Source organism: Salmo salar, chromosome ssa04 (assembly GCF_905237065.1).
Source record: "Salmo salar chromosome ssa04, Ssal_v3.1, whole genome shotgun sequence".
NCBI lineage: Eukaryota > Metazoa > Chordata > Actinopteri > Salmoniformes > Salmonidae > Salmo > Salmo salar.
This window is the reverse complement of record NC_059445.1, coordinates 46,408,705-46,551,560: the sequence shown is the minus strand read 5'-3', so window position 1 is coordinate 46,551,560 and position 142,856 is coordinate 46,408,705. Positions and strand designations below refer to the sequence as shown.

General features: G+C 47.0%; 3 protein-coding genes across 4 annotated transcripts; 2 read left to right on the top strand and 1 right to left on the bottom strand.

Moving 5' to 3' along the window:
* Positions 1-28,438: 28,438 nt before the first annotated feature.
* Positions 28,439-34,166, top strand: LOC106603274 (LIM/homeobox protein Lhx1). 2 transcript variants are annotated; one of them, XM_014196708.2, is made up of 5 exons: positions 28,439-29,193; positions 30,391-30,614; positions 31,146-31,387; positions 32,044-32,209; positions 32,674-34,166. In XM_014196708.2, exons 1-5 carry the CDS (start codon positions 29,024-29,026, stop codon positions 33,045-33,047), a joined length of 1,176 nt encoding a protein of 391 aa, XP_014052183.1. In that variant the 5' UTR covers positions 28,439-29,023; the 3' UTR covers positions 33,048-34,166. The 2 variants fall into 2 exon arrangements, with proteins under 2 accessions (XP_014052183.1, XP_014052182.1); XM_014196707.2 differs by having other exon boundaries at positions 31,113-31,387.
* A 3,536-nt stretch (positions 34,167-37,702) lies between these two features.
* LOC106603273 (protein AATF) lies at positions 37,703-53,774 on the top strand. The gene is made up of 12 exons (XM_014196706.2): positions 37,703-37,837; positions 38,515-38,688; positions 40,459-40,872; positions 41,353-41,490; positions 42,848-42,962; positions 43,145-43,343; positions 43,734-43,898; positions 45,009-45,092; positions 49,468-49,535; positions 49,665-49,745; positions 51,063-51,134; positions 53,452-53,774. The coding sequence occupies exons 1-12, from the start codon at positions 37,753-37,755 to the stop codon at positions 53,513-53,515; spliced, it is 1,659 nt and encodes a 552-aa protein (XP_014052181.2). The 5' UTR covers positions 37,703-37,752; the 3' UTR covers positions 53,516-53,774.
* A 796-nt stretch (positions 53,775-54,570) lies between these two features.
* LOC106603271 (acetyl-CoA carboxylase) lies at positions 54,571-129,033 on the bottom strand. Its single transcript, XM_014196704.2, is given in 51 exon segments — positions 54,571-56,197; positions 56,549-56,576; positions 56,579-56,684; positions 57,551-57,721; positions 59,254-59,408; positions 60,706-60,818; positions 60,994-61,171; positions 61,262-61,397; positions 61,504-61,600; positions 63,524-63,620; positions 64,537-64,657; positions 64,794-64,937; positions 98,429-98,539; positions 98,713-98,833; positions 99,058-99,155; positions 100,014-100,283; positions 100,485-100,631; positions 101,979-102,134; positions 103,172-103,198; positions 103,200-103,397; positions 103,558-103,713; positions 103,818-104,033; positions 104,747-104,788; positions 106,244-106,300; positions 106,388-106,495; positions 106,624-106,726; positions 106,889-107,032; positions 111,134-111,252; positions 111,401-111,490; positions 112,494-112,607; positions 112,709-112,822; positions 112,896-113,020; positions 113,306-113,394; positions 115,166-115,266; positions 115,406-115,594; positions 115,708-115,854; positions 116,004-116,138; positions 116,237-116,387; positions 116,515-116,742; positions 116,837-117,091; positions 117,200-117,525; positions 122,489-122,659; positions 122,814-123,023; positions 123,141-123,358; positions 123,460-123,558; positions 123,694-123,775; positions 123,887-123,996; positions 124,439-124,577; positions 124,681-124,834; positions 127,597-127,870; positions 128,834-129,033. Coding segments are annotated over 50 exon segments (7,035 nt in total). The 5' UTR covers positions 127,836-127,870; positions 128,834-129,033; the 3' UTR covers positions 54,571-56,067.
* Between the last annotated feature and the right edge of the window lie 13,823 nt (positions 129,034-142,856).

Sequence of the window (142,856 nt, the reverse complement as noted above, 5' to 3'; positions counted from 1 at the left end):
TCAGGGTAATTGAACTAGCGCCATGACTCTGAAGCACTATGAAGATTTAGCAATTTACACTTATGTGCTTGTAAACATGAAGTGCTAAGAAAAGACAGCCCTACCATTTAAGACCATGCACCATTCTTCAGCTCATTAAATTAACAGTGGTTCATTTTAGCAGTTAAAGCTTTATGGAAGTGGATAATATTGGCATAAGTAAGGGATGGACCGGCTTTTGACATTGTATAATGTGATCCACCAAGAGAAGGCAGAGAGACTGAGAGGTCAAATGTATTTACTCCTCAAAGTCTCATCCACTCAACTAGAGGCAGCAAGTGAGCATCCATGCGGTCCTGATTTGCCTCCTGTCTCTGTGTGTGAAAGAGCACCGCAATTCATGTACTCACCCAGGGTGAGAGAAATCAATAGCAGCCATAATACAGAAGGAGGTGTGCAGCACAAGCACCTCATCTAAGGGCCCTCTCGCAAAGTCTCCTCTAACCCTGAAATGACCATATTCCATTATGTCCCTTCATCTCCATTGAGGGGATAAGACCCAAGCAGAATTGATTGTGTCTCCACAGATTGGAGATAGCCATTGATTTTCTCCCTTTCTCAAAAAAAGGACACTTTGTTCAGCTGACAAAGATGTCTTTCTTTTCTACCCAGAAAGAGAAACAGGCATGAACATCCTGAGTAGAGAAGACATTGACTCTGGGGATATTTTGTTTGATCAGTCTGCACCTCGCAGCCAGGACAGGATTAGAGGGGGAACACTACATCCGCATTCAGAGTAAAGGCCATCTTGTCGTCATGTTGTCAGGTCATCCAAGTTTAGTCATTTCTGAGCATAGAGTGGACAGAGCCTATACAGAATCACCAGTCACGTACCCCACCTGTACTCCCACACCCTCCCAGCGGAACCCCTCTCCCCCCCGACCTGTGTTGCTGTGGGGCAGCCTGATCTCAGAGCCATACAAAGCATACTATACATATTTTTGTGAACCTCCAAAACGTATGTACTAATGGTGTAGCTACTTTAGACAGAAACGAAAGTAGGGAGGCTGGTTGGGGAGGATGGGTGCGCGTATATCGCGACCATTTAACAATCCAAAGATTTCCTGTTCGAGTTGCTTCGAGTTCAACTGTAGCATTTTAGCTAACCCTTTCCCTAACCCTTTTCCTAACCCTAACCTAATTCTACTAACATTTTACGTAAATTCTCCTAACCTCCTCATTAGTTCTCCTAACCACCAACGTAAATTCTCCCAGTAAATTTTACTGCTATTCCATTCATAATGTAACCTAATGTAACATAATATATCATACGCGATGGTGCAACCAAATTTACGTACCAAATCCTACTAAATGCCCTGAGACCAGGTTGTGTGGGGATGGTCCCCAGGCTGCAGGCAGCTGAGTGGGGATGTCAGGCCAGACAGGCAGGGTCAGTGTTATCAGGCTCTATCTCCAGGGAGCAGCAGCAGTGCTGTATGGAGCAGGCCACAGAGAGACACAGGAGTGGTTATCACAGGGCCACTGATACTATCTGGGGTTGGCGAATCACTACCTCCTGCTTTCTCAGGAGCCCCCCGTGGGAACCAAGGGCCTGCAGCTGATCAATGCTCTGCAACTAGCTTTATTGACATGACAAAATGTTACATCTGCATTGACAGAGCTGTGTGGACAAACAGCGTGCAGAAAGACAGAAGAGCAGAGGGAGAAAAAAAGACTGTCAAAATGCTAAAAGGAAGTCTTGCTTGCCATAGTGATACCTTATCAGTTTGACCCAATGGTTAGACATCAGTGATCTCAATCCAACTCCCATCTTACCTTCATCATGGCCCTATAAACCAGCCAGATACTGTTAAGGACCTTGGAACCACATATATTTCAGTTATCAAATATGTGTCACCATGTCTCACTATCCAAAGGACTCTGATGACCTGGACTCATTTAATTAAGAGGACCATCTATATTTGATTAAGATTTTAATAATTGCCAGCCAGCACTACATAACGTTTGATAAGTACCATCCCATAAAAGATAATTATACTTTTTTCCTCCCTATATTTGATCTGCGATGGACTCCTACTACTCAAGCAATTTGTACAATATTTAATGTGAAGTTATTTAGTAATTTGGAGATTAACCTGCCACTCAAGCAGATGAATGGTCACTTAATTACGACACTAATAACTTGTAATATGTCAGTTCATGAATATATGAAGGAGTAAGGATGTCTATCCTGATACTTCTTCAAGAGTTGAATGGGAGTGGAAACTGGAGATTATTCTATGCAGAGATTCGCGGTGTGCTTTAGATCTTTACACAACAGATATTTCAATGTAAAATAATCAGATTAAAAGGTTGGATTATTATGTTTCCTGTAGAAATACAGGAAGGACATATTTGTATCTTGAAAGCAGAGAGAATTGCACTGTGTTCTCTTGTCTCAGCTTTTGTGCTTGGCTCCATATCTCAGTGTTGTTGAAGGGGGGTGATCCATGCTGCACAGTACAGACATGTGCCCTGCCCAGGCAGCCAGCCCCAGGCAACCCCAGGCAGGGTAGAGCTGCGAGGGGCTCAGGCCTGCCCTCTACTCCCACCCTGATGGGTGATGCATTGCTCGGGAGGACTGCAGGCGTCTGCATGGGGACGAGGGCAGGCAATAGGACTGCAGGAGGCTTGAGTAGGGAGCAGAGAGGGCCCCAGAGCTGGATATGAGATGTGTTTTGTCATAAGCATCTGTCTTAGTCATAAGGCGTAGAACAACGCCAGAGCATCAGGGCAAGGTGAGGTAACGTTGACAGGGTCTCAGTGCTGTGATCAGCTGCTCTCCTGCTTAGTTCCATTAGCACTTACCACACTCCGCCGCTCTCTTCCCCATTCTCTCTATCTGTCTGTTTTTCTCTCTCTCTCAATTCAATTCAAAGGGACTTCATTGGCATGGCAAGTGTGTTTACACGAAATAAACAATAACAAAAATAAGAAGACACAAAACAAATCAACAACAGACTATTAGAATTGAACAGTAAACATTGCACTCAAAAAGGTTTTAAAAAGATAAAGACATTTGAAGTGTTATATCAGATATGTACAGTATTTTATCAATGTGCAAATAGTTGTAGTTCGAATAGTAGGCGAAGATAAACAAACAGATGAATGTTGGTGGTATTTACAGTGTTGTTTGTGCTCAACTGGTTGCCCTTTTCTCATGGCAACGGGCCACAAATCTTGCTGCTGTGATTGCACACTGCGGTATTTCACCTAACAGATTGGGGAGCTTATCAATGTTAGATTTGTTTTCAAATTCTTTGTGGGTCTGTGTGATCTGAGGGAAAAATGTATCGCTAATGTGGTCATACATTTGGCAGGAGGTTAGAAAGTGCAGCTCAGTTTCCACTTCATTTCAGACATAGCCTGTCTTCTCTCGAGAGCCAGGTATGACTATGGCGGCCTCTCTCAATAGCAAGGCTATGCTCACTGAGTCTGTACATAGTCAAGGATTTTCTTCATTTTGGGTCAGTCACAGTAGTCAGGTATTCTGCCACTGTGTATTCTCTGTGTATGGCCAGATAGCATTCCAATTGGATCTGTTTTTGTGTTGATTCTTTCCAGTGTGTCAAATACTCTTTTTGTTTTCTCATAATTTGGTTGGGTCTAATTGTGTTGCTGTCCTGGGGCTCTGTGGGGTCTGTGTTTGTGAACAGAACCCCAGGACCAGCTGGCTGGTTCATCTCTCTGTAGGTGAGGGCTTTGTGGTGGAGAGTGTGGGCATCGCTTCCTTTTAGGTGGTTATAGAATTGAACAGCTCTTTTCTGGATTTTGATAACTGGAGGGTATAGTCCATATTCTGCTTCTGATTTTGCATTGTACACTAAGTTTATTTTTGCAGAATTCTGCATGCAGAGTCTCAATTGAGTGTTTGTGCCATTTTGGGAATTTTGGGTTGGTGAGTGGACCCCAGACCTCACAACCATAGAGGGCAATGGGATCTATAACTGACTGAAGTATTTTTAGCCAGATCCTAATTGGGATGTCAAGTTTTATGTTCTTTTTGATGTTGTAGAAGGCCCTTACTGCCTTCCTTCTCTCTCTCTCTCTCTCTCTCTCTCTCTCTCTCTCTCTCTCTCTCTCTCTCTCTCTCTCTCTCTCTCTCTCTATTTATCTCTCTATTTATCTCTCTCTCTCTCTCAGCACCTGCATTCACCACCCTCTCTGCCTGTCACACACTGGTTCTCAGGGAGGGCGAAGAACCAACGATCAATGAATAATGCTCATCTGTCATGTTTGCTATGAGTTTTTTCCTTGATATCCAGGAGTTATCCACAAAGACTCAACGAAAGATCTGTTTTCATTTAATGATACGGTATGCTGAAAGCAGAAGTATTAGGTCTTTATTTTTATTTTTGTGAAGACTGAATTTATCCTTCATATCATCTTAGATGATAGTCTGCTAAATGGAGCAGGATACCTTGCATATCTACATGGTCGCGATGAAAGTGGACGTTGTCTATCGGGTTACTGTCCCTGTCCCGATAGTGTGACCAATTAACCCATTTCAGTAAAGGAGCATTTTGTAGGCCTCACACATGGCTATAGATAGCTGCGGGGCGTGCTGGAGAAAACAGATTAGCACATTAGCTTAGTGGGGGCTGAAGGAGGACCTCTGGCCTTGATGCCCCCAGGCTGTGCTGCCTCCAGGCTGAGGCTCTGCTGCCTGTCTGCCTGGGTATCAGAGAATCCGCCACTCACTGACATCAGTCTGCTCCATTATCCTCCGCTCTCTTCGCCTGTGGTAGAAGGGCTTTAGAGGCTTTAAAGAATCAACCGCTCCTCCTCCCTCTCTCTTTCCCTTTCTGTCTCCCTCTTCCTGTGCCGCTACATCCCCACCTCTCTATTCATAACTGCGTGTTTTGTACCACAGATTGTTGGCTGCTAACATACACAGGTTTTATTGTAATTTGTATTTCATTTTTTTACGAACGAACCATAGTCAAGTGTTTAATATTTCCCGATATATTCAAAGTGAAATATCTACTTCCTCTCCGACTACACACAGAAAAGCTTTGGAACAGGTGAATGACTTCATTGACCTACACCTACATTCCCTAAACCCCATAGTATCTGCTGCCTAGTTCCCTCTCAGTCTGGAGTGAGGGTTAACTTGAAGAGCTTCTCTCATTCTCTCCCTCTTCTCAAGCCCCCCTGGCCCTACATGCAGGCGCGAATGAGAACCTGCAAAATCTATACCGCGTCTTCAGAAGAAACAACCCTCTCCCTCCATGGTGATATTGACCCTGTCAGTGAAGTTCTGGTTCAGTGGTCAGGTGCCTCACTACTCGGCAGAGGTGTGGGACTGTGGGAGGAGAGATACGGCCCTGTCTGGAACCCAGGTGTGCTGAAGCAAGCTGTTAAATTTGGTCATTACTCCTGTAATAGTGCTTTTATGGTCAGCGCTGAGAGGTCGCTGTAGTCCCAGTGGCTCCAGGGAGAGAGGGACCCAGGCATCACTTGTCAGACTGACGTGAGGAGGATATAAAAAAAATGTCCAGCATAGTGTATAAGGCTGGTGATGGATTGCCTGACAGACGTCCACACATCCAGCTGAAGGATTGAAGGATTTGAGAGATCACTGAGTATAATGAGTAAAAATCATCAACAGAAAAGAGGAAAAAAGGTGGTAGAAATGGGCTACTCCACTCTTAGCACTTTTTTTCTATCTAGAACCTAAAAGGCCAAACAGTTATAATATTTGATCATAATCATTTCAAATCTTGCTTACATTTGTATATGATCAAATGTGTCTCTCTATTATAAATGGGAATACTTTGGAACAGATTTCTAATTAAAATAACTTTGTTTTTACGGTCTTATGTCCAAAAATGAAAAAAATATTATTAAAAAAATGCAATCCACTTCAAATCCGTGTAGATGAAGGGGAGGAGATTTTAAAGCCTTGAAACAATTGAGACATGGATTGTGTATGTGTGCCATTCAGAGGGTGAATGGGCAAGACAAAAAAATGAAGTGCCTTTGAACGGGGTATGGTATAAGATGCCAGGCACACCGGTTTGTGTCAAGAACTGCAACGCTGCTTGCCCATTAGACTGTGGGTGGAACCCCGAGGAGAGACTCACCGACGCCCCCAACAGGGAGCAGAAGGCCTTCCAATACCGTGCGACGAACTGGGGCCCACGATCTGAGACAATGTCCTGGGGAAGTCTGTGTAGTCGAAAGACATGGGTAATCATGTCTCCAAGGCAGCTTACATGGGTAAGCTGCCTTGGAGAACTGATCGACGACCACCAGGATAGAGGTAATGGAGATGGACGTAACCCTTGGGATGGAGGTAACCCTGTGATAAAGTCTACAGACAGGTGGGACCAGGGCCGGCTGGGGATGGGCAGAGGTTGGTGCGACCCAGCCGCTGTCGTGAAGACTTGCTTGGGCACAGGTGTAACAGGCCGCAACAAAGGATCTCACATCCTCAATCATGTTGGGCCACCAGAATTTCCATCTCAGGAACTCCAGTGACCGATCAACCCCTGGATGCCCAGTTAATTTAGAGGAGTGTCCCTATTGTAGCACTCAAGAACAGGCTGATTGCGGAACATAAAGTCTGTTAGTGGGACCCCCGCTGGGGTCAGGTTCTCGGGTCTGGGCTTGTCGTACCGTGATTTCAATACTCCATATCATATGGGCCACAATGCGGGAGCTGGGGATGATGGGCTCAGAGTCCCTATCCTCATTAGAGACATTGTGTTGCCGGGACAGGGTGACTGCTTTCTGATTCTTGGATCCCGGACAATAGGCTAGTGTGAAATCGAACCTGTTAAAAAACAGAGCCCACCTAAACTGCCGAGCGTTCAACCTCCTTGCTTCTTGAGTGGAGACCAAGTTATTATGAACCGTTCAGATCACAAAAGGGTGAGGTGATCTCCACCCCTCAAGGGCCCAGTTAACTGCTAAGAGCTCCCGATTGCCTACATCGTAGTTGCATTCAGCTGGCGAGAACTGCTTGTAGAGAAAGGTGCATGGGTGCAGTTTCTTGTCCTCCGAGTTCCGCTGCCCTGCTACGGTGTCCAAGGCTTCCACGTCTACCACAAAGGGACGAGTAGGATCAGGATGAACGAGGATGGGTCCAGAGGTGAAACCTCCCTTGAGCTCCATGAATGCCCTGTCAGCCTCGGGAGTCCAGCAAAAATGGGTCTAGGACTTGCGGGTTAGAACCGTGAGAGACGCTGCCACCGCACCAAAGTTGCGTATAAAACGGCTGTAAAAATTGGCAAACCCAAGGAACCGCTGGACCTGCTTGAGTGAGGTGTGACGGGGCCAGTTGGATGCCGCCTCAACCTTTACAGGATCCATTTGGATGCCTAGAGATAATGTGACCCAGAAAGGAAACTTGGGATATGAGGAACTCACACTTCTCTATCTTGACATATAGTTGACTCTGCAGGAGACATCTCAGGACTTGGCAGACGTGCAGTATGTGTTCCGGAAGGGTTTCAGAGAAGATCAGAATGTTGTCGAGATTAACAATGATGAACCAATTCAACATATCCTTAAGAGTGTCATTGACCAATGCTTGAAAGACTGCCGGTGAGTTCGACAATCTGAATGGCATGACTAAATGACTAAATGACCACTAGGGGGTGTTAAAGGCAGTTTTCCACTCATCTCCCTCCCTGATTCTCACCAGATTCTTAACGTTGCAGGAGTCCAGTTTGGTGAAAAATTGGCGGACATTAGGGGTAGGGGGAAAGGGGGTTCAGCCCTCTGTAATCGATGCAAGGACGCAGGCTTCCATCCTTCTTACCCATGAAGAAGAAGCCTGCACCAGCTGGGGATGACGAGGGGCGAATGAAACCTGCCTCCAGCAACTCCCGGATGTAATTGTCCATGACTGCTGCTTCAGGGGTCGAGAGGGAGTACAGACAGCCCCGTGGAGGTGTGGAGCCGGGATAGGAGTTCTATGGCACAGTCGTATGGATGATGGGAGGGAAGGGTGGTGGCCGTCATACCGCTTGGGGGCTGGGATCTTGGGTTCCTGGTGCAGGTTCCCTGGAGGAGCTACAGCTACACCTGTAGCACCGGAGCAATGAGACTTGGGCATTGGCTCCTTGAGGTTGGACTGTGGTTGGAGGGAGTCGGTAAGTGCCTGGAGGGTCTCTGATATTTGGGAAGAGTTGTTCTTTGCTGCTGCCCCAGCAGTGCTCCTTGGTGGGTTACAACATTCTTGATATGGGTGATCTCTGCTGGGTCCGTGTTTGGGCAGAAGATTGCTGTGATGTGGTTAGGTTGGACCCAGGTGCAGAGAAGAGACCTGACGAGGAATCAGTGGTTAAGGATAAACATAAATACTTTACTGATAAACAGTAGCAGCAGTAGCATAATAAACACTAAGTCTCAAAAACTCACTCAGGAAACAAACACACACAGTAAACAATTCAAGTTTCTGCAAAGGAAACCAGAAAACACACCTCTTTTAACAGGGAAATCATAATGAGTATTAGGACACACCTGAGCGTCATTAATGTCTCTAGGACAGTCTCTGCCGCCCTCTAGTGACAGGTGGAACCATGACATCCACTAATGATGACCAAATTTTGGTAGCAGGCATTAAAGAAAATTAACATCCCACTGGGCACACACTGGTTGAATCAACGTTGTTTCCACGTAATTTAAATGAAATTATGTTGAACCAACGTGGAATAGATGTTGAGTTGACATCTCATAAACAGGTCTCGTAAACAATCTCTCAAGCACAAGCCTATGTGCTATTGAGCAGCCAACTAATCTTTATATTTAGTCTAGCCAACTTGGATCTATTTGCTTGCTAACAAGGTAGAACAGTTAAACTGTTCTGAAAACACCCTCCTGTCCATTCCCAACTGTTTGAACAACATAGCTTGTTCACTTTGTTTAGATGTTGAAATCAAGTGACCAACCTGGATAAGAAGATGTTTATTTCTCCAAATGAGAACAAGTTGCCAATTCCTTATATAAATGCATATTCTTATGCTCATTGCACATTTATAAAACACAGACTAGACAACTAGCACATAACAGTACGTGGCTGAAATGCTGCTAGCGGTACGTGGTACCGGAATGACGCACGAGACAGAAACTGAGCATAGATTTTCCACAATCATGTTTGTTGATACTCCCATTTTAGTGGGGTCTGCTCTGTTCTACATTTTGGGAGTTGAGACATAAAAAGGGTATCATTAGAAGGAGAATCGACCGATTCAGTTGGACCAAACCTTAGCAAGTTGAAACAGCATAGAAGTAGCGAAGAAGATGACACCAAAAATACATAAACGCTCATAAAAACGGAAGAAGAAAAAAAAACGTAATTCTTGCGATACAGGCATTTAGAACGTCACACTAAAACATACATTTAAAATCGAATTAATTCAAAACTTTTCAGAGCCCTACTTTGAAGAACCCTTTTCGGTTCCAGGTAGAACTCTTTTGGTTCCAGGTAGAACCCTATTGAGTTCCATGTAGAACCCTTTCCCCAGAGGCTTCTACATGGAACCCAAAAGAGTTCTACCTGGAACAAAAAAGGGTCAGCTGAAGAACCCGTTTGGAACCTTTTTTTCTGAGTGTAGGAAGGAGGATGGATAGTGGAAAGGGATAAGACACATATAAAGTGTTCTCAGACTTGTGTGTGCTTGTATTTGTTGTTGGAGCATCTGACTATGTGTGTGTTGTTTGTTCAAGAATGTCTGCATGCATCTATTTGTGTTTATGTGCCTAAGTGTGTTTGCATACATATGTGTGAATGCATGTGTTGATTTCTATGTGTTGACAGGGCTGGAGGGAGGATCGGGGGGAGGAGAGAGCAGTCCTAACGGCTTTTTGAATGAGATAAATGGCTTACAGATGGCCCACTCAATATATTCAAATGAGACATGCAAAACAGGGGCGGGGCGAGCCAAGGCTTGGACAGTCTCAGCTGTAGCCATGTCTCTCTGTGATCACAGACTCCTCACTCCTCACTCCCTACCAGACTCGTGGCACTACACACCAATATGGCCCACCACTGAGACAGATGATTACAGTAAACGAGTAGGTTTAAAGAATAGCAGTCATACAATCTCTCCTCAAGAGATCTAGGTTTGACGTGTTTTTCTTTATTAAAGGTCCTATGCAGACATTTTTTTCCCAACATCAAATAATTTATTGGTAACAATTAAGTACCTTACTGTGATTGTTTTAATTTAAAATTGTAAAAAATAAAAAATAAAAAAATAGCTTCTTAGCAAAGAAACATTTCTCAAGCAAGAATTTTGCTAGGACTGTCTGGGAGGGGTCTGAGTGGGGAAGGAAAACTGAAAACTAGCTGTTATTGGCAGAGAGGTTTGAAACTCTCTTTCTTATTGGTCTATTAACTAATTTATCGTCTGGTGATGTTCCCACCAAAACGTATTTTCAAACAGCTCTTACAATAAAAGGGCAATATCATAATTTTCACAATTCTACAGGATTATTCAAACCTCATAGTGTGGAAATATATACAGTTGAAGTTGGAAGTTTACATACACCTTAGACAAATACATTTAAACTCAGTTTTTCACAATTCCTGACATTTCAAAATTAAAAATTCCCTGTCTTAGGTCAGTTAGGATCACCACTTTACCTTAAGAATATATCATGTCAAAATAATAATAGAGAGAATGATGTATTTCAGCTTTTATTTCTTTCATCACATTCCCAGTGGGTCAGAAGTTTACATACACTCAATTAGTATTTGGTAGCATTGCCTTTAAATTGTTTAACTTGGGTCAAACGTTTCGGGTAGCCTTCCACAAGATTCCCACAATAAGTTGGGTGAATTTTGGCTCATTCCGCCTGACAGAGCTGGTGTAACTGTGTCAGGTTTGTAAGCCTCCTTGCTCGCACAAACTTTTCAGTTCCGCCCACAAATTGTCTATGGGATTGAGGTCAGGGCTTTGTGATGGCCACTCCAACACCTTGACTTTGTTGTCCTTTAGCCATTTCGCCACAACTTTGGAAGTATGCTGGGGGTCATTGTCCATTCGGAAGACCCATTTGCAACCAAGCTTTAACTTCCTGACTGATGTCTTGAGATGTTGCTTCATTATATCGACATACTTTTCCTTCCTCATGATGCATTCTATTTTGTGAAGTGCACCAGTCCCTCCTGCAGCTAAGCATTCCCACAACATGATGCTGCCACCCCCGTGCTTCACGGTTGGGATGATATTCTTCGGCTTGCAAGCCTCTCCCTTTTTCCTCCAAACATAACAATGGTCATTATGGCCAAACAGTTCAATTTTTGTTTCATCAGACCAGGGGACATTTCTCCAAAAAGTACAATCTTTGTCCCCATGTGCAGTTGCAAACCGTAGTCTGGCTTTTTTTATGGCGGTTTTGGAGCAGTGGTTTCTTCCTTGCTGAGCGGCCTTTCAGGTTATGTCGATATAGGACTCGTTTCACTGTGGATATAGATACATTTGTACCTGTTTCCTCCAGCATCTTCACAAGATCCTTTGCTGTTGTTCTGGGATTGATTTGCACTTTTTGCACCAAAGTACGTTCATCTCTAGGAGACAGAACGCATCTCTTTCCTGAGCGGTATGACGGCTGCGTGATCCCATGGTGTTTATACTTGCGTACTATTGTTTGTACAGATGAATGTGGTACCTTCAGGCATTTGGAAATTGCTCCCAAGGATGAACCAGACTTGTGGAGGTCTTGGCTAATTTCTTTTGATTTTCCCATGATGTCAAGCAAAGAGGCACTGAGTTTGAAGGTAGACCTTGAAATACATCCACAAGTACACCTCCAATTGACTCAAATGATGTCAATTAGCCTATCAAAAGCTTCTAAAGCCATGACATCATTTTCAGGAATTGTCAAGCTGTTTAAAGGCTCAACTAAGTGTATGTAAACTTCTGACCCACTGGAATTGTGATACAGTGAATGATAAGTGAAATAATCCGTCTGTAAACAATTGTTGGAAAAATGACTTGTGTCATGTACAAAGTAGATGTCCTAACTGACTTGCCAAAACTATAGTTTGTTAATTAACAAGAAATTTGTGGAGTGGTTGAAAAACCAGTTTTAATGACTCCAACCTAAGTGTATGTAAACTTCCGACTTCAACTGTATACATATAAAAAAACAGGAAACTCACGTTTTTGACTGCACTGAGACTTTAAAAATAACTACGCATTGTTATTGGAGACTATGTATATTGGAGTTTGGAGTGTGTGTTAGTGTAAAAGCAGGACTTGGTGATCCTGTGACCAACGGTGAATCTAGGAGTCAGGGTGTGAGGTCAACGTTCAGGGAGAGTGCAGCTTGTAAGAGGGCGGTCAGTTGTTTAGGGAAGAAAGGAGTGAAGGGGGATTGGAGGTGGGAACTCCAGCTGTTTTCACAGGGAAAGGGTAATGTCCATTGTTAATCCTGGCTGGGACACTCCTCTCCCCCACCCTGACTGTCCTGGCCTTCCCTCCACCTGGCTCTCTAGCTACTCTGACTATGCGCATTGACCCCTTTTTGTGCTAACTATTTTGACTCATCATGTAGGCTGCTACTACTGTTTATCTGTCATGTTGCCTAGTCACTTTACCCCTACCTATATGTACATATCTACCTCAATTACCTCGTACCCCTGCACATCGACTCTGTACTGGTACCCTGTGTATATAGCCAAGTTATCGTTACTTAGTGTGTATTTATTGCTTGTGTTATTATTTTTCAAATGATCTATTATTTATCTATTTTCTTTCTCTCTGCATTGTTGGGAAGGGCCCATAACTAAGCATTTCACTGTTGTTTACGAAGCATGTGACAAATACAATTTGCTTTTGATTTGATTTGATTACAGGAACTACAGGAAACAATGGCTGCTTGGTAAACAACTCACACACATCTGGTACAAACAAGGGATAGATGGTGTTTCTCCACAATTTACTCCAAGCTTAACTCAATCGTACTTTACTCTATTTGGTTTCACCTGTTAAGTAAATTAAGGAACAGTCTTCCTATAATGAAGCCGTTCGAAGCCGTTTCTCACTGATCATTGGTAGTTAACTAAGGGTTATTGCTCTGACATCTACAATCCAGAGGGTAGAACCATATCTAACCATCAGAATATACTTTATAATCGTATATTATATTTTCCCTCCCTCTCTATCTAATACTTTACTTTGGTGATGATTTAGAAGTGTTCCACTTGGTAACATACATATATACTCTGGGCTGCATAGTTTGTGGAAATCAATACTCCATTTTTTAGATCTCTCTCTACAGACAGCTAGAGTCCTGAAGCCAAGATTTGTCAACACAGTATGTGGCTGATATTCAATCAATGATAGCTTGTATTTACCCGTGGCTCACCTTTCACATTGGGCGAGGAAAAAAGCCCCAATGCGATTATGCACATGAAGAATTAATCCGGAGATGAGCACAGGGTAATGTATGGTAATTATCCGACAGGATATTCTTACACAACGATTAGCATATCTTGAAGCCCAGACAGGGACGGGAGGGCAGTGAGGGAGGAATAAAAGGACAGTGGCTGCTGATAAGAGCCCGGCTTGTTTTTTATGTAGATGAAAAATGTGGATAGGATGGCTAAGGGCGCTGTTTTGACACACACACACAGGCATGAGCATGTGCACGCTTACAGATACACACGCACACATGCACGCGCATACACACAGAAGACACCCCATCAGGGATCATGGAGAAAGATGGGGAAAGAGAGACACGTGAAAACATGAACACAGCAGAAAGCACAAACGTTCATTGTGGATAAGAATTCTGTAGATAGACAGATGTTTCTAGTCATGCAGCTGCATGTGCAGTGTATATCCATGGACCATGGCTAAATATGATGTATTTCCATTTCTATTCTATTATAATGTACTTGCAAAGAGCTGTGATAAATCGTGACCAATGCAGTGTTACTGCCTTTTAGTATATTCTCTCACTCCCCCCGTCTCTACTCGTCTCTCTCTCGCTCTCTCTCTCTCTCGCTCTCGTTCTCTCTCTCTTTCTCTCTCTCTCCCTCTCTCTCTCTCGCTCTCTCTTTATTTCTCTCCCCCTCTCTCTCTCGGTCTCTCTTTCTTTCTCTCTCCCCCCTCTCTCTCTCTCTCTCTTTCTTTCTCTCTCTCTCTCTTTCTCTCTTTCTTTCTCTCTCTCTCTCCCTCTCTCTCTCTCTCTATGTTTCTGTGTGTGTGTCTCTCTCACCCTGTCTCTCTCTCTCTTTCTTTCTCTCTCTCTCTCTCTGTCTCTCTTTCTCTCTCTCTCTCCCTCTTTCTCTCTCTCTCTCTGTGTTTCTGTGTGTGTGTCTCTCACACCCTGTTTCTCTGTCCCTCTCTCTCTCCTACATCTACACATACTTCATGGTTTATTTTGTCTGTATCTGCCTCCTCCCTGTCAATATCCACTATCACTTAATGCACGCTTGGCTGGTGTTTACAGCATTGTAGATACAATCACTATATTGACTGAGTACTACCGTATGCTGGAGGTGTAGAAGCAACACTGAAGGGTGGAGGTGGGGTGGAGGTGGGGTGGAGGTGGGGTGGAGGTGGGGTGGCCCTTCATACGAAACTGAATTTTATACTATTACTTTATAGCTGGGGTCATCAACTAGATTCAGCCGCGGGCCGTTTTTATCTTGAGCGGATGGTCGGTGGGCCGGAACATAATTACATATAATTTGTCGACTGCAAATTGACCGCAGGAAGATATAATATTTGATCATAATCATTTAAAACCTTGCTTACATTTGTATACGATCACGTGTCTCTCTATTATGCGTGGGCATACTTAGGTAAATATTTCCTAAATTTAAATCACTTGTAGCTGATTTCCTGGTGTTTTTACAGTAAATTTCTGTAAATTTTTTGCTCAGAAACTTGGGAGGCCAAATAAAACCACCCGTGGTCCAAATTCGGCCCGCATGCCGCCAGTTGGTGAACACTGCTTTACAGCAATGGATTTAAAGTTAATACATTTCCTAATACCTAAGATACAACAATGTATTTATGTAACCTTATCCACTGCCCTATCTCACTAGATCTATTCCCACCTAAAATGTTGAACTGTTGTGTTGAGAGGAAACAAAGGTATTGCTAGATACAGTTGGATAAGGATACTTTTATTATATCTTCATTGATTTAATATGATTCATGTTGTTCATTCTCATGCATTTTTTATTGAACTGGATGTCTCACAGTAAATCAGCATTTTCTTTTCTCCTCAGTGATATTCTCCTTCTCATAAAAGGAAAGTCTCCCTCCTTCGAATTCTCCATGGTCGGCTGGCAGCACATAAATCCATGGAGTGCATATGAATGTGTCTGCTGTCACACCTAACCTGAACACTGCCTCCAAACGCAGCCCTAGAGAACGAGACACAGGTTCACCAGAGCATCATTTTCCTCCTCCACGTGTGCAGCGCTGTAACGGCGGAAAGGAAAATGGCTTTCTAACTACCTCTTGCTTTTTTGTTCTCCGTGCCCTACGCCCACATGCATAAACAAAGTCCCCACGAGCCACTGTATCAATTCTAACTTTGGTATTGAGGTGTAATCGGGCATGTAGGACACCAGCTTGCTGAAGCGCGGGGGCCTTTGTGAGGCGCCCATCTGTTTGGTGCACGGGATCGGGCTGGGTCCCACTGAGAGGACTGGATGAAAGGGCGAGTGTAAGAGGGGCCAGCTGAAAACACAAGGGTGGGCGGCTGCCTCAGGACGCCAGTCTGTGGAGCTCCTTCCTCCCCGTGTGTCACGGTGCTCTCTTATTCTAATGGAGCATCCTGGACTACCCCTCACGCATACAACTCAGAGATCAGACACTGCTGCTAGACACACAGGGAATCACACACAAGCCGTGTGTGTGTGTGTGTGTGTGTGTGTGTGTGTGTGTGTGTGTGTGTGTGTGTGTGTGTGTGTGTGTGTGTGTGTGTGTGTGTGTGTGTGTGTGTGTGTGTGTGTGTGTGTGTGTGTGTGTGTGTGTGTGCGCGTGCGTGCCTGTGTGCCTGTGTGTGTGCGCGTGTGTGTGCGTGTGTGTGCGTGTGAATATGTGTATGCTTGTAGAACAAGCCTAGACGTGTGCATGCATGTGTGCGCACCAAGATTGTGTCTGTATTTTTCCCACATCTTTTCCTTCTCCAGGCACAGCAGTTTGGCTAATATTTTCTTATTGACTTGACAATGTACATATTAGCCAGACTCAGTGACCCCTGAGAAGCACATTTCTGTGTGAGTACAGATCGATTGATACAGTGTTCTCCCTCCCTGTTGTCTGTAGTGAGAGGATGGAGTAGCGTGGGTGCAGAAGATAAGCAGAAGCAGGCCAGTCATATTACCCAGCTAGGAGCCGTGGTCACAGGCCTGATTACAGCTCCAACATGGATCACCCATGGTTACTGGCCCTCCTTATAAGCAGGACTCTGCTCTCTGTGACTTCACAACATACCCTCACACCAACAACCTCGAGGAACCTGATAACATGGTAGAAACCAATAAGGTCACACATTACGTTATAGTAAAGGAAGCTGCTAAGTGTTTGTGATCTTAATTTAATATGTCATACTCATCACCCATCAGATCATTGAATGTCAATTATAATTTTATGTCATCTGTTAAAATAGCTATGGGGTTTGCTTGACGCTATGGTGATGGAGAGAAATCATAGTTGGTAGTGAGGCCATAGCCAGAACTTACAGCGGAATATTTCTTTCCATATCAGAACCCTAACTAAATCATGAATAAAAATCCAACAATATAAAAGAAAGAAAACAATGATTGTATATGGAATTGGTGCAATTAGCAATGAAAGCCTAAATATTAGCAACATTTTAAATGACCTAATGAAGGTGATACTTTGAGTGATATTTTCCATGATATCAGTGTAACTGATCTGAAAGGAGCATTAAGCACGGACAGGTTGGGGATATGGGGCAGGTGATTGGCTTGTGTGAGAGTTGGCATGTGTTCTGGACAGGGACACACCACAGGTCTCTCTTACCCTCAAGTCTTGCCGGCCAGGCACCATATGCCCTCCAGCTTCATCAAGCCCCAATACACCCCTCCTCTCCCCCATTAACCCCTCCAAAACCCCCACCCCAACCCACCTCCCATGCACCCCCGGTATCTGGCCATGGCTGCTTAAATGAGCACAAAGCATGGGGCAGGGCAGCTCAGCTGGCCTCCACGCCCCACTTGACACAGGTTTGACCTCTGCTGTGTGTGTCCTCCCTGTAGGCTGCACCTCCACCCCGACACAGGCTGTCTCTCTATCTCCTCTCCCCACACACGCTGCTCCCAGCCAGGGTTGCCATCCAGGGCCCGGGTGCATCCTCAGGTCATACGGGTCAATTATATTCAAATTGAAGAGAAATGATCTACAAATAAGAGAGTAATGCGAGGGAAGTTCCTCTTTTATGGTTTACAGACGCTGAGCCTTAGTGTTGTCTGGGTTATTGTATATGGAACTGAAAGTAAATTCATATGCCTGACTGATATTGGCATATTTGCTGTGTTTACGGATGAGATAGGATTATAACTCAAAACATGGTAGAATTCCAATTAGAAAAATGTATTGCTGTTTTATTGAGTGTCATCCTACTATGATGTTGTACAGATTTTGAATACTTCATCAACCTCTCTCTCTCTCTCTCTCTCTCGCTTGCGCTCTCTCTCTTTCTCTTTCTCTCTTTCTCTCTCTCTCTCTCTCTCTCTCACACACACACACACACACACACACACACACACACACACACACACACACACACACACACACACACACACACACACACACACACACACACACACACACACACACACACACACACATACATACATACATACATACATACATACATACATACATACATACATACATACATACATACATACATACATACATACATACATACATACATACATACATACATACATACATACATACATACAGCACACACACACACACAGAGCGAAGCAGCATGGCCTCACAGACGTGGCCAGTGTGAGTGAAAGGCGTATAACAGCTCCTATCCCTGAGGGGTTGATGACACTAAAGAGACCAAACAGAAGCTGCAGCGTGAGCGTGACAGAGTGGGGAGGAGAGGAGAGGAGGGGGAAAGGGGGCGCATCAGCCCCTCTGACATTCTGCTCTTTACAACTTTACAAAATAGCCTTTTAATTTTCCTGACCGTCTGGGGTGTCTGAGTTGTGCCTGCATCAATCACCATCATCACTGGGCTCCAGGCACACTGTCCCCAGGGCCCTCTCACTGCAAGGCCCCCAGGCTTCCTCTCCTCCTGGGGGAGCCTCTCTCCTCCTCTCCCCTGTCCTCTACCTAACCCTCTCTCCTCCTCTCTCTCTCTCATCATCACTCACACAACCCCTGTCACACTGGCTGGGTCCTCCCTCATGTTATCATTCTCATCTAGCCTCTCTTTTCCCTAACATTAATATATTTATCAAATTGCTTTAAGTTTTACCATTTTAAAAAATGCATGCATTTACCATCTAATAAGATAAAACATGTCTTAGTTGAAATGTCAAATTACTTCGCCTGTCTTAAACAAATTATTGATATAAATGTATATTAATGTATATATTAATGTAGCATAATATTGTACAGTATTATATGAACTGACAATGCCTCATAGCCCATCCCCTCAGGTCTTGTTGGCCTGGCATCTTATGCCCTCCAGCTTCATCAAGCCAACAGTTGCTCAAGTAATCTTGAGGGTCAGCTGAGAAATCCCTTGTGATTTTTTATGTCTATTCCGTGACAAAACTGTACCATGATCTGTGTGATTGATTCACCAACATACTGAGCAGAGCTGTTTGATTAGAGACACTGAAGCCTGCTTCATTAACCTAATGTACTGTACTCTCCCTGGGTGGCTTTGGTATGTAAATGTTTATTTGTCTGCACCATTCCCTCTCCCTTTGTGGTAGTTTTGGTAGAGCCCTGAATGATGATGGTAGAATTGAGGACTATCAATGGTATGGACTAACAGGGTGTGTCTTGATGAATACACATCATTGAGCGAGACAAATCCATGATATGAATTGGCAGACGAGGGGAGAGGCGGTCGATACGGATTACAGCTAAGCCTCTTCTCTTTGTGGCTGTTGGCCGTGGCGTTGATGGGCTCTCCCAGAAGCCGTGGGGCTGGAGGTGGTTCATAGCTGGCAGGCTGGAGAAGACTTACACCTGAGAGCTCTACCTCTCCAATCCCTACCCTCCGCAGTCACACTGTACTGGCACACACAGACCAACCACTGCCAGCAGGGCAAGCACTTGGCAAGTACACAATCACTAGTCAACTGGATGAGAGGAACACATTTGGTAAATGATAGGAAAACACAGCAAAATCCCATGCATATATATTCACCTCTAGCTGTCCAGTTACATGTACAGTACCAGTCAAAAGTTGGACACACCTACTCATTCCAGGGTTTTTCTTTATTTAAATTTTTTTTTTTCTACATTGTAGAATAATAGTGAAGACATCAAAACTATGAAATAACATACGTATATGGAATCATGTAAGCATCAGCTGTCAGAGCAGCTTACCGATCATTGCACCTGTACACAGCCCATCTGTAAATAGCCCACCCAACTACCTCATCCCCATATTGTTATTTTTTTTTTCTTCACTTTTGCACCACCATATCTCTACTTGCACATCATCATCTGCACATCTAGCACTCCAGTGTTAATGCTAAATTGTAATTATTTCGCCACTATGGCCTATTTATTGCCTTACCTCCCTAATCTTACTACATTTGCACACACTGTATATAGATTTTCTATTGTGTTATTGACTGTACGTTTGTTTATCCCATGTGTTGTTTTTGTCGCACTGCTTTGCTTTATCTTGGCCAGATCCCAGTTGTAAATGAAAACTTGTTCTCAACTGGCCTACCTGGTTAAATAAAGGTGAAATAAAAAATGAAAGAAATAAAGAAATAAAATAGAATGTAGTAACCAAAAAAGTGTTAAACAAACGTTAAACAAGCCACCCTTTGCCTTGATGACAGCTTTGCACACTCTTGGCATTCTCTCAACCAGCTTCATGAGGTAGTCACCTGGAGTGCATTTCAATTAACAGGTGTGCTTTGTTAAAAGTTAATTTGTGGAATTTCTTGTGTTTGTGCCAATCAGTTGTGTTGTGATAAGATAGCGGTGGTATACAGAAGATTGCCCTATTTGGTAAAAGACCAAGTCAATATTATGTCAAGAACAGTTCAAATAAGCAAATAGAAATGACATTCCATCATTACCTTAAGACATGAAAGTCAGTCAATACGGAAAGTTTCAAGGACTTTGAAAGTTTCTTCAAGTACAGTGGCAAAATCCATCAAGCACTATGATGAAACTGGCTCTCATGAGGACCACCACAGGAAAGTAAGACCCAGAGTTACCTCTGCTGCAGAGGATAAGTTCATTAGAGTTACCAGCCTCAGAAATTGCAGCCCAAATAAATGCTTCACAGAGTTCAAATAACAGACACATCTCGACATCAACTGTTCAGAGGAGATTGCGTGAATTAGGCCTTCGTGGTCAAATTTCTGCAAAGAAACCACTACTAAAAAACATTGGGGAGGCAAGTAGCCTAGTGGTTAGAGCGGACTAGGAACCAAGAGGTTGCAAAATTGAATCCCCGAGCTGACAAGGTAAAAAAGCTGTCGTTCTTCCCCTGAACAAGGCAGTTAACCCACTGTTCCTAGGCCGTCATTGAGAATAAGAATTTGTTCTTAGCTGACTTGCCTAGTTAAATAAATAAATAAAAAAGAAGAAGAGACTTGCTTGGGCCAAGAAACACGAGCGATAGACATTAGACCGGTGGAAATCTGTCTGATAACTTTAGATTTTTGGTTCCTACTGCCGTGTCTTTGTGAGATGCAGAGTAGGTGAATGGACGATTTCTGCATGTTTCGTTCCTACCGTGAAGCATGTAGGAGGAGGTGTGATGGTGTGGGGCTGCTTTGCTGGTGACACTGTCTGTAATTTATTTAGAATTCAAGGCACACTTAACCAGCATAGCTACCACAGCATTCTGCAGTGATACGCCATCCCATCTGGTCTGCGCTTAGTGGGACTATCATTTGTTTTTCAACAGGACAATGACCCAACACACCTCCAGGCTGTGTAAGGGCTATTTGACCAATAAGGAGAGTGATGGAGTGCTGCATCAGATGACCTGGCCTCCACAATCACCCGACTTCAACACAGTTGAGATTGTTTGGGATGAGTTGGACCACAGAGTGAAGGAAAGCAGCCAACAAGTGCTCGGCATATGTGGAAACTCCTTCAAGACTGTTGGAAAAGCATTCCAGGTGAAGCTGGTTGAGAGAATGCCAAGAGTGTGCAAAGCTGTCATCAAGGCAAAGGGTGGCCTCTTTGAAGAATCTCAAATATAAAATATATTTTGATTTGTTTAACACTTTTTTGGTTACCACATGATTCCATATTTGTTATTTCATAGTTTTGATGTCTTCACTATAATTGTATAATGTAGGAAATAGTAAAAATAAGAAAAACCCTTGAATGAGTAGGTGTGTCCAAACTTTTGACTGGTATTGTAGGTGTTGTGCATATACAGTATTTTGGAGTGTTCAAGGACTGTTGTGGTGTGCTTTGGTTTTTTTCTGAGCACTCTATGTGCTGTGTGCTGCACTGAGGGGGCTAGTGCTGCCCCACTTCTTGCTGCCCTGAAAAATTGCTGAAGTGTGTCATTTCTCAATGGCCTTCGGGGCTGCTTGCTGAGAGGACAGGAGGTGCAGGTGTTGTGTGTGTCAGGATGCTTAAACCTTGCTTAACACTCTCAAGGTAGCCTTCTGGTGCCTCTTGTGTTATTTACCCTGCTTCCTCTCCAACTAAACATCGTGCAAAGGTGTCAAAAGGTGAAACTATCACTGCAAAATATACATTACAGTACCAAGAATGTTGAGATAATTCAATGAAAAAAAATATCTGTTTAACTTATGCGGTTCAATGATTTCAATGATTTCATTAATAGTATTCGTACCTTTTGTATTGTGAACCACTTTGAGTCTAAATTAGTCAGAACCGATCACTCTCACAACATACACTACATGACCAAAAGTATGTGGACACCTGCTCATCAAACATCTCAATTCAAAATCATGGGCATTAATATGGAGTTGCCCCCCCCCCCTTTGCTGCTATAACAGCCTCCACTCTTCCGGGAAGGCTTTCCACTAGATGTTAGAACATTCAGCCACAGGAGCATTAGTGAGGTCAGACACTGATGTTGGGTGATTAGGCCTGATTCGCAGTCTGTTTCCAATTCATCCCAAAGGTGTTCGATGGGGTTGAGGTCAGGACTCTGTGCAGGCCAGTAAAGTTCTTCCACACCGATCTCGACAAACCATTTCTGTATGGAGCTCGCTTTGTCCACGGGGGCATTGCCATGCTGAAACAGAAAAGGGCCTTCACCAAACTGTTGCCACAAAGTTGGAAGCACAGAATGGTCTAGAATGCCATGGTATGCTGTAGCGTTAAGATTTCCCTTTACAGGAACTAAGAGGCCTAGCCCGAACCATGAAAAACAGCCCCAGACCACTATTCCTCCTCCACCAAACTTTACAGCTGGCACTATGCTTTCGGGCAGGTAGTGTGCTCCTGGCATCCGCCAAACCCAGATTTGTCCGTCGGACTGCCAGAGAGCGCATTGCCACTGCTCCAGAATCCAATGGCGGCGAGCTTTACACCACTCCAGCCGACACTTGGCATTGTGCATGGTGATCTTAGGCTTGTGTACGGCTGCTTGACCATGGAAACCCATTTCATGAAGCTCCTGACGAACAGTTCTTGTTCTGACATTGCTTCCAGAGGCAGTTTAGAACTTGGTAGTGAATTTTTATGCCTTACGTGCTTCAGCACTCAGCTGTCCCGCTCTGTGAGCTTGTGTGGCCTATCACTTCGTGGCTGAGCTGTTGTTGCTCCTAGATGTTTCCACTTCAGAATAACAGCACTTACAGTTGACCAGGGCAGCTCTAGCAGGGCAGAAATTAGACGAACTGACTTGTTGGAAAGGTGGCATCCGATGATGATGCCACGTCGAAAGTCACTGAGCTCTTCAGTCAGGCCATTCTACTACCAATACTACCAATGTTTGTCTATGGAAATTGCATGGCTGTGTGCTCGATTTTAAACACCAGTCAGCAACGGGTGTGGCTGAAATAGACGAACCCATTCATTTGAAGGGCTGTCCACATACTTTTGTATATATATTGTAGGATACTGTATGTACTGTATATATAGTGTACATACTGTATGTACTGTATATATATAGTGTAAGTACTGTATGTAATGTATATATAGTGTTTGTACTGTATGTACTGTATATATAGTGTAGGATACTGTATGTACTGTATATAGTGTATGTACTGTATGTACTGTTTATATACTGTATGTACTGTATATATAGTGTAGGATACTGTATGTACTGTATATATAGTGTATGTACTGTATGTACTGTATATATAGTGTATGTACTCTATGTACTGTATATATAATGTAGGATAATGAATGTACTGTATATATAGTGTAGGATACTGTATGTACTGTATATATAGTGTATGTACTGTATGTACTGTATATATAGTGTAGGATACACTAATGAGCTGTCCAGAAAGAGATGGTGCGGATTTCAAATCCTGTCTCAGTAGAGCCTGACAGCTATCTCATGTTCAGAGAACTAACTACCTCTATGAATACACGTTATACACGCAATACGATTGGCTTGTCTTTGTTTTATTAAGTGTTCCAAACCTTTATTTGTCACCTCTTTGGGACTAGCAGGGCAGCTGAGCCACAAGCCCATATCTGAGAGCCAGTTGCCATGGGATTCCTGCTACCACGACAATCACCATTAACAAAGGGCCACAACAAAGACCAAACCATCTGCTCTTTCACCCAGCCCTGTTTCTGCAACAAGTGTGAACATACAATCTCACTCTCTCTCTCCACATCACTCCCCGTCGTTTGAGGTGAGGCCCTTCATTTTGCAGTGTTACAGTGAAGCCATTATAAATTTCAGAACAGAGTGGTGGTTGATTAGTGCATCCAGCTCTGGTGAAGTGTGATTGACAATATAGGAGAGTCTCTGATTAATCAGCTGAGAGAGAGCAACATGAGTTATTACATTGTTTGTTAGATCAACAACAGCTGGTGAAGTGCTGTACATGCAGGTGAAGATCAACTTACTTCAGAGGGTTTGTGAGCCCTAGACGTGTTAATATGTTGCTGTTATTTTATGCTGTTTATTTCCAGCTTTTTTCTATTTACTATTTTTATCTATCACTTCCCCATATCGTAACCAGTATTGCTTAATCAGTGTTAATTGGCTTTAATTAGCATCTAGTAATTAATTTTGTTTTCTACAAATTATTTGTATGAATGATCCCACCGGGTTGTCTGTTCATCTCGTTAGAGCCAATTAGCTGCAATTAACACGCACTAATGAGATGCTTTCTGACTCCAAAACAAACAGTATGCACCCTGCCTGATTCCAGAGCTGTTCAGACCTCTTGTGTGTTGGAGTGGTGCTGGGGGCCAGTATACTGGGCCAGGCTCCCAATCAACACCCCACTCTCTCCCACAGAGGGACGAACACAAACCCAGCTGGAGACTCCCAGCCCCACAGCACAGCAGCACCCAATACCACCAAGCAAATCATTTTCAATCCGCAAACTTTCCATTGACTTGTTGCAACAGATTTCTGTCATCGAGAGGTCTCTCATATTGGTGCACGTTGCATTTGAAATGTTAGAGAGTCATTCGGGATTGCTGATAGGTTCACACAGAGTATCCTGCCTTGTGGATTCTTTGTATGGAGTTAGACAACGCTACAGCAACCTCAGCAGAATGGATAATGGAATATTGGATTATTCATGGGAAGGCCATTTGAAAATTGCATATTTATTGTAATTAGGTAGGTAGTATTGAAAATATTTAAGTACACAGAACCACATTGTCTCTAGCAAATACGTCCTTTACAAGACCAGATCACACTGTATCAAACACTCCCTCCCACCAGCATTGGTCATTACAGTAACATTCTCAGGGATAGACAGTAGTGTGACAAAGAACAGAGGTGAAAGGTGAGAACAGAGGTGAGGAGGAATTCTCAGTAACTCTGCTGGATATAGTAGAGAAATCCCCTAGTGAAATAGAATGATCAGAGTGGTATAAGTCAGGCTAGAAGGCTTCGCTCAGTGTGGGGAAGAGTCTGAGTATTACTAGTAACAGTAACCCACTGTGATGCAGAGAGATTCTACAGGGTCAAAGGAGGGTAACGTTAGGATTCTAGGGGGGGTGAAGAGGGTGTTGTAAGAGAGGGGTTGGGGGTTGTGTAGGATTATTGGGCGTCTTTCAGTTCGGTGGAGAGGGGTGAATTCTGGAATTTACCATCTTGGTAGCGTAAATGTAAATCTTAGTATAAAGTTCAAATTCAGCCTGTTATTTTTGACAGTAGGTGTTCATCAACAGATCATTTCTGGGAATAAGAATCTTCATATGTTTATGAATAATATCACACTTGATATAAGAACTGCATGCATTGCATATTGTGTTTTGGTACTTGAAGCAGGTCTGACAGCCAGGTCTTTCCCATCAGCCGCCGCTCATTTCTCTCAAGTGCACAGGCCTATTCTCTGCTTGCATCTCACATGCATCTATTCAAATATATCGTAACCAGGGGAACAGCAATGTGTTTGAAATGATGGTGCCCCAGTGTACTGTGGTTTGGGTGATTTGCAGGTTCTCACAGCCTCTGGGTATAGGATACAGAAGGTAGACTTCAGCACTCAGCCATCCATCAGCTGCAGCCACAGCCATTTGAATAGACCCGGTGCGTGTGGAATTGATTGGTCCAAAAATAAGACAAAATACATTTTATTATTAGTGCTGAGTTAACCTGAGACTGCAAGAATAATATTTTTCCAGAGTGCCATAAATCATTTCAATGTGAAAAACAATATTTACAATTTAAGACTATTGAATATTGACTGCTGAATGTGTAAACAGAATAAGCCTATTCTATTTATGTTTGAGTTTTTTTTACTTATGGTGTGTGTGTGTGTGTGTGTGTGTGTGTGTGTGTGTGTGTGTGTGTGTGTGTGTGTGTGTGTGTGTGTGTGTGTGTGTGCGCGCGCGTGCATGCGTATGTGTGAATTACACTATCAATTTACATCCTTGAGTTCAAAATGCATGGGCCTCGCACCGACCCTAAATCCTCACCAGACCCTATCTCAATGCGCGCAGTGCAGGGACCACCGAGTTTTGCTTATGCATTAGCCATTATTTTCATCTGCTTGACATATCCCCAACATAAAACCGCAAGGCGGTGGTGAACTATCTCTCTCCTGGCGAAAATAAAGCGTCGCCTCTCTCCTGATCTATGGGCTATAACATTAAGCCCGTCCACCGGTGGTGGCTCTATCTTCGACAAGGTCTGTACTTTCACACACACAAGGCTATGAAGGAGAATGGAATAGGTGGTGATTCTCATGCGCGAGCCCCCCATAATCTACTCCACTCAATCAAGTTCTCTTGTGCCACTTTTTTTCTTCTGAAGACTCGGTAGCTGCAATGCAAATACAAACATATATTTTTCCTCACGGATTTAATTAATATTTTCATGCAAAAGATCATTACTTAAAGCTTGTTTTCATACCTGATTTTTTTCAATCTTTTGATAAACTGCATACCTTTTAGCGCAGACTACACTAAATGTTGTAGCCTATTTGATCCAGTTAATCCATTATTATAGCCTACCATAGCCTACAAAGGTATAAAGGCTGCTCACGTACACTAGCTTATACAATTAAATACAAAATATGAGTAGCTAGGCCTACAAGAATAGACCTGGATTTATATTTCAGTCTGAATGGGACGATATCACAACAATTTCAGTCGTCCACATGGTTGATTGTTTATACATTTCCCTGGGCAACAGATATCAGGAGCGCGCAGGGCTGTGGCCGGTGGGAGTCTGGGCATGAAAATCCGCTATCTCCCGGTTCCCAGCCCAGCAGACTGTCCCAAGTGCATTGCCCACTGCGCGATAATATCTTTCACAGAGCGCCTATCGCTAGACATTATATTATAATTATTATTGATCCTTCTCTTTCACCAGAAATGTAGAATAAGCGCAGGGAAACATCAATCTATAAAGCTCGTGTTCAGACTTTCCAGAGACCTTCCCTCCCCTCATCTGCAGAGGATGAAGTCATGATGATTTGTCATTTCTGTCACGGCGCCACAGTTTTATTCTCAGGCGGCAGGCCTATCGGCTACTCTTTCGCTATGTTGCTTTAATGCAGTATTATAAAGAGACATTTTGGAAAACAATGCAGGCTAATAAAATGTTTACAGAGTAGACCTAAATAGTGAATAAATAATAGCCCTAATTGACTACAATAATTAACAATGTATTATAGTCGATAGCAAGGTTATAACAATAATATTACTTCAACTCTAGTTAGACAAAATGTAGGCTACTCTACATGTTGAAGACATCAAAATACAGCCATCAACGACCATGCAGATTCTGGAGGTTGAAACTGGTTTATTCTATGAAAAATATTCAGATAGTGTTTGAATTTAAGAGCCATTTAATGAAACATAAATGAAGACAATTCATTTAAAAAAAAACTTTTGGTGAGTTTTTAGTGTAATACAAACTAATTCTTAATGTGGGGTTTAATAGCCCACTTTAGTAATGATAAAATGTAATTATCAGCCCAGTCTGACAACACAAAGTAGTCTACCTCTGTCAATTTGCCTTGTCCTTTTGCCACATTAGAAGTGGGTTGGTTTCCTTTCAAAGACAAGTGAGAAGTCTGTCACATATTTCGGGTGTTTATTCGTATGTTTCTAATTGAACAATCTAAATATGTCTGTGTCAGATATACATATCCGTTTGATTAATCGATCTGTGAACTTTAGTGCGTCCGCGTTATTCACTTTCTCTCCTCTCTAAAGACGTGAAAACAAACTATATAGGCCTATCCATAATGGTAGACTTCTAAGTGATATTTACAAATAATGTTAGGCGAAAACGAACTTCGTTTCCTCTGCCAAAAGGACTTTAAGCTACAAGAAAAGCGGTTGTTTTCATGAAATACTACTGTACCTTATTAAATGTATCCTATCCGGAGACCCTAGCTGCGCTTCGACCTGGAATAGGCTATATGCCTGCTTTATCGAGGGAAAATTGCTTTTCTAAAATAAAACGACCGTAATACGACCGTTTCAAAGATATGGGGCAATAGTCCTCTGTTCCCTATTAGTGGGTCCGTACGGCAGAGTTTAGAGGGCACGGTAATTGCCACTCCAATAGCAAGCTGCTGATAGGTGTTGTTTCAACATGACGTCAGGAGGCTCGGATAAAGGCTAGTTCTTGCGCTTTCAGAGGCACGCATATTACTGAAGCTTGGACTAAAGAGTGCATTATACTCGAAGAATCGAAGGAATATTACAGAATTTACAAGAAATTGAACAGATTTGATCATATTTGTTGTAGCTTTCTGCTTTGGCAGTAATCATTGGCTGTGTGGCAGTTATGTATTCGTGCGTAATTGTAGTGGCATGATGCCTGTTCAGATTCACTGAATCATATTAGCCTCTCGGCTCATCTTGATGGACACGGGGAGGCCTTGCTCCTCTCAAGTTTGCATTCTTGCTTGTGAAATGTATTCACTTTGTTAAATGATTTGTTCGTTTTTGTTTTTATTGACACTGTTTTGTATAGCCTATGGTTGTTCTGTGCATGCGAGAGGAACGCAATAATATTTGAGCTCGCGGGATATGATGATGCTAACTCATTGTTAAGAGATTCGTCTGGATGAGCTGCATACTCTGGATTGTCGAAGGAGTGGATTAGAGCAGGTCATTCTCCAAATCACCAAAGCACCCAAGGAGACACATCGCTTTGATTTGGGACAAACAGCGAAGACGTTCAACCTGGAAATCGCTGGAATTATCCAAACATGGTTCACTGTGCCGGCTGCGAAAGACCTATTCTGGACAGGTTTCTACTCAATGTTCTGGACAGACCATGGCACATTAAGTGCGTACAGTGCTGTGACTGTAAATGCAATTTGACAGAAAAATGTTTTTCACGGGAAGGGAGACTGTACTGCAAAAACGACTTTTTTAGGTAAGCACACCTGGCACACATGGCTTTCAATATTGTGAGGAATAGCTTTCGCTTTTAATGGGTACCAATTAAGCAGAACTATGCAAATGAACAACAGATGATGTAAAATACAAGTTTTATAATTACTAAATTCTATTGCAAGATTATGTTTTTGGCTACATGGTTACATGCTTAGTGTCAATTTAGAGATAGTTTAATCTATCCTCATGAGCGACATACATTTAACAAACCAGAGACAGGATGCCCAGATTATGTGTGGTGATCCACCAAAAGCTGATACATTATAAGCATATATCACCATGTTCTGTGACGGATTCAAGGAAATCGTCCTTTGTTTACAAGGAAAGGCTGCCAGACAAGCGGGGATGAGAATTATGCCAGGATTCTTGACGGAAGTGTATCCCGCCTCAGTTCAATCAGTCGGCGCACACCCGTTTGTTTGTTGGGACTCCGTTGAAAATGTGATAAGTGGATTTGAATAATAAATCAGCTTGAAAAAACCCACACTGCAATCACAGACCTCCAGTCCACACGCGTTTGTTAACTATTTGAATACACATATATTTACATAAATAGGCCACATTGCAAAATTGAAGAGTTAAGTGTGGCTTTGTTATTTTCAAGCATTAAATAGGATGTATTTCAATAATGGACAGGTTTCTTTTTATGAATGTTTGAATTATCTCCATTCAATAGCCTAATAATAAACGATGTGGCCTTTTCTGAATAATAGTTTTAGGTAGTCATAGTTATACAACACGTAGGTCTAAATATAAGATATATATTTATTTATTTCTAACAATTTATTTAGCCCAAAAAACTAAATTAGGATCTTATATTTACAGTGGTTGAATAACTGGTTATCTATGTGAAATAGGCCCACGTACAATGAATATAGTGGCTGGCTTTCGTTACCTTGTAGGCAGGCCCAACATCAGTGTAGCCTGTAATTTCCAGATCAACGTTTAAAATAAAGCATAAGAAATTGATATGTCATTATAATCACTTGGAATCTCATCAAGAAGATTTGTAGCATAAAAATACTGAAAATACAGTAAAAAAAATAAAAATACAGTAAATGATGCCATTTAGTTGGTAATCTGATGTGAATATTTTCTGTAGCTCTTTGCTGCTACTCTGTCTGCCCTGCAATGTTAAGTCGCTGATGGTATTTATTTTTTGCTTTCTTTCTTTTAGGAGATTTGGCACAAAGTGTGGAGGTTGCGCCCAGGGGATCTCGCCCAACGATTTGGTTCGAAGGGCAAAGAGCAAAGTGTTTCACCTGAACTGTTTCACGTGTATGATGTGTAACAAACAGCTATCCACCGGAGAGGAAATGTACATTGTAGATGAATTTAAGTTTGTTTGTAAAGAGGATTATCTAAGCAACAGCAACGGAAAGGACACAACCCTCCTCTCAGGTATGGAACATAACATGACTTGAACCAAATCACAATTAGGAACCGCAAACCCGTGTTTATATTTCTATATATTTCTAAAGCCTCTTGTAAATCATGATTTTCTCATTTTTCCTATTGCTGTATATTCCATTTATTTTAAAAAATGTCGTTCGAAAATAATTACGACAACAGCATCCTGATAGGCCTAATAACAGTACAATCTAAACAATGTTGTTGATGACAATGAAAAATATAAAACCTAAACTATTATTAGGCCTATAGGGAAGATAATTTATTGTTTTCTTCATTAATGTTATCATCACCACCAATAATAATAGGACTAAAAGTAGTTGACTAAAATGCCTATTGCCTAATGCTAACAATAACCATATTAATAATAATAATATCCTAATAATGATACTGTATTCTTGGCGTTTCTTTTTGTCTATTTGTTAAAGAGTATAAAGACATACGAATACATTTCAAATCATTTCATTTCGTCTTTCTTTCATCTCACAGTCACGACTTGCAGTGACCCAAGTCTATCTCCAGATTCCCAAGACCCACAGGATGATAGTAAAGATTCGGAAATCGGACATTTATCCGATAAAGAGGTGGGCAGCAATGAAAACGACGAGCAGAACGTAGGGGGGAAACGACGTGGGCCGCGAACCACCATCAAAGCTAAGCAACTGGAGGTCCTCAAAGCTGCTTTCGCGGCCACGCCAAAACCCACCCGACACATCCGAGAACAGCTGGCGCAGGAGACAGGGCTCAACATGAGAGTAATCCAGGTAAGAGTCTATTTCCTTTTAGCTTATATCACATGTCAAATCAGATAGATGTCTATTTTCAGTATTCGTATTCGTCTGTGAGAAAGTATTTTTAACAATGGCACCTTCGTCAATAATGGCAGAAGGCAAGATATGCAGACTGGTTACCACGAAAGTGGTGCAGATGCACACATTCTCCTGACGTCCTTAATGCTTTATGACATCTATCTATATGCATATCAATGCAAATGCCTCTGTTTTCTGAATTTGAAATTAGCCTATTCATTAGGTATCATTATGCTACAATTGTTAGACTAGTATATGTTGTGGAAATTGTGACTGAAAACCCTATAGGCCATTGGTTGACAACACATCTGTAAGTCTATCCTATCAATTCACCTGTAGCCTGTAATTTGAGTTGTTAAATCCCTGGTATTCACGAAACAGCCGATAGATAAACGGAGGGTTAAAGATCATTAACCAGTGACAGGTGAGACAAGGACCCACATAGGTATACCAGGCCTATATAGGCTAATCACGTCATGGTTATTAAAATGGCATCTCACAACATGTCATCAGACTAGCTGCATACATTTACGATGCAAAAAATATATATATTTGGCCGGCGTATAAACTTCATTTTAATCATCTCTTTTCGTGTTATTTGTGGTGTGCAGGTATGGTTCCAAAACCGGCGGTCTAAAGAGCGGCGCATGAAGCAGTTAAGCGTGCTGGGTGCGAGAAGGCACGCGTTTTTCCGCGGTCCAAGGAGAATGAGAACTCTGGTGGACCGACTCGAACCCGGGGAGCTGATCCCCAACGGTCATTTCTCATACTACGGTGGTAAGGTCTTGTATATTGACCATGGTCCACCCAAATAACTTTGTGTTTAAAGATGATCAGATTATCATTTTGACTATGAGAGCCATTCACAGGCATGTATATTCATCCTTTATTTTAACTCCTAATATGATTCATTATTCAGAGGTGTTCTAATGCATTTTACATCGATTTTTTGGGCAATAGGTTTAGGCATACTGTGTGAATTAGGTTACATTTAAAAATAAGATACTTTTTTTTCCGATTATAGGCAATAGTTGTCATTGTTTTAAGTTATTATAATACTGTCCTCCTGCAAGTCACTATTATGTCAAATTAACTCTATACTACATAACATGGATTAGTTTTACTTTTTTGTAATTCAAATGACATTCTCGTGGCGTTGTACCAGTATAATACATTTTGTTATAGTTTTATTTTCACCACACAAGCATTTCTCATAATTATTCGGGTGTATATTTTTGCAGATTATCAGAGTGAATACTATGGGCCTGGAGGAAATTTTGAGTACTACACCCAAGGCCCCCCATCATCACAGGCCCAGACCCCAGGGGACCTAGGCTTCTCCTCTGGCCCCGCTGGCACCCCTTTAGGGGGCATGGACCATCACCTAGCTGGGCATCACCCATCCAGTGAGGTACAGTGCTTCAATGACATCATATCTCACCATCCAGCGGACTCACCTAGCCCAGAGCCCAACGGTCCTGGGTCAATGCACAGCATCTCCAGTGAGATGTGTGGCCCCAGCACACCCTTCACCTCACTGTCCCTCAACGGCAGCGGATACAGCAACCAACTGTCACACCCCTCCTCAGAGATGAGCGAAGGCACTGTCTGGTAGCCCACAAGACATTATGAAGCCAAGGTTAACTATTGACTTAGGAGGCAAATGAAGTCCTGAGCAAGTATCCTTGTTTAGTTTATATTATTTATTTATTCATTCGTTAATTAAATGTATATGCATTTAATTTATTACCTGTCTCCAAGTTCCTGTACTGCTGGGTTGATGTTGCAGTTTGATTTAAAGATACACACAGTAACAGTCTAGACTCCAATGCAGTCATATAATGGTGAATACTGTATGAGCGTTCAGCAGATCTTCAGTTTTTTTAGGGTCTCCATATCAGATCAAAATTATTTTTGAACAAAAGCTTTTATGATAGCTTTGGTAATTGTGCTTATTTCTCAATACAGTTTTTTTTTTTGTTTCTCTGTATATTTCTGTGTTTTGCCAAATCCTAGACAGTTTGCCTTCAAAAGGAAAACTTAAAAAAGTTGTATAACCCTTTATTTAATAGAAAATAACTTGTATTTTAAGATGAAGTCAACCTTCAAAAAAATCGATGGACAATGGTTTGAGGTGGACATAGAACAGTCAACTGTTTACGTATATATTTACAGTACTTCAGGGGTTTGAATATCAGCATTGTTTGAAACCTCTCGATTCAGATGGAGAACATCTTTCAAGCAACAAACCAAACTTTTGTATTTATTCTATTTATATTATGGTCGTGGTTCCTCACTGTGCTAGTTTGTATTATTGTGTTTACTTTGAAGAAAATGTAAAAACACAAATAGACAGTTGCCAAATAAGGATAAAAGCACAATATTGTAAGTGCTTTGTATCATCAATTGCTGAACATACTACAAGACATGTAGTAGCATTTTTTAATCAAATGAGTTCCATTGTAGATCTTTCTTTCATGAGGATGTCTAACGTTGAAAGACTTCATGCAGATCACTGAACTGAACCACCATTGTGCAAAATGCTTTATTTTGGGTCATGAAAGTCCCAATGATTAAACATTGATGGTCAAATATGCCACCAGCAGCTGCTATATTCTTGAAATATCAACTCTCATATGATGTATTTTATTGTTCTGATAAACCTAAGCTTATGTGATCTACAGTGCATATAAGACCATTCACTGTATAATAAAACATGTTAAAAAAACTGCAAGATTTGTATTTTTTATTTATCCTTTATTCAAACTAGAGAAGTCCATTAACATCTACATGTATTTTTTTCAAGTGAGGCCTGGCCAAGTAAGCAGCATATACATGAGACACAACATAAAACATTACAAAGAATGTATGTTAAAACAGTGCAAAGTGCATAAGATAACTTAAAAGTGCATGTTTAAAAATGTGCAATCTGTGGTCAGCAGTTGTACGTGTTTTTGCTAAGGGTTTCAGGTTGATTGGGAAGCAAAGCTAAAGGCACTCTTACCAAACTCAGTTCTTGTGTTGGAAACATTATATAAAATACAGTTCTTTGATCTCAGACGGTAATGTCAATGACTTGGTAGGGTGAGTACAGGGCTTAAAGTTCTGTCATTAGATTTTTTTTAAATCATCACTGTATGTCTAATACATCATTGTATGGGTATATTTCATGAAAATAGCTCCAAAATGTATTTTTAATATCATTTATTTCCCTGAGCCTCCTTTGGCCCAAGAAATGCTAAGTCTGAGTGTGTGGGCATTAGGAAACAAATGTGAAGATATTTACATTCGGAAAGTATTCAGACCCCTTGACTTTTTCCACATGTTGTTACCTTACAGTCTTATTCTAAAATGGATTTAAAAAAATATGCATCAATCTACACACAATACCCCATAATGACAAATCAAAACAGGTTTTTAGAAATGTTTGCAAATATATTCAAAATAAAAAAATTAAATATCACATTTACGTAAGTATTCAGACCCTTTACTCAGTACTTTGTTGAAGCACATTTGGCAGCGATTACAGCCTCGAGTCTTCTTGGGTATGACGCTACAAGCTTGGCACACCTGTATTTGGGGAGTTCCTCCCATTCTTCTCTGTAGATCCTCTCAAGCTCTGTCAGGTTGGATCGGGAGTGTCGCTGCACAGCTATTTTCCGGTCTCTCCAGAGATGTTCGATCGGGTTCAAGTCTGGGCTCTGGCTGGGCCACTCAAGGACATTCAGAGACTTGTCCCGAAGCCACTCCTGTTTTGTCTTGGCTGTGTGCTTAGGGTCGTTGTCCTGTTGGAAGGTGAACCTTCGCCCCCGTCTGAGGTCCTGAGCTCTCTGGAGCAGGTTTTCATCAAAGATCTCTCTTCACTTTGCTCCGTTCATCTTCCCCTCGATCCTGACTAGTCTCCCAGTCCCTGCCACTGAAAAACATCCCCACAGCATGATGCTGCCACCACCATGCTTCACCGTAGGGATGGTGCCAGGTTTCCTCCAGACGTGACAGTTGGCATTCAGGCCAAAGAGTTCAATCTTGGTTTCATCAGACCAGAGAATCTTGTTTCTTATGGTCTGAGAGTCCTGTAGGTGCCTTTTGGCACACTCTAAGCAGACTGTCATGTGTCTTTTACTGAGGAGTGTCTTCTATCTGGCAACTCTATCATAAAGGCCTGATTGGTGGAGTGCTGCATAGATGGTTGTCCTTCTGGAAGATTATCCCATCTCCACAGAGGAACTCTGGAGCTCTGTCAGAGTGACCATCGGCTCGTGGTCAACCCCCTGACAAAGGACCTTCTCCCCCGATTGCTCAGTTTGGCCGGGCGGCCATCTCTTGGAAGAGTCTTGGTGGTTCCAAACTTCTTCCATTTAAGAATGATGGAGGCCACTGTGTTCCTGCGGACCTTCAATGCTGCAGAACTTTTTTGGTACCCTTCCCCAGTTCTGTTTACTCAACACAATCCTGTCTCAGAGCTCTATGGACAATTCCTTCGACCTCATGGCTTGGTTTTTGCTCTGACATGCACTGTCAACTGTGGGACCTTATATAGACAGGTGTGTGCTTTTCCAAATCATGTGCAATCAATTTAATTTACCACAGGTGGACTCCAATCAAGTTGTAAAAACGTCTCAAGGATGATCAATGGAAACAGGATTTACCTGAGCTCAATTTCGAGTCTTATAGCAAAGTGTCTGAATACTTGTGTAAATAAGGTATTTCTGTTTTTTATTTTAAAATGTTCAACAATTTCTAAAAACATGTTTTCGCTTTGTTGTTATGGGGTATTGTGTGTAGATTGACAATGTTTACATTTTTTTTTTAATCCATTTTAGAATTAGGCTGTAACGTAACAAAATGTGGAAAAAGACAAGGGGTCTGAATACATTCCAAATGCACTGTACATGCACAGGCCTGATTGGCTGATAGGATAGTCTAGAGCCCACCCTCTTACCCAGATGAACAGTCATTGGTCTATCATAATCAGATAACACTGTGACGTCATGATGTTGGCCAAAAGTTCCATCCCATCTGAGCAGCTTTTACACAAAAAGGGCATTATCTTAATTTTCTCAATTTTAGTGGGTTATTTCAACCTTATAGTGTGGAAACATCATTAAAAAAAACAGGAAATCGTGTTATTGACTGCACTGCCCCTTTAAGGATGGCTATCCTGCTAACTAATATAAGGTATAGTGATGTGTAATAAGTATTGGCAGTATTCGAGAGCATCAAAACTGTAAAGTATCATGGGTAAATTGTGATTGACTGACTGATCTACAACTAATAATGAGTAGTTATTTATGATGCAAGGTGACTTGTAGATAAGCTGCCTGCTGCCTGCACTGTCGGCTGCAATTTCCAACAAGCCCAATTGTTGGTTACACATGGTAAAGTGTGTCTAGCGTGTGCAGGTAAGAAAGGGGGAAACCTAGTCAGTTGTACAACTGAATGCCTTCAACTGAAATGTGTTGTCCGTATTTAACCCAACCCCTCTGAATCAGAGAGGTGCGGGGGGCTGCCTTAATCGACATCCACGTCTTCAACGCCCGAGGATTCATGTACAGAATATCACCATAGTCCAATAATGTAAAACATGTGGTTGCAACAATGTATTTTCTTTCTTGAAATAAAAAACAATATTTTGAACTAAATAAAATGCCCAGTAGACCTAGTGCACTGGGAACAGACGTCAATTCAACTTCTATTCCATGTGGAAACAACGTTGATTCAACCAGTGTGCCCAGTGGGACATAATCCACTCACTGATTAGACCACAGTACACAGAGGGCCAGGTAAATTGACATCAGGTCGTTTGAGAAGATACAGGACTCAATAAGCGGCACCTGGGTTTGTAGAGATGCCTTGCATTACATAAGTTGAAGGCTACTGTAAATTAAGAAACTGTGATATCTATTTTGTTTGTTTCTCAAATGCACCAAATGCAGTATTTACATTTTTAACATGATAATTAGGTCCTACATGTATGAATTGACAACACATATTGGCAGTCACAACCCTGTGGCGGCGGCACTGTAATTATAGAAGTAGTGCTACATGGACATATAGAAAGTCGATTATGTATTTACCATTTAGTAGATGTTATACTTTACCTACAGGGTTTATGGTGTTTAACTACAATTAAGTCGGATATTAGTCATCCACACTGAATTATCTTAATGATTTCAGTAATCCATATTGCGTAGGCTAAAATACAACCTCTGCTTGCTTGAAGTTGCGCTGTAGCAGTTCTATTATTCTATTCTATCTGTGAGTCGCGTCTTGATGACGTAGGCGTAACATGTGTGAGTTGTGAGCGAGTACATTGAACGATGGCTGGCCACATATCACAACAGCTCGAGGATTTATTAAATCCTTTGCCCAAGTTCACAGATCCAGAGGACGATCACGATGAAGGTATATTGCACTGTTTGTAATGTTTAACAGGAACTTTTGGCTTTCGATTTGAAGATAATGTTTCCGTTTTTATGTATAAAGTCATTACACACACGCCAGGTAGGCGCGTGGCAACTGCATGCAAAGCTAGACAGTTAGCAAGCAAGCTAACACACTGAAATCACCAATTTACCAAAAACCTCTCCATAACCTGTTCTGATGACCACCGTGTAAACTGGTAACCGTCCACATAGCCATGTGTTTGTTGAAGTTTCAAACTGAGCACAATGAATGTAGGACGGGAGCCACTGGCACTGCGCCATTCTAATAGTTGATCCTGCTAGCAACTACTGGTGCTGCTAGCTAGTTATGTTGACCTTTTCACGAGACGTTGGCTGTTACTAGCTAGCTAATATTCTTACAGCTCTCTCTAAACCTCATATTCATTGCTAGTAATTATGCTTGATATTGTAATTAGTATTCTCACTCTGGCTGCGGTTCAATATACACATCAACATGAACATGACATTATGGAGAGGTGCTTTATCCTGTCTTTCTCTTAAAGACAAGTCGTCTGAGTTAGTCCATCTGTAACATTCTGGCCCTGATAAGTTGCCAGCCACTTTGTATATTGATCAGATAAGACTATGAGCACTTGTCTCTTGGTCATTCAATCTGACTGTTTTGATTCCTTTCAGAAACGAAAGCCAAGGTGGTAGAGGCGTTTGATGAGGGTGATGATGATGATGAAGCTGTGGTTACCTTGAGTGGGCTCCGGAAGAAAGCTATCACTCTGCTGGAAGAGACTGACAAACGGTACCTGGGCAAGGCAACATCTCGTAAAAACCTGCTGAAGGAGATCGAAGGGTCTGGTGAGTTGGAACAGGAATGTGTAATTTATAATAATGTTAAACATATATGTAGGATAATCAATGCAGCTGACCATGGGTGAAAATAAATAAGGAACCTGTCAAGAAAGTTGACCGAGAGCTGTGGTTTGGGTATTTGAAAGGCATCCTTTTTTCCTTCTATCCATGGAATTAGCCCAATTGTTGATCTGACAAAGTTGGCTTGGTGAAAGCAATAGGTTATTAACATTCATCAGATACATGATTACCTTTAGGATGGAGGAAGGTAGGGCGTATTTATTTGAAGGCATTTGAAAATGGTCATTTGTAGAATTCTGCCCTCTTGTGGTTATGTAAGGGGCTCTTTTACAATATGTAACTGGCCACCATTCGGTTCAAAATGAACGATACTGATCAAAAATATAAACTCAACCTGCGACAATGAACGATTTTACTGAGTTACAGTTCATATAAGGAAATCAGTCAATTGAAATAAATTCAATAGTCCCAAATCTATGGATTTCACATGACTGGGCAGGGGTGCAGCCATGAGTGGCGGGTCTGGGAGGGCATACGCCCACCCACTGGGGATCCAGCCCCAGCCAATCAGAATGAGTTTTTCCCCACAAAAGTGCTTTATTACAGACAGATACTCCTCAGTTTCAACAGCTGTCTGGGTGGCTGGTCTCAGACGATCCCGCAGGTGAAGAAGCCGGATGTGGAGGTCCTTGGTTGGCGTGGTTACACATGGTCTGCGGTTGTGAGGCCGGTTAGAAGTACAGCCAAATTCTCTAAAACAACATTGGTGGCAGCTTATGGTAGAGAAATGAACATTCAATTCTCTGGCAACAGCTCTGGTGGACATTCCTGTAGTCAGCATGCCAATTGCACGCTCCCTCAACTTGAAACATCTGTGGTATTGTGTTGTGTGAAAAAACTGTACACGTTAGTGGCCTTTTATTGTCCCCAGCACATGGTGCACCTGTGTAATGATCATGCTGTTTAATCATCTTCTTGATATGCCATATCTGTTAGGTGGATGGATTATCTTGGCAAAGGAGAAATCCTCACTAACAGGGATGTAAACAAATTTGTGCACAACATTTGAGAGAGATACGCTTTTTGTGTGCGTATGGTACATTTTCGGGGATCTTTTATTTCAACTCATGAAACATGGGACCAACTTGCGCTTTTTTATATTTTTGTTCAGTATAGAAATAAATGTGCCTCATGCCACACTGGACTCTATAATGTTGTAATGTCTCCTATATTAGTACCACAAGGCAAATTGCTGGCAAACAGAAGACCATAGCTTTAATGGATTGATGTAGGTTCCTTATTTACAATTGAATCAAGTCCATTTCTATTCTATGCTCAGCTGTGCATGGTCATATCATGTGTAGACGTTTTATTACCATATAATTGCTTAGGCCTACATCTACTAGTGGTCTGTGTTTTGGTTATTCAGTGGAGGAATAGGTTTGTTTTTAATCAAGCTAATCCCTGTTTATCCAAACAAAATGCCTTGATTAAGGCAGAGATTTGCAAGTCAAACACGGGGCCATGCAGCAATCAGTTTAAACCTGGAAGACAACTGATTACAGCATTTAAGATGTTGTGTACACGGCATCCGTACTGTTGTTCAGGTGCTGAGTGGAAGGCCATCTACAACCGTATCTGCCTGCATTAGTTGGAATTGCTACATTTTTATGAACATCATTTTTTTTTCTTAGTTTACTTCAAATCTAAAATTGAATCCTGGTGTTATCATTCAAATTTAATGTGTCTTTTTAGGAGAGGATGAGGACGAGGACGAGGATGATGATGATGATGATGATGATGAAAACGAAGAGGAGGAAGAAGATGACGATGCTGATCTGGAGGCTGAAGATGGAGATGATGATGATGATGAAGAGATTGAGAGTGACATCGCTAAAATGAAAAGTTTGGTGTCTAAGCTGAAGGAGACTGACATCACACTTCCCTCAGTGACAGACTTCCATAAGCTAACAGAGGGAATGGATGATCTTGGAGAGAGCGAAGAAGATGATGATGATGATGATGATGAAGAAAGTGGTGATGAGGATGGAGAGAGTGAAGAGGAGGAGATTGAGAATGAAGCTGACAACGTGGGAGCTGTGATGACTTTCTCTAAAGAGAAAGTGGATGAAGAGGTGGAGAAAGGGAAAGCTGTGAAAGATCAACTTGGTATGTATTTGTGATATAGGCCAGTGAAGGCTCCTCAGAGGAGGAAGGGGAGGACCATCCTCAGTGAATTTCATAAAAATAGTAAAACATTAAAGTTATTATTTTTAGAGAAAACTATACTAAATATATTCTCGTCACCAAATAATTAAAACACACTATGTTGCAATGAAGTTCTACAGTAGCCTCAGCAGCACTCTGTAGGGTAGCACCATGGTGTAGCCGGAGGACAGCTAGCTTCCGTCCTCCTCTTGGTACATTGACATCAATACAAAACCTAGGAGGCGCATGGTTCTCACCATGAGCTAGTTTTGCCTATTCAAACACCTGGCTCAAACAGAGGGATGCTATGTTAGCTAGCTGGCTATGACTATCCAACACCACCACTCTGACAAGTCAAGGTAAACTATACCTTTAAGCACATTTTATCACCTCCTTTTCTCAGTAGACAACCTTGTCATTTATTTTATTAAATCTCCACAGCTCTTTGGGACCAGCTACTTGAGGGGCGAATTAAAATGCAGAAAGTTCTTCTGACAGCCAATAAGCTGCCACAACCACATACCTTCCCAGAGTTCAAGAAGAGGGGCGGAGCAGAGTTTGCTGGAGCGTTGAAGAATAGTGAGTGCTTTTGTTTCTGCTTGCATTTTAAACATTACATTTTTATTTTACAGCTATCAGCAATATGAAATGAATTTAACGTTATTGTTCTCCAGGGGAAAATTGAATACAATTTAAATGGCAAAGGACAATAACATGCATTACAAACAAAGTTTACAACCCTGTAAATGATGTGGTCATAACACTGAATGTTTTGTCTAGACATGTTATCTCCCAGACACAATGTAGAACATTTGTATTGCTTGCCTGCATATGCAATGATCATGAGTGCGTAAAATAAGTTACTTTAAATGCAATGGCATTTGAAACATGAATTTTTAATCATAATGGACAAGGTTGGTGCTAGTGTTATGGTTGTAGTAATTAGTGGATAGAAAATAATTCAAACTATTTGTCTAGTAATAGGCTAGGCTGTCCCTGAGAACATTTCTACCAGAAGATTGTCATAACAAAATAACATTTCCACTCTTTTGTTGTAAGAAATATCTTAATCCTTCTGGTTTCCACAGTAGAATCATATGTGAAAGCTAGTTTTCCTTTCTCTCGTTATTGTTTAAACCTGACCGATTTGTCGTGATTCTTCTACTAGTATTTTTTGCTCAAGGCATGGTGGTAGTCCACCTCCCTCATGAAAATCACTCATACAATTTTATAATCAATGCCTACAGTAATAGGATTCCGCTGGCCATGGGCAATTAATACAGTTTTTCCTTTTTTCTTCTTCTTCTCCTCCACGCGCTGATCTCAAAGCTACGAGACACTGGCTTCTCCTCATTTACATATTTATTGCATTGGACTCAAATCTGGCGAGTGATTGATGTGGATCCTGCCTCCTGAATTTTTAGCGGCCCATTATTATGAAAGGGAGGGGGCTCCGGCGTGCCAGTGTACTTTTGATTAAAGTTGAAGAGGACAGAATCATAAGTGTTCCCCACCTCCTTTCTTTTCCTACGCCCTATGATTTGGAGGGCAAAGTCTCGAAAATTTGTTTTAGTGGATGTTGACAAGATGAGGACTAACAAAAGCCGAGGCAGAACTGCTCCAAAAGATTTTAATCAGTCTTGCTTGGGGGCAATACTTTCTTTCGATTTGTTGGACAAGTGAAGTTAGGAGGCATATTTTCTATTGTAATGTGGCATAACTTCAGTGTATTTATACACATTTTTGGGCCTAATATTGAAGAATTGACTTTCACAGTTAACTCATACTTCCCAAATTCATAAAGACCAATGTAAACTTTACCTCAGACAACACTATGTTCATATCATGTCTGCTTCACTCTACCATCTTGGTTCCCATATCGCTCTGTTAGTTTATAAGGTCCTGTCAGCATGTTCTCTCTCTGATGTTCTGTAAGGTCACAAAGCCCTGAAGGCTCTCCAGAGGTCTCTACTGGAGCTACAGGACCAGCTGCTCCATCAGAACCCAGACACCAGGCCCATCTCCCTGGGCAACACCTGGGGAGCACACAGGTCAGCACTGCCTCTCCTCCACGTCCACAGACAGAACATGAAGTGCTCTGCTACATGAAACACTGTCCTGATTAACGTGAATAGGATGCAATATTTCTCTGAAATGCCCTTGCATTCAGTCTCCTTAGGGCTTTAGAATTGATGGTTGAGTATTATTTTGTTGTTCTGTATCTGTAATATAGTGAGGAGGAGATTCACAGTGAGGATGAAGAGGAAATGAAGGAAGCAGTGGAACCGACAGGTCCTCCCAAACGCAAGCTGGAGATGGCAGAGTACCCAGACTTCATGGCCAAGCGCTTCGCTGACTTCCAGCCATACCGCGATGCCACGCTGCAAAAATGGCACGACAAGACCCAGCTGACCATGGGAAAGAGCAGCAAGGTCCCCCTCCGCCCCCCCCCCCACACACACACACTCATCTGCACCAAGCAAGGACACACGTCCACATGCACCAGCTGCACAGAGCTTAGCTCTTATCACCTAACCAGTCTGCAGTGTGTGTGTTCTCCATCTGCATGCACTGTGCATAAAAGCACCATCCGTCCCTAAGCGCACTTCAGCACTCAAATTTCATAGCTCTCATAAACCAAGGGCTAACATGCCAATTAAAAACCAGACTTCATATTGTCATTTCTTTTCTTCATTGTTCCGGTGTTTTCACTAGACATACTGCATTAGGAATAATCTAATGCTCTTCGTTTTTCTGCATAGGGTAATGATGTTGTAACTGTGTTACGGTTTTGTTTCTGACTCTTCTTTCTCATCTCTCAGGGTTTTGGGGCATTTGACAGAAACATCCTGATCCAGGTGGAACAGGTGCTAATGGACAAGGACAGGCTGTTGAGACGCACCCAGACCAGACGCTCCGAGTACAGAGTCCTGGGCAAGCTAGAGGCCACTGCCCCCGTACCTGAGACCACCACTGCAGAGGGAGAGGTGAGACTGGAGGGGAGGAGGGAGGGTTATGTAGGATGGGTAACATTTGCCAGAAGCATACCACCCTGCTTCTGAAGCTAAGCAGGGTTGGTCCTGGTCAGTCCCTAGATGGGAGACCAGATGCTGCTGGAAGTGGTGTTGGAGGGCCAGCTGGAGGCACTCTTTCCTCTGATCTAAAAAATATCCCAATGCCCCAGGGCAGTGATTGGGGACATTGCCCTGTGTAGGGTGCCGTCTTTCAGATGGGACGTTAAACAGGTGTCCTGACTCTCTGAGGTCATTAAAGATCCCATGGCACTTATTGTAAGAGTAGGGGTGTTAACCCTGGTGTCCTGGCTACATTTCCAAGCTGTCCCTCATACCATCATGGTCACCTAATCATCCCCAACTTACAATTGGCTCATTCATCCCCCACCTCTCTCCTGTAACTATTCCCCAGGTCGTTGCTGTAAATGAGAACGTGTTCTCAGTCAACTTACCCGGTAAAATAAAAAACATGTTGCAAAGGCAGCCAGATAGTGTATGTAGCCAAATGTCGTCCTTTTGACTGCTAGTATCCATACTAGCGAGAACACATCCCCCTTAGGTCAACTGTACAAGAACCTCTATAGTTCAGGTTGCTGCTCTGGTTGGTGGAGGCTGTCACCATGATACCCCCCTCAGTCAGATTCCTTCCAGCTAATTGTATTAAGCTGTTACAGCATTAACTGAGTGGGATACATTTATCTCTGTATCTTAATTGAATCTAGCCAGCAACTGAACTATACTAACCTGAAATGTAGGCAGTGTCGCGGCCCAAAATGATTCAAAGCAAGGAGCATTTGCAGGTTGGTTAATACATTACGGGAGAGAGAGGGGTTGTTTCAGCAGTTTTAGATTAGGGCCCCGCGTGGCTCAGCCATCCCTCTCCCTCCTCCAGAGGTGCCACTTTATCTGGAGAGCAGCCTGTTTATCTGGGGTGTTACATCTGGAGTTTATGGCTTCACCTCCTGCACAACGCTACATGACAGAGAGCTTTCTCTCTCCCCCCCCCCCCTCCCTGGCTCTCACCCTCCCTCTCTCTCTCTCTCTCATCCCTTCGCTCTCTCATCTCCTCTGTTTCTCTCTTAGGGGACAGAGCAGGTGCTGAAAGCCAATACGCATCTGAAAGACCTGGACGAGGAGATCTTTGATGATGATGATTTCTATCACCAGGTAATTATCAGCCCTTCTGCATGAAACATTCTCCTATACTCAACGACTGAACCATTCCTAAAACGTTTTATTTTCTTATTAAAGTGGACAGAGACTATTGCGCAGGAGATGCGCAGCATCAGAAATTGGTAAAGTGCGCCTCTACACATGGTGTTGTGAGTCTGCCACGATACTCCAAGCTATAGGGTGGCACTACGTTGTGTGGGGTGAAGCACAAGGACTGCCCTTGTTATTGTAGTTTTGTCCTTCAGAGGACACCGCCCCGTCCGCTCAGTCTCCCCAGTCTGAAGGCTCCGGAGGTGCAGCTCAGAGCCGTTCCCGGTGGGACTTAGCCCTCTATGCTCCAGTAATGCTCCTGTAATACCTGCATTATGATGTGGCTAACCTCTCACGGCAGGCCGGAGCTGGACTGATGTTTGCATTTACCTAAACTTTTTTGTCAGCAACTTTGTGCATGCCATAAATCACCATTGTGTGCGTGTGTGTGCATGTCTGTCTGTCTGTGTGATGCTGACTCCTGTATAAGGACTCTCCACACTGCTCAGTACAACTGAGGCGTAGTCATTAACTATATCTGTGAACAGAGCAATCACTCACACTGGATTAGAGTCATTATGTAGCGCCAATGGAGCTTTAACAGTTACATTCACTAAGGAAATGCAAGATATGCAGATTCCTAACCTACGTCCTGACCAAGGATGAGGAAACAAGATGTATTAAAAACTGGGTGGTTCGAGCCCTGAATGCTGATTGGCTGACAGCCGTGGTAGATCATACCACAGATATGACAAAACATTTCTTTTTACTGCTCTAATAACATTGGTAACCAGTTTATAATAGCAATAAGGCACCTCGGAGGTTTGTGGTATATGGCCAATATACCACGGCTAAGGGCTGTATCCAGGCGCTCTGTGTTGCGCATAAGAACAGCCCTTAGCCGTAGTATATTGGCCATATACCACACCGCCTCGTACCTTATTGCTTAACTATACAGTACCAGTCAAAAGTTGGGACACACCTACTCAGTCAAGGATCTTTCTTAATTTTTTGGTATTTTCTACATTGTAGAATAATAGTGAAGACATCAAAACTGAAATAACACGTAAGGAATCATGTAGTAACCAAGAAAGTGTTAAACAAATCAAAATATATTTGAGATTCTTCTAATAGCCACCCTTTGCCTTGATGACAGCTTTGCGCACTCTTGGCATGGAATGCTTTTCAAACAGTCTTGGAGTTCCCACATGTTGAGCACTTGTTGGCTGCTTTTCCTTCACTCTGTGGGCCCAACTCATCCCAAACCATCTCAATTGGGTTGAGGTCGGGTGATTGTGGAGGCCAGGTCATCTGATGCGGTACTTCATCACTCTCCTTATTGGTCAAATAGCCCTTCCACAGCCCGGAGGTGTGTTGGGTCATTGTCCTGTTGAAAAACAAATCATAGTCCCACTAAGCGCAAACCAGATGGGATGGCGTATCACTGCAGAATGATGTGGTAGCCATGCTGGTTAAGTGTGCCTTGAATTCTAAATAAATCAGTGTCACCAGCAAAGGACCCCCACACCATCACACCTCCTCCTCCATGCTTCACGGTGGGAACCACACATGCAGAGATCATCCTTTCACCTACTCTTCGTCTCACAAAGACACAGTGGTTAGAACCAAAAATCTCAAATTTGGACTCGTCAGACCAAAGGACAGATTTCCGCCGGTCTAATGTCCATTGCTTGTGTTTCTTGGCCCAAGTAAGTCTCTTCTTATTATTGGTGTCCTTTAGTAGTGATTTCTTTGCAGAAATTCGACCATGAAGGCCTGATTCACGCAGTCTCCTCTGAACAGTTGATGTTGAGATGTGTCTGTTACTTGAACTCTGTGAAGCATTTATTTGGGCTGCAATTTTTGAGGCTGGTAACTCTAATGAACTTATCCTCTGCAGCAGAGGTAACTCTGGGTCTTCCTTTCCTGTGGTGGTCCTCATGAGAGCCAGTTTCATAGTGCATGATGGTTTTTGCGACTGCACTTGATGAAAACTTTCCAGATTCACTGACCATGCCTTAAAGTAATGATGGACTGTCATTTCTCTTTGCTTATTTGAGCTGTTCTTGCCATAATATGGACTTGGTCTTTTACCAGATAGGGTTGTCTTCTGTATACCACCTCAAGTCAAAACACAACTGATTGGCTCAAACTAAAGAAATGCATTCCAGGTGACTACCTCTTGAAGGTGGTTGAGAGAATGCCGAGAGTGTGCAAAGCTGTCGTCAAGGCAAAGTGTGGCTATTTGAAGAATCTGAAATATAAAATATATTTTGATTTGTTTAACACTTTGTTTGGTTACTACATGATTCCATATGTGTTATTTCATAGTTTTGATCTTCACTATTATTCTACAATGTAGAAAATAGTAAAAACTGTTGAATAAGTAGGTGTTCTAAAACTTTTGACGTGTGTGTATATGTACACAGTTGAAGTTGGAAGTTTACATATACTTAGGTTGGAGTCATTAAAACACGTTTTTCAACCACTCCACAAATTTCTTAACAAACTGTAGTTTTGGAAAGTCGGTTCGCACATCTACTTTGTGCATGACACAAGTAATGTTTCCAACAATTGTTTACAAACAGGTTTTTTCACTTATAAATCACTGTATCACAATTTCAGTGGGTCAAAAGTTTACATACACTAAGTTGACTGTGCCTTTAAACAGCATGGAAAATTCCAGAAAATGATGTCATGGCTTTAGAAGCTTCTGATAGGCTAATTGACATAATTTGAGTCACTTGGAGGCGTACCTGTGGATGTATTTCAAGGCCTACCTTCAAACTCAGTGCCTCTTTGCTTGACATCATGGGAAAATCAAAAGAAATCAGCCAAGACCTCAGAATTTTTTTGTTGTAGACCTCCACAAGTCTGGTTCATCCTTGGGAGCAATTTCCAAATGCCTGAAGGTACCACGTTCATCTGTACAAACAATAGTACGCAAGTTTTAAAACCATGGGACCACGCAGCCGTCATACCGCTCAGGAAGGAGACGCGTTCTGTCTCCTAGAGATGAACGTACTTTGGTGCAAAAAGGTGCATTTCACAAAATGGATGGAAAATTTGTGGATATATTGAAGCCACATCTCAAGACATCAGTCAGGAAGTTAAAGCTTGGCTGCAAATGGGTCTTCCAAATAGACCAATGACCCCAAGCATACTTCCAAAGTTGTGGCATAATGGCTTAAGGACAACAAAGTCAAGGTATTGGAGTGGCCATCACTAAGCCCTGACCTCAATCCCATAGACAATTTGTGGGCAGAACTGAAAAAGCGTGTGCGAGCAAGGAGGCCTACAAACCTGACTCAGTTACACCAGCTCTGTCAGGAGGAATGGGCCAAAGTTCACCCAACTTATTGTGGGAAGCTTGTGGAAGGCTACCCAAAACGTTTGACCTAAGTTAAACAATTTAAAGGCAATGCTACAAAATACTAATTGAGTGTATGTAAACTTCTGACCCACTGGGAATGTGATGAAAGAAATAAAAGCTGAAATACATCATTCTCTCTATTATTCTGACATTTCACATTCTTAAAATAGTGGTGATCCTAACTGATCCTGTATGTAAATATATTTTCACTGTGACTAGTGTGTACACCGAGTGTTCCCCTGTCTCAGGGCCTGGAGTCTCAGGGCCTGGAAGCTCAGGGCCTGGAAGCTCAGGGCCTGGAAGCTCAGGGCCTGGAAGCTCAGGGCCTGGAAGCTGGCCATACAGAAAAACCAAGCCCCATACTAGCAGAGGAGAGCCGGGGGCTTAATTGGGGACATTAATGAAGATTCTCTCTCTCCTGATGGGGGTCAGGGAGAGGGCTGCATGGTGGCTGATTTTAAACAAAATGGTCCAGTTAGCCATGACACGGCGTTACTATCTCTGGGGGGGAACTCAAAGGAACATGGATGAGTAGTGGAACCACTGCCTGTACTGTGGGACTGTGTGGATTGTGTGACTGTATGATGAATGAGAGCTGTCCTCTCCACCACAGCTCATTAAGATGTTGTACTGTGAGGTCCACTGATGATGATGCTCTGGGGTCCTGGCATGTTGTTGCTCTGCTAACTGAGGCTGATGCTCAGCAGTGCTTCATTCTGGCAGAGACTGGGCGGTCTGGGCCCGGGTCCTGGGATTGGCTGCTGGGCTGACACTGATGAAGAGGTTCTGATTTAAGTGAAAGGATTTGCTGCTGGGACAGAGAGGGAGAGCTCTGTACTCTGGTGAATGAACAGGGGGTGGGGTAAAGATGTCTACACACACACAAAACTAAATACTGTTTTGAAACGCGAAACTAAGTCTCCCCCTTTGCACTCTTTCCCTCTCCCCTTACTCTGTTCATCTCAGCTTCTGCGAGAGCTTATTGAACGTAAGACAAGTGCTGCAGACCCCAACGACCAGGTGGCTATGGGCAGGTGAGCGACGTGTGTGTGTGTGTGTGTGTGTGTGTGTGTGTGCATGCATCTGTTTGTGTGGGTCTAGGATGTGGGGTTACCCCTCTAGGCTTTTTCTGATCGGGGCCCTCTCCTCTCCTATTCTTCCAGACAATGGCTGGCCATTCAGAAGCTCCGCAGTAAGATCAAGAAGAAGGTGGACACCAAGGCCAGCAAGGGCCGCAAAGTCAGGTGAGTGGAGGGAACGGAGAAAAGGTGTGGAGGGAACGGAGACAAGGTGTGGAGGGAACGGAGACAAGGTGTGGAGGGAACGGAGACAAGGTGTGGAGGGAACGGAGACAAGGTGTGGAGGGAACGGAGACAAGGTGTGGAGGGAACGGAGACAAGGTGTGGAGGGAACGGAGACAAGGTGTGGAGGGAACGGAGACAAGGTGTGGAGGGAACGGAGAAAAGGTGTGGCGGGAACGGAGAAAAGGTGTGGCGGGAACGGAGAAAAGGTGTGGCGGGAACGGAGAAAAGGTGTGGCGGGAACGGAGAAAAGGTGTGGCGGGAACGGAGACAAGGTGTGGAGGGAACGGAGACAAGGTGTGGAGGGAACGGAGACAAGGTGTGGAGGGAACGGAGACAAGGTGTGGAGGGAACGGAGACAAGGTGTGGAGGGAACGGAGACAAGGTGTGGAGGGAACGGAGACAAGGTGTGGAGGGAACGGAGAAAAGGTGTGGAGGGAACGGAGAAAAGGTGTGGAGGGAACGGAGAAAAGGTGTGGAGGGAACGGAGACAAGGTGTGGAGGGAACGGAGACAAGGTGTGGAGGGAACGGAGACAAGGTGTGGAGGGAACGGAGACAAGGTGTGGAGGGAACGGAGACAAGGTGTGGAGGGAACGGAGACAAGGTGTGGAGGGAACGGAGAAATACAGGTTCACTAGAATATTTCCTTTTCTCCACATTCAAACTCTCAGAATAATTTAGTTTTTCTTTGTTCCATTTATGCCAGTTGGGAGTATTGGGTCTGTTTTTACCATCCACTGCAGAACAAGCTCTTTATTTCTCTGTCCAGGGAGGCTCCAATGACTGAATTTATGAAAATACCTAATACATTTCACTTCCTCCGATGCTGGTTTTAATGCCAGTTTATCTATAGTCCTTTCAGTTATTTCAATTATTTTTTTTATAGAAAATGTCTCCCTCTATTAATGTAAATTACATTTCCATGTGGCCTGATTAAATATTTGAGGACTCAAATTGATAATTTGTATTTATACATATAAAACTATTTGCCGGTGGAAGAATTGCAATTACAGCGTTTGTTTTCTCCATTTATTCCAAGTGGAAAGGTCAGCCTTTTATTTGGGGCCTTTTGTACCCATTGTTTTTCTCTCTGTTTATCTTCTACGCACAGGCACACAGCACAAACAAATGGACTCAAACACTCACACACACATTTATTAATGGACAAACCAGTTACACACACTACATAATTGAATGTGTGTGTGTGTGCTCTATTTCTGATGGTGTTTGTGTATGTGTGCTTGCGTGTGTCTGTCTAGGTTCCACGTCCACAGTAAGCTGGTGAACTTCATGGCCCCCATCGACCACACCTCCATGAACGATGGCGCACGGTGAGCATCTCGTTGTTGACGCATCACAGGCGTAAAGGCAGCGCTCTTCACCACTGGCATGCCAATATTGACCTGTTCTTCAACCCATCACCTCCTCCTTTATCTTGGGGCTGTTAGTCACAGATCTCAGTGTTCTATTCTCCTGTCACAGCCATACATTTGACTCACACACCTGAAATGACTGTCCCCTGGACAGCTACCCTCTCATAAATCCCTGTGCCCTGCTTTGCTTGCCTGCTTTCACACCTGCATTGTTCCCCCTGTACTATTATCTGCCACCTGTAGTTGGCCGGTGAGTGTTGGTGGGATTTGTAAATGAGATGAACAGGTTCTTCAGTTGTAATTTGTAGGCTGCTGACTGTCCTATTATACGTGAGTTTACAAAGGACATAGAATGAGTGTCGCAGTTTCCACATGATTCTCAGCGCACACCTGAGACGGAGGGGACAGTAAATGGCTAGGCGCGTCCTCTGCCTCTCTCCCTCTTATCTGTCCTCTTCCAGTATATACTGCAGGTGGAGTAGCGGAGGCCGTGTGTTGTGTTCGCTGTGAGACGACAGGCATTCTAAACAGGGTAATGACTGCACAATGGGCTGCCCTTCCTCAGCCCTGCCGCGTGTACCTCCCACCTCATTTCCATAGCAATCAATGGCCTACAGTAATAATGGTGATGTATGGCCGTTGCATCAGGCTGGCCGTTGACCTTTCCTAGAGAGCCACACTGGCTGACCTTTGGGAATGAATGCCCTGGCACAGCCCCCCCCCCCCCAACCTCTATACCTCCTGTCCCCTCCTCCCTCTCTCCTCCACCGCTGTGCTGGCTTTACGGACGCAGCCCGCCATGCTCCACTGGCTCCATGAATGTTAATGTCGGGGGGGGGGGCTGGCACACAAAGGGACAACATACATGTGCGCACACATGCATGCATACATGACATGCACATTTAAGTCCTCTAGAAGGTATTGAGACATTCATCATGGCACATTTCTGCATCGGCATGTGACATATAGGATATGCACTTTTTAGGCAGGCTGCACTTTCAACACACACACTTCAGGTCCCCTGTTGTCTCTTGTCTTCTGTCCATTGCGCACACAGAGACGGTCAGTCCAATATCAGCCTGTCATCCTGGTGCTCCTCAGTATTCCCCAGCCGATGTTTACTGAGCTCAGGCAGAATGAGAATGTATGCATTACGTGGTGGTGATCAGTGTGTATTGTATTCCTTGACCCTGGTGGCGCATTTCAAACAGGGATTAAGTCCCTCCTGTGGCTGGATACAGGCTGGCTGCCCCTTGAGAGCAACACAAGGCCCCTCTTTAACTCAACACATTACACATGAACTGGGAACCTGCACTGACTGGTTATGCTGTAGTGGACACAGTTTTGTAATAGATTTTAATCGGTATGGTTGTCCACTGCAGTAAACAGAGCAGTGCAGTGTGGGAGCTTTGGCTGTTGTCCTATCCCATTTGAAGTGGACCCACAAGCAGTCTTAACATGACTGGCTGCACTCAGACTAGACCAGTGCAGGCCATCGGACTCCTTTTAATAATCTCAACACAATTAACTGAGACATGTCACTGCTTGTGACATCACATACCGCCATCTAGTGTCTGTTTCATAATGCACAGACACATAGGCTTCACCTGCTGTACATTTGCATGTATACGCTGAACATGTTTTATGGATGTAGAAAATAATTGTGCAGATAGTCGGACACAAACTAAACCAGCCCCGTCTCAAAATTAGGCCGTATTTATCTGTCTGTCTGAGTAGAGCCACTTTGACTGGAACATTTGACTGATTGAAATGACTGAGCTGGTTAGGGGAGATGAGTCTCCAGGAAGGCAGTTCAGAGATGGAGAGCAGCTGGGGCCTCTGATTCCAACCCTGCCTGGCTGTGTGTGTTTGTCTGCTCTTTGTCATCGACAGGCCAGCCCCAGACAGAGTGACAGGCACTTGTGTTCACGCAGTAATCAGAAGGCCCTGGGCTCCATAAAGACCCCTCTTTGTCTCTCCTCTCATCTGGACTGTTGCATATTACCCCCCTAATTGGAATCCTGCAACTGGGTCACTGGCATTGTCTCTCAAGTGCCGTCAAGTCGTTGAGACGCATGAATGTGGAATTATTTCTTCTCCCGATGCATCGAGACCTCTCCTCCCTTTCTTTTATCTCCCCCTCTCACCCACTGATTTCCTCTCTAGTCACATTCAACTGTTCAGTCTGTTGTCGACAGCCAGGTTTGATAGTACTTTTACCATGATTGTTCTTGGAAAAAAAGTCATGTTTAAACTTGGATTTTTCTTGGTGTAGGACTGAGTTGTATCGCTCACTATTCGGGAAGAACTCGTTTGCTGAAAGTGCGGTGCGGGAGTGACGGACAACACAGAAAGAACCCAGGAGATAAACCTCTTCCTCTGGTCCAGTCCTGCTCCTCTAAAAGGTTATGGACAGTATCAGTCTCAAGGTTAGTTCAGACTGGACCAGACTGGTTTGGACTCTGCTTCAAAAAGGCTTGAAGAGACTGCTTTCTCTACACATTTTGATACTGTCAGGAAAAACTACATTTTTGCATACTTGTTTCTATTATCCCCTTTTTAATGTCTCTTTCTGTGAATAAATACCAAGGTGATTTATGCCTGCTGACTTATTGGAGGGGAAATTAACAAATGCAGATTTTGTTGGTGATTAAATGTTTTGTGTTTTTTATTTACTTATGGGGGATAACACTTGCAACCTAATAAGCAGCCATGCCAAACCTGCATAAAGCAATTCCTCTAACTTTCTCCAAACAATCCTGTTCTTTCTGCTCCAGTAGGAGTAGGAAGGGCCTGATGCTGCAGTTTGTCAGTGATTAGTGCTGGAATTAGCCAGCCTAGCGTGCCTCCACAAATGAGCAAAGCCCTCTGGGAGACCGGAGAGACCAGGCAAGGAACATTTCCAATTATACCACCGAATGACTCATTTTCTTATTGGGCCTCCCATAATTGTGATGGGTATTGGGTGTATGCAACTCAATTTGTCTTACATATTTGTTGGTAGGATGGTAATAGAGTTGACGGAGCCAAGGGGACGATATGAAAGTGAGACGGGGGGAAAAAACAAAAGGGATGAGATGGATCCCTCAGTATTTGTTTGATCTGTCTCATCTCTTTTAAGACTGTTGAAGTTTGAAAAAAAGAGTGCCACTGATTATCTGTGGGTTGATGCATGAGAAGAGAATATCATTTTGGAGTAGTCAGAAAAATGTCTCTCCCCAAGTCTACTTTTTCCCTCACTGCATTTGGCAGAATTAGTGTTGTGATAATCAGGATGATCCATTTAATTGTCAATCATTTTGTAATAATGCAATGTGACTCCAGTTGAGTTTGAAATGCCAACTCAATCTTGCTTTTGCCGCGTTTCATTCCGCTTGAAAAAGCTAAACAAATGTCAAACCAGGTAAGTTTTATTTTATTAAATTTAAATAATTCTAGTTCACTACAGTAAACACATTCACCTTTCTCATTCAGCCAATCACCTCATTAGTAACAGGACTACCAGCAATAGACAAATAGAACTTAAGACTAGCACTGTGCATGAAGTCATCCTACATTGCAAAATACAATTACCTTACATTGAATCAAATATTATGTTAAATTTGAGGCTCTCCAGCAGCTAGGCCACCATCACTTTGCCATAAAGAAACTACAGGATCCATCACTGTTCCTCAATGAGCATAACCAAGTTTACACAATACTATCATTTTCTGTGTCACTAGTTACCACAGCCACAAAGTCAAAATGGCTATATTGTAGCTTTTTGGTCTTTAAGGTTAGGCATGTGGTTAAAACTTGTAGAAATACGCAAGGTTTTAGCCATAATGACTTTTTGGCTGTGCTAACTAGTGACGACCCATTTTCTCCTTGGAAAGTACGTCACAAAACAAACTAAAATTTACAGAACATTTTAAAAGCACACCTTTTGTAATACTGAATGTATAATTATAGTGTACACTACTTAGTTCTCTTTAACATGATTGCCATTTTAATAAATTAGTCACCTAAATGTTTTACATATTGTTAAAAAATATACCCCATGGGAGGAAAAAAATGGAATTCTTAACCATTATGGCACCATTAGTGTCTGCTTTTGTGTCAGTCTTTTAGTATACTACAAAACAAGCTGTGCTGAAGCCTAATGGAAGTCATAGAACAGTAAGGTGCATTCAGAGAGGTGCTGACAGCTGCTATTCTATCCGCATCAGTGTGCCTGCCTGCCCAATGGCTCACCCCAGGGCCTGTGTGGGGGTGGTTGGGTCTGAATAGGGCCCTCTTCTTGCCTCCTGCTGGTCTCTTCTCTCCAGGCCCAGGGCAGAACGACCTGCTATCCCCATCACAATGCCACGCTCTACCTCCTACCCTGGGTTTAATCAGTAATTAAGTGCGCCGTGCAAAGGTGTGCAAACCCTCCACCCTCGTGAACCCTCCCAGCAATCTGCTGCAATTTTATTGTCAAGATCGCCATCAAAACACTCAAACCCAATGCATGTTTTCCTGTCCAATAGGACAGAGGCTCATTATATGATTGCAAATGAAGAGCTGCTTCCACCTTGGCCAATTGTGTGGTCCCCAAGCTTATCATTCATGTTAGTTATACAGTATATAGTTTCTGGTCTTGGCTTTGTCTATCATTTTTGTACTTACATAGATATCACAACTAACACATTCTGTAAGACGTATAAATGCATTACCCTGGACATCATACGAATAAATAAATCCATTACCCTGTGTCTCAGCTCTCCCCCTCCCTCCAGGATCATTGACAACATTTTCATCAGTAATAGCACAGCCTCCGTGGCCTGCCATGTTGGCTCCACCAGCCCCAGTTTCTGGCACAGTTCCACTGCACCTGAGACAGTGGGGCCATGCTGGGGAGAGGAGAGGCCCTCTAGGTGGCGGCCGGGGCGGCATCCATGGTGGACAGGATGCGGACCACCTCAGCACGCTGTGTAGGGGAGATGTGCTGCGTCATGTGCACAATGGAATCCATGGCAACCTCAGGGTTTGCTTGGACCAGGCTAAGGAGGAGAGAACGGAATCAGTGAGATTAAGGAGATGTACAGTCAGGTAAAAAGGTCACATGGAATAAATAGATTCTGTGGGAATCAGTGACATTGCACTTTCCTGACACCAGGAAATATCCCACTGCATAAACATATGGTACAATACAAGGCTTTGAGCAGACTTCTACCACCATCTCAAGGCTGGAAGGTTTCCAGTGACATGCCAGGCTGGTCACTAGAAAAACATGTCGATTTCGGCCGTTTGAAAAGACCTTGAACGTTGATATGCCGTCATCGGTGCTCACCAAACAAGTGAAACTATGAGATCAGGTTGGATATGCCTGTTAAACAAGCGGTCTGTCTCACCTGCGGATCTGCTTGAGGATGTGGTCCTGCGGATGTACTTGATGTTCTCGTCGATGACAGACCTGGCGCCCTCCTCCTCCTTCAGCTGCTTCTCCAGCCACTCCACTACCTCCTCATTGCTGTCCCATAGATAAGCCTACACACACACACACACACACACACACACACAGAGAGAGAGAAAGATTTAATCCAACTTCTCAGTGACATTTTTTGGGGCTAAGGTTTATCCATATCAGTGGAAAAACCCACGTCTGAACTCATGTTTGTTTCGGGCAGTAGAGCACTACAATCATTTTCTCATAACCTTGCTTGTCTGAATGGGGGAAAAAATGAAACTACATTTTCCTATCAGAAGTGAAAGTGCGAGAGCTACAAAGTAGGTGCCTGATGCTTTTTTGACTGGACCTGATTGAGAAATACATATTCATGAGGGCAGCCAGTCTCTGATCCCAAACAAAGGCAGACGGGGGCTTAGGCAGATTGGGAGGGCTGTAATGGGCTCACGCTGTTTTAAGAGCTCTCCTGCTTGTAGTCCGCAAGAACATTTAATGCCCTTATTAATCATTTTTAATCCGTTTGCTTTTAATTAAGAAACAGCGCGTGGCTCTCCTATCTGCACGTGCCAGGGCTCAGATTAATTGTAGCTTAAGATAGCCGGGCCTGATTGGGGTAATGTATTAGCTAACAAGACGGCCGCTTCTAAAGATATACTCTCAGTCTACCTCAGGAGCTGGGCTTTTTCAAGTCACCCCTGAAGGCAGCAGTCTGGGCTGAGGGACATATTTTCCATCACCTATAGTTATTTCTACCTAGCCATAACCGAGACACCACAACTTCTGGTTGGAAATTGACCTGATAATGTTTTTGTTGTTTATGACTGAAGGAAGGTATAGCTGCATAATCTCCTGAATCTGCAGCCTCTAGTTGAGAGTGACGGTCAGTGTCTCTGTGCTGTGGAGGGCTGGTTTGAGGAAAGTGGAGAAGCAGGTAGTGGACATTCACCTTGACGGTCCCCTCAGCCTCTACGAACCAGCGTCTCAGCATGGCCTGGACCTGTCCATCGGTCAGCTCGCTGTTGGCCACCTGGATCTTCCTCTTGACCGTGTCCTCCAGCAGCAGACGCCTCAGACGCCAGTAGAAGAAGTGACGTGATGTCCGCCACTCCAGGATATCCTGGGAAACCACACACACACACACACACACACACACACACACACACACACACACACAGCTTCAGAGATGAGATATCTCACCGACAAGCAATACTGGCTGACTGATATTAGAAAATGTAAATATAATCTAATATTGTGTAATTATTGCCCCCCCCCCAAAAAAAAATATGACATTACTCAATTTACATAACTAAACAGATTTTGAACTGAAGAGAATACTTTTGTACGTCATGATATGAGAACTTCTGAGTGCAGGAGAGTCTCCAGAGAAGTAATCCGTCCTTGGTATTCTACTGAGCACCTGTGTGGCTGTCAATCAGATTCTTGTGCGGTTGCATTTGCAGGCACCTATCACTGATAATTGTGCTGTTGCATTTGCAGGCATCTTGAGAGCAACTGAGATTGTCATCTATTTTAGAGATACTTCAGTATACAGAAATGCCCTAGCAGCCTTCCTCTCATGAACCCATTGTGCGTACGTGTGTGTGTGATGGAGAGAGCTTGGAATCCTGCCTGGGGCTGTTCTGTGCTTGCTGAGGTGATGGGCCGGGTCATCAGCAGGTAATTATAAAGACACGTCTCACAGCCTGAGAGAGATTGGAACAGTCGTTTCCCTAGGCATCTACTGAACACTATATTCCCTAGGCATGTCATCGACTGCACCAGTCTACTGCATTGTAGGTAACACAGGCTTGGTTACTCACATACCGCATAGATACAGTTCTGTGTATTGGAATGAGACACCATAAAAAGCACTTTTTAATGTAATATTTCTTCACATATAGATAGCTATGTGACCTTCATTTCAATACTGTTCTGATACAATCACCATCGCACTGCCCTATCCCATCTGGACAAGAGGAATAGCTATGTAAGAATTCTGTTCATTGACTACAGCTCAGCATTCAACATCATAGTACCCTCCAAGCTCATCATTAAGCTTGGGGCCCTGGGTCTGAACCCCGCCCTGTATAACTGGGTCCTGGACTTCCTGACAGGCCACCCCCAGGTGGTAAAGGTAGGCAACAACACCTCCGCTACGCTGATCCTCAACACAGGGGCCCCACAAGGGTGCGTGCTCAGCCCCCTCCTGTACTCCCTGTTCACCCATGACTGCATGGCCGAGCACGCCTCCAACTCAATCAGCAAGTTTGCAGACGACACAACAGTGGTAGGCCTGATTACCAACAATGACGAGATAGCCTACAGGGAGGAGGTGAGGGCCCTGGTGGAGTGGTGCCAGGGAAATAACCTCTCCCTCAACGTCACCAAAATGAAGGAGCTGACTTGGACTTCAGGAGACATCAGAGGAAGCACGCCCCCAAACAAGTCGACGAGGCCTTATATTTCTATATTTCTTAATTCCATTATTTTACTTTTAGATTTGTGTGTAGTGTTAGATATTACAGCACTGTTGGAGCTAGGAACACAAGCATTTCGCTACATCGGCTAAACGTGTATGCGACCTCTGACATGCGATTTCATTTGACAATCCGTGTTCTGATCACGTTCAACGTGACCGTGTCGTCTCACCGTAATGACGCCCTTCTCCTGCATGCGTCCCGGGGTGTCGTGGAGGTCGGCGAACTGCACGGCCACCTGGTGGTAGATGGGTAACAGGAACTCCTCCCGCTCCTTCAGTTTGGTCTCCAGCTCCTTCCTCTCTGGCAGGCCAAGCTCTGGGGTACCTGGAGAAGGAGACATGGCCAGGAGGGTTACAACACAAACCAAAGATTATTCAGTGAGGTCTGATGCAAGCCAGCTGCATACCGAGAACATCCCAAGGACATTGTGTCAATGTGACAGCGTGAGCATTTGGGATGGGCTCCACTTCCTTTTATCACTGTATCTGTTCTGTATGACAGCGGGATTGTTTGGGGAAGCAGCTACTCAAATCAAATTTGATTAGTCACATGCGCCGAATTCAGCATTTGTAGACCTTACAGTGAAATGCTTACTGACCAACAATGCAGTTTAAAACAAATACAGATAAGAGTAAGAGATAAAAGTAACAAGTAATTAAAGAGCAGCAGTGAAATAACAATAGCGAGACTATATACAGAGTTAATGTGCGGTGGCACCGGTTAGTTGAGGTAGTATGTACATGTAGATAGAGTTATTAAAGTGACTATGCATAGATGACAACAGAGAGTAGCAGTGGTGTAAAGAGGGGGTGAGAGGGGGTGCACTGCAAATAGTCTGGGTAACCATTTGACTAGATGTTCAGGAGTCTTATGGCTTGGAGGTAGAAGCTGTTTAGAAGCCTGTTGGACCTAGACCTGGCGCTCCGGTACCGCTTGCCGTGCGGTAGCAGAGAGAACAGTCTATGACTCGGGTGGCTGGACTGTTCTGCTACCTCAAGGCAAGCGCTACCATTAGCATGAGCAGTATGTTGGTTCTATGTGAAATTGTTCAGGAGGTAGGTATTTGCTCAGCGTGGGTTCTTTATGACTGTACAGCGCAGGCTCAGCTCTCAGTATCACTGTCGGTTGTGGCTCAGTGTTCTCCAGAATCCCGGGCTGCTGTGCTGCTTGTCAGCAGAGATTGATTTCTGTCAAAGCCAATCGGTCAGCCTCCCCACCACAGCCCCTAGAGGCCCGGCGCTGGCCCATAGCTCTATGGCTCCATGGTGCTCCTGTGAGCCCAGAGGAAAATCAATAGGCTGGGTTGGGTAGGAGGACAGGGCGGGAGACAGCAGGCCCTGCTGATTGATCTGGCCCTGCTGTGATTGACACATCTCCCCAGGGGACAGAGCAGGGACGATACGATCACCCTCAGATAAAGAACAAGAGTGACAGGGAATTACAGCACACGCACGCACACGTGCCCCGCTAGATATTATCATTCCTCCCTCACAGAGAGGGATACAGAGGGAGAGGAGGAGAAAGAGCAAAGCAAATGGGATAGTGGATAGCACAGAGAGAACTGCATAAAGAGATTGACAGAGGGACTGTGCGAAAGTATGAATAAAGCTCTAGGACAGACCCAGTCTCTCTGCCAGGCCCATGTAGACCGGGTCCACCCTTCTCATGGTCTTCACCAGGTCCTTCTTCCTGAACTTGATCTCTACTGTCCCCTCTGGCTCCAACACTCCACCACTGTGGAGCAGAGAAGAGAGGGATTCATCAAGATGTCCGAGGCTCTACATAGCATCATAATGTCACTGATCTGAGCCTACATCAAACCGTGCATTGGTCGAGTGTCTAAACAGTGACTTCTGTCTTTGGCATGCTGCCGAGAGGGGTATGGTTAGTGGATGGAAGTCAAACTCACCGACTGTCTTTGTCAGCGTACATCTCCATGTGGCGGGGGTTGATGGTGGGGTCTATGACCACCCAGGACCCCCCTCTCAGCTCTGCCTGGGGAGGGATGTATACCAGAACAGGCTGGCGGTACTCTCTCAGCCCATCCACGATGTAGGCTCCAAACTTCAGCACCTGGTCATACATGTCTGACAGAGGCACAGGAGAGGAATTTGATACGAGACTGAAAACCCACACCAGTATAACTGACAGATATATAAGCATCCATTCTCTGGTACCTTTCATGCCTCCAGAGAAGCCCCTCCAGTTGGCGAACACCATGAGAGGGAGGCCCTCGCGGTTCAGGTCCTTGATGGCCTGTGCCGTCTTAAACGCAGAGTCAGGGAACCACACCTGGCCTGCCTGCTGGATGATCTGAGAGCAGGACACAAAGGGTTACTAGTGATCATGCGTTGCTGTGCGTCTATGTGGGTAAACCTGTATTTGGGACACAGGCCAGTGTATATTAGGAGGAACTTACCTTGGCTTCAGAGTCCAGGTTTGCTGGATCGGCTGGGATTGACAGCTCCACTGATCTGGTTTCCACAGCAACCACTCCAGTAGGTATGCCACCAAGCCTGTGAGAGAGCAGAGGGTCACATCAGGACACTCAACTATGCATCCCTGAGGGCTGATTGGTCAGGTGTTTGAGGTCAGACAGGTCAATGTGTGGGGTTAAGATGGGTGAGCTAGCTATGTGAAAGGGGGATACCTAGTCAGTTGTACAACTGAATGCATTCAACTGAAATGTGTCTTCTGCAATTCACCCAAAACTCTCAAATCAGATATCAGGTCGGAGGGGGTTTTCAGTACATGGACTTGCATGACCACATTATTTTATAGACAGTGGGATGATCGGATAGACCATTTAACTTATTTCCTGCACGGCTCACACAACATCCTGTTCTAGAACTACATACATTCTAAACAAATGATGTTGTGACCAAGATGACCCTTGTGAAATAGACTTGGTTATGGTCTGGGGCCTCATTTATAAACATTGCACATGTACAAATATACCCCAAAACATGCGTGCGTCAGCTTTCCCGCAAAAGTTGCAATTTATAAAAACAAAACTTGGTGTGAGAATGTCCTTTCCTCCACACCATGCTTACGAACATTTTCTAGTGGTTGAAGTATTGTATTTCAAGCAGGCAGGCAAGTATTTTGTGCAAGTGAATATGATAAGCTTATTCATAAAAACAAGATGCGGCCATTTGCTGTTAGTGAGAAGAGCGAAAATAATTAGACATAGGAATCTATTCCTATTTATTTTCAGAACCAACGCAGAATAAATTCCTCACCTTTTCTGGCCGTGATGGGTTCAAATCTTGAAGTAGCCATACAACAAACTACCATATGTATCTCTCATCTAAATTGGGCCTAGTAGCCAAGTTAACAGATAGGCTATGTATTTCAGGTTTTGCTGTATGCCATTCCATGCTACTACTGTTGGTAACCTACTGTACATTTTATGAGTAGCCTAGACAATGTTTCAGAATTCATGGGCAGTCCAGCATATTAGGTTGGGGTGGTAAGTCAATGGAAAACATTGTTGAATTCAAATGTTCTGCTGACAGATCCACAACAACTTGACATAGTTGTTTTTATTTCAGAAGCTGTAACAGTCCATCAAATACAGCATAAGTTACTGCCAAAGGGGCCTCTCGAGTGGCGGAGTGGTCTAAGGCACTGCATCTCAGTGCTTGAGGCATCCCTACAGACCTGGGTTCGATCCCAGGCTGTGCCGTAACCGGGAGTCCCATAGGGCGGCACACAATTGGCCCGGCGTCGTCCGGGTTAGGGGAGAGTTTGGCCAGGGGAGCTTTACTTGGCTCATCACGCTCTAGCGACTCCTTGTGGCAGGCCGGGCGCCTGCAGGCTGACTTCGGTTGTCAGTTGAACGGAGTTCCCTCTGACACATTGGTGCAGCTTCCGGGTTAAGCGGGCGGGTGTTAAGGAGCGCGGTTTGGCGGGTCATGTTTCGAGGGACGTGTGACTCGACCTTCGCCTCTCCCGAGCCCGTTGGGGAGTTGCAGGGCTAAATAGTTTAAATAGTTTAGAACAAACAATTAATCAAGTGCTTGGCACTCGCTATAGGTGGCATGTATGTTTAGTTTGAAAAAGTCAGTGTAAAAGATGAAAACATTCTGCCCACACCTCTACAGAAACTGAACTGGTTTAATGCCAATAGTTCCAAATTATACAGCAGTAAAAGGGGGTTATTGACACCATAAAAGTCGCATGGCGGAGTTATAACGCTCGTTTACGCACGCTGTTTTATAACAGGTCTGATTCAAAATGGGAAACACGTATGTACGGCATGCGCCAAGTTTATACATCTCAATATTTATACGCAAGTATTCTTTTCAAAAATGGTGCATGCAAATATTCAGTGTGACATTTACGCAGCGGTTATACATGGGCCCCGTGGTATGTTTATAAAAGGACTATAGTGTGTCTATATTGCTTAAAAACAGTGGAGTGATGTGGTTCCTTACCTGGCTCTGCCCACCACCACACTTTGAGCCCACGGCTGCATGATCTCTGAGAACGAGCCATGGTCAAAGAACCCACTCTGCCACGGGCCCTTTGGAGCTGGGGGGGAGAGAGAGAGACAGAAAGACAGAGAGATTAAATAATTTATTATTACAAAGTAAACATTTGTAAATAAAAAATAAAACATTCCTTTACTTGGCAGATTTTTTTCCCCTCCAGATTCTACTCCTGTCATATCCATGAAGGCAAAAAAACAGTGTTTCTTATTTTTAAACAGAAATCTCTAATCTTGTCAGGTCCCATGACGGATGAGGCTGTAAAGAGCCTAGCTCAGCTCTCTGCTCCTGGCAGAGTGAGCGAGACAGGGCTAGTCTAAGAGGTTACCATTCAATTAAGCCTCCCCACTCATCACAACTAAAGACCGGTCTCCCCCCCACACCGCACGCCCTGCCGGCCCCAATCTCTCCCCCTGCCCAAAGTTGTAATTACACTGATATGGAATCTGCTCAGGCCTGACCCTGCATGTATAACATGAGCCATCCATTCCCCTGCTATCTCTCTCTTCATCCACCCAGCTAGAACGCTGCCCAGGGTTCACCATGTCTCTCAGTGTCTGGAGAGCCTATAACCCTCTCTAACAAACAGGAATTAGTTTAACCCCTGACCTCTGGGAGATCTGCCTGAAATGATCATAGTGCAAAATCGCAGGCCAACCTTTAAATGACACTCAGACTAAATTGAAGTGTGAAGAGCTGCTGTTTCGACACCTGCTGATGCAGCACTAGTGTGAATGGAGGAGGGGATGAATATGACTACAAGTGAGTGATTATTATGATGATAGGAGAGAATTATGAAGATCCTTTATTGCACAGCGATTGAAGTGATGAGTGTGGCACAGAGTCTGCCTTATGCACAATGTGGCAAGTGAAAAGTAGTTGCTTCTGGTTTGTGGAGTGCTGTAAATGTTCATCTCTGAGAGGAAGGAAGGAAGGAAGGAAGGAAGGAGGCTACTCACTCTGGCTGGGGCGTCCTGCCAACATCCAGCGGGGGTCATAGGGGGCCTTGGTGGGCATAAACTCCACCAGCCGGTCTATGGGGTCCTTGGCATTGATGATGGGCACAGGACTAGATCGGTCCTGGGGGGGAAGGGGGTATAAACATCAACTATGAATTTAACCCAGCTTCACTGAAAAGCTAACAGCGTAAAGGTACATGTGCATTAGACGAGCCTAAATGGATGGACAATGGGTTCAATTCGGATAAGATGGTTACCTTGGGCATGTAGGAGAGCCAGTGCAGCAGCATGTGGACTCCCTCAAAGTCATCACACACAGTGCTGTGGGTCACACCGTTGTTGTGCATGATCTGAATCCCACCCAGCTGGTTGTTGGAGGTGTACACCTCTCTACCCAGCACCTACAGGAAAGAAGATGGGGGTGATGTCACATTCTGTTTACCATTGGTGATTTCTTTCATAGTCATGTGTCAAACCAGCCTTCCCTGTAGCTCAGTTGGTAGAGCATGGTGTTTGCAACGCCAGGGTTGTGGGTTCGATTATCACGGGGGGCCAGCACAGAAAAAAAATGTATGTAATGTATGAAATGAAATGTATGCATTCACTACTGTAAGTGAGCGTCTGCTAAATGACTAAAATGTAAATGTAAACCAAACCATGTCAGCCAATTTCCCTACAAATTACAAGCTGAGAGACCACCAACAATATTTACACATTAGGCATGGGTAGGTAATGGCTTTTTTATGTTGTGACACCCATTCTTCTCCCTACTGGGACGAGCTAAACCCGCTGAGGCTGGGGATGGAGGGTAGTGTCCCTGGGGCTGTGTATCAATAGGATCCCCCACACAGACACAGACCTATCCCCCAGGTGACAGGGACCCTGCTGCTCCTCACCGCACCTTGGCCTCGTCAATACTGTCGATCGGTGGCCAGGGATCACTATCCCGGTGTTCACTGGGCGCCACGGGCACCTGGCGTTCTCCCAGGCGGCCGCGTTATTGGTAACCTCCAGAGTGAATTAATACCGGAGATTTGTCCTCGCTGACACTCTATCCAACCACACTATCGACAGGAGCCATGACAAAGAGCTGCCCGCCTGCACTGCACACTGCCTCACAGCCTGTTTATGAGCACCCACACACATAGAAAGACACTGCACACTGCCTCACAGCCTGTTTATGAGCACCCACACACATAGAAAGACACTGCACACTGCCTCACAGCCTGTTTATGAGCACCCACACACATAGAAAGACACTGCACACTGCCTCACAGCCTGTTTATGAGCACCCACACACATAGAAAGACACTGCACACTGCCTCACAGCCTGTTTATGAGCACCCACACACATAGAAAGACACTGCACACTGCCTCACAGCCTGTTTATGAGCACCCACACACATAGAAAGACACTGCACACTGCCTCACAGCCTGTTTATGAGCACCCACACACATAGAAAGACACTGCACACTGCCTCACAGCCTGTTTATGAGCACCCACACACATAGAAAGACACACACGCGCTCTCTCTCTCTCTCTCCCTCTCATGCGCGCTCTCCCTCTCACACACACGCGCGCTCTCCCTCACACACGCACGCGCTCTCTCGCTCTCACACGCACGCGCTCTCTCGCTCTCACACGCACGCGCTCTCTCGCTCTCACACGCACGCTCTGTCTCGCTCTCACACGCACGCTCTCTCTCGCTCTCACACGCACACTCTCTCTCACACACACGCACCCGCTCTCTCACACACACGCACGCGCTCTCTCACACACACGCACGCGCTCTCTCACACACACGCACGCGCTCTCCACACACACACACGCACGCGCTCTCTCACACACACGCACGCGCTCTCTCACACACACACACACACACGCGCTCTCTCTCACACACACGCGCTCTCTCTCACACACACGCGCTCGCTCTCACACACACGCGCTCGCTCTCTCACACACACGCGCTCGCTCTCTCACACACACACGCGCTCTCTCTCACACACACGCGCTCTCTCTCACACACACACGCGCTCTCTCTCACACGCACGCGCTCTCTCACACGCACGCGCTCTCACACACACACACACGCACGCGCTCTCACACACACACACGCACGCACGCGCTCTCACACACACGCTCGCGCTCTCACACACGCACGCACACGCTCTCGCGCTCTCACACACACACGCGCTCTCACACACACGCACGCACACGCTCTCGCGCTCTCTCACACACACGCACGCGCTCTCTCACACACACGCACGCGCTCTCTCACACACACGCACGCGCTCTCTCTCTCTCACACACACGCGCTCTCTCTCACACACACACGCGCTCTCTCTCTCACACACACACCCGCGCTCTCTCTCTCACACACACACCGCGCTCTCTCTCTCACACACACACACGCGCTCTCTCTCTCACACACACACGCGCTCTCTCTCTCACACACACACACCCAGCGCTCTCTCTCACACACACACCCAGCGCTCTCTCTCACACACACACCCAGCGCTCTCTCTCTCACACACACACCCAGCGCTCTCTCTCACACACACACCCAGCGCTCTCTCTCACACACACACCCAGCGCTCTCTCTCACACACACACACCCAGCTCTCTCTCTCACACACACACCCAGCTCTCTCTCTCACACACACACCCAGCTCTCTCTCTCACACACACACCCAGCTCTCTCTCTCACACACACACCCAGCTCTCTCTCTCACACACACACCCAGCTCTCTCTCTCACACACACACACCCAGCTCTCTCTCTCACACACACACCCAGCTCTCTCTCTCACACACACACCCAGCTCTCTCTCTCACACACACACCCAGCTCTCTCTCTCTCTCTCTCACACACCCAGCTCTCTCTCTCACACACCCAGCTCTCTCTCTCTCTCTCTCTCTCTCTCTCTCTCTCTCACACCCAGCTCTCTCTCTCTCTCTCTCACACCCAGCTCTCTCTCTCTCTCTCTCTCTCTCTCTCTCTCTCTCACACCCAGCTCTCTCTCTCTCACACACGCACGCGCTCTCTCTCTCTCACACACACACGCGCTCTCTCTCTCACACACACGCGCTCTCTCTCTCACACACACCCGCGCTCTCTCTCTCACACACACACCCAGCTCTCTCTCTCACACACACACCCGCTCTCTCTCTCACACACACACGCGCTCTCTCTCTCACACACACACGCGCTCTCTCTCTCCACACACACACAGCGCTCTCTCTCTCACACACACACCCAGCGCTCTCTCTCACACACACCCAGCTCTCTCTCTCACACACACACCCAGCTCTCTCTCTCAACACACACACCCAGCTCTCTCTCTCACACACACACCCAGCTCTCTCTCTCACACACACCCAGCTCTCTCTCTCACACACACACCCAGCCTCTCTCTCTTCACACACACCCAGCTCTCTCTCTCACACACACACCCAGCTCTCTCTCTCTCACACACACCCAGCTCTCTCTCTCACACACACCCAGCTCTCTCTCTCACACACACCCAGCTCTCTCTCTCTCACACACCCAGCTCTCTCTCTCTCTCTCTCTCACACCCAGCTCTCTCTCTCTCTCTCTCTCACACCCAGCCTCTCTCTCTCTCTCTCTCTCACACCCAGCTCTCTCTCTCTCTCTCTCACACCCAGCTCTCTCTCTCTCTCTCTCTCTCTCTCTCACCCAGCTCTCCTCTCTCTCTCTCTCTCACACCCAGCCTCTCTCTCTCTCTCTCTCACACCCAGCTCTCTCTCTCTCTCTCTCTCACACCCAGCTCTCTCTCTCTCTCTCTCACACCCAGCTCTCTCTCTCTCTCTCTCACACCCAGCTCTCTCTCTCTCTCTCACACCCAGCTCTCTCTCTCTCTCTCTCACACCCAGCTCTCTCTCTCTCTCTCACACCCAGCTCTCTCTCTCTCTCTCTCTCACACCCAGCTCTCTCTCTCTCTCTCTCACACCCAGCTTCTCTCTCTCTCTCTCACCCAGCTCTCTCTCTCTCTCTCACACCCAGCTCTCTCTCTCTCTCTCTCACACCCAGCTCTCTCTCTCTCTCTCTCTCACACCCAGCTCTCTCTCTCTCTCTCACACCCAGCTCTCTCTCTCTCTCTCACACCCAGCTCTCTCTCTCTCTCTCACACCCAGCTCTCTCTCTCTCTCTCTCACACCCAGCTCTCTCTCTCTCTCTCTCACACCCAGCTCTCTCTCTCTCTCTCTCACACCCAGCTCTCTCTCTCTCTCTCTCTCACACCCAGCTCTCTCTCTCTCTCTCTCACCCAGCTCTCTCTCTCTCTCTCTCTCACCCAGCTCTCTCTCTCTCTCTCACACCCAGCTCTCTCTCTCTCTCCACCCAGCTCTCTCTCTCTCTCACACCCAGCTCTCTCTCTCTCTCACACCCAGCTCTCTCTCTCTCTCACACCCAGCTCTCTCTCTCTCTCTCACACCCAGCTCTCTCTCTCTCTCTCACACCCAGCTCTCTCTCTCTCTCTCTCACACCCAGCTCTCTCTCTCTCTCACACCCAGCTCTCTCTCTCTCTCACACCCAGCTCTCTCTCTCTCTCACACCCAGCTCTCTCTCTCTCTCACACCCAGCTCTCTCTCTCTCTCTCACACACACACACGCTCCCTCTCTCACACCCAGCTCTCTCTCTCTCTCACACCCAGCTCTCTGTCTCCCTCTCTCTCACACCCAGCTCTCTGTCTCTCTCTCTCACACACACACACACACACACTGAATAGCACATGTACGAGACTGCCTGTATGAGTGTGTGTATATTGGTTTATTGTGCGTCTCTCCCGGTGTGAGAGGCTAATGAAGGATGGCATGGAGGCCACTGAACTCATTTTGGCGTCCAAACTGCTCCTGTGACCTGCCGGACCCATTAACCTCCCCTCTCCCGCCACACACACACACACACACACACACACACACACACACACACACACACACACACACACACACACACACACACACACACACACACACACACACACACACACACACACACACACACACAAGGGCGGGCGGCCGCGCAGGGGACACAGCTCAGTAAAACACAGAGAGGCGCTCGTTGCTCACTCTCAGCTCTCACCTCTTCGGCCATCATTTACTTTCTTTATTACCATTAATGGTTATGTCCCTGGCTACAAATCCTGGGCGCTCTCCTAAAACTGTCAGGGCAGCCCGCGGCCCCGGCAAGCATTGCAGTCACCTTGACAGGCAGACGCAGGGCCTGTGTGCCACCGGGCTGGGCCTGGGTTCATTAAGATTCCACAGCAGAGGGAGAGGGAGGGTGGAGGGACATAGGCCCACAGATATTTGTGCAAGTAGTTACTATCCAGCCACCATACAAACAGGAGAAAGATGTCCATCACTGAATGAAATTAGCATATCAAGATGGGTGTATGTCCTCTTCATACGGCTTTGGTGAACCAGGGAGTCTATGGGGAAATAATGTGTCTTTTTTGTTGTTACCATGGCTACTGCTGAATGGACACATCCATTTGATAATGTTACAGTAAGCTTAAAAATAGGAAACTATAGACTTACTGCCAATGTGGAAGACTGGGAATCATCGACTTGATATGTTATAGAAAACACAATTATAGTAAAAACTATAGATTTACTGCGAAATGGATACATCTGTTAGATTTCCTATTTAAAAAAAAAAACACATTTACTGTAACGCATACTGTAACACACAATCTGACGTTTCTCTAGCAACCAGCATCCGAAAACGAGCGCGCACACACATACACGCGCACTTGCAGAAAAACCTGCAAATGGAAACGGGCATGTAGTTGTGTTTTGTCATGAGCAGATTTGTCATGTAAATTTGGAATGGAGTCATGTTAATGCAGAGACAGGGAGGAGAGATGGAGAGAGAGAGATGGAGAGATGGAGAAAGGCAAGAGAGATGGAGAAAGGAAGGAGAGAGAGAGAGAGGGGAAGGAGAGAGAGAGAGGGGAAGGAGAGAGAGAGGGAAAGGAGAGAGAGAGGGAAAGGAGAGAGGGAGGAGAGAGAGAGGGAAAGGAGAGAGGGAGGAGAGAGAGAGGGGGAGGAGAGAAAGGAAGGAGAGAGATGGAGAGAGAGGAGAGGAAGGAGAGAGGGAGAGAGAGGAAGGAGAGGAGAGAGGAAGGAGAGAGAGAGGAAGGAGAGGAGAGAGGAAGGAGAGGAGAGAGGAAGGAGAGGAAGGAGAGGAGAGAGATGGAGAGGAGAGAGATGGAGAGAGGGAGGAAGGAGCGAGAGATGAAGGAAGGAGCGAGATGGAGAGAGGGAGGAAGGAGAGAGAGATGGAGAGATGGAGAAAGGCGAGAGAGATGGAGAAAGGAAGGAGAGAGAGAGAGAGAGAGAGAGGAAGGGGAGAGAGAGGGAAAGGAGAGAGAGGGGAAGGAGAGGAGAGCGGAAGGAGAGGAGAGCGGAAGGAGAGGAGAGAGGAAGGAGAGAGAGAGGGCAAGGAGAGGAGAGAGGAAGGAGAGAGAGAGGAGAGAGAGAGGAAGGAGAGAGAGAGGAGAGAGAGAGGAAGGAGAGAGAGAGGAGAGAGAGGAAGGAGGGAGAGAGAGAGAGAGGAAGGAGAGAGAGAGGGAAAGGAGAGAGAGGGGAAGGAGAGGAGAGCGGAAGGAGAGGAGAGCGGAAGGAGAGGAGAGCGGAAGGAGAGGAGAGGAAGGAGAGAGAGAGAGAGAGAGGAAGGAGAGAGAGAGGGCAAGGAGAGGAGAGAGGAAGGAGAGGAGAGGAGAGAGAGAGGAAGGAGAGGAGAGGAAGGAGAGAGAGAGGAGAGGAAGGAGAGAGAGAGGGGAAGGAGAGAGAGAGGGGAAGGAGAGAGAGAGGGGAAGGAGAGAGAGAGGGGAAGGAGAGAGAGGGGAAGGAGAGAGAGGGGAAGGAGAGGAGAGGGGAAGGAGAGAGAGGGGAAGGAGAGAGAGAGGAAGGAAGGAGAGAGAGAGAGGGGAAGGAGAGAGAGAGAGGGGAAGGAGAGAGAGAGGGGAAGGAGAGAGAGAGGGGGAAGGAGAGAGAGAGGAAGGAGAGAGAGGAAGGAGAGAGAGAGAGGGGAAGGAGAGAGAGAGGGCAAGGAGAGAGAGAGGGCAAGGAGAGAGAGAGGGGAAGGAGAGAGAGGGGAAGGAGAGAGAAGGGAAGGAGAAAGGAGAGAGAGGGAGGGAGAGGGAGGAGAGAGAGGGGGAGGAGAGAGAGAGGAAGGAGAGAGAGAGGAAGGAAGGAGAGAGAGAGAGGAAGGAGAGAGAGGGGAAGGAGAGAGAAGGGGAGGAGAGAGAGAGGAAGGAAGGAGAGGAGAGGGGAAGGAGAGAGAGAGAGGGAAGGAGAGAGAGAGAGAGGAAGGAGAGAGAGAGAGGAAGGAGAGAGAGGGAGGAGAGGGAAGGAGAGGAGAGGGGAAGGAGAGAGAGAGGGGAAGGAGAGAGAGAGAGGAAGGAGAGAGAGAGAGAGGAAGGAGAGAGAGAGAGGAAGGAGAGAGAGAGAGGAAGGAGAGAGAGAGGAAGGAGAGAGAGAGAAGAAGGAGAGAGAGGGGAAGGAGAGGAGAGGGGAAGGAGAGAGAGAGAGGAAGGAGAGAGAGAGAGAGAGAGGGCAAGGAGAGAGAGGGGAAGGAGAGAGAGGGGAAGGAGAGAGAGGGGAAGGAGAGAGAGGAGAGAGAGGGGGAGGAGAGAGAGAGGAAGGAAGGAGAGAGAGAGAGGAAGGAAGGAGAGTGAGAGAGGAAGGAAGGAGAGTGAGAGAGGGGAAGGAGAGAGAGAGGGGAAGGAGAGAGAGGGGAAGGAGAGGAGAAGGAGAGAGGACGGAAGGAAGAGAGAGAGAGAGGAAGGAGAGAGAGAGAGAGGAAGGAGAGAGAGAGAGAGGAAGGAGAGAGAGAGAGAGGAAGGAGAGAGAGAGAGAGGAAGGAGAGAGAGAGAGAGGAAGGAGAGAGAGAGAGGAAGGAGAGAGAGAGAGGAAGGAGAGAGAGAGAGGAAGGAGAGAGAGAGGAAGGAGGGAGAGAGAGAGAAGAAGGAGAGAGAGGGGAAGGAGAGAGAGGGGAAGGAGAGAGAGGGGGAGGAGAGAGAGAGGGGGAGGAGAGAGAGAGGGGGAGGAGAGAGAGAGAGAGGGAAGGAGAGAGAGAGAGAGAGGAAGGAGAGAGAGGAAGGAGAGAGAGAGAGAGGAAGGAGAGGGCAAGGAGAGAGAGGGCAAGGAGAGAGAGGGCAAGGAGAGAGAGGGCAAGGAGAGAGAGGGCAAGGAGAGAGAGGGCAAGGAGAGAGAGGGCAAGGAGAGAGAGGGCAAGGAGAGAGAGGGGAAGGAGAGAGAGGGGAAGGAGAGAGAGGGGAAGGAGAGAGAGGGGAAGGAGAGAGAGGGGGAGGAGAGAGAGAGGAGAGAGAGGGGAGGAGAGAGAGAGGAAGGAAGGAGAGTGAGAGAGGAAGGAAGGAGAGTGAGAGAGGGGAAGGAGAGAGAGGGGAAGGAGAGGAGAAGGAGAAGGAGAGACGAGAGGAAGGAGAGGAGAGAGGAAGGAGAGAGAGAGAGAGGAAGGAGAGAGAGGAAGGAGAGGAGAGAGAGGAAGGAGAGGAGAGAGGAGAGCGGAAGGAGAGAGAGAGAGGGGAAGGGAGAGAGAGAGAGGAAGGAGAGAGAGAGAGAGGAAGGAGAGAGAGAGAGAGGAAGGAGAGAGAGAGAGAGGAAGGAGAGAGAGAGAGAGGAAGGAGAGAGAGAGAGAGGAAGAGAGAGAGAGAGGAAGGAGAGAGAGAGAGGAAGGAGAGAGAGAGGAAGGAGAGAGAGAGAGGAAGGAGAGAGAGGAAGGAGAGAGAGGGAAGAGAGAGAGGGGAAGGAGAGAGAGGGGAGGAGAGAGAGAGGAAGGAAGGAGAGAGAGAGAGAGAGGAAGGAGAGAGAGAGAGGAAGGAGAGAGAGGAAGGAGAGAGAGAGAGAGGAAGGAGAGAGAGAGAGAGAGGAAGGAGAGAGAGAGAGAGGAGAGAGAGAGAGAGGAAGGAGAGAGAGAGAGGAAGGAGAGAGAGAGAGAGGAAGGAGAGAGAGAGAGGAAGGAGAGAGAGAGAGAGGAAGGAGAGAGAGAGAGGAAGGAGAGAGAGAGAGGAAGGAGAGAGAGAGGAAGGAGGGAGAGAGAGAGAAGAAGGAGAGAGAGGGGAAGGAGAGAGAGGGGAAGGAGAGAGAGGGAAGGAGAGAGAGGGGAGGAGAGAGAGAGGGGAGGGAGAGAGAGGGGGGAGGAGAGAGAGAGAGAGGGGAAGGAGAGAGAGAGAGAGAGGAAGGAGAGAGAGGAAGGAGAGAGAGAGAGAGGAAGGAGAGGGAAAGGAGAGAGAGGAGAGAGAGAGAAGGGGCAAGGAGAGAGAGGGGAAGGAGAGAGAGGGAAGGAGAGAGAGGGGAAGGAGAGAGGGAAGGAGAGAGAGGGAAGGAGAGGGAGGGAAGGAGAGGAAGGAGAGAGAGAGGGGAAGGAGAGTGAGAGAGGGGAAGGAGAGAGAGGGGAAGGAGAGGAGAGAGGAAGGAGAGGAGAGGGAGGGGAGAGAGGAAGGAGAGAGAGAAGAAGGAGAGAGAGAGAAGAAGGAGAGAGAGGGGAAGGAGAGGAGAGGGGAAGGAGAGAGAGGGGAAGGAGAGAGAGGGGAAAGAGAGAGGGGAAGGAGAGAGAGGGGAGAGAGAGGGGGGAGGAGAGAGAGAGAGGAGAGAGGGGAGAGAGAGAGAGGAAGGAAGGAGAGGAGAGAGGAAGGAAGGAGAGTGAGAGAGGGGAAGGAGAGAGAGGGGAGGAGAGGAGAAGGAGAGAGGACGGAAGGAGAGAGAGAGAGAGGAAGGAGAGAGAGAGAGAGGAAGGAGAGAGAGAGAGGAAGAGAGAGAGAGAGAAGGAGAGAGAGAGAGAGGAAAGGAGAGAGAGAGAGAGGAAGGAGAGAGAGAGAGGAAGGAGAGAGAGAGAGAGGAAGGAGAGAGAGAGAGAGGAAGGAGAGAGAGAGTATGAAGGAGAGAGAGAGAGAGGAAGGAGAGAGAGAGAGGAAGGAGAGAGAGAGAGGAAGGAGAGAGAGGAAGGAGAGAGAGAGAGAGAAGGAGAGGGGAGGAGAGAGAGGGGAGGAGAGAGAGGGAGGAGGAGAGAGAGGGGGAGGAGAGAGAGAGGGAGGAGAGAGAGAGAGGGGAAGGAGAGAGAGAGAGAGGAAGGAGAGAGAGAGAGAGGAAGGAGAGGGCAAGAGAGAGAGAGGGAAGGAGAGAGAGGCAAGGAGAGAGAGGGAAGGAGAGAGAGGGGAAGGAGAGAGAGGGGAAGGAGAGAGAGGGGAAGGAGAGAGGGGAAGGAGAGAGAGGAAGGAGAGAGAGAGAAGGAAGGAGAGGAGAGAGGAAGGAAGGAGAGGAGAGAGGGGAAGGGAGAGAGAGGGGAAGGAGAGGAGAAGGAGAAGGAGAGAGACGAGAGGAAGGAGAGGAGAGAGGAAGGAGAGAGAGAGAGAGGAAGGGAGAGAGAGGAAGGAGAGGAGAGAGGAGAGGAAGGAGAGAGAGAGAGAGGGAAGGAGAGAGAGAGAGAGGGAAGGAGAGAGAGAGAGAGAGGAAGGAGAGAGAGAGAGAGGAAGAGAGAGAGAGAGAGAGGAAGGAGAGAGAGAGAGGAAGGAGAGAGAGAGAGGAAGGAGAGAGAGAGAGGAAGGAGAGAGAGAGAGGAAGGAGAGAGAGAGAGGAAGGAGAGAGAGAGAGGAAGGAGAGAGAGAGAAGAAGGAGAGAGAGGGAAGGAGAGGAGAGGGGAAGGAGAGAGAGGGAAGGAGAGAGAGGGGGAGGAGAGAGAGAGGAAGGAAGGAGAGAGAGAGAGGGAAGGAGAGAGAGAGAGGAAGGAGAGAGAGAGGAAGGAGAGAGAGAGAGAGAGGAAGGAGAGAGAGGAAGGAGAGAGAGAGAGAGGAAGGAGAGAGAGAGAGAGAGGAAGGAGAGGGCAAGGAGAGAGAGGGGAAGGAGAGAGAGAGGGCAAGGAGAGAGAGGGCAAGGAGAGAGAGGGGAAGGAGAGAGAGGGGAAGGAGAGAGAGTGGAAGGAGAGAGAGGGGAAGGAGAGAGAGGGGAAGGAGAGAGAGGGGAAGGAGAGGGAGGGGAAGAGAGGAAGGAGAGAGAGAGTGGTGGAAGGAGAGTGAGAGAGGGGAAGGAGAGAGAGGGGAAGGAGAGGAGAAGGAGAAGGAAAGGAGAAGGAGAAGGAGAGGAGAAGGAGAGACGAGAGGAAGGAGAGGAGAGAGGAAGGAGAGGAGAGAGGAAGGAGAGAGGAGAGAGGAAGGAGAGAGAGAAGAAGGAGAGAGAGAGAAGAAGGAGAGAGAGGGGAAGGAGAGAGAGGGCTGGAAGGAGAGAGAGGGGAAGGAGAGAGAGGGGAAGGAGAGAGAGGGAAGGAGAGAGAGGGAAGGGAGAGAGAGGAGAAGGGGGGAGGAGAGAGAGAGGAGAGGAAGGAGAGAGAGAGAGGGGAGAGAGAGGAGAGAGAGAGAGGGGAGGAGGAGAGGGGAAGAAAAGAGGGGAGAAAGGGAAGGAGAGAGAGAAAGGAGAGAGATGGGAAGAAAAGAAAGGAGAGAGAGGAAGGGAGAAAGAGAGAGAAGGAGAGGGGGGGAAGGGGGAAAGGAGAAGAGGGGAAAGAGGAAGAAAAAGGGAAGGAAGGAGAGTGAGAGAGAGGGAAGGAGAGAGAGGGGAAGGAGAGGAGAAGGAGAGAGGAGAGAGGAAGGAGAGGAGAGAGGAAGGAGGAGGAGAGGAGAGGAAGGGAGGAGAGGAAGGAGAGGAGAGAGAGGAAGGAGAGAGAGGGATGGAAGGAGGAGAGAGGGGAAGGAGAGGAGGAAGGAAGAGAGAGAGAGAGGAAGGAGAGAGAGAGAGGAAGGAGAGAGAGAGAAGAAGGAGAGAGGAGAGAGAGAGAGGAAGGAGAGAGAGAGAGAGAGAGAGAGAGAGAGAAGGAGAGAGAGGAAGGGGAGAGGAGAGAGAGGAAGGAGAGAGAGAGAGAGAGAAGAGGAGAGGGAAGGAGAGAGAGAGGGAAGGAGAGAGAGGGGAAGGAGAGAGAGAGTGGAAGGAGAGAGAGGGGAAGGAGAGAGAGGAAGGGAGGAAGGGAAAGAGAGAGGGGAAGGAGAGGAGAGGGGAAGGAGAGAGAGAGGGCAAGGAGAGAGAGGGGAAGGAGAGAGAGAGGAAGGGGGAGGAGAGGAAGGAGGAGAGGGAAGGAGAGAGAGGGGAAGGAGAGGAGAAGAGAAGGAGAGAATGGAGAGGAAGGAAGAGGAGAGAGGAAGGAGAGGAGAGAGAGAAGAGAGAGAGGAGAGAGAGAGATGGAAGGAGAGAGAGAGATGGAAGGAGAGAGAGAGATGGAAGGGAGAGAGATGGAAGGAGAGGAGAGGGGAAGGGAAGGAGAGGAGAGAGGAAGGAGAGGGGGAGAGAGAGGAAGGAGAGAGAGATGGAAGGAGAGGAGAGAAGGAGAGAGAGGGGAAGGAGAGGAGAGAGGAAGGGAAGGAGAGGAGAGAGGAAGGAGAGAGAGAGAGAGGAAGGAGAGAGAGAGGGCAAGGAGAGAGAGAGGAAGGAGAGAGAGAGAGGAAGGGAGAGAGAGAGAGGAAGGAGAGAGAGAGAGAGGGAAGGAGAGAGAGAGAGAGGGAAGAGAGAGAGAGAGAAAGGAGAGAGAGAGGGGAAGGAGAGGGGAGGAGAGAGAGGGAGGAGAGAGGAGAGAGGGGAAGGAGAGAGAGGGGAAGGAGAGGGAGGAGAGGGAGAGAGAGAGGGAGGAGAGAGAGGGGAAGGAGAGGAGAGAGGAAGGAAGGAGAGAGAGAGAGGGGAAGGAGAGGAGAGGGGAAGGAGAGAGAGAGAGAGAGGGAAGGAGGAGAGAGAGAAGAAGAGAGAGAGAGAGAGGAAGAGAGAGAGGAAGGAGGAGAGAGGAAGGAGAGAGAGAGGGAAGGAGAGAGAGAGAGGAAGGAGAGAGAGAGGAAGGAGAGAGAGGAAGGAGAGAGAAGAGAGAAGGGAGAGAGAGAGAGGAAGGAGAGAGAGAGAGGGAAGGAGAGAGGAGAGAGAGAGAAGGAGAGAGAGAGAGGAAGGAGAGAGAGAGAGGGGAAGGAGAGAGAGGGGGAAGGAGAGGGAGGGAGAGAGGGGAGGGAGAGAGAGGGGGAGGAGAGAGAGAGGAAGGAAGGAGAGAGAGGGAAGGAGAGAGAAGAAGGAGAAGAGAGAGATGGGAAGGAGAGAGGAGGGGGGGAAGGAGAGAGAGGGGAAGGAGAGAGAGAGAGGAAGAGAGGAGAGAGGAAGGAGAGGAGAGGGGAAGGAAAGGAGAGGTGGAGAGAGGAGAGAGAGGGAGAGAGAGGAGAGGAGAGAGGAAGGAGAGAGAGGGGAAGGAGAGGGAGGAGAGAGAGAGGGAGGAGAGAGAGAGGGAAGGAAGGAGATGAGAGAGAAGGAAGGAGAGTAGAGAGGGAAGGAGAGAGAGGGGAAGGAGAGGGAGAAGGAGAAGGAGAGACCGAGAGGAAGGAGAGGAGAGAGGAAGGAGAGGAGAGGAGATGGAAGGAGAGAGAGAGATGGAAGGAGAGAGAGAGAGAGGGGAAGGAAGAGAGAGAGAGGGAAGGGAGAGAGAGAGAAGGAGAGGAGAGAGAGAGGAAGGAGAGAGAGAGGAGAGGAAGGAGAGAGGAGAGAGAGGAAGGAGAGAGAGAGAGAGGAAGGAGAGAGAGAGAGAGTGGAGAGAGGAAGGAGAGAGAGGAAGGAGAGAGAGAGAGAGAGGAAGGAGAGAGAGAGAGAGAGGGGAAGGAGAGGGGAAGGAGAGAGAGAGGGCAAGAGAGAGAGAGGAAGGAGAGAGAGAGGGAAGAGAGAGAGAGGGAAGGAGAGAGAGGAGGAAAGAGAGAGAGGGAAGGAGAGAGAGGGAAGGAGAGAGAGAGGGGAAGGAGAGAGAGAGGGGAAGGAGAGAGAGGGGAAGGAGAGAGAGGGGAAGAGGAGGGAAGGAGGGGAGAGGGGAAGGAGAGGAGAAGAGAAGGAGAGACGAGAGAGAGAGGAGAGAGGAAGGAGAGGAGAGAGGAAGGAGAGGAGAGGAAGGAGAGAGGAGAGGAAGGAGAGGGAGGAGAGAGGGAGGAGAGAGGGAAGGAGAGAGAGGGGAAGGAGAGGAGAGGAAGGAAGGAGAGAGAGAGGGAGGGAAGGAGAGAGAGAGGAGAGAGAGGAGAGAGAGAGAGGAAGGAGAGAGAGAAAGGAAGAGGAAGAGGAGAGAGGAAGGAGAGAGAGAGGGGAAGGAGAGAGAGAGGGGAAGGAGAGAGAAGAGAGAGAGGAGGAGAGAGAGGAGAGAGAGGAGAGAGAGAAGGAGAGAGAGAGAGGAAAAGGAGGAAGAGAGAGAGGGAAGGAGAGGAAAGGGGAAGAGAGAGGGAGAGAGAGAGGAGGGAAGGAGAGGAAGGAGAGAGAGGAAGAGGGAGAAGAGAGAGAGGGAAGGAGAGAGGGAAGGAGAAGAGAGAAGGAGAGGAGAGAGGAAGGGAAGGAGAGGAGAGAGGAAGGAGAGGAGAGAGGAAGGGAGAGGAGGAAGGAGAGAGAGGGGAAGGAGAGGGAGGAGAGGAGGGAGAGAGAGGAAGGAAGGAGAGAGAGGAAGGAGAGCTAGAGAGGGGAAGGAGAGGAGAGAAGGAGAGCGAGAAGGAGAAGGAGAGAGAGGAAGGGAGGGAGAGAGGAAGGAGAGAGAGAGATGAAGGAGAGAGAGAGAGGAAGGAGAGAGAGAGAGGGGAAGGGAGAGAGAGAGGGGGAGAGAGAGAGAGAGGGGAAGGAGAGAGAGAGGGGAAGGAGAGAGAGAGAGAGGAAGGAAGAGAGAGAGAGAGGAAGGAGAGAGAGAGAGAGAGAGAGAGAGGAAGGGAGAGAGAGGAAGGAGAGAGAGAGAGAGAGAGGAAGGAGAGAGAGAGAGAGAGGAAGGAGAGGGGAAGGAGAGAGAGAGGGCAAGGAGAGAGAGGGGAAGGAGAGAGAGAGGGCAAGGAGAGAGAGAGGGCAGAGGAGAGAGAGGGGAAGGAGAGAGAGGGGAAGGAGAGAGAGAGGGAAGGGGGAGGAGAGAGGGGAAGGAGAGAGAGGGGAAGGAGAGAGAGGGGAAGGAGAGAGGGGAAGGAGAGAGAGGGGAAGGAGAGGAAGGAGGAGAGAGGGGAAGGAGAGGAGAAGAGAAGGAGAGACGAGAGGAAGGAGAGGAGAGAGGAAGGAGAGGAGAGAGGAAGGAGAGGAGAGAGGAAGGAGAGAGAGAGATGGAAGGAGAGAGAGAGATGGAAGGAGAGAGAGAGATGGAAGGAGAGAGAGAGAGGAAGGAGAGGAGAGGGGAAGGGAAGGAGAGGAGAGAGGAAGGAGAGGAGAGAGAGGAAGGGAGAGAGAAGGAAGGAGAGAGAGGGGAAGGAGAGAGAGAGGAAGGAGAGGGAGAGGGAAGGGAAGGAGAGGAGAGAGGAAGGAGAGAGAGAGAGAGAAGGAGAGAGAGAGGGAAAGGAGAGAGAGAGGAAGGAGAGAGAGAGAGGAAGGAGAGAGAGAGAGGAAGGGAGAGAGAGGAAGGAGAGAGAGAGAGGGGAAGGAGAGAGAGAGGGGAAGGAGAGAGAGAGAGGGGAAGGAGAGAGAGGGAAGGGAGGGAGGAGAGAGGGAGGAGAGAGAGAGAGGGGAAGGAGAGAGAGGGGAAGGAGGAGGGAGGGAGAGGAGGGATGGAGAGAGGGAGGAGAGAGAGGGGGCTGAAGGAGAGGAGAGGAAGGGAGGAGAGAGAGGGAAGGAGAGAGAGGGAGAAGGAAGAGAGAGAGAGAGAGAGGAGAGGAGAGAGAGGAAGGAGAGAGAGAGAGGAAGGAGAGAGAGGAAGGAGAGAGAGGAAGGAGAGAGAGAGGGGAAGGAGAGAGACGAGAGAGGAAGGAGGGAGAGAGAGAGAGAGAGGAGAGGAGAGAGAGAGAGAGAGGAAGGAGAGAGAGAGAGGAAGGAGAGAGAGAGAGGGGAAGGAGAGAGAGGGGAAGGAGAGAGAGGGGAGAGGAGGGAGAGAGAGAGGAGGAGAGAGAGGGGGAGAGAGAGGAAGGAAGGAGAGAGAGGAGGAGAGAGAGAAGAAGGAGAGAGAAGGAGAGAGAGAGAAGGAAGGAGAGAGAGGGAAGGAGAGAGGAGGGGAAGGAGAGAGAGAGGAAGGAGAGGAGAGAGGAAGGGAAGGAGAGAAGAGAGAGGAAGGAGAGGAGAGAGGGAAGGAGAGGTGCAGGGGAAGGAGAGAGAGGGGAAGGAGAGGGAGGAGAGAGGGAGGAGAGAGAGCTGGGGAGGAGAGAGAGAGGAAGGAAGGAGAGAGAGGAAGGAGAGCTAGAGAGGGGAAGGAGGAGAGAGGGGAAGGAGAGGAGAAGGAGAAGGAGAGAGAGGAAGGAGAGAGAGAGAGGAAGGAGAGAGAGAGATGGAAGAGAGAGAGAGATGGAAGGGAGAGAGAGAGGGAAGGAGAGAGAGAGAGGGAAGAGGAGAGAGAGGGAAGGAGAGAGAGAGGGGAAGGAGAGAGAGAAGAAGGAGAGAGAGAGAAGAAGGAGAGAGAGGGGAAGGAGAAGGGGAAGGAGAGGAGAAGGAGAGAGAGAGGAAGGAGAGAGGAAGGAGAGAGAGAGAGGAAGTGAGAGAGAGGAAGGAGAGAGAGAGAGGGAAGGGAGAGAGAGAGAGGAAGGAGGAAGAAGGAGAGAGAGAAGAAGGAGAGAGAGAGAAGAAGGAGAGGAGAGAGGAAGGAGAGAGAGAGATGGAAGGAGAGAGAGAGATGGAAGGAGAGAGAGAGAGGAAGGAGAGAGAGAGATGGAAGGAGAGGAGAGGGAAGGAAGGAGAGGAGAGAGGAAGGAGAGTGAGAGAGAGGAAGGAGAGAGAGATGGAAGGAGAGAGAGGGAAGGAGAGAGAGGGGAAGGAGAGGAGAGGGAAGGGAAGGAGAGGGAGAGAGGAAGGAGAGAGAGAGAGAGTGAAGGAGAGAGAGGCAAGGAGAGAGAGAGGAAGGAGAGAGAGAGAGGAAGGAGAGAGAGAGAGGAAGGAGGAGAGAGAGAGGAAGGAGAGAGAGAGAGGGGAAGGAGAGAGAGAGGGGAAGGAGAGAGAGAGGGGAAGGAGAGAGAGGGGAAGGAGAGGGAGGAGAGAGGGAGGAGAGAGAGAGGGGAAGGAGAGAGAGGGGAAGGAGAGGGAGGAGAGAGGGAGGAGAGAGGGAGGAGAGAGGGGGAAGGAGAGGAGAGGAAGGAAGGAGAGAGAGAGAGGGGAAGGAGAGGAGAGGGGAAGGAGAGAGAGAGAGAGAGGAAGGAGAGAGAGAGAGGAAGGAGAGAGAGAGAGGAAGGAGAGAGAGGAAGGAGAGGGAGAGAAGGAGAGAGAGAGGGGAAGGAGAGAGAGAGTAGAGAGGAAGGAGAGAGAGAGAGAGAGAGGAAAGGAGAGAGAGAGGAGAGAGAGAGGAAGGAGAGAGAGAGAGGAAGGAGAGAGAGAGAGGGGAAGGAGAGAGAGGGGAAGGAGAGAGAGGGGAAGGAGAGAGGAGGAGAGAGGGAGAGAGAGAGGGGGAGGAGAGAGAGAGAGAAGGAAGGAGAGAGAGGGGAAGGAGAGAGAAGGGAAGGAGAGAGAGAGATGGAAGGAGAGAGAGGGGAAGGAGAGAGAGGGGAAGGAGAGAGAGGGGAAGGAGAGGAGAGAGGAAGGAGAGGAGAGGGGAAGGGAAGGAGAGTGAGAGAGGAAGGAGAGGAGAGAGGAAGGAGAGGAGAGGGAAGGAGAGAGAGGGGAAGGAGAGGGAGGAAGAGAGGAGGAGGAGAGGGGGAGGAGAGAGAGAGGAAGGAAGGAGAGAGAGGAAGGAGAGCTAGAGAGGGGAAGGAGAGAGAGGGGAAGGAGAGGAGAAGGAGAAGGAGAGACGAGAGGAAGGAGAGGAGAGAGGAAGGAGAGAGAGAGATGGGAAGGAGAGAGAGAGATGGAAGGAGAGAGAGAGAGAGGAAGGAGAGAGAGAGAGGGGAAGGAGAGAGAGAGAGAAGAAGGAGAGAGAGAGAGGGGAAGAAGGAGAGAGAGAGAAGGAGAGAGAGAGAAGAAGGAGAGAGAGGGGAAGGAGAGGAGAGGGGGAAGGAGAGGAGAAGGAGAGGGAGAGGAAGAAGGAGAGGAGAGAGGAAGGAGAGAGAGAGAGAAAGAGGAAGAGAGAGAGAGAGAGGAAGGAGAGAGAGAGAGGAAGGAGAGAGAGAGAGGAAGGAGAGAGTATAAGAGAGGAAGAAGGAGAGAGAGAAGAAGGAGAGAGAGAGAAGAAGGAGAGAGAGAGAGAAGAAGGAGAGAGAGGGGAAGGAGGAGAGAGGGAAGAAGAGAAGAGGGAGGAGAGAGGAGAGAGAGAGAGGGAAGGAGAGAGAGGAAGGAGAGGGAGGAGAGAGGGAGGAGAGAGAGGAGAGAAGGAAGGAGAGAGAGAGAGGGGAAGGAGAGGAGAGGGGAAGGAGAGAGAGAGAGAGAAGAAGGAGAGAGAGAGGAAGGGGGAGAGAAGGAAGGAGAGAGGAAGGAGAGAGAGGAGGGAGGGAAAGGAGAGAGAGAGAGGAAGGAGAGAGAGAGGGGGAAGGAGAGAGAGGAAGGAGGGAAGGAGAGAGAGAGAGGAAGGAGAGAGGAGAGAGAGAGAGGAAGGAGAGAGAGAGAGGAAGGAGAGAGAGAGAGGGGAAGGAGAGAGAGGGGAAGGAGAGGGAGGAGAGAGGGAGGAGAGAGAGGGGGAGGAGAGAGAGAGGAAGGAAGGAGAGAGAGGGGAAGGAGAGAGAGGAAGGAGAGAGAGAGATGGAAGAGAGAGAGAGGGGAAGGAGAGAGAGAGGAAGGAGAGGAGAGGAAGGAGAGGAGAGAGGAAGGGGGAGAGAGGGAAAGAGAGAGAGAGGAAGGAGAGGAGAGAGGAAGGAGAGGAGGAGGGGAAGGGAGGGAAGGAGAGAGAGGAGAGAGGGGAGGAGAGAGAGGGGAGGAGAGAGAGAGGAAGGAAGGAGAGGAGAGGGAAGGAGAGTAGAGAGGAGAGGAAGGAGAGAGAGGGGAAGGAGAGGAGAAGGGAGAGGAAGGAGAGAGAGAGGAAGGAGAGGAAGGAAGGAGAGAGAGAGAGGAAGGGGAGAGAGGGAAGGAGAGAGAGAGAGGGGAAGGAGAGAGAGAGAGGGAAGGAGAGAGAGAGAGGGGAAGGAGAGAGAGAGGGGAGGAGAGAGAGAGAAGAGGAAGGAGAGAGAGAGAAGAAGGAGAGAGAGGGGAAGGAGAGAGAAGGAAGAGAGAGAGGGGAAGGAGAGGGAGAGGGAGAGGGGAAGGAGAGGAGAGAGAGGAGAGGAGGAGAGAGGAGAGAGGAAGGAGAGAGAGAGAGGAAGGAGAGAGAGAGAGGGAAGGAGAGAGAGAGAGAAAAGAGGAAGAGAGAAGAAGGAGAGAGAGAGAGAAGGAGAGAGAGAGAGAGAAGAAAGAAGAGAGAGGAAAGAAAAAAAGGAGAAAGGAAGGAAAAGGAAAAGGAGAGAGAGGGGAAAAGAGAGGAAGGAGAGAGAGGGAAGGAGAGGGAAGAGAGAGAGGGGGAGAGAGAGGGGGGAGAGAGGGAGGAGAGAGAGGGGGGAGAGAGGGAGGAGAGAGAGGGGGAGGAGAGAGAGAGGAAGGAAGGAAATAGAGAGAGGAAGGAGAGTGAGAGAGGAAGGAGAAAGAGGGGAAGGAGAGGAGAAGGAGAGACGAGAGGAAGGAGAGGAGAGAGGAAGGAGAGGAGAGAGGAAGGAGAGAGAGAGATGGAAGGAGAGAGAGAGATGGAAGGAGAGAGAGAGATGGAAGGAGAGAGAGAGAGGGGAAGGAGAGAGAGAGAAGAAGGAGAGAGAGAAGAAGGAGAGAGAGGAGGGGAGAGGAGAGGAGAGGGGAAGGAGAGGAGAGGAAGGAGAGAGAGAGAGAGAGAGAGGAAGGAGAGAGAGAGAGGAAGGAGAGAGAGAGAAGGAGAGAGAGAGGAAGGGAGAGAGAGGAAGGAGAGAGAGATGGAAGGAGAGAGAGATGGAAGGAGAGAGAGGAGGAGAGGAGGGGGAAGGAGAGGAGAGAGAGGAAGGAGAGGAGAGGGCAAGGAGAGAGAGGGCAAGGAGAGAGAGAGGGCAAGGAGAGAGAGAGGGCAAGGAGAGAGAGAGGGCAAGGAGAGAGAGAGGGCAAGGAGAGAGAGGAAGGAGAGGAGAGAGAGGAAGGAGAGATGGAAGGAGAGAGAGAGATGGAAGGAGAGAGAGAGATGGAAGGAGAGAGAGAGATGGAAGGAGAGAGAGAGAGAGGAAGGAGAGAGAGATGGAAGGAGAGAGAGAGATGGAAGGAGAGAGAGAGATGGAAGGAGAGAGAGGGGAAGGAGAGAGAGGGGAAGGAGAGAGAGAGGAAGGAGAGAGAGAGGAAGGAGAGAGAGAGGGGAAGGAGAGAGAGGGGAAGGAGAGAGAGGGGAAGGAGAGAGAGGGGAAGGAGAGGAGAGAGGAAGGAGAGGAGGGGAAGGAGAGAGAGGGGAAGGAGAGAGAGGGGAAGGAGAGAGGGGAAGATGAGAGAGGGGGAGGAGAGAGAGAGGAAGGAAGGAGAGAGAGAGAGGAAGGAGAGCTAGAGAGGGGAAGGAGAGAGAGGGGAAGGAGAGAGAGGGGAAGGAGAGGAGAAGGAGAAGGAGAGAGAGAGGAAGGAGAGACGAGAGGAAGGAGAGGAGAGAGGAAGGAGGAGAGAGGAAGGAGAGAGAGAGAGGGGAAGGAGAGAGAGAGAGGGAAGGAGAGAGAGAGATGGAAGGAGAGAGAGAGATGGAAGGAGAGAGAGAGAGGGGAAGGAGAGAGAGAGAGAAGAGAGAGAGAGGGGAAGGAGAGAGAGAGGGGAAGGGAGAGAGAGAGGGGAAGGAGAGAGAGAGAAGAAGGAGAGAGGGAGGGGAAGGAGAGGAGAGGGGAAGGAGAGGGAGAGGGGAAGGAGAGGAGAGGGGAAGGAGAGGAGAGAGGAAGGAGAGGAGAGAGGAAGGAGAGGAGAGGGGAAGGAGAGGAGAGAGGAAGGAGAGGAGAGGGGAAGGAGAGGAGAGAGGAAGGACAGAGAGAGAGAGGAAGGAGAGGAGAGAGGAAGGAGAGAGAGAGAGAGAGGAAGGAGAGGAGAGAGGAAGGAGAGGAGAGGGGAAGGAGAGAGAGGAAGGAGAGAGAGAGGAAGGAGAGAGAGAGGAAGGAGAGAGAGAGAGGAAGGAGAGAGAGAGAAGAAGGAGAGAGAGAGAAGAAGGAGAGAGAGAAGAAGAGGAGAGAAGAAGAGGGAAGGAGAGGAGAGAAGGGAGAGAGGGAAGAGAGAGATGAAGGAGAGAGAGAGATGGAAGGAGAGAGAGAGATAGGAAGGGAGAGAGAGAGGGAAGGAGAGAGAGAGATGGGAAGGAGAGAGAGAGAGGGGAAGGAGAGAGAGAGAGAGAAGGAGAGAAGAGGGGAAGGAGAGGAGAGAGGAAGGAGAGGAGAGAGAAGGAGAGGGGGGAAGGAGAGAGAGAGAGAGAGAGAGGAAGGAGAGAGAGAGAGGAAGGAGAGAGAGAGGAAGGAGAGAGAGAGATGGAAGGAGAGAGAGAGGGGAAGGAGAGAGAGAGGTGGAAGGAGAGAGAGAGAAGGAGAGAGAGAGAAGGGAGAGCGAGAGAGGGGAAGGAGAGAGAGGGGAAGGAGAGAGAGGGGGAAGGAGAGGAGAAGGAGAAGGGAGAGAGGGAGAGGAAGGAGAGATGAGAGGAAGGAGAGGAGAGAGGAAGGAGAGGGAGAGAGGAGAGAGAAGAGAGAGAGATGAAGGAGAGAGAGAGGGGAAGGAGAGAGAGAGAAGAAGGAGAGAGAGGGGAAGGAGAGGAGAGGGGGAAGGAGAGGAGAGGGGAAAGGAGGAGGAGAAGGGAAGGAGAGAGAAGGAGAGAGAGAGAGAGGAAGGAGAGAGAGAGAGGAAGGAGGAGAGAGAGATGGAAGGAGAGAGAGAGGGAAGGAGAGAGATGGAAGGAGAGAGAGAGGGAAGGAGAGAGAGATGGAAGGAGAGAGAGAGAGGAAGGAGAGAGAGAGGGGAAGGAGAGAGAGAGGAAGGAGAGAGAGAGGGGAAGGAGAGGAGAGAGGAGGAAGGAGAGAGAGGAAGGAGAGACGAGAGGAAGGAGAGGAGAGAAGAGAAGAGGAGAGAAGAGAGAGAGAGAGGGAAGAGAGAGAGAGAGGGAAGGAGAGAGGAGATGGAAGGGAGAGAGAGATGGAAGGAGAGAGAGAGAGGGGAAGGAGAGAGAGAGGAGGGGAAGGAGAGAGAGAGAGGGGAAGGAGAGAGAGAGAGGAAGGAGAGAGAGAGGGGAAGGAGAGGAGAGAGAAGAAGGAGAGAGAGGAAGGAGAGAGGAGGGGAAGGAGAGGAGAGGGGAAGGAGAGGAGAGGGGAAGGAGAGAGGAGAGGGGAAGGAGAGGAGGAGAGGGAAGAGAGGAGAGGGGAAGGAGAGGAGAGGAGGAAGGAGAGGAGAGAGGAAGGAGAGGAGAGAGGAAGGAGAGAGAGAGAGAGGGAAGGAGAGGGAGAAGAGAAGGAGAGGAGAGGAGAAGAGGAAGGAGAGGGAGAGAGGAAGGAGAGGAGAGAGGGGGAAGGAGAGAGAGAGGAAGGAGAGAGAGAGGAAGGAGAGAGAGAGGAAGGAGAGGAGAGAGGAAGGAGAGAGAGAGGAGAAGGAGAGAGAGAGGAAGAAGGAGGAGAGAGAAGAAGGAGAGAGAGAGAAGAAGGAGAGAGAGAGAAGAAGGAGAGAGAGAGAAGAAGGAGAGAGAGAAGAAGGAGAGAGAGAGAAGAAGGAGAGAGAGAGGAAGGAGAGGAGAGGGGAAGGAGAGAGAGGGGAAGGAGAGAGAGGGGAAGGAGAGAGAGGGGGAGGAGAGAGGGAGGGGGAGGAGAGAGAGGGGGAGGAGAGAGAGGGGGAGGAGAGAGAGAGGAAGGAAGGGAGAGAGAGAGAGGGGAAGGAGAGAGAGAGGGGAAGAGAGGAGAGGGGAAGGAGAGAGAGAGAGGAAGGAGAAAGAGGGAAGAGAGAAGGATTAGAGGAGGAGGAGAGGAGAGATGGAAGGAGAGAGAGAGATGGAAGGAGAGAGAGATGGAAGGAGAGAGAGAGATGGAAGGAGAGAGAGAGATGGAAGGAGAGAGAGAGATGGAAGGGAGAGAGAGAGGGAAGGAGAGAGAGAGAGGGGGGAAGGAGAGAGAGAGAAGAAGGAGAGAGAGAGGGAAGGAGAGGAGAGGGGAGGAGGAGAAGGGAGAGGGAAGAGGAGAGAAGAGAGGAGGAGAGAGAGAAGAGAGAGAGGAAGGAGAGAGAGAGGGAAGGAAGGAGAGAGAGAGGGAAGGAGAGAGAGAGGGGAAGGAGAGAGAGAGAGAGAGAGGAAGGAGAGAGAGATGGAAGGAGAGAGAGACTAGAGAAAGGAGAGAGAGGGGGAAGGAGGAGGAAGAGAGAGGAAGGGGGGAGAAGAGAGGGCAAGGAGAGAGAGGCAAGGAGAGAGAGAGGAAGAGAGAGAGAAAGGAGAGAGAGGGAAGGAGAGAGAGAGAAGGAGAGGAGAGAGAGGAAGGAGAGATGGAAGGAGAGGAGAGAGATGGAAGGAGAGAGAGAGATGGAAGGAGAGGAGATGGAAGGAGAAGAGAGAGGAAGAGAGAGAGAGAGATGGAAGGAGAGAGAGACGATGGAAGGAGAGAGAGAGAGGGAAGGAGAGAGAGAGGAAGGAGAGAGAGAGAGAGAGAGAGGAAGGAGAGAGGGAGAAGGAGAGAGGAGAGGGGAAGGAGAGAGAGGGGAAGGAGAGAGAGAGAGGGAAGGAGAGAGAGGGGAAGGAGAGGAGAGAGGAAGGAGAGGAGAGGGGAAGGAGAGAGAGGGGAAGGAGAGAGAGGGGAAGGAGAGAGGGGAGGGAGGAAGGAAGAGAGGAGGAGAGAGAGAGGAAGGAAGGGAGAGAGAGAGGAAGGAGAGAGAGAGGGGAAGGAGAGAGAGGGAAGGAGAGAGAGGGAAGGAGAGTGAGAAGGAGAAGGAGAGAAAGAGGAAGGAGAGACGAGAGGGAAGGGGAGGAGGAGAGGGAGAGAGGAGAGAGAGAAGAGGAAAAGGAGAGAGAGAGGAAGGAGAGAGAGAAAGGAAGGAGAGAGAGAGATGGAAGGAGAGAGAGAGGAAGGAGAGAGAGAGAGGGGGAAGGAGAGAGAGAGAGGGGAAGGAGAGAGAGAGGAGAAGGAGAGAGAGAGGGGAAGGAGGAGAGAGAGAAGAAGGAGAGAGAGGGGAAGGAGAGAGAGGGGAAGGAGAGGAGAGGGGGAAGGAGAGTGGAGAGGGGAAGGAGAGGAGAGAGGAAGGAGAGGAGAGAGGAAGGAGAGGAGAGAGAGGAAGGAGAGGAGAGAGGAGAGGGAGGGAAGGAGGAGAGAGGGAAGGAGAGGAGAGAGGAAGGAGAGAGAGAGAGGAAGGAGAGAGAGAGAGAGAGGAAGGGGGAAAAGGAGAAAAGGAAGAGGAGAGAAGGAAAGAAGAAAAGGGAGAAAAGGAAGGAAAAAAAAGAGAGAGAGAGAAGAAGGAGAGAAGAGAAGAAGAAGAGAGAGAAGAAGGAGAGAGAGAAGAAGGAGAGAGAGAGAAGAAGGAGAGAGAGGGGAAGGAGAAAGAGAGGAAGGAGAGAGAGGGGGAAAGGAGAGAGAGGGGGAGGAGAGAGGAGGAAGGAGGAGAGAGAGGGGAGGAGAGAGAGGGGAGGAGAGGAGAGGGGAGGAGAGAGGAGAGGAGAGGAAGGAGAGAGAGAGAGGGAAGGAGAGAGAGGGAAGGAGAGGAGAGGGGAAGGAGAGAGAGAGAGAGGAAGGAGAAAGAGGGGAAGGAGAGGAGAAGGGGAAAGGAAAGAGGGACTTGGAAGGAGAGAGAGAAAGAAGAGAGAGGAGAGAGAAAGGAAGGAGAGAGAGAGATGGAAGGAGAGAGAAGGTGGGAAGGAGAGAGAGAGAGGAAGGAGAGGGAGGAGAGAGGGGAAGGAGAGAGAGAGAGGGGAAGGAGAGAGAGAGAAGGAAGTGAAAGAGAGAGAAGAAGATGAGAGAGGAAGGAGAGAGAAGAAGGAGAGAGAGAAGAAGGAGAGATTGAGGGGAAGGAGAGGAGAGGGGAAGGAGAGGAGAGGGGAAGGAGAGGAGAGGGGAAGGAGAGGAGAGGGGAAGGAGAGAAGAGAGAGAGATGGAATAGGAGAGAGAGATTGGAAGGAGAGAGAGATGATGGAAGGAGAGAGAGATGGAAGAGAGAGAGAGAGATGGAAGGAGAGAGAGAGGGAAGGAGAGAGAGATAGAAGGAGAAAGAGGGAAAGGAGGAGGAGAGGGGAAAGGAGAGGAAGGGAAAGGAGAGGAAAGAGGGAAGGGAGAAGAGGGCAAGGAGAGAGAGAGGGCAAGGAGAGAGAGAGGGCAAGGAGAGAGAGAGGGCAAGGAGAGAGAGAGGGAAGGAGAGAGAGAGGGAAGGAGAGAGAGAGAGGAAGGAGAGGAGAGAGAGAAGGGAGGAGAGAGAGGAAGAAAGGGGAGATGAAGGGGAGAGAGAGGAAGGGAGAGAGAGATGGAAGGAGAGAGAGAGAGAGAGATGGAAGAGAGAGAGAGAGGAAGAGAGAGAGATGGAAGGAGAGAGAGAGATGGAAGGAGAGAGAGAGATGGAAGGAGAGGAGAGAGGAAGGAGAGGAGAGAGGAAGGAGAGAGAGGGGAAGGAGAGAGAGAGGAAGGAGAGAGAGGGAAGGAGAGAGGAGGGGAAGGAGAGAGGAGAGGGAAGGAGAGGAGGGAAGGAGAGGGAGGGGAAGGAGAGGGAGGAGAGGGAGGAGAGAGAGGGGGAGGAGAGAGAGAGGAAGGAAGGAGAGAGAGAGAGGAAGGAGAGCTAGAGAGGGGAAGGAGAGAGAGGGGAAGGAGAGAGAGGGGAAGGAGAGGAGAAGGAGAAGGAGAGGAGAAGGAGAGACGAGAGGAAGGAGAGGAGAGAGGAAGGAGAGGAGAGAGGAAGGAGAGGAGAGAGGAAGGAGAGGAGAGAGGAAGGAGAGGGAGAGATGGAAGGAGAGAGAGAGATGGAAGGAGAGAGAGAGAGGGGAAGAAGGAGAGAGAGAGGAAGAAGGAGAGAGAGGGGAAGGAGGAGAGGAGAAGAGGAGAGGGAAGGAGAGGAGAGGGGAAGGAGAGGAGAGGGGAAGGAGAGGGAGAGGGGAAGGAGAGGAGAGAGGAAGGAGAGGAGAGAGGAAGGAGAGAGGAGAGAGGAAGGAGAGGGAGAGGGAAGGAGAGGAGAGAGGAGAGGAGAGAGAGAGAGAGAGGAAGGAGAGGAGAGAGGAAGGAGAGAGAGAGAGAGAGAGGGAAGGAGAGGAGAGAGGGAAGGAGAGAGGGGGGAAGGAGAGAGAGAGGGGAAGGAGAGAGAGAGAAGAAGGAGAGAGAGAGGAAGGAGAGAGAGAGAGGAAGGAGAGAGAGAGAAGAAGGAGAAGGAGAGAGAGAAGAAGGAGAGAGAGAAGAAGGAGAGAGAGAGAAGAAGGAGAGAGAGGGGAAGGAGAGGAGAGAGAGGAGAGGGGAAGGAGAGAGAGGGGGAGGAGAGAGAGGGGGAGGAGAGAGAGGGGGAGGAGAGAGAGAGGAAGGAAGGAGAGAGAGAGAGGGGAAGGAGAGAGAGGGGAAGGAGAGGAGAGGGGAAGGAGAGAGAGAGAGAGAGGAAGGAGAGAGAGAGAGGAAGGAGAGAGAGAGAGGAAGGGAGAGAGAGAGAGAGAGGAAGGAGAGAGAGGAGAGAGAGGAAGGAGAGGGAAAGAGAGAGAGGGGAAGGAGAGAGAGAGGGCAAGGAGAGAGAGGGCAAGGAGAGAGAGGAAGGAAGGGAGAGAGGGGAAGAGAGAGAGGGGAAGGAGAGAGAGGGGAGGAAGGGAGAGGAGGAGAGAGAGAGAGAAAAGAGAGAGGAAGGAAGGAAAAGAGAGAGAAGGAGGAGAGAGGGGAAGGGGAGAGAGAGGAAGGAGAGGAGAAGGAGAGATAGAGGAAGGAGAGGAGAGAGGAAGGAGAGGAGAGAGGAAGGAGAGGAGAGAGGAAGGAGAGAGAGAGGAAGGAGAGGAGAGAGGAAGAGAGAGAGAGATGGAAGGGAGAGAGAGAGATGGAAGGAGAGAGAGAGAGATGAAGGAGAGAGAGAGGGGAAGGAGAGAGAGAGAGGAAGGAGAGAGAGAGGAAGGAGAGAGAGAGAAAGAGAGGAGAGAGAGAAGAAGAGAGAGAGAGAGATAGGAGAGGTAGAGGGGAAGGAGAGGAGGAGGGAAGGAGAGGAGAGAGGAAGGAGAGGAGAGAGGGAAGGAGAGAGAGAGAGAGAGGGAGGAAGGAGAGAGAGAGTGGAAAGGAGAGAGAGAGGAAGGAGAGAGAGATGGAAAGGAGAGAGAGAGATGGAAGGAAGGAAATAGAGAGAGGAAGGAGAGTGAGAGAGGTAGAGAGGAGAGAGAGGGAAGGAGGAGGGAAGGAAGAGGAAGGAAGAGAGAGGAAAGAGAGAGAGGAAGGAGAGAGAGAGATGGAAGGAGAGAGAGAGATGAAGAGAGAGAGAGATGGAAGGAGAGAGAGAGGGGAAGGAGAGAGAGAGAAGAAGGAGAGAGAGAAGAAGGAGAGAGAGAATAAGGAGAGAGAGGGGAAGGAGAGGAGAGGGGAAGGAGAGGAGAGGGGAAGGAGAGGAGAGAGGAAGGAGAGGAGAGGGGAAGGAGAGAGAGAGAGAGAGAGGAAGGGAGAGAGAGAGGGAAAGGAGAGAGAGAGGAAGGAGAGAGAGATGGAAGGAGAGAGAGAGATGGAAGGAGAGAGAGATGGAAGGAGAGAGAGATGGAAGGAGAGAGAGATGGAAGAGAGAGGGAAAGGAGAGGAGGGGGAAAGGAGAAGGAGAGAGGAAGGAGAGGAGAGGGAAGGAGAGAGGAGAGGCAAGGAGAGAGAGAGGGAAGAGAGGAGGGGAAGGAGAGGAGAGGAGGAAGGAGAGGAGAGGGAAGGAGAGAGAGAGGGCAAGGAGAGAGAGAGGGAAGAGAGAGAGGGAAGGAGAGAGAGAGGGAAGGAGAGAGAGAGGGGAAGAAGGAGAGAGAGAGGGCAAGGAGAGAGAGAGAGGGTGCAAGGAGAGGAGAGAGAGGAAGGAGAGGAGAGAGGGAAGGAGAGGAGAGGGAAGGAGAGAGAGGGAAGGAGAGGAGAGAAAAGAGAGAGGAAAGGGAGGGGGGGAAGGAGGGGAGAGAGGAAGGAGAGGAGAGAGAGGAAGGAGAGAGAGAGGAAGGAGAGAGAGAGATGGAAGGAGAGAGAGAGAGGGGAAGGAGAGAGAGAGAGGAAGGAGAGAGAGAGAGGGAAGGAGAGGAGAGAGGAAGGAGAGAGAGGGGAAGGAGAGAGAGAGGGAAGGAGAGGAGAGGAGAGAGAGGGAAGGAGAGAGAGAAGGAGATAAAGATAGAGAGAGAGAGGAAGGAGAGGAGAGAGGAAGGAGAGGAGGGAGGAGGAGGAGGAGAGAGAGGGGAAGGAGAGAGAGGAAGGAGAGGAAGGAGAGAGAGAGGGGAAGGAGAGAGGGGAAGGAGAGAGAGAAGGAGAGGAGAGGAAGGAGAGGAGGGAGGAGAGGAGAGGAAGGAGAGGAGGAAGGAGAGGAGAGAGGAAGGAGAGAGAGAGAGGAAGGAGAGAGAGAGAGAGAAGGAGAGAGAGAGATGGAAGGAGAGAGAGAGATGGAAGGAGAGAGAGAGGGAAGGAGAGGAGAAGGAGAGGAGAGGGGAAGGAGAGGAGAGAGGAAGGAGAGGAGAGGGAAGGAGAGGAGAGAGGAAGGAGAGAGAGAGAGGGCAAGGAGAGAGAGGAAGGAGAGAGAGGAGAAGGAGAGGAGAGGGAAGGAAGGAGAGGAAGAGCTGAAGGGAAGGAGAGGAGAGGAAGGGGAGAGAGGGAGAGGGAAGGAGAGGAGAGAGGAAGGAGAGGAGAGAGGAAGGAGAGGAGAGAGGAAGGAGAGGAGAGAGGAAGGAGAGAGAGAAATGGAAGGAGGAGAGAGAGATGGAAGGAGAGAGAGAGATGGAAGGGGAGAGAGAGATGGAAGGAGAGGAGAGGGGAAGGAGAGAGAGGGAAGGAGAGGAGAGGGAAGGAGAGGAGAGGGGAAGGAGAGGAGAGGGGAAGGAGAGGAGAGGGGAAGGAGAGAGAGGGGAAGGAGAGGAGAGCGGAACGAGAGGAGAGCGGAACGAGAGGAGAGCGGAACGAGAGGAGAGCGGAAGGAGAGAGAGAGAAGGAGAGGAGAGAGAGGAAGGAGAGGAGAGAGAGGAAGGAGAGAGAGAGGAAGGAGAGAGAGAGATGGAAGGAGAGAGAGAGATGGAAGGAGAGAGAGAGATGGAAGGAGAGGAGAGAGGAAGGAGAGAGAGGGGAAGGAGAGAGAGGGGAAGGAGAGAGAGGGGAAGGAGAGGAGAGAGGAAGGAGAGGAGGGGAAGGAGAGGGAGGAGAGAGGGAGGAGAGAGAGGGGGAGGAGAGAGAGAGGGGAAGGAGAGGAGAAGGAGAGACGAGAGGAAGGAGAGGAGAGAGGAAGGAGAGGAGAGAGGAAGGAGAGGAGAGAGGAAGGAGAGGAGAGAGGAAGGAGAGGAGAGAGGAAGGAGAGAGAGAGATGGAAGGAGAGAGAGAGATGGAAGGAGAGAGAGAGAGGGAAGGAGAGAGAGAGAGGGGAAGGAGAGGAGAGGGGAAGGAGAGGAGAGGGAAGGAGAGGAGAGAGGAAGGAGAGGAGAGGGGAAGGAGAGGAGAGGGGAAGGAGAGGAGAGAGGAAGGGCTGCAGAGAGAGAGAGGAAGGAGAGAGAGAGAGGAAGGAGAGAGAGAGATGGAAGGAGAGAGAGAGAGATGGAAGGAGAGAGAGAGATGGAAGAGAGAGAGAGATGGAAGGAGAGAGAGAGGAAGGAGAGAGAGGAAGGAGAGAGAGAGAGAGAGAGGAAGGAGAGAGAGAGAGAGGAAGGAGAGAGAAGAGAGAGAGAGGAAGGAGAGAGAGAGAGAGAGAGGAAGAAGAGAGAGAGAGAGAGAGAGGAAGAGAGAGAGAGAGAGAGGAAGGAGAGAGAGAGAGGAAGGAGAGAGAGAGAGGAAGGAGAGAGAGAGGAAGGGAGAGAGAGAGGGGAAGGAGAGAGAGAGAGAGAAGGAGAGAGAGGAAGGAGAGGAGAGGGGAAGGAGAGAGAGAGAGGAGGAGGAGAGGAGAGAGAGAGGAAGGAGAGAGAGAGAGGAAGGAGAGAGAGAGGAAGGAGAGAGAGAGAGAGAGAGAGGAAGGAGAGAGAGAGAGAGAGAGGAAGGAGAGAGAGAGAGAGAGGAGAGGAAAGGAGAGAGAGAGAGAGAGAGAGAGAGAGAGAGAGAGAGGAGAGAGAGAGAGAGAGAGAAGAGAGAGAGAGAGAGGAAGGAGAGAGAGAGAGAGAGGAAGGAGAGAGAGAGAGAGAGGAAGGAGAGAGAGAGAGAGAGGAAGGAGAGAGAGAGAGGAAGGAGAGAGAGGAGAGGAAGGAGAGAGAGGGGAAGGAGAGAGAGGGGAAGGAGAGAGAGAGGGAAGGAGAGGAGAGAAGGAAGGAGAGAGAGGGGAAGGAGAGAGGGGGGAAGGAGAGAGAGGAGAAGGAGAGGAGAGCGGAAGGGAAGGAGAGGAGAGCGGAAGGGAAGGAGAGGAGAGCGGAAGGAGAGGAGAGCGGGAAGGAGAGGAGAGAGGAAGGAGAGGAGAGAGGAAGGAGAGGAGAGAGAGAAATGGAAGGAGAGGAGAGGGGAAGGAGAGGAGAGGGGAAGGAGAGGAGAGGGGAAGGAGAGGAGAGGGGAAGGAGAGGAGAGGGGGGAGGAGAGGGAAGGAGAGGAGAGCGGAAGGAGAGAGAGAGGGGAAGGAGAGGGGAAGGAGATAGGAAGGAGAGGAGAGAGGAAGGAGAGAGAGGGGAAGGAGAGAGAGGGGAAGGAGAGAGAGGGGAAGGAGAGAGAGGGGAAGGAGAAGGGAAGGAGAGAGAGGGGAAGGAGAGAGAGGAGAGAGAGAGGAAGGAGAGAGAGGAGAGGGGAAGGAGAGAGAGAGGGAGGAGAGAGAGGGAGGAGAGAGAGGGAGGAGAGAGAGGAAGGAGAGGAGAGAGGAAGGAGAGGAGGGAGGAAGGAGAGGAGAGAGGAAGGAGAGGAGGGAGGAAGGAGAGGAGAGAGGAAGGAGAGGAGAGAGAGGAGAGGAGAGAGGAAGGAGAGAGAGCGAAGGAGAGAGAGCGGAAGGAGAGAGAGGAAGGAGAGAGAGCAGAAGGAGAGAGAGGGAGGAGAGAGAGGGAGGAGAGAGGGAGAGAGGGGAAGGAAGGAGAGAGAGGAAGGAAGGAGAGAGAGGAAGGAAGGAGAGAGAGGGGGAGGAGAGGAGAGAGGGGAAGGAGAGGAGAGAGGGGAAGGAGAGGAGAGAGGGGAAGGAGAGGAGAGAGGGGAAGGAGAGGAGAGAGGGGAAGGAGAGGAGAGAGGGGAAGGAGAGAGAGGGGAAGGAGAGGAGAGAGGAAGGAAGGAGAGAGAAAGGAGAGAAGAGAGGAAGGAGAGAGAGCGGGAGGAGAGAGAGCGGGAGGAGAGAGAGCGGGAGGAAGGAAGGAAGGAGGGAGAGGAAGGAAGGAGAGAGGAAGGAAGGAGAGAGAGGAATGAAGGAGAGAGAGGGGAAGGAGAGAGAGGGGAAGGAGAGGAGAGAGGAAGGAGAGGAGAGAGGAAGGAGAGGAGAGAGGAAGGAGAGGAGAGAGGAAGGAGAGGAGAGAGGAAGGAGAGGAGAGAGGAAGGAGAGGAGAGAGGAAGGAGAGGAGAGAGGAAGGAGAGGAGAGAGGGAAGGAGAGAGAGGGGAAGGAGAGAGGGGAAGGAGAGAGAGGGAGGAGAGGAGAGAGGGGAAGGAGAGAGAGGGGGAGGAGAGGAGAGAGGGGAAGGAGAGGAGAGAGGGGAAGGAGAGACGAGAGGGGAAGGAGAGAGAGGGGAAGGAGAGAGAGGGGAAGGAGAGAGAGGGGAAGGAGAGGAGAGAGGAAGGAGAGAGAGGGGAAGGAGAGAGAGGGGAAGGAGAGGAGAGAGGAAGGAGAGAAGAGAGGAAGGAGAGAAGAGAGAGAGAGATGGAAGGAGAGAGAGATGGAGGAAGGAGAGAGAGATGGAGAAAGGAGAGGAGAGAGGTGGAGAAAGGAGAGAGAGAGGAAGGAGAAAGAGAGGAGAGGAGAGGAGAGAGAGAGGAGGAGAGAGAGAGAGAGAGGAAGGAGAGAGAGAGAGGAAGGAGAGAGAGAGGAAGGAGAGAGAGAGAGAAGGAGAGAGAGAGGAAGGAGAGAGAGAGGAAGGAGAGAGAGAGGAAGGAGAGAGAGAGGAAGGAGAGAGAGAGGAAGGAGAGGGAGGAGAGGAGAGAGAGGAAGGAGAGAGAGGGGGAGGAGAGAGAGATGGAGAAAGGAGATAGAGATGGAGAGAGAGGAAGGAGAGATGAGAGATGAAGGAGAGATAGAGAGAGAGGAAGGAGAGAGAGAGGAAGGAGAGAGAGAGGAAGGAGAGAGAGAGGAAGGAGAGAGGAAGGAGAGAGAGAGGAGAGAGGAGAGGAGAGAGGAAGGAGAGGAGAGAGGAAGGAGATGAAGGAGATGAAGGAGAGAGAGGAGATGAAGGAGAGAGAGGAGAGGAAGGAGAGATGGAGAGAGAGGAAGGAGAGAGAGAGGAAGGAGAGAGAGAGGAAGGATAGAGAGAGGAAGGAGAGGAGAGAGGAAGGAGAGATGGAGAGAGAGGAAGGAGAGATGGAGAGAGAGGAAGGAGAGATGGAGAGAGAGGAAGGAGAGATGGAGAGAGAGGAAGGAGAGATGGAGAGAGAGGAAGGAGAGATGGAGAGAGAGGAAGGAGAGATGGAGAGAGAGGAAGGAGAGATGGAGAGAGAGGAAGGAGAGATGAGAGAGAGGAAGGAGAGATGGAGAGAGAGGAAGGAGAGATGGAGAGAGAGGAAGGAGAGATGGAGAGAGAGGAAGGAGAGACGGAGAGAGAGGAAGGAGAGACGGAGAGAGAGGAAGGAGAGACGGAGAGAGAGGAAGGAGAGACAGAGGGAGAGAAGAGGAGAGACGGAGGGAGAGAGGAGGAGAGACGGAGGGAGAGAGGAGGAGAGACAGAGGGAGAGAGGAGGCGAGACAGAGGGAGAGAGGAGGAGAGACAGAGGGAGAGAGGAGGCGAAACAGAGGGAGAGAGAGAGAGGGAGAGAGAGGGAGAGAGAGGGAGAGAGAGGGAGAGAGAGGGAGAGAGGAGGAGAGACGGAGGGAGAGACGGAGGGAGAGACGGAGGGAGAGACGGAGGGAGAGACGGAGGGAGAGAGGAGGAGAGACGGAGGGAGGGAGCGGTGGGTAGTCAGTGCCCGTGGAGCACCAAGAGAGAGAAAAAAAATCTGCCTCAGCAAAACTTTTCATTCTGATTGGAAACAAATGATATGGGTGTCCTTCTCCCCAGCAGCAGCCTCAGGCGTCACACTGCCATTTCTATGCAAATAACAACTTGACGCTTCTCTTTCTATTATTCCACCAGGAGCTGCAGCAGTATGACTGGGGAGATGAGAGGAGGGGGGAGGCGAGGGCCTGATCACTGAGCCGGAAAAATGTACACAGCGTGAGAGAAATAGAGGATCAGAAAACAACATTATAATTTCTATTCTTCGATTCAGACGTGACACCGTCTTTCTGCCTCCTAGTTAAGAGGTAGCGGTTTTATTGTTCACTCTTAAGGGATATATCCTATCTATTCAATGGCCATCGCTACAATACAACACAAATATATACACACACACCACTTTGTCCTCTTCCTCAAATGAACTGCAAAATAAATGGCATGAATAACTATTACATATTAACAGTGAAAATCCAGATTAAAATGCAGAAGCGTTAATTGCATGAACTCAGGAACAATCTACTTGGGTCACAGACGACGGAGCACAGTGCAAAAACACATTAACATGTCTCCTCCTCTCTTCAAAAAAACAATAGGACAATTAAAAGAGTATTAAAAGACACTCACTGTATCTGTTTTATAGATGGTTCATTTAATAACGTGTAGTCTTGTTGTTAGTGACGGTAGTGAGTGTTGCAGCTGACCTCTTATGGGAAAAGACAAAGAGCTAATGTCCCTACGCAGAGGCCGCACTGGAACGCTAATGTCCCTACGCAGAGGCCGCACTGGAACGCTAATGTCCCTACGCAGAGGCCGCACTGGAACGCTGCATCCTGGCAGAATACCTCTCAGTATTTCAGGGAGAGTTTCGTGTGCCATGAGGTACAGCCAGGAAAGGGGGAGTGATGCTGGCTCTTACCTTGTTGAGAGCTCCAGCACCAGTGAGAATGATGTGGGAGTTCTCCACCTGAATGGTTCTCTGACCCAGCCTGACCAGGTAGGCTCCGATGCCTATGGCTCTACACGTCACCTGGAGAGAGAAGCGCACACAGCCTGCTTAGGAAACCCCTAGTCACGTGCATGTCAGCGACCCGGGTAAACCCATTCTTACATCTGCCATCCACCGCCTCTTAAGAGTAGCACTTAAGTAGGAACACGACAGACCGTAAGTAGTTGTGTGTTTAGGTGTGTGTCGGTGCGTACCAGGTTCATGGTGATGACCTCGTCGTAGGCCAGAGAGGACTCTCCTGCGATCATCCCGGAGCCCTTCAGGTTCTCCACCCCCAGACCGTCATCTTTCCCGATGATGTCAGTGATCTTGTACCTGAACAAGGAAAGGCTCTGTGAGACACATAACACCTCATCACTTCATCCCCCTTCTCCCGTTGTCCGAGGGCCTTTTCATGTGTATTCATGCACAGTCCATTGATTCTCTTACAGGTTGTAGTTTCACACTTTGTCCGCTGGCCAGTGAGCTGGATGTATTATCTGTATTGAATAGGGTTACAGTGAATAATAATATGGCTGAGGGGTAATGTCTGGACTCACCTGGACTCTCCCTTGTCCTCTATGTGTTCACAGTAAACAGAATTCAGGGCAGACACTTTCTTGTAGTCCTGAGGGGTCAAGTACAAGTACTTGAAGCCCTGTGGAGAGAAACAAAGACTGAATTAGCAGACTGCGAGAGATATGCATACACTACATGACCAAAAGTAAGTGGACACCCCTTCAAATTTGTGGATTCGGCTATTTCAGCCACACCCATCGCTGACAGGTGTATAAAAATCGAGCGCACAGCCATGCAATCTCCATAGACAAACAATGGCAGTAGAATGGCCTTACTGAAGAGCTCAGTACCTTTCAACGTGGCACTGTCATTGGATGCCACCTTTCCAACAAGTCAGTTCGTCAAATTTCTGCCCTGCTAGATCTGCTCCGGTCAACTGTAAGTGCTGTTATTGTGAAGTGGAAACGTCTAGGAGCAACAACGAACGGGACCGCCGAGGGCTGTTTTTAATGGTTCGGGCTAGGCCCCTTAGTTCCAGTGAAGGGAAATCTTAACGCTTCAGCATACAACTTTGTGGCAACAGTTTGGGAAAAGGCCCTTTCCTGTTCCAGCATGACAATGCCCCCGTGCACAAAGCGAGGTCCATACAGAAATAGTTTGTCGAGATCGGTGTTGAAGAACTTGACTGGCTTACACAGAGCCCTGACCTCAACCTCATCGAACACCTTTGGGATGAATTGGAACGCCGACTGCGAGCCAGGCCTAATCGCCCAACATCAATGACCAACCTCACTAATGCTCTTGTGGCTGAATGGAAGCAAGTCCCTGCAGCAATGTCCAACATCCAGTGGTGTCCACATACTTTTGGTTATGTAGTGTACATGGGCAGAGACATCTGCTAACGGAGTCCTACAACACTAATAACCTCCAAATCCAAGTGGAGTTTAAATTCTTCAACAGAACATCTACACCCCCATGTCCTATTCTGCCAGCTGACCTTGTAGGGGTCTTCCATGTCCTGCCAGGCCACATGGAACATGTGTCTGATCTCCTCTGCCAGGCCGATGCGGGCACCACTGTTGGCAGAGATGTAGATACGAGGGATGCCACTCTCCCTGGACATCTCCGAGGCCTGCAGGAACAGCAGGTCCTCCTGCGGCCCAAACGAACCAATCTTATGTGTGATGTCATTACTGATCACAATGATCTCACGCCCTGCCGGGTACTCCGGGGTCCTGAGCGTCATCCGCCAGGCCACCATGCCAATCTAGAGGGACACACACAGGTAAACATATTCATTGATGTAGTGGGGACGAGACAAACAAAGCAGGGGCATTACTCTTCTTTGCATTTACATATGTACAGAGACAATTCCTGGCAAACAGCTACTGAACAATCCTGCCAAAGAAACACAGAGACACCTACAGAAAAGAAATGGAACTGCGAGTTTAAAGGAGTTACTCCTCACCTCGTTCCCTCCTGGTAGACGGTTCATCTGCACCAGCTGTCCCTGTGGGTCCAGGACCAGCTCTGTGAAGGTGAGCAGCTCAGAGGGCAAAGGGCATTTGGGCAGGTGGGCGAAGGTTTGGGTGGTCTGCCACAGCTTCTTTAGAGCCTGGAGGAAAGAGGAACCAGAGAGAGGAGTCAAGAGAATGCTGCTCACTCTCAGTAGAACATGCTTACTGTAGAATAGGGGGCTGCAGGGCCCCGACAGAGATCATTTCGGCGCGGTCGTCATTTTTCATGCTGTGGTTGGGAGCGGCCGGTCAGACAGGTAACTTTGGGATGAAAATATTTTTGTAGTCTCTCAGATTATTTGGAAACGGTCATCTTTCTGCTTTGTATGCATTAGCCTACCTACTGTTTTAAAAGTACATCTTTGTGACATTATTCACACACTCAGAATTTGCTGCTTGAAATTAAGTGGCTTACCTCTTCTGTCCTAGTTGGGCGTGCAAGTCTCAATGAAATACAGTAGGCTGCCTACATGGGAACGTGGCAGTTATCTTTCCAAGGAAATTCAATATGATTAGACTATAGTTCACTAGTAATGTGTGAATAAATATTGATAATGGAAAGAAGGAGGCCGCTCGACCAACGTGAGTCGAGGTGCAATCAAAACATGTGATCATCGGTGAAAAGGAAAAGGTGCGACGCAAGCGAAGGCTATCATGGTGAGCGAGCGCTGCGCATGCAATTCCTTCTCCTAAAAGGAAGGCTACATCCTGTATGCAAAACATAGCTCAAGACAAAGTGCAAGTATGCGCTCTCATCATTGTTGCTGCTTCCAGTTCAGTAGCCATACTTGCGAGATCAGGTGCGCGTGTGGGCTCAATGAAACAAAGTAGGCTATAGCCTATGCATGACCGGAGGAGCATGGGGCAGTTATCTTTCCAAGGAAATGTACTTCCTAAATATAATTAAGCTACAGTTTACTACATTGCCTAGTAATAAATATTGATCACCCATATTTGTCGCCGTCTGAAAATGTTCCCACTCCTAAAAAGTAGGCTATAAAAATAGCTCAAGAGAAAGTGCAAGTCTCTCCAACTCTGCTCTCTTCAAACTACATCTAGCATGTTGGCTGATATAGCCCAGTAATACAATATAAGGGCCATGTGAATCTCTGGTAATTTAATCCATTTCTTAAGTTATTTTTGCACAGGATGAATAAATCAGTCCTGCGCAGACCTCTAATGTAGAGTGATAACATGCAGGATTGACGTCAATTCCATTTAAATTCAGTCAATTCAGGGGAGGCATTTTTATTTATAAATTGGAAATGTCCCCTTATTTATTTCAACTTTGTGAGACCTTCATTTCATGCATTGGATTTCAAAAACAAATTGGAAACGTTACAATTAACTTCCTGGATTGACATGCAGTTGACCTCAAACATGATAGTATGTTTGTATGTACACCATCAACTGCGACCACTGAGCTGTTGTGTCGAGGTCCATACCTGTCTGACCATCTCAGGGAAGTCGTAGACGTACGTAGTGCCCAGGGACTGCGCCTGAAAGCGTTTGGACTGCAGCAGGTCCTTGGTCACATAGGGGGTGTTGATGAGCATGCCATGCAGAGGTCCCTGTTTGTCCCCATACGCCTGGAACATGATCTGAAGGAGAGAGGACATAAGGAGTCACTCACCACACACAGACACTAGCTGCCACACATATCTACACAGAGAACACAGTACACGATATGTAATGTAACGAAGACAGATATCCGCCATGGAGCCAATTCCAAGAAACAGGAAACGGTGACAACGCTGACCAGAGCTGTGGATGCAGTTCTATCTGCAATAGGAGAACATGAAGTCATGTTCTTCACCATCCCTATCAGTTGTTCCGTCTGATTAGGTCCTTTGACCAGACCTGGCAACCTGAGCCGTGTCATCACATTAGAGAGATATGGCCTCCTCGGATTGAGAACACTGTTTCTCTTGTGCTTCACACAATAAAGTCGTTTTAGAATAAAAAAGGAGTTCATCTAACATCGTGCTACTGCCACATGTCAAGGGTTCCATGAGAACAAGATAAGAATAGGCCTGGCCACGCCTGTGCTAAGTGTTGATGAATAAGGTTGAGGACAATGCAACGGATCCTCACTCAACTCGGCGCCATCGACCAGCTCCAAAATAGAACTCTTCTCTCATATTCTACATCATACAGCTAATATGGCACCTGCCCAGAAAAACTAATGGGAAGCGTTACAGTTAATTATTTCTCCACTGTAGTAGTTGGGGCATTATTTTCTACCAATCTTTAGCTGCCTGCATATGCTTTCTGCCAATGACTGTTTGACTCATGGAACTTTTACCCTGGTATAGCAATGGAATGGGATGATATATAGATGGATGCAACTTATCTGTTCTCCTACATAAAAGAAAATACCATGATCACTGCTAGTCTTGTCCAACAGGCTAGAGGCTGGGCAGACAACTTACACAACCCCCAGCTCCACTTTACGCAGTAGACTGACTGATCCACAGATGGCATGCCATTTATTTCTTAACTAAACTTCCAAATATTTGAGCATGAACCAGGAGTTGCCCATTAAGGTGCATTCTGGGAGCTGAGGGTTCAGCGTGAGGCTGTTTCCCCTGCCTGTGATTGTGGGCCGTGGGAGATGCAAGACGTGCGAGTGCCCCACCTGTCGGTCTTTAGGCCCCAACTGTCCCGGTACGGGAGTCGGTGACCTCCTTGTACAGGCTGATGTCCAGGTAGTAGCCTGACTCGTTGGTGAGGAACAGACGGATGGGGATCTGTTTGCCCGTGGGCGTCAGCCGGATGTTGATCTTCAGCTCAGCCTGGAGCACCCGGAGCTTCCACAGCCTACTGCCGTAACGCATCACCATGGAGCGCACAGACTCCTCAATCTGAGCATGTGCACAACAGAGGTTACGAATGAAGCATATAAAACACACACACAGCATTAAAACGCATCACTACATGTAGTGCACAAACATGGATAACCACAATGTACACGGGAACAGTGAAAACAGCGTATGCACAGGTCTTGGGTGTGCTGCCACTGACCTTGGAGGGGTCCATGATGACGGTGGGGACAAAGTTGAGGAAGATGTGGTTGCAGTCGGTGCGTACGGTGGTGTTGTTGAAGGCCACCTCCAGCTCGTCCATGGCCTCCAGCAGCAGACGCTCTGCCTCGTTGTGGAGGTACTCAAAAGAAGCCTCCTGGAGATGAGACAGGACAGGAGCAGAGGTCAGAGAGGGGCACGTTTTCAGGTGTATTAATCACACACGCAGGCATTTAAGTCGTGTATCACTATCGCCCTCACCTTGGTGACCAGGTCTGAGTGACGGATGATGGCCCGGACAAAGAAGCGGTAGTCGGTGACCTCTGTGCCCACCTCCACGCGGGCAGCGCCCAGGTACAGGTGCATCTTGTGGTTGGCACAGGGGATGGCGGTCAGGGCAAAGTTACGCATGCGGTTCAGCTCCAGCTGGAAGGCCAGCGCTGGCTCCAAGTGACGGTAGATCCTGTCCTCCTCAAACTAGACACACAGGGGGACAATCAGTTATACAGCAAGAGACCGTCACACACAGCAAGATACTGTCACACCAACCAATTGAGGGTTCAAGGAATGGGAATGCATTTTCCTCAAGGCCTACCATCATCCAATTGGCTGTTTCAGGAGCATTGGGTTTGTATGAGACTAGAGGGTGCCCGCCAGCCATACACTGCATTAAGTAAATGAAATCAAAAGCAATCGCAGCCTGCTAATGGGTGTCATTTCTCTTAAATGGGGGACATAATTAAATAGTTAATTACGGTAATGAGTTTTGGTGGTGCCATTGTAGTGAGACTATCAGGGGCCTAGGCAGGGGAAGAGCCATCATTGATCATAATGGAGTGACTTTCAGTGCCAACTAAGGGGTGAGCAAGGAAAGAGGAAAGGTACTTTTTCTGCAACCATCTTATTCAAATTACCTCACCTCTATTGTTGCCATGATGTGAAATTGACACTTGCTTAGCTCTTCCGCTGTACCTCTAGTCTACACATTGAGAAGCACGGTCATTTGGGCTCATCTTTCATCTAAGTTATATATGCAGTCTGTCTGTTAGCACTTCAAATATGAATTCCCTTATCTTTTTGGGATGGATTGAACCTGTTCATTGATCACTAACCACTGAGCAGACCATTATCTGTTATTTTATGGTCGCTCATAAAGTCAGTGTTCAGATTGACACACGGAAGACACTCACCTTGTCTCTGGACCGGAAGGTGAAGAACTTGGGGAACTCTCTCTGTGTGAGAGACAGACAGGTGAGGAGAGAGAGAGTACAGTTACACAAACAGATCCACATGCTGCGAAGAACTCACGTTGTCAACCTACCGGGTCTCCTGGTTAATACAGACAGAGAAAGTTAGGGCTTTGAGTCCAGGATTTCAAGAATCCCTGCTCTGCTGCAACTAAGTTACAGAACCAGCTAGACTAAAAATAGACATGACCTCCAGAGAATAGAATGACCTTCTAACCTCACTAAGTGGCTACATTTCCTTCTACAGTTCTACATTTCCCCCCTCAATGAGCTGTGATGAGCGCTATGTGAATTGCTGTGACAGTGAGGAGGAACACTATATGGCATCAGTCTGTGACCAGGAAGAGCCTGTTTAACATTCAACAGCCCTGATCTCTTCCCATTTGTGCTGGTGTCCGAGGGTGGAATTACAGTGTATTCTCCCAAACTGCCATTTCACATAATGACAGACAGCAACAGGAAGCAGGGGAGCAGCGACAGCTAATCTAATGAATAAAACATTCTCTTTTCACAGGGAGTGATTTTGTATGTCTGAACGCTCTAGCTAGAAGCCTGATTGTCAGGTTTGGCTTTGAGGATCGCACCCCACTTGGCCAAACAATACCGGACTAATTGCAAACACACTCATCAACTCAATCGGTATATAATAACAGGACAGTTGTGTATTAGTCTGGGGCACTAATGCCCACTACAAGCCTGTATATAGGACTGATGTGGTGTTAGTATGACAGCGAATACAGGATTTATTGTGTGTGAATACACTGGTCTGTGTGGTCTGAAGAGGATGGGCTATTCAGAGGAACCGAGTCTCTACTGTATGAGACACAAACCCACATATGGAGGAGGGCCTCACCAGTGGCAGTGATTAGCTCTCATCAGAGCCTGTTCTTCTCTTGTCAAAAGAAAGGGCAGCATTCAAAGGGCTGACGCAGGGAGAGAGAAGGGAACCTGGCATTTACCCAAATGTCTTTAGTCTCAAATGCCGTCATTATCTGCCTGAATCCAACGAAAAGCTACTTCGAGTGGTCCAGGGAAAGAGTTGACAATACAGGAAGACAAACTGTACCGTTCCACAGTTATCATCCACATCTTCCCACTACTCACATGAAACCTCTGGTCCACCTCACAGTTGACTGCCTTCCTGAAATCCTGTCAGCACAAACCCCACAGCAAAGGCAAGACATGGATACAGAGGAGGGACAGAAGGAGACAGAGAAAAGAGAGAAGAGACAGAGAGCAAGCAAAACAGCCAAATTTGAGATACAAATGAAGGTCAAATTACAGGCCATTCCAAATTAAACGCGTGACTCTCTCGTGCCGTCTGGATGTCTGTAGAGTCAACGTGCATCATTGTGATTAAGATAAGATCGTTGACGGTGATTGGAAGAGTAGGTTAGAGAACCGAGGGTAGAGTAGGGAAGTGGGAGTCCTAGTGCTCACCTTCTGAGCTACCAGGAAGGTCAGCCTGCGGATGCCATGTTCAAACAGCAGGGATTTCTGGGGGAAGAAGACACAGGGAGAGAAAGTGTGAGCGACTGAGGTGTCCAGGTGTACTTCCTGAAAGGCTCATCCTAAACATCTGACCTTTGTCTGGGTGAACTCCCGGAACATGGCGGCCAGGCCGTCGTCATCGATGTCACTGTCAGTCTTGATGGCCACGTTGAGGATGTGAATGGGCTCGTCTTGGATACTCTGGGTCACAAGACGCATGCAGGCAAAACATCAGTCATATCATTCAGAGAGAAAGTATCTATTGCAACTAAACGAAGAACAGTGTGTTACAACACACATCAGAACCAGTACTAGCAGACAGTACTGACCTTGGTGTCCTCCTCTCCATAGAGCACAGGGTTCCCTCCCTCTGGGAAGGTGGGGCTGGGAGGAGGAGAGTCACAGAAACAGCTCATCACATCTTTAATGTTCCTGACGGAGAGGAAAGGGATCACGGTTAGACACCACACACACTTAAGGTAATATCTCAGTATTACAGCTCCAATTCAATAACACCATTTCCCAATGTGGGAAAATAATACAAGTCGTATTGTAATGATTTGGAAATAAAAGGTCAGAGAGCCCAGCCTTCACCTGGTGAACTCCTGGAAGGAGCGGAAGGAGACCATGGCTCCCATGCGCTGGCAGGGTGGGGTGAAGGAAGTGTCCAGGAGGACGTCACTCACGCTGCCCACGTGTACCATGCCGTAGTGGTTCAGGTTGGACGAGAACGACATCCTGGGGCAACAACAGACAGCCGTTAGACCGGGTTCCTGCAGCACACACATTCACTCACTATCCCAGAGCCGGGCCAGAGCAGGGAGCAGGGCAGAGCCCATCTCTGACCCATAGGAGAGTCACCTTAAAAGAGCCCCCTCACCAACCAGTTCTATCCCACAGCAGTATTTATTAGATCTGTGATCAGCTGCTGGGACAGAAGGAACATTCTGACTCCTCATTCACTTCCATACCAACACTCACAGAGAACAGTGAACCAGGATCCGAATAAAATATAAAAAAAATTACGCATCTTCTAGATGTACTACTCACGGAGTAGCCCAGCAGCAGTATTTAAATGCTAAGAGGTAGATTACGTGAAAGACGAGCAGATATCTGCGTAATGTTAGTGAACATGGAAGCATTGTACATTTTTCCCTTGGCCAAAAAACATAGTAGAAAGACCCATGGTTCCACCAGGTGTTTTTAGTATTCAGAGGTCCTCCTCTCCCATCCACACAGAGGCCAAGTCCTCTTTTAGAGAGGCCCAGAAGTTAGCCCATTGAGTTAGCCCACAGAATGCTATGTAGCCTAGAGTCTCTATGGGTCCCAACCTGTCCACAGAGTCATCCGTATCTGGAGGTTTATTCTCCTCCGTTTTAGCATCATCCTTTGTTTTATCATCCTGTGCTTTAGGGTCCTGTTTGTTACTGTCCACAGACACAGGCTTAATGTTCCGAGTCCGAAGACGGGGCAGGGGCTGGGAAGACAGTCTCCTGAGAGGACAGGACAGCAGCAAGCAGCACATTCAGAGCACAGCTAGCACAACGCAAAACAGAATATTACAGTAACGTACTACATCTTTTGACTCCCCAATTCCAGAGAAGCACAATGTAGAGACACAGTAAGTATACAGTGCATTCTGAAAGTATTCAGAACCCTTCCCTTTTTCCACTTTGTTAAGTTGCAGCCTTATTCTAAAATGGATTAAAATTAAAAATTTGCCTCACTCTACACACAATACTCCATAATGACAAAGTTTTTTTTTAAACAGAAATAACTTTAATTTACATAAGTATTCAGACCCTTTGCTATGAGACTCGAAATTGAGCTCAGGTGCATCCTGTTTCCATTGATCATCCTTGAGATGTTTCTACAACTTGATTGGAGTCCACCTGTGGTAAATTCAATTGATTGGACATGATTTGGAAAGGCACACACACCTCTCTATCAAATCAAATTTTATTGTCACATACACATGGTTAGCAGATGTTATTGCGAGTGTAGAGAAATGCTTGTAAAGGTCCCACAGTTGACAGTGCACGTCAGAGCAAAAACCAAGCCATGAGGTCGAAGGAATTGTCCGTAGAGCTCTGAGACAGGATTGTGTCGAGGCACAGATCTGGGGAAGGGTACCAAAAACATGCTTGCAGCATTGAAGGTCCCCAAGAACACAGTGGCCTCCATCATTCTTAAATGGAAGAAGTTTAGTACGACCAAGAGTCTTCCTAGAGCTGGCCGCCCTGTCAAACTGAGCAATCGGGGGAGAAGGTCCTTGGTCAGAAAGGTGACCAATAACCCAATGGTCACTCTGACAGAGCTCCAGAGTTCCTCTGTGGAGATGGGAGAACCTTCCAGATGGACAACCATCTCTGCAGCACTCCACCAATCAGGTCTTTATGGTAGAGTGGCCAGACAGAAGACACTCCTCAGTAAAAGGCACATGACAGCCCGCTTGGAGTTTACGAAAAGGCTACTAAAGGACTCTCAGACCATGAGAACTAAGATTCTCTGGTCTGATGAAACCAAGATTGAACTCTTTGGCCCGAATGCCAAGCGTCACATCTGCAGGAAACCTGGCACCATCCCAACTGTGAAGCATGGTGGTGGCAGCATCATGCTGTGGGGATGTTTTTCAGCGGCAGAGACTGGGAGACTAGTCAGGATCGAGGGAAAGATGAACGGAGCAAAGTGCAGAGATCCTTGATGAAAACCTGCTCCAGAGAGCTCAGGACCTCAGACGGCGGCGAAGGTTCACCTTCCAACAGGACAAATGACCCTAAGCACACAGCCAAGACAAAGCAGGAGTGACTTCGGGACAAGTCTCTGAATGTCCTTGAGTGGCCCAGCCAGAGCCCGGACTTAAACATCTCTGGAGAGATTTGAAAATACCTGTGCAGCGACGCTCCCCATCTAACCTGACAGAGCTTGAGAGGGTCTGCAGAGAAGAATGGGAGAAACTCCCCAAATACAGGTGTGCCAAGCTTGTAGCTTCATACCCAAGAAGACTAGAGGCTGTAACCACTGCCAAAGGTGCTTCAACAAAGTACTGAGTAAAAGGTCTGAATGCTTATGTAAATGCGATTTCATTTTTTTTTTTATATAAGTTAGCAAAATTCTCTAAAAACCCATTTTTGCTTTGTCGTTATGGGGTATCGTGTCTAGATTGATGAAGGAAAACAACCATTTAATCAATTTTAGAATAATGCTGTAACAGAACAAAATGTGGAAAAAATGAAGTGGCCTAAATACTTCCCGAATGCACCCTACACACCTACAACACAGAAATATACAGACAGTAAGACAGACACTCAGTCTTCCTGGTATGCTGCATAATGCCATGCTGTTGCCATTCATTTAATATATCACCCATAATCAGATTCAGCTCCGATTTTAAAAACCTGATTCATTTATGGGATAACTAGTAACACTTAACAGAACAAGCAGCATAGCCACACATGTCCAATGCCCAACGTTACCTTGTCTTGCCACAACATACACTTTACACAAAAGGTAGCAGGCATTACGGCTTTCAGTTACATTTCCTGCAGATGATCAGCTTTCTAGTCTACAGGTCTACATATTGGTTGCAATAAGAAGAAAGTGTACTGTACCTGTTTAGAGTTGGGATGTTACCTCTGCAATCAGACAACACTGACTGGTTAGTTACGCAGACATAAGGAGGAGGAAGCAGTCAGAAGAGTGTGAATCATAAAGAAGCTTGAGACTACATATTCTGGATTCGATTTTCTGCTGTCTCGTGTGGTACATTTTGTTACTCTTGACAACCTAATAAATCAAAATGTCTCGTGAAGTAGGACTTCTTGTTGCCTTCTCAAGAGCTTCATGAACTAACAAGTGGCAGCACAAGGGCTGGAAGATCAGCGTCGTCAGAGCACGTCCCTTTTCTAACAAGACGTCAGCGGTGACACCTAAGGGCACTGTCACACATCACATGTACCGTCTCAAACACCCACATTATACTCTAGGACTGCTCCTCTAAAAATTACACGATAGTTCTATGCCTTCCTAGAGGCCTATTCTTTGGTATTGGTCCATTCCTGAGGTGGGGGACATGCTTTGTTCCAATGAGGAAGCCAATCAAGCCTGGTTAATGCAAATGGGTTAAACATTTTAAGCGGGATAAACCAGTTGCATGCAACAATCTGAGCACAGCAGTGAATGGTTTAACTTTGCAATCGATGGTTTTTGTTAGACATACATTTTAAAGTGAACAATCGAAGTCTCAGCATCACTCGGTTACTGTTGAATTGCCCATGTACAGTACAAGTCCAGAGTTTCTCTCGGCTTGTGTGTTACTGAAATAGATGTGACATATCTTCAGAAAGTTGAAACAATCTTGCAGTCATCCAGAGGACAGACCAGAGAGAGATCAACAAAAGTGGGACTTTTGTTGACAGGAGACTAGTTAGTTTCCAGTTTCCACCATTCTTGGTAAACCAGGGAAAGTATTTGTACTCTCACAGAATACCTGCTTTTGCACACGAGGAGCATTTTTAAGGGGGTGAACAGTGGTGGGGGGATAAAATAACCATGTCACCATGGATGAGAACTGGACCCTTCAGGAGATAACGAAAGATGTTCTGTATAAGGACAGTACTCTTACACACTCTTGTCTCTGTCATCTCTCTTATAGAACCATCCTCTTCCCCTAATAAGACACCTGACTATAGATCAAGCCTCCCTACTCCAGTCCTGCTATTAAGCATTCTCAGCTTAGAATAACAACTGGCCCTAGACCAGTATATATAGGAGCAACACCACATCGCCACCACGGTACCATGCAGCAGAGCGTGTGTGTGTGTGTGTGTGTGTGTGTACCTGTTGGGGTGGGAGGTAGGCAGCATGAACTGGAATTCGACGATGCAGGTGTTGTCCTTTAGCTGTCTGTGCTGGACGCTGTTGAGCTCGTAGGCGATGTAGGCTCTACGTACGTACACCTGGGATGGGGAACACAAGGGAGTTATAACAGGGTAGAGATCTGGATACAGTAGAGGAGTGTTCCCTTTACCATGACATGTCACTCTTTGTTCAGTGTCAAATGCTGTTCAATTGCCTGGGCAAACAGCCATTGGTGAATCCTCTCACCTCTAGGGCAGCCATCCTGACCACCTGGTTACTGTGGTAGAAGAAGTTAGGCAGCACATCAAAGATGGACGTCTCGGACAGGATCAGTTTCTACCAAAAGAGAAAGAATTCAGAATCATGAAAGTGCAGAGAAATATCATTGTGACCTCATTCCACTGTTAAATAGCCATCACTAGCCGGCTACCACCCAGTTACTCAACCCTGCACCTTAGAGGCTGCTGCCCTATATACTTAGACTTGGAATCACTGGCCACTTTAATAATGGAAGACTAGTCATTTTAATAATGTTTACATACTGCTTTACTCATTTCATACGTATATACTGTAGTCTACGCTCTAATTTTTGTTTTGTTTACCCCTATTTCTCCCCAATTTCGTGGTATCCAATTAGTAGTTACAGTCATCGCTGCAAACTCCCGTACGGACTCGGGAGAGGTGAAGGTCGAGAGCCGTGCGTCCTCTGAAACACGACCCCGCCAAGCCGCACTGCTTCATGACACAACGCTCGCTTAACCTGGACGCCAGCCACACCAATGTGTCGCAGGAAACACCGTACACCTGACGACCGTGTCAGCGTGCAATGCGCCCAGCCCGCCACAGGAGTCTCTAGAGCACGATGGGATCGGAACATCCCTGCAGGACAAAACCTCCCCTAACCCGGATGATGCTGGACCAATTGTGCGCCGCCCCACGGGTCTCCCGTGCTCGCGGCCGGCTTCGACAGAGCCTGGATTCGAACCCATGATCTCTAATGGCACAGCTAGCACTGCCTTAGATCACTGAGCCTCTCGGGAGGCCCCTTTATTCTATTCTACTGTACTTTAGTCAACGCCACTCCAACATTGCTCGTCTTAATATTTACATATTTCTTAATTCCATTCTTTTACATTTGATTTGTGTGCATTGCTGTGAATTGTCAGCGCCAACTACTGCACTGTTGGAGCTAGGAACACAAGCGTTTCGCTACACCGCAATAACATCTGCTAAGTATGTTTATGTGACTAATAACATTTGAAAAGCTTTTTACTTCTTTGAGTGTCTGAATGGCCTTCAGCAATGGCAGTAAAAAGTCAACCGCAGCCATGGTCCCTACCTGCAGGTTCTCGATGCAGAACTGGTGCCCGTACATGTCGATGGCAGAGAGGAAGATAGACTCCACCTGGTTGTGGCGGAGCTCGTAGGAGGGGAGGTGGGAGGCGATCAGCACCTGAGGAGGAGACGGAGGGGAGTGAGAAGATGACAACCCTAACCCTGACCAATGAAAAACAAGAGACCATTTAGAGAGACAGGAAGTGATGCGTTACGGACCTGGCGGGCACGCAGTGCCACCTTGGCATTGGTGGTCTTGCTGAGCTGGGTGAGCTCTGTCAGAATGGCCATCAGCTCGTCAGTCAGGGTGGGGTCACGACCACACAGCTGGTCCTACACACAGGGAGAACACAGTCAACTCTGTCTAACACACGACAAATGTATTTCTAAAGAGGGAAGGACTTACAATGAGCATCGTGACCAGGAGGTTCTTCTTGGTGACCTGGGCGTGTGAGAAGATGTAGTTTAACACGTTGGCCATGTCGCCCTTGTTCTCCTCACGCAGTGTGAACACACACTTGTCGTAGTGTCCTGGAAACACACACACACAGTATACAAGATTCAGAGGAGAAATCAAATCAACCGTAACTCAAAGGAAGGTGCAAATGAAATGTTTGTTGTGTAACAGTACCCTCATGTGGACAAAAAGAGCAACTGCAGTCCTGAGAGAAGACCATTGAATCCTATTCATAAATCAAAGACCGGCAGGACTAATAATCAAAGGCTAATCCTTTCCATTTCCCCTATACCAACCCAGGAAAACCCCTTGCTTTACATAGCCTGTTAATGTCAGCAGTAGAGTCCAACGTTCCTCACCATTCTGGAACTGGACCTCTACTTTGAGGTACTGTCTAAGCAGGTCCATCACCACGGCTTTCATGTGACCACGGATGCCACTGCGGTACCTGGGCAGAGAGACAAAATGGCATGGTCAGTGACAGACAGTATGAACACAGTACGTGTCTTTAGAATCATGTTTGTGTGCGTATGGGTTGCTAGGTACAGTTGAAGTCGGAAGTTTACATACACCTTAGCCAAATACATTTAAACTCAGTTTTTCACAATTCCTGACATTTAATCCTAGTAAAAATTCCCTGTCTTAGGGCAGTTAGGATCACCACTTTATTGTAAGAATGTGAAATATTAGAATAATAGTAGAGAGAATCATTTATTTCAGCTTTAATTTCTTTCATCACATTCCCAGTGGGTCAGAAGTTTGCATACACTCAATTAGAATTTGGTAGCATTGCCTTTAAATTGTTTAACTTAGGTCAAATGTTTCATGTAGCCTTCCACAAGCTTCCCACAATAAGTTGGGTGAATTTTGGCCCATTCCTCCTGACAGAGCTGGTGTAACCGAGTCAGGTTTGTAGGCCTCCTTGCTCGCACACGCTTTTTCAGTTCTGCCCACAAATGTTTTATAGGATTGGGGTCAGGGCTGTGATGGCCCCTCCAATACCTTGACTCTGTTGTACTTAAGCCATTTTGCCACAACTTTGGAAGTATGCTTGGGGTCATTGTTCATTTGGAAGACCCATTTGCGACCAAGCTTTAACTTCCTGACTGATGTCTTGAGATGTTGCTTCAATATATCCACATACTTTTCCTTCCTCATGATGCCATTTATTTTGTGAAGTGCACCAGTCCCCCCTGCAGCAACGCACCCCCACAACATGATGCTGCCACCCCCATGCTTCACGGTTGGGATGGTGTTCTTTGGCTTGCAAGCCTCCCCCTTTTTCCTCCAAATATAACGATTGTCATTATGGCCAAACAGTTCTATTTTTGTTTCATCAGACCAGAGGACATTTCTCAAAAAAGTACGACCTTTGTCCCCATGTGCAAACCGTAGTCTGGCTTTTTTATGGCAATGTTGGAGCAGTGGCATCTTCCTTGCTGAGTGGCCTTTCAGGTTATGTCAATTTAGGACTCGTTTTACTGTGGATATTGACACTTTTGTACCTGTTTCCTCCAGCATCTTCACAAGGTCCTTTGCGGTTGTTCTGGGATTGATTTGCACTTTTCGCACCAAAGTACGTTCATCTCTAGGAGACAGAACGCGGCTCCTTCCTGAGAGGTATGACGGCTGCGTGGTCCCATGGTGTTTATACTTGCGTACTATTGTTTGTACAGATGAACGTGGTACCTTCAGGCATTTGGAAATAGCTCCCAAGGATGAACCAGATGTGGAGGTCTACAATTTATTTTCTGAGGTCTTGGCTGATTTCTTTTGATTTTCCAATGATGTCAAGCAAAGAGGCACTGAGTTTTAAGGTAGGCCTTGAAATACATCCACAGGTACACCTCCAATTGACAAAAATTATGTCAATTAGCCTATCAGAGGCTTCTAAAGCCATGACATCATTTTCTGGAATTTTCCAAGCTGTTTAAAGGCACAGTCAACTTAGTGTACGTAAACTTCTGACCCACTGGAATTGTGATACAGTGAATTATAAGTGAAATAATCTGTCTGTAAACAATTGTTGGAAAAATTACTTGTGTCATGCACAAAGTAGATGTCCTAACCGACATGACAAAACTATAGTTTGTTAACAAGAAATTTGTGGAGTGGTTGAAAAACGAGTTTTAATGACTCCAACCTAAGTGTATGTAAACTTCCGACTTCAACTGTATCATCAGGTCATTTAAAGCCCTGAAGCTGAGTGCAGGACTCACCTCTGCACCAGCTGTACGATGCTCTGAGTGTTCATGAAGAACACCTCTCTTTCTGACTTCCTGTTCAGAGTGGCAGCATGACTGTCCAGGATGTTGGCAATCTGGAAGAACAGGCAAAAATCAGGCAGGTGTATTCCTAATGAACTCTGCATATTAACTCCATAAAACCATAAATAATACAATAACCAACCTGAATAATACAGGTGGTGTGTGTGTGTGTGTGTGTGTGTGTGTGTGTACCTGCTGGCTGGGGAACTGGCAGAGCACAGAGGTAATGTTGCTGGCGTACTGGGCCATCTCCTTCTTGATGCACTTCTCCACAGCGAGGGGGATCCGGCCTGACACACTGGTCATAATGTCCTGCAGCTCCAACAGAGGCAGGGAGGGGTCCCGAAGAGTCTTCATCAGCGTCTCCACCCATTCCTTTAGCTGGGGAAACACACAGTCACAATATTACCAACTGATATTGACTAACGTACGAACACAGAATATTGCCATCTTTTGTTTGTAGTTTGTTGTGTGTGCTGTAATGGACCACTGACCTTTCCACTGAAAAAGAGTTCAGGCAGGCAGAAGCCATTCATGACGTGCACAAGGTGGTCCAGGGTGCTGTGGAAGACCCTGTGGAGCTTCTCTCCTCTCAACGCCACTGCCTGGATGACGGGCAGCGCCCCGTGGTACAACTCCGCCTGATACACACGTTACAACATACTTTTAGTCTCGCATCAAAACGTACTGTATAGCTATTCACGTTTCCATTACAAAATACAAGGAGCATAATTAGTCTAAAAAAAAATTGCTAAATTCCCCAGTGTCAGGCACACCGTCCCTTACTGACCTGTTGGACCCTGCTAGGGTCATCTAACTGCAGCTTGGCGATGACACAGCCAGGCTCCAGCACGGCACCGGGCCTCTTCACATAGTGGATACAGCCAGACTCCAGCGCCGTCAGAGTCATCACCATCTTCATCACCTGACACAGTTACACACGCGGTTTACATGGCTGCTCGCTGTACTAACGGAGTGTGTGAGCATGGCCACATCTTAACTATATAACACACACACACACACCTCTATCTCAGCGTAACACTGGCCAGAGAACACGTGCCCCCCGTCCTCCACGGTGTACTGGATGAGCTTCCCTGCTGAGAGCGAGCGAAGCACCGACGGGTCGTTCTCCTTCTCAAACACACACGTCTTGTTCCCAATGGTGATACGGTAGCTGGTGGGGAAAGAATCTCTTTTAGTCCGTTTCCCAAATCAACCCCAAGCTAACCTCTCAACATTCCTTGAAATAAAGAATGCATGTATTCTGTTTATCCATCTTTCTTTCCTTCCATCCATCCTACCGGTCCACCTCCTCCTTCATGTAGGTGGTGTAGCTGCTGCCGTCGTAGGAGAGCAACAGGCCCCCGTCGCTGAGGCGGTGGACGTCCACCTCGGCCGAGGTGCTGTTCATGATGACCACGTAAGAGTTGGGTGACTGACGCGTCACCTTCAGATAATACTTAGTACCCTCATAGATCAATTCCACATCAACTGTGTTGAGAAGAGTGTGCGCGGGCAGCACCTGGCCTCTGTAGAGGGGGAGAGAGGAGGAGAAGAGAGGAGAGTGAGATGGTGTGTGTGTGTGTGTGTGTGTGTTCTTAAAATGTTTAAAACAGTGTTGACCTTTCTAGAGAGTGCAGGAAGTTGGAGACACTGTTCCTCAGGTTGACGTCAGCCACGTGGAGCGCCCCGCTCACTATGCCCAGCATGGTGTCAGGACGCTCTGCCTGCATCTTCTCTGAGATGAGCCTGTCCAGCCAGCCTGTGTCGATGGTGTTGTGCTGGAAGCTCTCAGTCTCTAGCAGCTTGATGAGGTACTCCACTGTGGTCCTGAAGTCTCCTCTGATCGACAGCTCCTTCAAGGCCACCACCATGTTACTGAACACACACAGCAGAGGTGTTATCACATCACTGGGTCTTACTGACAACACACACAAAACACAATGAACTTTAAAATGATTTTTTTTTACTAGTGTGTGTACTCACGAGATTGCCTCCTCTCGGTTCTCTCCCCAGGAGAAGCAGTGGCCAAACTGGGAGTCTGCAAACTCATGCAGGCCTCCGGCCGCGGCCACACTGAAGTATCCCCACACATTCTTGTTACTGCGGAAGTTCAGCTCCTGCACTGTGCCTGAGCTCGGCTTGAAACCTTCATCAGGGTTCTCACTGGTGATGCGGGCAGCGATGACATGTCCCCGTGGGGAGGGGGCCGTGGACAGACCCTCAAAGTCAATCATAGAGTCTCCCCAGGGCTGGACACCATACATCAATCTGATGTCCTTGATACGGTGCAAGGGGATCCCCATGGAAATCTGAGGAAGAAGAAACAGTTACGGTCTATAGTAGAAGGAAGTTCCTGTTAAACAAATGGGTCTTTAAAATAATTATAAAATTCACTAATGCACTTCTGGTCCAATGTCCAAAGCTTATCCTATAATTGAAGTCAAGTATGTGCTCAAAGTTTTAATCTTCACTAACACCCTTTAATTTCAATACTGAAAAATAATAAATGTGTTTTTAAGGGTGGGATTAAAAACAAAGATAACTATTGTAAAATATACTGTGCCTGTAAAATGTATATAGTATGTATAAAATGGAAGAAGAAGCGTGTTGTTGTCCATTAGTTTAGTCCAATTAGGGGAGGTAGGGTAAGAGGAAAATATATGTTAAAAAGATAGATAGACACACACACAAAAATAAATGTGCCTTTTTCAGGACCCTGTCTTTCAAAAATAATTCGTAAAAATCAAAATAACTTCACAGATCTTCATTGTAAAGGGTTTAAACACTGTTTCCCATGCTTGTTCAATGAACCATAAACAATGAATGAACATGCACCTGTGGAACGGTTGTTAAGACACTAACAGCTTACAGACGGTTAAGATCACAGTTATGAAAACTTAGGACACTAAAGAGGCCTTTCTACGGACTCTGAAAAACAACAAAAGAAAGATGCCCAGGGTCCCTGCTCATCTGTGTGAACGTGCCTTAGGCATGCTGCAAGGAGGCAAGAGGACTGCAGATGTGGCCAGGGCAATAAATTGCAATGTCCGTACTGTGAGATGCCTAAGACAGCGCTACAGAGAGACAGGACGGAAAGCTGATCATCCTCGCAGTGGCAAACCACGTGTAACAACACCTGCACAGGATTGGTACATCCGAACATCACACCTGTGGGACAGGTACAGGATGGCAACAACTGCCCGAGTTACACCAGGAACGCACAATCCCTCCATCAGTGCTCAGACTGTCCGCAATATGTTGAGAGAGGCTGGACATCACCGGCAACAACGTCGCCTATGGGCACAAACCCACCGTCGCTGGACCAGACAGGACTGGCAAAAAGTGCTCTTCACCGACGAGTCGTGGTTTTGTCTCACCAGGGGTGATGGTCGGATTTGGTTTATCGTCGAAGGAATGAGCATTACACCAAGGCCTGTACTCTGGAGCGGGATCGATTTGGAGGTGGAGGGTCCGTCATGCCACCAGCCATACTGCTCGTTCTGTGCGTGATTTCCTGCAAGACAGGAATGTCAGTGTTCTGGCCAGCAAAGAGCCCGGATCTCAATCCCATTGATCACTTCTGGGACCTGTTGGATCGGAGAGTGAGGGCTAGGGCCATTCCAGCCAGAAATGTCTGGAAACTTGCAGGTGCCTTAGTGGAAGAGTGGGGTAACATCTCACAGAAAAAAAACTGGTAAATCTGATGCAGTCCATGAGGAGGAGATGCACTGCAATACTTAATGCAGCTGGTGGCCACACCAGATACTGACTGTTACTTTTGATTTTGACCCCCCCCTTTGTTCAGGGACACATTATTCCATTTATGTTAGTCACATGTCTGTGGAACTTGTTTAGTTTATGTCTCAGGTGTTGAATCTTGTTATGTTCATACAAATATTTACACAAGTTAAAATAAACGCAGTTGACAGTGAGAGGACGTTTCTTTTTTTGCAGAGATATATATATATATATATATATAGGGTTTTTCTTCATTTTTCTTATTTTCTACATTGTAGAATAATCATGAAATACCACATATGGAATCATGTAGTAACCAAAGAAAAGTGTTAAACAAATCAAAATATATTTTATATTTGAGATTCTTCAAATAACCACCCTTTGCCTTGATGACAGCTTTGCGCACTCTTAGCAATGTATCTTAGCAATGGAAATGATGCAGACAATTACATTGATGGAAGCAATAATCTATCCACAATATTAAAGCTGATCCACCCCCTAAAAAAAATCTAATAATAAAAATGTTTGCTAGGGTTTTAATTGGCTGACTATAAAGGAACATTGTTTCTTGAATGAAACAGATATTTCTCTCTCACTTAGAACACGTTTATTAACTTACTCCTACATTAACTTTCTCCTCTTCCTGGCCAGGGCCCAGTTTCCCGATAGCGATGGAATTTAGGCTTAAGAGTGTTTTAACGATGCATCATCGTTCCTAAGGCAGAAGTTGTCACATGCTTTCCCCAGAACACCACGCAGAGAGAAAGTTTGCTACGTGCGTCGTTAAACCATGTGTCGATACTGACGATGGATCAGCTCCTAGAGATATTACCACCGATGGCTTCAAATGATTACGTTTACCCAATAATAATACACTAAACCACAGATGTCAAATCATGGCACAGACGTTGTTACACATCATTAAATAGATTGAGGCAAAAAAAAAAAAAAATGAAAGTAGCGAAATATAACTCAATTGATTGGACATTACATTTATTTCAATATGATTTAAATACACTGAGTGTACAAAACATTAAGAACACCTTCCTGATATTGAGTTGCACCCCCATTTTATCCACTCAGAACAGCCACAATTCGGACTCTACAAGGGGTTGAAAGTGTTCCACAGGGATGCTGGCCCATGTTGACTCCAATGCTTCCCACAGTTGTGTCAAGTTGGCTTTATGTCCATTGGGTGGTGGACCATTCTTGATACACATGGGAAACAGTTTAATATGAAAAACCCAGCAGCGTTGCATTTCTTGACACAAACCGGTGCGCCTGGCACCTACTACTATACCAGGTTCAAAGGCACTTAAACCTTTTGTCTTGCCCATTCACCCTCTGAATGACACACACACACACACACACACACACACAATCCATGTCTTAATTGTCTCAAGGCTTAAAAATCCTTCTTTAACCTGTCTCCTCCCCTTCATCTACACTGATTGAAGTGGATTTAACAGGTGACATCAATAAGGGATCATAGCTTTCACCTCGATTCAACAGCATCCCTGTCGGTCAGTCGGTCATGGAAAGAGCAGGTGTTCTTAATGTTTTAGTGTACATAGGCCCTTGTAGCCTATACTGTACTCGGTTCATTTGAAGCATCTTTCGTTTGTTTGTAACAACTGCAAAGACAGTGGCGTTTATCGTGGTGCAATTTTGTATTTGTAGTGAACTTTGTTCTGAAGATATCAGCGGTTACATATAGATGATTTTCTGTCTATGTTTAGTGGAGATCTTTGTACAAAGTGACGTGGGGAAAAAAATGAAAAAAACGAATGACGCACTTAGCTGTTCTACGACTATGTCTGAGGCAGTTGGCAAGCGCAACTTTAGTGACGATGGTTTTGGGAAAGAGCTGAGATTTAACAACGCTCCTACGAAGGTTCTAACAAACTTAGCCTTAAAAGGTCCAATGCAGCCGTTTTTATCTCAGTATCAAATCATTTCTGGGTAACAATTATGTACATTACTGTGATTGTTTTCAATAAAAATTGTCAAAAATAAACAAAAATTAGCTTCTTAGCAAAGAGCAATTTCCCAAGCAAGAATTTAGCTAGCTGTTATTGGCAGTGAGGTTTGGAACCTCATTCTTATTGGTCTATTCACTAATCAACCACCTGGTGTTATCACCAGGCAGGCCAAAACTCCATCCTACTAAAAAAGGCTGACATTTCAAAACAGCTCATTTACACCATTTATTTATTTAACTGGGCAAATGAGTTAAGAACAAATCATTTTTTACAATGACAGCCTACCCCGGCCAAACCCTAACCCGGATAATGCAGGGCCAATTGTGCGCCGCCCTATGGGACACCCAATCACGGTCGGTTGTGATACAGCCTGGAATCGAACCAGGGTCTGTGGTGACGCCGCTAGCATTGAGATGCAGTGCCTTAGACCGCTGCACCACTCGGGAGCACAGAAAATGGGCATTATCAACATTTTCTCAATCTCACAGTATTATTCAAACCTAATAGCGTGGAAATATATATATAAAACACAGGAAATCACATTTTTGACTGCACTGGGCCTTTTAAGATGCTTTTGAGAAACCTTTGTTTATCTCACCGAGAGGAATCACAGCTTGTTGTATCCCACTGTTGTCCGTCGGCCCCTTCCTGCCCAGTGAGATTAGACAGTGTCTACGCTGCAGATAGGTGGACAGACAGAGTATATCCCTCCCCTACAGCACAGACGCCTGCCATCTTCAGCAGCAGCTCTGTCGGTCTGTCCTTCAGCTTGAACACCCACCACGGACCTACATACTGCTGAGTGGACACGTGACCCACCGCGGACCTACATACTGCTGAGTGGACACGTGACCCACCACGGACCTACATACTGCTGAGTGGACACGTGACCCACCACGGACCTACATACTGCTGAGTGGACACGTGACCCACCACGGACCTACATACTGCTGAGTGGACACGTGACCCACCACTGACCTACATACTGCTGAGTGGACACGTGACCCACCACTGACCTACATACTGCTGAGTGGACACGTGACCCACCACGGACCTACATACTGCTGAGTGGACACGTGACCCACCACTGACCTACATACTGCTGAGTGGACACGTGACCCACCACGGACCTACATACTGCTGAGTGGACACGTGACCCACCACGGACCTACATACTGCTGAGTGGACACGTGACCCACCACTGACCTACATACTGCTGAGTGGACACGTGACCCACCACGGACCTACATACTGCTGAGTGGACACGTGACCCACCACTGACCTACATACTGCTGAGTGGACACGTGACCCAGCACCACTACTGATGCTGGAGGTGTCTGGAACACCCCCAGAGGGGTGGTGAGGAGGAGGAAGAGGGAGGGGTGGATTTTTCATGTTTCTGCACATTAGCGCACTCCAACCTGACCAGTTACCATGGAGACTGAGGCCCGGGATGAAACTAACCGTGGAGAGCAGTGAGGTGTGCCAACACAACAGAGACGTACGACACAGACTGAATAGGAGCTGGACACACACTGCTGCTGAAACTGACCTGCAGCTGTGCAGCAGGCAGGTTGACGTCGGCCACCATCTCAGTACAGGGGTGTTCCACCTGCAGACGAGGGTTGAGTTCTAGGAAGTAGAAGCTGCCATCTTGGCTGTAGAGATACTCCACTGTGCCAGCACTGACATAGCCCACCATTTTAGCCAGCTTCACCGCACACTGAGGAGTGAGGAACAGACACACAATCACAACTTGGCAACCTAAGCACAGAGCAATGAGTCCATCTGGCCATAGTCCCTCTCAAATTTCAACACACTGACATGGCTCCTCTCAACGCTAATGTCGCCATCCAATAGCACAAATTGTGCCATACCCTCTCCATTTCCTCAAACACGTCTGAGGTGGAGATGGTGGCGGGCGCCTCCTCTATGATCTTCTGGTGTCGCCGCTGTACGGAGCAGTCCCTGCCGAACAGGGAGATGGCGTTGCCGTACTGGTCGGCCAGGAGCTGGACCTCCAGGTGACGAGCGTGTTTGGCCAGCTGCATCACGAAGATGGGTGAGCCCGGAACCTCTGTCTGGACCTGGGGAGCCAAGGAGAAGGGAGCATGATGGGTTAGTCAGAATCAAAATCATACTGATCATGTCTTTCAGCCCATCATAACCATATAGTGATACTGGAATTAGACTGGACTCCTCACCTGTCTGAAGAGGTTGGGGAAGTCATCAGCACAGTTGACTTTGCGGATGCCCTTTCCTCCACCTCCCTCGGAGGCCTTCACCATCACTGGGTAGCCCACCACCTCCGCAGCCTTCAGTCCTGCCTCCACATCATGGATGCAGCCCAGCTCATACAGATCAGGGGGAACGTTGATGATCCTCTTCTTCTGGTCACTCTCTGACCACTCTACTGTTAGCCCTGAGACACACACACACACACACACACACACAAAATGGGATCAGTCTCTTACAAAACACTTACTTCAAAGCCATCCAGAGTATTCAACGGTACAGACATACCTGCTCCACTCCAGGGCAGGGTTGGGATGCCAGCTGTCTGAGCCACGATGGATGAAGCGATCTTGTCCCCTAGTGCCCACATGGCCTGGCTAGGAGGACCTGGAAGTAGGCACAGAACACATCATCTTAGAGGACAACTCAGACACAGGACAGAGGGGCTAAAAGCAGTATCCTTGGCTCGGTGTGAGGCTGGAAGACTCAGTGGAGAGGAGATAGTAGGAAACACAGTCTTACCCATGAAGGCAATGCCATTCTTCATGAGAAGCTCTGGCAATTTGGGATTCTCTGAGGCGTGACCCCACCCAGCCCATACAGCCTGGAGAAATCATTACAAACACAAGTTCAAATACAGGTTACAAGAGAGTTCAAAATCACTATTTAGAAGAAAGTCTACTCTAGGCCTAAATAAATGGATGTCTAGGAGTACCTGCACAGGTATACGCTTGGCAATGTCCAGAATGAGCTCCACGTTGGCATAGTTGTTGTTATTGGTCCCTCCTGGCACAGGCACATAGTGGTCGGCCATCTTTATGTACTCTGTAGAAGATAGTGGGGTGAAAACCGTTTAGCTTTGCCCATAAAATAGCATGTATAACAGTCCAACATTTCATCTCTTCTTTCGTCTCTAAATATTAGCTTGCTATCATCACATCTAAAACGTCACCACCAGTGCCAAACCAGTTACACATGATAGCATTTTGAGAAAGCCATTATAATCTACACAATCAGGCAAAGCCCTTTCTGCTGAACTAGGTCAGGGTTGCCTGTTCAGTGCAGTGCAGGTTTAAACCAACAGGCAGCCTGCTCTGGTCCATTCTTGGAAGCCTAGTGGGTCTGCTTGTTTAAACACAGACTGGCTGGAGCTTTGTCCTGGCTCTCTCTGGGTCATTAAGCAGAGTTAGAGAGGCTGGGTAGAGAATAGAAAGACACGGTTACTCCGCTGTTACTAGTTGTGATGATTCCGTAATGTAAAGCTCACCTGCGTTGGCCTTCAGGTCCTCAGGGGTTACCATGACGACAAAGCGGATGGCGCGCTCGTTGCGAAACATCTCGTACGCCCAGCGGCGGATAGAGCGCATGCATTTGACCGCTGCGATGCCGTTGTTGGCAATGAGGACCTGAGATGGGAAGAGATGTGAGTGGGGGACTAGCCTCTGAAATATTGTATGTCAAAAATGTGGTAAAACCAGGCCCTAAAAGCTAAAGAAGCCCTGGCCTTACCTTCTCGATGACCTTATTCCCACCAAAGCGGGTAACAAACTCGGCGGGGGAGGCCACAGTGAAATCTCTCTGCAGGTCGATGCGACGCCGGTCTCGGCCCTGCTTGACCAGGTGCAGCCCAGACATGCTCGGTCTGTGTGAACAACTGAAATTACTTCAGCATGAAGAGAACACCGTAGTGTAAGGTTGATGGGGGGGGGTTCACGATCCCCCAGCATGTCATCAACATATTACTTTTCATTCATCCATAATAACTTCTATAATAAGAAGTGAAAGTTCATGCTACAGTCAACATACACAACAAGCATAAGGTTAACGGCCCAAACTACACTTGACATGTAGCGTAAGCAGAGCGTACACGTTGCCCAAGACCGGCGCTGGTGAAACAGTCACCGTGATCCATCAGAGATGTTACACCAGCCGTGCCAGCAGCACGTGCGTGGAGTGCTGTTGCAGCGTCTTTTTACACCAAGTCTAATTTAAGCGTAAGCTTTCCTCGGCCAGGAAAAACACCAAACGAGATCTTTGTCGACCTTGTAAGCTTGACTGAGCTTTCAGCTGTCTTTTAACCCTTCACACTCCTGGGAATCGGCCTAAATGGATAGGGCTACATTTAAATGTTTCTTACAGAGGAAATATGAAAAGCATAACCACAGTAGCAATTGAAAGGGAACAGTTGAGATAATTGTGTACATTTTTTATTTAACCTTTTTTTAAACTAGGCAAGTCAGTTGAGAACAAATTCTTATTTACAATGGACTGCCTACCCCGTCCAAACCCTAACCCGGACGACGCTGGGCCAATTGTGCGCCGCCCCATGGGACTCCCAATCACAGCCGGTTGTGATACAGCCTGGATACTGGCAAAATGATTAGACCAAAGTGGAGTACACAACAGTTCTCCTGACAAGACTGCATCCAAATATTACACTGTTGATTTTATGTGCATTTTACATTTACACTACTTTTTGCTGCATTCGTTGATAAAGAAATCTGAAAATATTCTGGATACATTTAGTAACACAAGGCGAGCCTAGTCCTGGAAAATGTTGGGTAGGTGCAACCTAACACAAAAAAAGAACAAAGCTGCGATGATAAGAGAGCTACTGCGATTAGATTAGACTGTGTGGTGGACACTGGCCAGGGCAGAATATTTTTCCTCCTCAAAACATAACTGCTTACTAATATCAAGAGACTGCTAAAACTGGTGCTCTAATGGTCACATCAAGGGAGAGAACCATCATGGATCAATGTAAACAGTCTACTCTACCTACAGTAAAAAAGAAAATACTTGAAATCAATGTCCTTGTCTCTAACTGAGTAGGCATATCTGCCCTGAGGAGAAGACTAAATGTTCTCTCGTTTTTCTGAACTGTACACGATTAGACCTTCCACGACTAAAAAAAAGGAACAGCACGCCATCACCAACCAGTCGCAGGAGGAGCTCATTCCTGACATGTTATTAACAGGCTAGGGCCACCTGTAAGTGTTTCCTCTGGGGGGTAAACAGGGCACCTAAACTAGGTTCCACCCTCAGAGAGAGCCATTGAGAGGAAGGGGAGGAGGGATCCAGTCACCCAGGAGGGTGTGTTAGGGACAGAGCCCCCCAGTCTGCGTTTGGCCGGCTGCTGTGGCCTGACACTGCACTGTTGCACCATGATGGCATGCTACAGAGACACAGACAGAAGCCTCTGAATGAAGCCCCAGAGAATGAAGCTCCCAGAGAACAGGACTTCCCATCATCTGAGCTCAGCTGAGATCCCCCTTGTCCTATGGGAGAGAGCTATGGGCTCTGCCTCTGCCAGTAATTCCGGTTTCATCATCAACCCTCACACTCCCCATCACATACTCAAGCACACAGGACAGGTCCAGCTGTAGAGAGCTGTGAAACTAATCACTTAAACGTGAGGCGCTAAAAGAGGATCAAGAAAAACCTTCCCCTCTATCTCTGTCAGAAAGGCACATCATAACAGCCTGCAACCTCAGACAATCCCATACAGACTGGAGGTAAATACTTGAGCATGATGTTTGGTTATACTTAACTATTGGAATGTGATTCAGATATAAAGTTTTCTTTCTATCATGCCACCGAATGATTGCCCCATAAGCTAATATAAGAGTGTGTACTGCACAGCGCTATTATCCAATCATGGCTTTGGAAAGTAGCACCAGGTATGTGGAAAGAGTTAGCTGACAGGTGAACAGCAGTGTGAGTGGAATTGGAGACAGATATTTACTTCTTCGTCAGTGTGAGCCTACTGTATGTGTACGAATGTTGACATATTCTTCTGGCCAGCACCATATCTGTCAGTTATTCATACAAATCAAGTCTTATGTATCGCCACACATCTGCATTCACAATGTCCATTCTCTAGAGCCTAGTCCCAGTGGCTGTAAAAAGAGCCACTGAATACAAAGGAGAGCTGGTGAGGACAGGCTCCAGGGAGAGCTCGGGGCTCAGAGCTGAGGTTGTTGGCAATGGGACAGCAGCAGGGAGGGCAGTCCATCCAGAACACACAGCTCCTCTATAGCAAGCAGGCATGGCGTGAAGCTGGCCTGGCCACGTTTTTCACACACACCACCCACCCACAGCAGAGAAGCGAGGGAGGCCCGCCAGGGGGAGATCACTGAACCCAGTGTTCTCCTGCTGCTGCCATTTCAGAATACTCCCCTCCAGACTCGTCTGATATCTGTATTGGAGGTTTCTCCATCCCATACAACTGAGGCCAGATTGTTGCGGCAATAAAAACTGTGCAATAAAAACTGTGCAGTACCATTTTGTATAATGCATTGAGATACTGGTAACCTCAGTATAGATGCTATGATTAAACACCCCTGTGTGGTTGCCATGCCTGGATACACAACACAAACAGAGGCTCAGGGAACACAAACCAGAGAGAAAAGCCCGGGTTCTGACCTCATGTGGGGGCTGTCGATGTGGTCGAAGCCCATCTCGTAGGTGCTGTTCTCTGAGCTGAGGCTAGAAGTGGGGGATATGGAGTGCTCCTTCTCCTCCAGTCCCAGCGTCAGGTCTGGCTTTCCCAGGATCTCATCCTCAGAGTTCTCTTCCGACACAGAGCCGATGATGAAGCTGGAGTGCAGCGCAGCAAGGTTCGGGGCAGCAGCCTTATTGGCAGGCGCGTCCTGCTGTGCCATGGCTGGACCGTCACCACGTTGGCAGGCTGCGAACACTGTGGAGGGAAATGAGTGGATGAGGAGAGTCAAAACCACAAGTATTTATAAAGCTGGAGATAGAGCTGAGTCCTCAAGTAAGTCAGGGCCACAGCGTGATGACACCAGGCCGTCCTGGCATTGGCTGCAGTTTGTCAGATTGCGTCAGTGAGAGGAGTTGCACAAAAATGATGTTGACCCTGCATTCATATTGCAAGACATTGCAAAAGAATGGTACAGAGGGCATTACCTTCTAATCCTCCTTAAATAAAATGCTTACTGTAACACACACACACACACATATATATATAGTTACAACAAACTCCAATCCAAAACCACTGGTTTGAAAGGCAGGGTCTGCATTGATATTTGCTAGTCTTTGCATGGGTATAATTTTCTTAAACTACAACTGTGCAGGAGCAGAGAAACCAGAACGACAGACACACCTTCCAGCATTAGTTTTAGCTGCTTGCTGGACCTGAAAAACAAGCCCAACAATGCAGACATAACGTAAGCGAACAGCACTGAACCCCACTTGATAATGATAGGCTCTAATGATAATGATAGGAAGCATGTCGCACCGCACCCTGGGCCAAAACTGGTTTATCTTATGAATGGGAATCCAATGTCGAATATGTCGAACAAGCAAGTTAAATCAAATCATGCTAGTAATGTTGTGTTGCGTTATGGCTAACCATAATCATATCAATCAAAAAACACTCGTTAGTCTCAATACAACCCTAGTCGATGTGAATGAGCAGGGAGGTTTCACAAATAGTTTATGGCTATCTAGGTAGTTAGCTAGAAAGACAGACCGGTATCTTGTTAACGTTGGCTAAGTTATTACAACGACATGCGAGGTGTCGGACAGCTAGCTAGCAAGATACCGGTCTGCTAACGTTACTGTAACTTACAGTCAGTGTAGCTAATTAGCTTATCACCTAGCTATGCTAGCAAGCTAACGGTTAAGACTCAGTACTCACCGTGAGAAATAAACCGACGAGCAATCCTGAATCGTTGATCCCAAAGGATTGGTGGTGACTTATTTAATTCACTCTGGTTTCAGACATGTCTTTCCAACCGGTGATGACATAAAACACATTATGAGGAGCTAATGTGACTACAAGAGGCGCATTTGACAGTAGGGAGTGGTATGATGCGATGATGGGTTACTTTTGGCCATTCACCTCTGACCTTGGCTGTGTTGCAGCAGCGGGCCAATCGGATTGCCCGAAAATATCCGAGGCGGGCAGAAAGAGCCAGAACTGGAATTGACTGGGAGGAGGTGTGCCCAATAAGAAAACATTTCTACCATCCCACGTGTTTGGTCCAGTATGGCCTGATCTGTACAAACCTATCCTCCCTGGCAGGCTGGCAGAGTAATTTCTGATCATACAGTAGTTTCCAGACTTTTCTGATTTAACAAAAAGAAAAGAAAAAACACAGGGTAACACCATTTAGCAGTGGCGTAAAGTACTTACGTAAAAATACTTTAAACTACTACTTAAGTCGTTTTTTGGGGTATCTGTACTTTACTTTACAGTATATATTTTTGACAACTTTTACTTTTACTTCAGAACAACAGGCAATATGTGTTTCTTTTCCTTTTAAAATAACAAATCAAGCTCTAATGTAGGGTGGATTATTTTTGTTAAATAGACTCATTATCTCAATAGTTGTCCCCCAATGATTAAAAACTGTTGTTGTTGCACCTAATGAGCAGCTATAGACTCTCATTGAAATAAAATGAGGGAGTTGGGACATGGTACAGGAGATTTCCCTTTTGCAACTGGATCCCCACCCACACCTGACTGTCCTACTCATTATACAGAACCTGAACTGTACTTTGGAACATCACCTGGCTGATGCACCACAGTTTGGCTGGTCAAAGGCCCCTGTGTCCCCAGTAAACGTGTAGCCTTGACCCTAACGACTTACCCAGAGCTCCAGAGATGTGGTAAGATCAGTTCTAACGCCAATTGGGCGAATTACAGACAGTCTGCAATACCTTGTCTGTCTGCTTGATCAGTAACTTTTTCCTGTTCCCCATCATGTTACGGAGTGAAACCGTTAAAGCAATCTGTATATCTGCCTGACATTGTTGTTATAATTTTGATTATAAATAGGCCTTCTTGTTGTTATTTGGGGCTATTTATCTCAACGCAGACTCACAATGGAGACAGAATAGGTTGAAATGAGTCCATGTTTAAAACAGGTTCTTCAAGTATAACCTGACGGGTTTTGGGGAGGCAGCAGGACTGACACTTTGCTCCTCACTCAACCCACTAGAGTCTAAGACCTGTCTAAACTGGGGGAGGGGGTTCTACTAAGCTAGGACAACTATTGTTTTCACTATATATTCTACCTCTTGGTGATGTCATTCGGAAACACAATGTCAACTTTCACTGCTATACGGACGACACACAGCTATACATTTCGATGAAACATGGTGAAACCCCAAAATTGCCTACCCTGGAAGCCTGTGTTTCAGGCATAAGGAAGTGGATGGCGGCAATGTTTTACTTTTAAAACAGAGATGCTTGTTCTAGGTCCCAAGAAACAAAGAGATCCGCTGTTGCATCTGACAATTCATCTTGATGGTTGTACAGTTGTCTCAAATGAAACTGTGAAGGACCTTGGCGTTACTCTGGACAATGATCTCTCTTTTGACTAACATATCAATAATATTTAAAGGACAGCTTTTTTCCATCTTTGTAACATTTAAAAAAAAACAGAAACTTTTTGTCCAAAAATTATGCAGAAAAACTAATCCATGCTTTTGTCACTTCTAATTAGACTACTGCAATGCTCTACTCTCTGGCTACCAATATAAAGCACAAAATAAACTTCAATTTGTGCTAAACATAGCTGATAGAATCTTGACTAGAACCCCAAAATGTGATTTTACCAACAAGCTAGCCTCTCTACACTGGCTTCCTGATAAGGCTAGGGCTGATTTCAAGGTTTTACTGCTAACCTACAAAGCATTACATGGGCTTGCTACTACCTATCTCTCAGATTTGGTCCTTCCGTACGTACCTACACATACGCTAGGGTCACAAGACACAGGCTTCCTTACTGTCCCTAGAATTTCTAAGCAAACAGCTGGAGGCAGGGCTTTTTCCTATAGAGCTCCATTTTTATGGAATGGTCTGCCTATCCATGTGAAAGACTCAGACTCAGACTCGGTCTCGAGCTTTAAGTCTTTACTGAAGACACATCTCTTCGGTAGGTCCTATGATTGAGTGTAGTCTGGCCCAGGAGTGTGAAGGTGAACAGCAATGCACTGGAGTGACGAACCGCCCTTGCTGTCTCTGCCTGGCCGGCTCCCCTCTCTCCATTGGGATTCTCTGCCTCTGACCCTATTACGGGAGCTGAGTCACTGACTTACTAGTGCTCTTCCATGCCGTCCCTTGAGTGCGTCACTTGAGCGGGTTTAGTCACAGACGTGATCTTGCTGTCTGGTTTTGCGCCCCCTCAGGCTTGTGCAGTGGCGGAGATCTTTGTGGGCTATACTCAGCCTTGTCTCAGGGTAGTAAGTTGATGTTTTGTTGATATCCCTCTGGTGGTGTGGGGGCTGTGCTTTGGCAAAGTGGGTGGGGTTATATCCTGCCTGGTTGGCCCTGTTCGGGGGTATCGTCAGACGGGGCCACAGTGTCCCCCGACCCACCCCTGTCTCAGTCTCCAGTATCTATGATGAAATAGTCTATGTGCCTGGGGGCTAGGGTCAGTCTGTTATATCTGGTGTAATTCTCCTGTCTTATCTCGTGTCCTGTGTGAATTTAATTATGCTCCCTCTAATTCTCTCTCTCTCCCTCTCTCACTCCCCTCCCGGAGGACATGAGCCCTAGGATCATGCCCCAGGACTACCTGGACTGATGACTCCTGGCTGTTCCCAGTCCACCTGGTCGTGCTGCTGCTGCACTTTCAACTGTTCTGCATGCAGCTATGGAACCCTGACCTGTTCGACTCTCTCTCTCTCTACCACATCTGCTGTCTCGACCTCTGTATGCTCAGATATGAAAAGCTGAGGTACTGACCTTTTGACCCTCTAAAACCACTGTGATTATTATTTGACACTGCTGGTCATCTATGAACGTTTGAACATCTTGAAGAACAATCTGGCCTTAATGGCCATGTACTCTTATAATCTCCACCCAGCACAGCCAGGACTGGCCACCCCTCAGAGCCCGTCATTTTCTGGCTGTTAAAATAACATAAAATTGATCAGAAATACAGTGTAGTCATTGTTAATGTTGTAAATTACTATTGTAGCAGGAAACAGCTATTTTTAATGGAATATCTACATAGGCGTACAGAGGCCCATAAGTTTATAATTTTAAAAGGCCAATTGATCATTATAAAACCCCTTTGCAATTATGTTCACACAGCTGAAAAATGTTGTCCTGATTAAAGAAGCAATAAAACTGGCCTTCTTTAGACTAGTTGAGTATCTGGAGCATCAGCATTTGTGGGTTCGATCACAGGCTCAAAATGGCCAGAAACAAAGAACTTTCTTCTGAAACTCGTCAGTCTATTCTTGTTCTGAGAAATGAAGGCTATTCCATGCGAGAAATTGCCAAGAAACTGAAGATTCGAACAACGCTGTGTACTACGCCCGTCACAGAACAGCGCAAACTGGCTCTAACCAGAATAGAAAGAGGAGTGGGAGGCCCCCGGTGCACAACTAGAAGGCCAGCATCCCGGAGTCGCCTCTTCACTGTTGACATTGAGACTGGTGTTTTGCGGGTACTATTTAATAAAGCTGCCAGTTGAGGACTTGTAAGGCTGCCAGTTTGCACTGTTCTGTGAAGGGAGTAGTAGTGATCTATGTGGTGTAATAACTCTGTAATAAGCAATGGACCACTTCTCTCTCTCTCTCTCTCTCTCTCTCTCTCTCTCTCTCTCTCTCTCTCTCTCTCTCTCATAATTACTTGGAAAACATAGAAATAGCAATGGCACCTGCACTCAAGACAAAGCAAGCAACAAACTAACATGCTGCTTTGAGGCAATTAAACCCTGCCACCCAGTGGGTATTTACTAACACTGCAAGTGTTTCCATATTTGGCTTTACCTGTGTTTGTATGCTCTGTTGTCCAATGTCCAACAGAGTGCAGCAGAATCCAGCCAGGACTTGCCCGGCAGCAATGTCCAGTCTTTCTTTTGAATATGTACAAAACCACATGCACAGAACCAGGGAAATGGCTTGGAAATAATCAAATCCGAATGTAAAATGACCTGGGGAGAGTGTGCTTTACCTTGTGAGTAAAAAGTTCTGGAGATAAAAAAAAAAGTTGCAATTGATAATGACAATATGTTTTTTTCTGGCAGTGAAGTAATGTATCACACAGCCATGTTCTACAACACTCAACAAGATGTCAACAAATTACCAAAGTAATTATTTTTCCCAGCTATGTTGATTGAAATAAATAGATCACATTTATTTTCACAATAAAGGGTATAAAAGCTTGTTGAAAATTCTGTAATAAAAATAGACCAAAGATCAGTGGAGACCTATCATTGCTCTCTGTCCCTCTATGCCAGCTATTGCAAGGAGTCATTGAAAATCAAATGCATTTGTTACTAACACCCTGGGTATCAGGAGTCCTGCAGTGAAAATAAACTGTGTTAATTTGCTCACCCATCACACAGAGGAACATATTGCTTACAACCAGTTCAATGGGCTCAGGGTGACTTCAGTTACACGTTCCTGGAGTCTGGCAGACTGTTACAATAGGCACCATCGAGGAGGAAAGTCGCCGGAGATACTATCACTCCCTCCCTCCATCGCTGATTGACATCCTTGAATGCAAATCAAATAAACATTTTATTTGTCACGTGGTTCGTAGACAACTGGTGTAGACTAACAGTGAAAGGTTTACTCATGGGTCCATTTCCAACAATGCAGAGTTAAAGATAAGATACCAAAAAAAAATAGAAATAGTGACACGAGGAAAAAATGCACAGTGAATAACAAATATAAATAACAAGTAAAAAGAACATGTCTATACTGTGTTTTTATATTATATATATATATATATATATATATATATATATATATATATATATATATATATACAGTATAGACATGTTATTTTTTACTTGTTATTTATATTTGTTATTCACTGTGCATTTTATATATATATATATAACAAAAATATAAACAGAACATGCAACAATTTCAAAGATTTGACTGAATTACAGTTCATATAAGGAAATCAGTCAAGTGAAATAAATTCACCTAGCCCTAATCTATGAATTTCACATGACGGCAGGTGCACAGCAATGGGTGGGCCTGGGAGGGCATAGGCCCACACACTTGGAAGCCAGGCCCACCCACTCAGGATCCAGTCCCAGCCAATCAGAATGAGTTTTTCCCCACAAAAGGGCTTTATTACAGACCGAAATACTCCTCAGTTTCATCAGCTGTCAGGGTGGCTGGTCTCAGACGATCCCGCAGGTGAAGAAGCCAGATGTGGAGGTCCTGGGCTGGTGTGGTTAAACGTGGTCTGAGGTTGTGAGGCTGGTTGAACGTACTGCCAAATTCTCTAAAACGACGTTGGAGGCGGCTTACGGTAGAGAAATTAACATTAAATTCTCTGGCAACAGCTCTGGTGGGCATTCCTGCAGTCAGCATGCAAATTACATGCTGACATGATATCTGCGGCATTGTGTTGTGTGATAAAACTGCACATTTTAGAGTGGCTTTTTATTGTTCCCAGAAGAAGGTGCACCTGTGTAATGATCATGCTGTTTAATCAGCTTATTGATATGCCATATCTGTCAGGTGGATGGATTATCTTGGCAAATGAGAAATGCTCACTAACAGGGATGTAAACAAATTTGTGCACAACATTTTTGAGAAATACGTTTTTTTGTGCGTATGGAACATTTTGGGGATATTTTATTTCACCTCATGAAACATGGGACTTTACATGTTGTGTTTATGTGTTTTTCAGCGTATTCACAGTGATCCTGAGAGCACTCGTGATAAATATTGAATGGAGTTCATCTGCCGGTTAGTGCGTGACGCCCGGGATACAGCCAGATGCTTTGTGAAAGGGGCCCTCTCTCTAGGGCCCTTCAGTGGGGTCTGGTGGAGAGGAGACCAGGGGAACCAGAGGAGAGCTGCTGGGGCCACTGTGAGGCTGTGCCAGCTTAGTTGAGCCAGAGGTCCCCTGGAACGGCCGGCCGTGTGAGATTTCACACTGCCCAAACAACGTAGCCGCTCTCAGGTGTCTGAACAGCCGTGCTGGAGAGAGGGAGAGAGAGATCTCAGTCTCACACAAGCCAGGCCACTGTCTCTCCTTTTTCTCCCCACAGCCCAGAAGCTGCTGGGTATCAGGCTACCTCTGCCGAGTGAAAAGACTGATAACCTGTTAACCAAGACCTGTCTGTAAAGGACACTGGCAAATACCTTATCTCAGCCACCTTAGCCACCTTAGCCTTCTCAGCCACCTTAGGATGGAAGGGGTCACTCTGATGGGGGGGTTGTTACCTGCATTCCAGAGGTAAATCCTGGTCTGCTGGGGTGACTGTGTGAGGGAAGCTGAGACTGTGGCAGGCATCTCCAAGGTGAAGGGTTGGGGTGGGGTGGAGTGGGGGGACGTGTAACAGATACTCTTGTGTCAGCTCTTTCCTGCACTGCAGCTGACAAGGAACCACATTCACAACTATCCCCCTCTTCGGCACTGTGATGAATAAGTAATTATTCTATCACGGAGGACGGCACTTGAAACGGACTATTTCATGTGGCAGCCGTAGGTAAAGCGATCCACCTGTCATGGGCAACTGGAGTCGAGTGTGTACCAATTCCAGCAGGGCTGTAACCCTACCTGCCACCGAGCGCTCTGTTTATTTGGCACATCAGCGGAGCCTTTCTCTCCCTGACTGACAGCTCGAAAAGGGGTCACATTCACCTCCACTCTATCGCGCATTGTAATATTTAATGGCAAACAAGCTTGAGAAGGACGGCAGGTAACCAGAGCCTGTGCTTTCCACCACAATGGGGGGCTAAGGAGGCAGCTTGATCCCTGGTATTGTGGTGCAACACACGCCATAGGCTTACTATTTGTTTATGAGGGATATAGCCTTACTGATCACAGTTTGAAAGGTTGAAAAAGGAGAGGGCTGAATAGAGTTGTTATTTGAGGATGTTGCTGAACGTGGCTTCTCCTTGATGTTGCTCAGTAGTTGTGTTGCTTTTGTGTCGGAAATGACGGGTTCATCACTTTCATGTAAAAAGAGGTTGACTTGAACGATAGACAGTCAGGGAGCACATGAAACTCAAAAAGCAAAATGGATAGAGGCCGATATAAAAGAATACGCTCAGATCTCTGATAATTACACCACCGTCTAAGCTGTTGAGTATAGTGCTGTGAATTGCTTTCAGTACCAGAACACCTCTCTGAAGGAGACTCCTGATACATAGAGCTGGGGGTCTTTGATACACTGATGAATTGAATGTGTGTAGTGAGTGATATTGAGTGCCTGTGTACAGTAGGTGCTTGGTGTTTCCACAGCAATTAATTCTGGGATGTGGAACAGCAGCAGAGGAGGAGGACAGCTTCGAGAACCAATTTAGAAATTGCCGTACACTTTACACAGAGATCAAGGGCTAAGGCTACCTGGTGCAATCACATCCACCTCTCACTCAGATAGTGGTCCCTCACCCTGTGGCCACAGGATAGCCTTCTCTCCCAAGATAAAAAAATAAAACACAAATATACTATTTCTCAATGAATTCCTCTTGGTTTGGATCTTTCCTTTCTAAAATTACAGTTGCCTTGCTAATCCACTAGATGGCTACAGAGAACATTGTTTGACACTGGTCAGCTACCATGAACAAACATGTTTCCCTTACAATGTTGTCCTATTACTGTTATGTTATGCATCCTATAATTCTTACTTGTGCAGATGGATGCAGTGAGAATAGGCAGCTAGCATGTATAATAAATTATGTCCACTCCTAAACCTCAGTTTACAATTCACATTGTACCTTCCCTTGTATCAGTTTACAAGCTGTGTGTTTACCCATAGGAGCCCATTGATACATGCTTTGTTGTCCACTTTGTTCTGTTTTGCTATTGAAATGAATAATTCATTGTCTTTCATGTTGTCTCTCAGCACAAATTTTACTACAGTAATCCTTTTGAAGCCTTCACACATTTCCAGATCAATTCATATACAGTCCTTATTGCTATGTTATAACAGCCAATCATTTTTATGTCTGAAGCTTAGTTCACTCGTCTGTTGTTCATAGATGTGTGGTTGTACACAGCAGTGACCCTCCAATACTTTACTCAGCAGGCAACATGGCAGATCTTTTAGTCAACGTTGCAGAACTCCACACTGCCCTTTCCCACCTAGACAAAAGGAACACCTACATGAGAATGCTGTTTGTTGACTACAGCTTAGCGTTCAACACCATAGTTCTCTCAAAGCTCATCACTAAGCTAAGGACCCTGGGACTAAACACCTCCCTCTGCAACTGAATCCTGGACTTCCTGACGGGCCGCCCCCAGGTGGTAAGGGTAAGCAACAACACATCTGCCACACTACTCCTCAACATAGGGGTCCCTCAGGGGTGCGTGCTTAGTCCCCTCCTGTACTCCCTGTTCACCCACAACTGCATAGCCACACACAACTCCAACACCATCATTAAGTTTGCAGACGACACAACGGGGGTAGGCCTGATCATCGACAACGATAAGACAGCCTACAGGGAGGAGGTCAGAGACAACAACCTCACCCTCAACATGAGCAAGATAAAATACCTGATTGTGGACTACAGGAAAAGGGGGGCCGAGCACGCCCCCAGTTCCATAGACAGGGCTGAAGTGAAGCGGGACGAGACCTTCAAGTTCCTTGGTGTCCACATCACTAACAAACTATTACATTTACATTTACGTCATTTAGCAGACGCGAGCGACTTACAAATTGGTGCATTCACCTTATGATATACAGTGGAACAACCACTTTACAATAGTACATCTATATCTTTTTTTGGGTGGGGGGGTTAAACATGGTCCACACACACCAAGACAGTCGTGAAGAAGGCACGACAATGCCTATTCCCCCTCAGGAGAATGGAAAGATTTGGCATGGCTCCTCAGATCCTCAAAAAGATCTACAGCTGCACAATCGAGAGCATCCTGACTGGTTGCATCACCATTTGGTATGGCAACTGTTCGGCATCCAACCGCAAGGCGCTACAGAGGGTAGTGTGTACAACCCAGTACATCACTGGGGCCAAGCTTCCTGCCATCCAGTACTTCTATACCAGGCGGTGTCAGAGGAAGGCCCTAAGAATTGTCAAAGACTCCAGCCACCCTAGTCATAGACTGTTCTTTCTGCTACCGAACGGCACGCTGTACAAAAGGCTCCTGAGCAGCTTCTACCCCCAAGCCATTAGACTGCAAAACAGTTACTCATATGGCTACCTGGACTATCTGCATTGAACCCTTTTTTACAGTGCTGCTACTCACTGTTTATTATCTATGCATAGTCACTTTACCCCTACCTACATGTACATATTACCTCAATTACCTCGACTAACCTGTACCCCCGCACATTGACTTGTTACCGGTACCCCCTGTATATAACCTTGTTATTGTTTTTTTGTTTTTTGATTTTTTTAGCAAATATTTTCTTACTTACTTTTAAAAAATTGTGCATTGTTGGTTTAGCTTGTAAGTATGCACTTCGCGGTAAGGTCTACAGCTGTTGTATTCAGCGCATAAAATTTGATTGGATTTGAGTCGTGATGTTTATTGGTCAAATCATGTTGTTGTCCATAGTTTGTTACCAATGTAACATCATGCCACAACTCCATTGTCCCAACATGGCAGTTGTAGTTGGGCTCCACCGTGGTGTCTACAGTCCTTGGTGGGATCATGTGTGTGATAGCCAGAGTGTGAATAATTTCACATCTCCATGTGCGTCCTGGTGCATGGTGCCTCTGTAGAGCTTCTTCTCCATGTTTCATTTATGGGGCCGTGATGCTGCTGACACCCTCCATTATTCAAGGAAAAAACAGCAATGCAACTTACGGTGCATACCAGAGGAAGCTGGTGGGATGAGCTATAGGAGGACGGGCTTATTGTGATGGCTGGAATGGAGTCAATGGAACTGTATCAAACACATCAAGCATATGGAAACCACGTTTGACTCCGTTCCATTCATTCTATGGCAGCCATTACAATGAGCCCGTCCTCCTATAGCTCCTCCCATCAACCTCCACTGGGGCGTACAGCAGTCACAGAGCTAAAGGAAAGGTAACGTCATAACCAGACAACACATTGCAAGGTATATCCATAAGAAAGATACTTGATCAAATCAAATATTTGAGCAGTTTTGTTTGGAAAAGCCAGCACCTTTCTTGATGAATTGCACAACATTGAAATGCATTGAAAATACAATAATCTCTAGATACAGTGGGCTGTGTTAATGTTATGTAGTGTTGTGACAGCAGTGTAGTCATGCATGCATTTGATATGGTTTTCCTGGTACATATTTGCCAAGCCCTGTCTGTAAGCTGTATGTCTCTCTCTGGTCTGTATACTGTTAATGTTATAAAAATACACTAGGTAGTTTAATGTGTAACACACTGTAACTGGACCGCTTATCTCCTGTATGATATTGTTGAAATATTTTCACAGGCCTTCACTAAGTGTATTTCTCTGCCATCTGTGTTGTTGTAGGATTACGCGCTGAAGTTTAGACGAGCTGAAGTGACTGCAGCTATTATGATGAAAGTAAATTCTGTATAATGAATTTTTCAACACAGTGCTTTATGGAATTGGAGTGCACTTGTAGGGCGAATGCTCTTCTGGGGAACCCTGGCAAATGTTGACAAACAGGGTTTTTTGTTGCTTCGACATTACAGCACGCAAGGAATGATGTTTAATTATTAAGTCATATCCTTGTTTTCCTGTCCCCACCTTTACAGACCTGAGGAAGTATGGCTTTGCTTGATTTCACAATCCAGCTCAGGCGTGCAGTGTTCTGCTCAGGGGTGCAATGTTCTGCTCAGGGGTGCAATGTTCTGCTCAGGGGTGCAATGTTCTGCTCAGGGATGCGATGTTCTGCTCAGGGGTGCGATGTTCTGCTCAGGGGTGCAGAATTCTGCTCAGGGGTGCAATGTTCTGCTCAGGGCTGCAATGTTCTGCTCAGGGGTGCAATGTTCTGCTCAGGGGTGCGATGGGGTGCAATGTTCTGCTCAGGGGTGCAGAGTTCTGCTCAAGGGTGCAATGTTCTGCTCAGGGGTGCAGAGTTCTGCTCAGGGGTGCAATGTTCTGCTCAGGGCTGCAATGTTCTGCTCAGGGGTGCAATGTTCTGCTCAGGGGTGCAATGTTCTGCTCAGGGGTGCGATGGGGTGCAATGTTCTGCTCAGGGGTGCAATGTTCTGCTCAGGGGTGCAGAGTTCTGCTCAGGGGTGCAATGTTCTGCTCAGGGCTGCAATGTTCTGCTCAGGGGTGCAATGTTCTGCTCAGGGGTGCGATGGGGTGCAATGTTCTGCTCAGGGGTGCAATGTTCTGCTCAGGGGTGCAGAGTTCTGCTCAGGGGTGCAATGTTCTGCTCAGGGCTGCAATGTTCTGCTCAGGGCTGCAATGTTCTGCTCAGGGGTGCTCAGGCGTGCAATGTTCTGCTCAGGGGTGCGATGTTCTGCTCAGGGGCGCAATGTTCTGCTCAGGGGTGCAGAGTTCTGCTCAGGGGTGCAATGTTCTGCTCAGGGGCGCAATGTTCTGCTCAGGGGTCCAATGTTCTGCTCAGGGGAGCAATGTTCTGCTCAGGGGTGCAATGTTCTGCTCAGGGGTGCAATGTTCTGCTCAGGGGTCCAATGTTCTGCTCAGGGGTGCAGAATTCTCTTATTTGTCTCTTTAATACCTTTTACTGCAGTGAGCTAAATCAGGGTCAAACAGAGTGTTCCTTGATAGTCTTAAACAAATCTACTTTGTATACAAAAGTATACACCACACACACATTGTTATGGGCTTAAAAAAAGAAGACACCTGTACCACGTCAGATATAGTTATCTATTATTACACTTTATATACGTCACAGAAGACTGAAATATAACAAAACCGTTTTACATAGAAACTCTGGATTTTCTTTTTCTTTAAAAAAATAATGTTTATCAATAAAATATGAATTACATTCCACCCTTGGGGCCACTAGAGGGCGCTTTGGTCATTTGACTGCAGGAAATGGTTAATGCGCCTCAGTGAGTATTCTACACACAGCAGAGTGTGAGCTGATACCATTCTCTCTCTGATCCCTACTCCCCCTGCTCCATTCCCCAGCAGCCTGGGCTCACAGCGGTAGAGGGGATGTGGGGGTTACAGGCGGAGAGAGAGAAAGAGAGGGGGGGGGGGGTGCTGGCACAGGGAGAAGAGCTCTTCTTGGGCTGCTGCTGTCCATCCTGATACCGAAGCCTCCTCTTCCCTTCCGAACACCATTCAGAACACTCTCTCACTGAGCCCTGCAGTGAGAAGTTTTTTGCTGACTGCAAGAACTTGTAGTTGACCTCTCCGCCACATTTCCAAGCCAGTGGAGATGCTCTTTCAGTGTGAAGCCACGCTCAGCCAGGGAGAAAATCCACCCAGCGGGGACATGAGTGCTGGAGAGGGCTTTTAGATCAATGCTCCTCTCTGGAGACCGCCTGACCGCCTGCACCAGTTACAATCAGCGCATGGAGGGAAGGCAGGCAGCCACACTGATTTTATTACTGCACAGGGGACAACAAAAACACAACAGCTCCTCTGCCAAGACGAGAAAGAAAGAGCAAAGAAAGAGGGGATGAGGGGGGATTTTTTTGTGTTAGTCTAGTGATAATTAATAGGAGTTCATGAAATGGTAACACTGTGGCTCTTTTGAACAGGGCGCTATTGAAATCAAGGGAATGCTGAACTAAAAACCCCTCAGCCTTTTGGTATGAACTTGGACTTTAATGTCACGCCATTTCTGTTGTATATTGATTGTGCCATTTTCTTTCTATGTATTCTGGATCTATTTGGTGATTCATGATGAGAGGACAGGTCACAATCAGACTGTTAATAGATAGCATTATTAAACTAGGTAAATATGCAGCATTTGTCAGACAGGGCCTCTCTCCAGTGTTTCTTGGGGGGCAGGACCAGCGTGCAGGGGTCTTCCTCAGGATCAACATTGGCTGGTACCACTGGTATGGACATCTTCACAACCAGGGTCAGCATGACAGGACGACTGCTGTTATCATCACTCGGATCGGTCATATATATGACCACGGTCTTTCTCTGCCTTCATCACTGATTTGGTAAGGTGCCAGCTCTTTTCAGGATTCGGTGACTGCTTGGGCCACTTCTCTGGACAAGGAAGAAAAAGAGATAAATTAGCATTTCCTCGTATTTGCTATATCCTATTTAGTATATCCTATTTGGTAAATCCTACTATCGAGGTTACCTAGCCAGCTACACGTTTAAAGTCAACAACGCAGCCACTGCTAGCTAGCCTACTCCACCAGCCAGCAGTACTGTATCATTTTAGTCAATAAGATTTTTGCAACGTAAGCTTAACTTTCTGAACATTCGAGACGTGTAGTCCACTTGTCATTCCAATCTCCTTTGCATTAGCGTAGCCTCTTCTGTAGTTTGTCTACTATGTGTCTGTCTATCCCTGTTCTCTCCCCTCTGCACAGGCCATACAAACGCTTCCACACCGCGTGGCCGCTGCAACTCTAACCTGGTGGTCCCAGCGCGCACGACCCACGTGGAGTTCCAGGTCTCCGGCAGCCTCTGGAACTGCCGGTCTGCGGCCAACAAGGCTGAGTTCATCTCAGCCTATGCTACCCTCCAGTTCCTAGACTTCCTGGCGCTGACGGAAACGTGGATTACCACAGATAACACTGCTACTCCTACTGCTCTCTCCTCGTCTGACTACGTGTTCTCGCATACCCCTAGAGCATCGAGCCAGCGGGGTGGTGGCACTGGAATCCTCATCTCTCCCAAGTGGACATTCTCTCTTTCT

Coding starts and splice junctions, on each gene's coding strand:
- LOC106603274 (XM_014196707.2), top strand. CDS start 29,024: ATGGTTCACTGTGCCGGCTGCGAAAGACCTATTCTGGACAGGTTTCTA. Junction 29,194..30,390: donor TGCAAAAACGACTTTTTTAG/GTAAGCACACCT, acceptor TCTTTCTTTTAG/GAGATTTGGCACAAAGTGTG. Junction 31,388..32,043: donor TCAACATGAGAGTAATCCAG/GTAAGAGTCTAT, acceptor TGTGGTGTGCAG/GTATGGTTCCAAAACCGGCG.
- LOC106603273 (XM_014196706.2), top strand. CDS start 37,753: ATGGCTGGCCACATATCACAACAGCTCGAGGATTTATTAAATCCTTTG. Junction 42,963..43,144: donor AACACCTGGGGAGCACACAG/GTCAGCACTGCC, acceptor TCTGTAATATAG/TGAGGAGGAGATTCACAGTG. Junction 43,344..43,733: donor CCATGGGAAAGAGCAGCAAG/GTCCCCCTCCGC, acceptor CTCATCTCTCAG/GGTTTTGGGGCATTTGACAG.